The sequence below is a fragment of the Macaca fascicularis genome, chromosome 13, assembly GCF_037993035.2.
Source record: "Macaca fascicularis isolate 582-1 chromosome 13, T2T-MFA8v1.1".
Taxonomy (NCBI): domain Eukaryota; kingdom Metazoa; phylum Chordata; class Mammalia; order Primates; family Cercopithecidae; genus Macaca; species Macaca fascicularis.
Window position 1 is genome coordinate 53,368,376 of NC_088387.1, and position 144,179 is coordinate 53,512,554.

At 37.7% G+C, this 144,179-nt stretch overlaps 2 protein-coding genes and 1 pseudogene across 6 annotated transcripts; 2 read left to right on the plus strand and 1 right to left on the minus strand.

Annotated features, from left to right (window-relative positions):
* Positions 1 to 4,337: 4,337 nt before the first annotated feature.
* APLF (aprataxin and PNKP like factor) lies at positions 4,338 to 100,573 on the minus strand. 4 transcript variants are annotated; one of them, XM_005575701.4, is made up of 10 exons: positions 100,349 to 100,573; positions 78,067 to 78,138; positions 65,166 to 65,338; positions 56,435 to 56,582; positions 55,984 to 56,116; positions 48,697 to 48,878; positions 42,073 to 42,428; positions 33,361 to 33,486; positions 14,052 to 14,098; positions 4,338 to 4,856 (listed from the first exon to the last, which is right to left on the minus strand). In XM_005575701.4, the coding sequence occupies exons 1-10, from the start codon at positions 100,442 to 100,444 to the stop codon at positions 4,654 to 4,656; spliced, it is 1,536 nt and encodes a 511-aa protein (XP_005575758.2). In that variant the 5' UTR covers positions 100,445 to 100,573; the 3' UTR covers positions 4,338 to 4,653. The 4 variants fall into 4 exon arrangements, with proteins under 4 accessions (XP_005575758.2, XP_073867732.1, XP_005575759.2 ...); XM_074011631.1 differs by lacking the exon at positions 56,435 to 56,582; XM_005575702.5 differs by lacking the exon at positions 14,052 to 14,098.
* Positions 100,574 to 100,841: 268 nt separating this feature from the next.
* FBXO48 (F-box protein 48) lies at positions 100,842 to 105,807 on the plus strand. Of its 2 annotated transcripts, none has more exons than XM_005575703.5 (3): positions 100,842 to 100,956; positions 102,977 to 103,318; positions 103,809 to 105,807. In XM_005575703.5, the coding sequence occupies exons 2-3, from the start codon at positions 103,013 to 103,015 to the stop codon at positions 103,968 to 103,970; spliced, it is 468 nt and encodes a 155-aa protein (XP_005575760.1). In that variant the 5' UTR covers positions 100,842 to 100,956; positions 102,977 to 103,012; the 3' UTR covers positions 103,971 to 105,807. The 2 variants fall into 2 exon arrangements, with proteins under 2 accessions (XP_005575760.1, XP_065383083.1); XM_065527011.2 differs by lacking the exon at positions 100,842 to 100,956 and adding an exon at positions 101,054 to 101,143.
* Positions 105,808 to 115,178: 9,371 nt separating this feature from the next.
* On the plus strand, positions 115,179 to 116,952 carry LOC102115524 (tRNA (guanine-N(7)-)-methyltransferase non-catalytic subunit WDR4 pseudogene; annotated as a pseudogene).
* Positions 116,953 to 144,179: the final 27,227 nt, after the last annotated feature.

The window sequence follows — 144,179 nt, forward strand, 5'->3', positions numbered from 1 at the left end:
AGCACCAATGTGAGCTGCTAAACTCACAGCTAATGAAGGCTAAAATCTCAAGAATAATGTGTGTCACTGATGGAATTACTGTGTGTATAATTTTATGGTTTCGAAGAGTATTGGCTAATTCTATTCTTGACTTTCCATCGTTTATGCTTTATGAAAAATGAAAATCTCACAGATTAATCCCAAACTTCAGAATGATTAATTTTCTTTTGAGGTGTCACAAACTCTGCTTGCTTTTCATTGTTGGGGCTGGACTGAACTGCTCACTAGAGATATATAAAGTGGGCTTATACTGCCTGCTTTCCAAAGCTGTCCTTCAACAGCATCTAATCCATGAAACAGAGTGTGTGTGTGTGTGCACGTGTGTGTGTATGTGTGCATATTTTAGTACTAATACTAGTGCCCCATCTGAGAGATTGACTCAGTCGGTCTCTCAGGAAACCCAGTACCTATTTTTTTTTTAAAAAAGAACTTCACAGGGGATTCTGATGCACAGCTAGTTTAAGGATCACTGTATTAATAAATTTAACTAATACAAAAATGCTAACAGAAGTACAAGTACCCATTCCTTAACTTTCACAACATTGTAATCTCTCTCTGCAGATTCCTTCTTTCTGCCTGTAAAACATGCTCTGTGCTCCCACCGTAAAAACAATGCCACACAAAACAAACCTCTACTGATTTTATCATCTCTAAACTTCCCTGGAGTGATTGCAATCAATATATTTATTTCTTCTCCACCATTTCTTCCTGAACACCCTGACATCTTGCTTGTTTCAAATGTTGAGGAAAGGTTGAGAAGGATGAGGGCTAAGAAATGACCATAGGATTCAGGAGAGTGGAAATCACTGATGCACCTGACAAAAGCAGTTTCAATGGAAAGGTGGTAGGAAAGGCTTGATTTTGTAACCAAGTTCAAACTCATCCTGCGCACCGCACAACAGCCAGTAAGTAGGGAGACAAGGAGTTGGAGCAAGGAAAGCAACTTAATTTTGGAAAGGCAGTAAACTGAGAATATGGCAGACTAACGTCCTAAAATACCATCTTAAATCAGAACAAATTTCAGGCTGTTTTTATGTTAAGGGCAAAAGGAAGAGGAGAGGGTTGGGACCAAAAGGTGACCAATGAGTACAAATATCTGGGCACCAGTAAGGGTCCAAGGGGGTTGGGAACTTCTTTGTGCTTGGTCAGGTCACCATACACCTATAAATCTTTAATAAAATATAGTTGTTTACATATATAATCCCAGAATTAGTTTCAAAAACTACATCATTCCGGTTTTTACATTTAATGTCAGTGCTCTGAAATCCCAGCCTATGTGTAGCAATTGGTAAAGGCCCCTTAAATGAAAATGGAATTAGTTATGTTAGTTCTTTTGATGTTTTTCTGTTACAATTTAAAGGACTTAAAGGATAGGCACTGGTGACAGCGAGTATAGACAACACTTTTGAGGAATTTTGCTGTTAAGGGGAGAAGATAAATAGGGTAGTAAAGCTGTTGGGGGAGTGAATTAAGGAAGTTTTTTGTTTTTTTTTTAAGATGTAAGAAATACCATTAAGTTTACATGGTGATGGGAATGAATCAGTACATAGGAAAAAACTGATGAGATGGGAGAGGGGGAGGAATTACCAGTATAAAGTCCTTAAGCACGTAAGAGATGCCTGGATCTACGGAAATGGTTTTAAATAAAATAATAAACAATTTATCTATAATACCAGGGGAGAAGATAAAGAATTTGAGAATAGCTGGTAGGTGGGTAGATGCAGGTGAGAGTTTGTAAAAGTTCTCATCGAAGAGCTTCAATTATCTCGGTGAAGTAGGAAGCTAAATCTAATCTCAGTTCTTAGGCGTGTAACCATTCTATAGCAACTGACAATATTGACTACTTCTTCCTTCTTAATATTCATTCTACTTTCAGCTCCTGTGACACAGAAAGTTCCTAACATTCCTCTTCTTCTAATTCCTCTGAAGAATCTTTTTATTTATCTTCCTATTCCTTAAATTATGACACACTCAAGATCTTGTCCTCAACTCTCTTTTACCACTTACTCCTTTGGCGACGGTGGTAGACATTACTAGTGTTCACTCTGTTTCTCATCTTTGCTGGACACCCATAAGACTGTACTTCCCATGCCCCTTCTAGTGGATAAAGCCATGTAACTACTTCTGGCCAATGGGCCGCAAACAGAAGTGATGTCCCTTCAGCCTGAAGCCTTTAATTACACTATAACCCTCTACTTTCTGTATTCCCCTTGCAGTCATGATTAAGAAGCTCTCATGATCCAGATGACACAACTATAAGAAGGCAGAGACTCTAAAATGCTGGAATCCTGAGTTGCTACATGGAAGACAGTGCCCTAGAGGGTCACCCAACACAGAAAATCTTGGTATAAGAAAACGTTCCTTGTGTTAAGGCACTGAGATTTTGGGGTTATCCTAGCATAACTAGTCCAACTGAATGCTACAGTGACCTACTGGAGTGGTTCTCAAAATTTTCAGCCTCAGGACTCTTTTCACTCTTAAAAATTACTGAGAAACCCAAAAAGCTTTTGTTTATGAGGGTCGTACTTGTAGATAGTTACCATACTGGAGATTATAATTGAGAAATTTTAAAAATATTTAGTAATTCACTTAAAAAGAAGAGTAAACCCATTACACACTAACACAAACATATATTTTATTAAAAAATTATGTATTTTAAAGAATTTAGTGAGATGAATGGCATTGTGTTAAATTTTTGCAAATCTCTTTAACGTCTGTCTTCTCTAGAAGACATGTAGATTCCTATGTCTGCTCTCATATGTTGTTTTGCTTGAAGTACATGGAGAAAACCAGGCCTTACACAGATATGTAGTTGAAAAGGAATGAATATTTTAATAGGTTTTTCAGAATAATGTTCCTATCGACATTGTGTGCAGTTTTTATATGGAAATGTTTTCAATTCCTGTGGGTATATACCTAGGAGTAGATTAAGTAACTCTTCAAGGATTAAGTTAGTGACAGAGATGAAAATAAGTTAAATATTACATTCATAGACTTGTTATACTACCAAGGTTTAAGGGACATTATAAGGGGAAAAATAGTTCCCAAATAACAATAAGAGATAAAATCAGAATAATAGGTAATAGTCTAGAGAAATGTTTATCTTATTCTTGTTCCAGTTTAAGTAAATATTAAGTATTATACAATTACTGGGAGATATATTTAAAAGCACTGAGAAATAATATTATAAATATGTTTTGCTCTTTTAAAATATAAATTTTTAATTCCTTTAGAGTAGAAAATATTCGTATTTAACAAAGACTCTTTTGGCTTAGTGATTTATGATTTCAATAAATATCTCCTGCTCTGTGTACGCAACCCAACTGTTATTAAAGATTCTAAACTACATTTTAACAATTCAAAGTCACTTAAAATGAAGAGCATTATAGGGCTTAAAGTAGTTTTAGAACAGAAATACAGAAAGATACGTCATGAAACTGAAGAATAAGTGGTTTCTTCTTGATATGGGAGGCCAGAATCTTGAACTTTCAACTGGTAAACAACTTGCTACTTTCATCAGAGGTCAAAAAAACTAAGGCAAAATTCACGCCATTTGAGAAAGCTATGTCATTTCTCTATTCTTAATATAAAGACAGCACATTGAGAGTTAAAATAATCAGGTAGGACTTTAGTTTGAAAAAAAAGGTCAAATTCTTTGAGTTTTTTGACTTTTAAATTCAAACATACAGTAAATTGCAGATGTGGAACACAAAATAACATTCCCTGCATGGTGAACATTTCTCTTCTGCAGCCTAGTTGAACCTATTTTCAGTATCCATTTGGAACCAATCTTCCCAAGTTTCGAAGGACAAAAGTAGTAAGGGAAATTGCAAAGCTCACATCTAAGGTACTAGAAAAAAAAAGCCATTAAGTAATGGCTGCATTTTAAAAATCCTGTTCTCTTTGGGAGGCCGAGACGGGCGGATCACGAGGTCAGGAGATCGAGACCATCCTGGCTAACACAATGAAACCCCGTCTCTACTAAAAATACAAAAAAATTAGCCGGGCGAGGTGGCGGGCGCCTGTAGTCCCAGCTACTCGGGAGGCTGAGGCAGGAGAATGGCGTGAACCCGGGAGGCGGAGCTTGCAGTGAGCCGAGATAGCACCACTGCACTCCAGCCTGGGCGACAGAGCGAGACTCCGTCTCAAAAAAAAAAAAAAAAAAAAAAATCCTGTTCTGCTTACAGAATTACTTCAGTAACAATGAAAAGAGGCATGTTTTCATGTAATTTGCCTGGTTATACTTGCAGAGTACTCCATAAAGATAATCTTTGGAAAAAAACTTACAAAGACCAAAGTTTTGCGCAACCTATGGCTTTTACTTTTTATTACCAATATACAAAGTACATCAAAAATATCCATTTTTACTCTACCTTCTCCGTCTTCCTATTTCCAGAGGCTTTATGTAGGAAAGAAAAGGCAAGGCAACAAAAAATTCCATCTATTATACTGAAGGCTGACGTTTCAATGTCTCACTTGTAAAGAGTCAGTAGTAGAAGTCATTAACTATCAAAAGAAGGAAATAACTGTCACTTAAGTACCTCCTTAGTTCATAAATGTTTTCCCACAAAGAAAAAGTAAATGTAAGGCACACATGACTACAGAAGTTAGTTACTATTTTCTTTTCATAAACTGTTTTGCTTCTTTCAAAAGCTCTTCCACGTCTTCCTTCTCTTCATCTTCCTTTCCTGGTTCCCAGTCAGAATCTTCATCTGTTGGCTCATAGTCTTCTTCCTCATCATCTAGAAAGCTGTCGTTCAGGTCATACTCACTGGGTTGCCCAACATTATCATTATCTTCATCTAAAACATTTCTCACTGAAAAACAGAAGATTGGTACAACACATCAATCGCCACTCAACCTGGGATGACAGACATCTACCTATAAAATGTCTTTCTGCATCCAGAGAATTAATTTTATTAATGCATAGCTTACCACTACAGATTTCTGGAAAGGGCACTAAAATGATGCTTTGTTATTTATTATTCTAACTTTTCCTACCATGAGGTTCCTGAAACTAAAATGGCCCATGAGATTGGTAATAATGGTTCCTTAATCTCATAATCATATTCACAACATCCCATCTTCCCATGTGGTAGAATGTATTTTTGTCCCAGTTATTCACTGCCCCTTCCTGTGATATGATTATACTTCCTCACTTCTCAGTGATTGCCCAAAGAAATGTGAGTGGAAATAGTGTGTGTCACTTCCAAAAGGATGCTTTAAGACTCTTTCTCTGGTTCTGCTATTGCCATTTCCCCTCTGCCACAAGAAGCATGTCCCAGATAGAGGCTGATCCCTCAGTCTGGATTCCAGGATGAGAATACACATGGCACACGGCCACAGCCAATTCACAGCTGCAATAAGGAGAAATACACTGAAATAAGTGTATTTATTGTTATAAGGCACTGAAATTTAGAAATGTTTGTTATTACAGCAAACCTAGCAAAAGCTTATTGACACATCAGGGCGTTAGCTTAGATACTTTGGAAAGTTTAGTTTTATAGGTCTAAGATATTCTTACAGTTCATGTTTCAATAAGACTAGGATTGCCATCATAACAGACATTATAATTTACAGATTTCTAAGTAATATTATAATACTAGAATTATTCTGTCTCCAAATTCATTTCTTCCCTCATCCTACTCCTTCCACAGTGAGCTACAGAGTTGCTTTAAAATAAAGCAGTGAAAGACTCTAGGACAGTGTGGAACATTCAAGAAACAATTAAGAAGACTGTATCTAGAAATCTGAATGGCAGAGGACAGTCCCTGATGAACAGCAAATGTATAGGTTAAAAACATTAATGTATGTACTTTAGTATATACTTTGGTTAATATCTTTCTAAAATGTTCACATGCAACATATAGTTATAATTTTAAAAATAAAGTCAATGAATTGGGAAAAATGAGAAAAATGACAAAGGAAGTAACATATCTGTCCTTTTAACCTTTATAGCCCAATACATTTATATTTTTCTTTTTTCTTTTTCTTTTTTTTTTTTGAGACGGAGTCTCGCTCTGTAGCCCAGGCTGGAGTGCAGTGGCCGGATCTCAGCTCACTGCAAGCTCTGCCTCCCGGGTTTACGCCATTCTCCTGCCTCAGCCTCCCGAGTAGCTGGGACTACAGGCGCCCGCCACCTCGCCCGGCTAGTTTTTATATTTTTAGTAGAGACGGGGTTTCACTGTGTTAGCCAGGATGGTCTCAATCTCCTGACCTCGTGATCCGCCCATCTCGGCCTCCCAAAGTGCTGGGATTACAGGCTTGGGCCACCACGCCTGGCCACATTTATATTTTTCTTAGTATCAGTACTCATTCCAGAAAGGATTTGAGACAGTTTACAATAATAAAATGCTAATAAAGGTAGAAATCAAAAACATAAAAAGCAGAATACACATATGATAATCTCAATTTTTAACACAATTGTTAAAAATAGAGCATCAAATTTATCCCCAAGATTCTTGGTAGCCACGGCTAAAAAGGCAATATAATAACTTGCACAATTCTCATTATAGTAGGAAGCTCACCAGTTCCTTAAGGAAAATCTTGCATTACATTTATCTGTATACACAGCTCCTGTAAACATCTTGAGGGCATGTTTTATGTCTAATCTCAGTTACCCATATTTTTAAAAATAATAACATGCATTTTTTAAAAATTGGAAGGCAATTTACAGTTGGGAAAGGGAATGAGAAGGAAAGAACATCAATATCTCTATTTTTGTCAATTTTCCTCTTGGAAGTACCTTATACACATAACTTTCTTTTCTAAGATGTGAATGCACATTATCACATAACATGTCCTAATGATATCTCAATAAACAGTTTCCTTTCAGATTCAGAAATCACTTAGCAGCTTTACAAGAAAAACAGATACAAAGCTGAAACAACTCCAGGTTCTCTGCTCACTTCATTGGCTGCTCCTCCTCAGTTTTCTTTGCTGGATTTTCCTCATCATCCTAATCTCTAACTTTTTAGAGCTGGAACTTCTTCTCTAACTCACTCCTTAGATGATTTCATCCAGTCTTATGTCCTAAATTCCCAAATTCACATCTTAAGCCCTGACCTACTGCCCTGAATTCCAGACTCATTTATCTGGATACCTAAGCATTATCTGTACTTGGATGACTTACAGGCACCTGGAATATAACATTTCCAGAACATAACTCTTTAGTTGCTTCAGCCAGATCTGGTCATTCTATTTATCAGTCTTGAATATATGACTTCTCTAATCATCCAACCATCTAGTTGTTTTAGCAAGAAATCTTGTAGTCATCCTTGAATATCCCTTACCGAGAACCCAACATCTAATACCTCAAGAGATCCTGTTAGCTTTACCTGCAAAGTAAATCCACCACTTCTCATCACATCCACTCTAATGCCCTGGCCCCAGTACTACCACTTTATTCCTGGATACAATATCCTCCTAACTGTCTCCCTTGCTTCCATTCTAGTCTATTCTTCACAAAAAAAGTCAGAAAACCTTCCAATAGCTGTCTCACTCTAAATAAAATCTAAAGTCTTTATTTACAGGTCTCAGCTTTGAAGACTGTACTCAACTAGCCCACTAGTAGTTTTCTGATCTCATCCTATGCCATTCTGTTTACTTGCACTGTTCCAATTGTATTTGCTCTTTGCTATTCCTACAGTACAAACATGGTCATCACCAGGGATTTTAAACTCATGATTCCCAATGCCTGGCATATTCTTCCTTAGATAATCACCTGGCTTGCTCCCTCCTCCAAGCTTTGGCTCTAATGTCAAATTATCAGAGTGCTTCTTTTACCATCCTATCTGACATGGCACTCCCCATACCATGTACAGATCCTTGCTATTCTGTCCTCCTACACAGTTTATTTTTCTTCTAATTATCAACACATGACATCAAATAATTGCTTATGTGTGCACTGTCCATCTGTGTACAATTCTGCAAGAGCAGGGCTTTGTTTCTATTGTGTCCTTAGCTCAGACAACAGTGCTTAACATGTGGGAGCACTTAATAAATATATTTGTTGAATATATCAATATGAATAAGTGAACCATTTGCAAATCAACTACTGAATATCTTTAGTTTTACAGAAACCCTTCTTATTTTAGCCTACACTTTTGATCACCAGCCTGCCAGTCAATATAATGAATTATGTAAAAGACCTTAATTCTGCTAAATGAAGCCTCAGTGAACCCTGGAAATATTTAGCAACTTATTAAGAAGCCTCATTTGTTGAGGCAGTAAGGCCACATTAATCGGAATAATTTTGTTGGTTTACTCAAAAAAAAGGTCATATCTATCATCACTTACATTTTATGTTTACATTCATGTTCTTCTAACAAGAAGTCCAGAATCTAACAAAACCATCTGTAACAGAATTCAACGTAGCTAATAGTCAAATTTAATCCACCTTAACTCATATGAACAGGTACTTTATACTTTAAGTGAAGACATCTGAAGAGCCAAGTCATGACATGAGCACAAAGTCAGTTCTAGAATTCAGCTCTGTGTCCTTTGTTAGTGGTGTCACACAGATCCTTCATAACAGGGTTGTAAATGCTGATATGTGATTATCCTTGTGGGACCAATTATTTAATAGATTATATTGTGGAAAATTCAATTAATAACTTTAAATATTATATAAAACAAATGCTATCTAGGTGACTTTCCTTTTTTAAAAATTGCTAGTAGAATCTGAAGGTGTTTTTTGAGAAATATCCAATTCTGCCTTTCAGTGTAACTGAGCCAAAAAAAAAAATTTACTTACCTGGAAAATACTCTGAATACTGATTTTTACAATGACACACGTATTCTCATTACAATATTCCAAGTAAATTTATCTTAGAAAGTTTCTTTTTTTTTTTTTTTTTTAAATTTGGGTTAACACTTCTAAGTCAAGGTAAACTTGAAAGAAATAAGTCTTTTCTCTATTTTTGCCTAGAATGCTTACAAATTTCTTCCTGCTAGTTACCTCTGATCTCATTTGATTGTCCATAAGAACCGGAAGTTGTTCCGGCTTTTTATCTGTTTTTCTTTTAAAGATGTTAAGTGATTTCTGAATCTGAAAGGAAAGTGTTTATTGAGAGATCATTAGCACATGTTATGTGATCATGTGCATTCACATCTTACCCAACAAAAAGACTCTTTAAAATAGCATAGTTTAAGAGAAAGAGGACTAGACCAGGGGTTTGAAGTCCAACTATCTGTGTTATAAACAAGCTCATGACAATGAACAAGTGACATAACCTAATGGAAATTACTTTTTTTTTTTTTTTTCTGGAGACAAGGTCTCTCTTTGTTGCCCAGGCTGGAGTGCAATGGCACAATCTCAGCTCACTGCAACCTCTGTCTCCCAGGTTCAAGCAATTCTCCTGCCTCAGCCTCCTGAGTAGCTGGGATTACAGGCCCCCACCACCATGCCCAGCTAAGTTTTGTATTTTTAGTAGAGACGGGGTTTCACCATTTTGATCAGGCTGGTCTTGAACTCCTGACCTCAGGTGATCTACCTGCCTCAGCCCCCCAAAGTGCTAGGATTACAGGTGTGAGCCACTGCGCCTGGCCGGAAATTACTTTTTAAACTACAAATCATTTGATTAAATGATCACAAAGATATTTCTAACTCCAGAGTTCTAATTTTAAGGCCCCAACAGGAACCTTCATTTTCTCTACAAATCAGTGAAGTAAAATGAAATGTGGACAGGGATTGACAGCTTGACTACTTAAAGCCAGAACTGGTGAAATACGCTGTCACTGGTTTGTAAACACTGATGGGTAACACTGAACTACCATTATGAAAAATAACTTTTAGAAAAAATAATAAAATCTTTAACATATTTAAAACAACTCATTATTTACTATAAGGGATTAGAATATGGTAATTTCTGATTTTTTATATGCAGAGGAATTTATAATATGAGAATGACAATTCCAAATTTTTGTCTAATATTTCTTTTACAATTTAAAATTTCACCATTAATTCTTATCTCAAGAACTAAGTCTTCAAACTATTGAAGAGCATACTGTGTGACATACATGCCGGAAGAAATGTTGATTCTGCATGGAGAAAAATCTTTTCAAATTGCAGTGTTTTGTTTTGTTTTGTTGAGACAGGGTGTTACTGTGTTGCCCAGGACACAGTGCAGTGCCACAATCATGGGTCATTGCATTTTTGACATCCTGGGCTCAAGCGATACTCCCACCTCAGTCTCCCAAGTAGCTGGGACCACAGGTGTGCCCATAACCACAACTGGTTAATTTTTTTTATTTTTTGTAGAGATGTGGTCTCACTCTGTTGCCCAGGCTGGTAGTGAACTCCTGGGTTCAAGTGATCCTCCTGCCTTGGCCTCACAAAGTGCTGGGATTACAGGCATGAGCCACCACACCCAGCCAAACTGCAGATTTTTACCAATAGTTTTTTGGTGTTAGATCTAAGATGACAGGCGCTCCACAGCAGATTAATAGTTTAATACTGATAATTCTTCATGTTTTATTTTCTTTAATTTTCTATTAAATCTTAGGACTAATTAGGATATTAATTTTTATTAAGTAAATAAATATTTCGGCTCAATATTCCTAAAGCTGAAAATTTACTATATTTACAAGAACAAACATTTCTAATAATGCTTCATTTTATTATTAAAGACTATTTTTTAAAAATGCACTAAGCAACTAGTTGGTATTTATATTTTAGCTTTTATATATTTCTGATCTACTTTATTATATATAAAGTTCATTTCTTTTTATAATTCCATTGCATCAGGCTTTCTCATATTCCATACATTAGCTTTCTACACATTAAGTAGCAGTTTATAGAATTTCATGTAAATCCCACTAAGCCTCCTTAATAGCTTTCTTTCTAGATCTTTTAGTTTTATCTTCTGAATAAAAAAGTATATATAAGCACGTACATGTATACAATTGTAGAAATAGAGAAACATTAAAGTAGCTATCAGTGGACCATTCTAAATTTTCAGTCATGAATGGTATCAATCACCTAGAATAATACATATCACATAATAATAGAGGCAAGAAAGGAGGACCCCAATAATTAGATAAAATATTGATGATAATTTCCTTTAAATGTTGTCAACAGGTGAGGCAGCTAAAAAAGAATAAAACAAAATCTTCCTGGCACTGGTTACTTTAGCATTCAATAACTTGTGCAAACATTGTAGCACTCTGAAAAAGTGTGGAAAGTTAAATACAATTTTAAACCAATTATATATACAAGAAACATAACAAATGACAGGAGTCAAACCTACAAGAAACAGAATGCACTATATAAACTGTTACATGTATAGAAGCACTCTATAGATAAAAGTGTTTTAGAGGTATTACAAATCAGAAATTAAACACTAACAGTTTAATGTAGTTATTTTAATGTTGCCACTATATTAATAATTGCATTATCTTGTTATATATGTTCTTATGATACACCCACCTCAAATTCAACATGTTTAAATGAAAGCAAAAACAATAAAACTCCCTAGTTCACCCTATTCTCTATTGTGTGCCTTGTCCAGTCTCCTGATAATGTGTACTATAATCCTGAGTCATCCTGACTTCATTTACCTCATCCCCATATCATAGTCAACTGATTAGTTGGTAAATCCTCTTCATTCATCCTTCAAAAATCCCTCTTATATCCAGTCCAACCTTTCCATGTTCATGACAGCTGCCCTAGTTCTAGCCCTTTATTCTACCTAACTAATCTCCAGGCTTCCCCCTCTCTAATTCAAACTGTTTATCACCAGCTTGATTTTGGTAAAATACTGGCTCATCATTATGTGCCAAAGTGCCCATGTCTTTGGTCTGGCCGTAGAGAGTTCCCATAATCTAGCTTCAATACACCCTTTTAGCAACATCCAAAGCAGCTATAGAGACTTCCCACATCAGTTAAAATGATCCACTTGCTAACTCCAACTACAACACTTCTACCTTGATGTCCTTGATTGATCTATTATTCACTTTGCCTGTGATGTCCTATACCAACCTCCTACACAGCAAAGAAACAAAAGTGATTGAAATCCTACCCTCTTAAAGCCCAACTTTTACTTAAAATTCTCATATCAAGTCTACCTGATAATCCCCAGCAGAAAGTACTCCCTCTCTTTCCCCGGAGACTTCAGAGCATCTCACTGCAAGTGAGGAGAGCCAGAGCTGGTTCCCATAACCACAATTATGAGCTGGTTCTCATCTCTCTGTAGCTTTTCTCACATGGAAGACATTCAACAAATGAATATGTGGATGTGTGAGTAAATGAATCAATACATAGCTGAGATTAAGATTTGAGGGTACTGTTAAATCTTAATGATTTGGGATACAAGAAAAACAAGTATGTTAGAATTCTTTATTAGGTATCTCTAAATCAGAAAAATACAATGATACCTCAACATTTACTATTTGAAATACTCAAAATCCCCAATTTTTAGATTTTGTAGGGTAAGAGATGTTCTGACTATATTGCCACATAGCAACTTCTGAAAGCACATTAAAAATATAAGACTAAACCTATAGCCTTAAACTTATTCCTTTAAAATATATATACTTCTATTAAAAATGATCTTTTCAATAAAATAAAGTTTTTCTTTAAAAAGTTAATTGTCTTAAAATATGTCCTTCATTCAAAAAATACTTCAATAATTTCAAGAAATTTTCAACAAAAATTCAGATATTTTTAACTACGTTACATGATGTGTATTCATAGTTTTTAGGTAAATATTTCCTATTTCTATGAAGTTATATAAAGGTGTCAAATGCTCTTGCATGGGACAATGCTACAATTTGTGAACAATATATACTTTTAATCAAATACAATTACATTATTGCTAGAAAGGAAGACACTTAAACTACCATAACTGCCACATCATGAGATACGAGCACAGTAAAGAAAGTATAATATATAACATGTAACCTCCATACTATGTTAGCTCAGATAAAGGGAATATTTTTATGTCTGGAGTACTAAAGCACTAAAGTGTGTTTCAATAAGAAATATCAAATGGAATTCCCGTATAGTGAAATCATTTACTTTCATCACTTGCTTGATTACAAGTCAGCTGTTTGTATGCACATATAAATCAAGTGAGCACAGCCTTGATAGTATGCATTTTATTTTCTCACTCTGTGAGCAGAAATATTATGTGTGAATCAGCCTCTGTATTATATGAATGATATGAAAAAGCCAGATTTTATTAAAGAAGAAAAATGTTACAGTTTAGAAGCATAAGAAACAGAAGGTAAAACAGATTGAGGTAAGTAGGAGAGATGGACATTTGATGGTTGCTTCTCTGGTGTCTCTCCCCCCTCCTCCTTTCCTCAAAGCTCTAGCTTTTATTGGAGATGGCTGTGGTTCTGATGAAAGTGACTCCACTCTGGTTTCAGGAGTGGCACAAACTAATCAGTGGCCATGGTGATTGGATCAAGGTTAAGAATGTGATCTAATCCAGTAATAAAAAGTCAATTTTCTGATTTTTCCCTGGAATCATGAGGGTCAAAGTTGTTTATGCTCTTTACAGGTGATTATCGTCCCAGCTGAATAAGGATACATAAAGTCCCTCACTGGAAGAGGAGCCAGCCTTAGGATGATAATGACCCCTCTAAAGACAGAATGAAGGAAAACATTTGGGTCCTGGGGGACACTATTGACATTATTAATGAGCCAAAGCAATATAGCTTATATAAATCCAGCCCTAGCTCTGGATGTTTTAGTTATAGAAGTCAATTATCATTTAGGCCAGTTTAAGATTTTGTTTTCAGGTACTTGCAAACAAAAGAATCCTAAGAGATACAAGGTAAATATATATTGTGGACAATGGGGAAAGCATTTGCTATATAAAAGGGTTGCAGTTGTTTTTTCTGTTCGTTTTTTTTTTTTTTAAGAAAAATCATTAAAATCAGCAATTCAACAAATTCACAGAAGCAGAGATTTTAAAATATTTTCATAATAACTGGAAACTATCTAGGTTTAATAGGAGAATCACTTAAAGGTTTCATTTTGAATTTCCTGAAGTAAAATTACTTACCTGGAAGTGTACTATGTCTATATTCTATCTTGTGCTGAGGATTCTTCCTGAAAGAAGAATGCAAAAATAAGAGCTAGTCTTCCAATTACTAAAAATTGATGACTATTTACACTAAACTAGAACACTGACTAACTTACAAACAAACTTAGGATCCAATAGACCTCTTATGAAAAAGCATTTGTTGTTTAATTACAATATTTCCTGTGTGCCTACTCCACGCCAGGCACATTTCTAGATGCAAAGATAGAGTGATGAAGAAGACAAAGTTCTTACCTCAAGAACTTATACTCTAGAAAGATGGAAAAGACAAAATATGTATTTCCAAAATATATCATATTTCTAAACTGTCATGTATCACATATATTAAAATATAAAATAGAATCCAAAACTCATGACACAAATATCAAACATGTATATAAGTATGTATGTGCACACAGCATACAGTATTAAAAATTTCTAAGGCTCTTCTGGAATCTAAAGAAAGCAGTATTCTTTCAAAAGAACACCAATCACTTGTTATGAAAAAAACACAAAAGTTAATTTTGTTGATAAATTCAGATAACATACTCTGAAGTCAAACAAAAATTAGTGTTTGAAGATCTATTTTTGATTACACATACTTATGGCCCCTTCTATTATTTTGTTAAACAAATGTTTGGGTACCCTACATGTACAAGACATTCTCCAAATGTCCCAGCAGTAAAATCCAAGGCAACTGGTTCATCATGACCAAACTGTCTGGTACCCCTTTCTTAGGGAACTGACGAAGCAGAGCTGGGGTACACTAACAACAGATATGTGCTGAGGTGACAACTTTCAAATATACCTGTGTCAGGAGTTATTATTTTTACATGACAAATGTTCATTTGTTCATTCAGCAAATATTGGCTGAATGTTTCACTATATTCTGGCTCTAAGCAGGCACTGAGGATAAAATATTTAACCAGATACACATTCTTGCCCCTAAGGAGACAGAGTCTGGGGGCAGGAGCAAGGCAGACATTAAACAAGCATTTTTTTCACTGAATAATAATAACACCTTCTGTGAAGATAGGAAATATTCCTTATAATATATCTTTTAGGGCACAGGAACTAAGTTAAGCCTTAAATCTTCCCTTTCTCAGGCGAAATAACATTTGTTCTTCATTTTTTAAATCTTTTCATAGGACAAGTAAGGCAATTTTTAAAAAAATTATATAACAGGTAAAATATGACTTTAAATTTTTCTATAAATCCTCCCATTCAACCCTGTAATTCCACATCTACTGCAATGGAGAAAAATGGCCAGTCTCAGGAAGTGGATCTCTAGCCCTGAACCTAGTCTGAGTCATAGGATGTAAATATGTCCTAGGAATGATCTCAGAGCAGATACTCTGCCTCCTCCAGGTGACCGATGAGCAATGTGAGCCTAAGGAGATGAAGTTCATGCCCAGGGTTTGTGCTTTCCAACTTGGGTGATGACCATATTAAGACAGACGTCCAGGCAAAATTGTGGATTACATTCTTAAAATATCTCTGAAATAATCAGGTGATTAAATGTCCCACTTATAAATTCCTTTATGAGTCTATTGTAAAAAAATTTATCCAACTGCTCTTTTTCACCATTTAAAAAAGTATAGTGTGTTTAAAATATTTCATAATAAAAATTATACTTTAAAAATATTGTATTTCCTCTGTGCCTTCGACACTATTGTGATATTAGTAAACAAAGTAAAATAATTTCTAACACCATAGAACCATCTGCTTGAAAAATATGTGTCTTGTTTCCAGCACTGCCTATTATATTTGCTCCAAATATTAACTTCCTTTGTCTGTCTGTCTGTCTATCTATCTATCCATCCATCCATCCATCCATCTATCTTAGAGACAGGTCTCACTCTGTTACCCAGGCTAGACTGCAGGGCACAATCATAGCTCACGGCAGCCTCAAACTCCGGAGCTCAGGTGATCCTCCCACCTCAGCCTCTTGCGCACAGCTGGGACTGCAGGTATGGGCCACTCAGCCCATCCTAATTTCCTGTCCCTCCATCATAAGTTGTTGGGTATTAGGAAGTAATTACAAATATACAAATTTAAATTAATTTATAAAACCCAAGAAATATACAGTGGTACTGCTTTTGAGAGCTGTAATAATCATGAAATCTATTTTCCAAGATAGGTTTTAAGTAGTATTACTTTGAAGAGTTTCAACTGATAACCCTGGAGCCTCTGTAATGCTATCCAACAGAGAACTTTTTGTGATGAGGGAAATTGCTCTGTGTTGTCCAATAAAGCCACTAACTGTATGTGACTGCTGAACACTTGAAATATGGGTAATAAAGCTGAGAAAATGAATTTTAAATTGTATTTAGTTAATTCATATTTAAATGTAAATAGCCACATGTGGCTAGTGGCTATCATATTGGACAACAGTTTCAATTCAAAAACCAAGAAAAGGGAGATCCTCTCTTCTCAGCCAAGATTAATTACAATTAATGCTCCCCAAACCAACAACTAAACACCCTCTTTCTTATGAAGTGACTCTCAAACGAAGTAAAACATTCTATAGGTAGAAATGCTATGATTGAAAGTGTGAGGTTAGTGACTATAGTCAGAAAGACCCCATTAGAATCCTAACTCAGCCACCTTCGTGCATGCTGTCTGAGCTTCAGTTTTCCCATTTGTAAAAGGGGGATAACAACAGAACCCATACTCACATGAAGCTGTTGTGAGGATTCATGAGATAATGCACAATGGTCTTTAATCTAAGGGCTTGGTAGGTGGTAAATAATGTCAGCCTTTGATGCCTTCATTATTAGTTCAAGAAACAGTTACAGAATACTTATTACATGCCAGGCCTTGTGTCAGTGTGACACTCATTCCTAATCTCTCTTCTTTCTGGTAACTTTTCCTACAATGCGAGCATTAAACACAGTGCAAAAGTGTAACTCCACAGTTAATTAAGGTCCTAATTCCACAGTTTTGAAAAGTGGAAAAAAGATTCTATACAAGATTGTGTGTTTAGCATAATTAACCCAAATTTGACCTTTTGATGAAAAAGAAATTTAAACTTGAAAAAATTAAGCTGGACAACTTAGTTGTGAAGACAGCTGCAAATGAACAAAGCTATGGTGATGATTTGTGGGAAGATCTTTCCTACACTGACCATGCTGGTGCAGGCCACTGACTTAATTAAATCCAGTCTTTATTAAAGTATAATTAATGCTGGGCATCAGGAATGGAGAAAGATAAAAATGGGAAACATTAATACCAAAGATATTTTTCATCTTTACTTTAGAAAAAATGGTTACTAGTCATTTGAGATTATTTCCAGTAACATGTTATTTTGAAAAAATGTCATACCTACTTTAAAAAGCAACCAAGACTAGTACACTGAAATTCATCAAAACTTCATCAAGATTTTTCAAGTGTTAACATTATATATGGCTGCCTTACTGTTATTATCTATCTACAATCATTTCAGAGTAAGGCTTTTCCTCCTTCTTTTAAATGTTTGCTTCAGGTACCAAGCAGTTGTCTTTTCCTGCTTTGCCCTTAACAGTTAAGTAGGATAACTGAAAAGTTAAATATAGTCTTAATTGTTTGCTACTTCAAAAGCTGCTTTAGAATTGCGCAAGTAACTAAATGTCAGGCTTTTTAAATAAAGTACAGTAATGAAACCTAAGGAGTTAGAGACTCAACTATGGTTTAAGCACCAAATACCAATTAAACAACTGCTGATATCAGTTGTCAGGCTAGAAAGATTAAAAAGGAGAGTAACTTTTTAAAAAGAGAGAGTGAAGACAGAGTATCACAAAGTGGGGGACTGGGGTTCAACTTAAAGTTTCAGAAGGTAGTTCCTCATTCTCTATTACCTTGGAAAACATTTACAGTTGCACTCGTATGCACCATCTACATCTGCCAACCTCACACACTACTTAGGAAAAGGCAAGCCATTTCAGAATAAGTGAACAAAAAACTATGAAAGAAGTGTTACATTTAGTCATTCCAAACAGGAAGAGCAGAAAATGTAATGTGAAATTTTATATTTTAAAAATAGGAAAAAATTTTCAGGTACATGTACAGGTTTTCATTTGCCTTAGAAGGGGAAAATTGCTTCTTTGAGAATCTTCCATCTTTTCCTAGAACTTGCTCTTTTCATAAAAAGACAGGTAAAAGACTATAATGCAGACCAAAGAAACTAGCTGAGTTGGTGTTTTTCAACTGGACAATGAACTTCCAACCTAAAGCAAAAGAAATAGTATCAATAAAACGTTGCCAGCTATTTCACCGAAACTGAAGGAAAAGAATATCTATGACAGGCTCAAAAATTTGCTGTTGGGGTATTTATTCTCTTTGATGATAAATACAACTCACAGAATAGATGGGCTTTAATAAGAAAATGAGCCCAAACAGAAAAGATAGTTTATCACACACAAAATCACACACTCAAAAACAAATTTTAGATATGTTTAGTTTACATAAAAATGGAAATGATAAATTGAGTCTTCTGAAAGTTAAATTTCTTAAATTATCTTTTCCTTCAAGGTCCTTCATAATCTCAGTGCCAACCTTTACTAGCAGCTCAATCTTTTGTTTCTACTCTAGGGGAGTACTTTGTGATTTTTTCCCCATCATTTTTAGGAACTTGTTCATAGCTCTTTTTGCCAAGTATATTCTGACTGTACTACTACCTAAGTTCAAATCGTGTCTCCTTCATGAAAGTAACTTTGGTAATCACTGGGAAATAGCTCCAGAATGTATTGTCTATGTTTACCACTTCGTACCTACCATGCCATTTCTTGTCCTGTCATCTAAATTTTCAGCACACACACAAACACACACTTGTACATGTATGCATTATCTCTATCATCTGTCAAATGAGCAGCTGGAGGGCATGAGATTTTTCTTAAACTTTTTAATGTCTTTTATAGCACCTACAAATGTACGTCTCTCCAGCTGGTTTTCAATTATAGTTTTCACAGATCAATCCATCTACTAGAATATAATCAACCTTTTTCCTTCAAAAAATGTTTTAAAATAATCTTACACATGAGTTTTCAAAATGAGTTTTATATCCTTTGACCAATACCTCTCCAACCCACCCCTCCTCCCAGCCTATAGTAACCACCATTCCTCTTCTATGCGTGGGAAGTTCTTAGATTCTACATATAAGTGATACCATGTGGTATTTGCCTTTCTGTGCCTGGCATATTTCACTTAACATAATGTTCTCTAGGTTCATCTACCTTATCACAAACGATATCATTTCCATCTTTTTAAAGGCTGAATTATATTCCATTGTATATATATACCACATTTTTTTTTACCCCTTCATCCACTGATGGACACTTACATGGATTCCATCATTTGCAACACAAACCAGAAGTTTAAAACGCTCATTGGTTGGAGTACAAAAAACAGTTTCTAATAATTTCTGGACTAAAACTTTCTCGAGTTAATGCTAACACTTATAATTTTTTATTTTTAGTAAACCCTAATCTATAGATTTTAATGATTTTCAGAAAGCTACCCTTTGAAAAACAGTTTTTCTGTGGGATATATTCCAGAGAATGGCTATTCTCATTAGGTTAAATATACTGTCAATGTGCTGAAATTTCTCTGCACTCACACCTATAAAGTTAACAATCAAAGTACTCATTGAATCGTGTTACACAAACCCAAGACTAAAATATGTCAGAACTTCCTGCCATTAACACTGCATATTACTTCCTCAGGAAACAATGAAAATATGACACTCATATTAATCTGACTCTATTGCAATCAGATTCCTGAGATACAGACTGCTCAGCATTGTAAGACACTTAGCTCTAGTCAATCAATCACTCAGGTCAACCAGAAACACCAGGAGTCCTTCACGAATGCTGAAGACATAGATGCCCCAGTGTCTTGGGCCTGTTCTCATCTGGCAATTTAAACTTTGGATCACCAGCATTTTGTTGTGGAAGGAGCTCAGATTTTAGGATCAGAAGAGCTGAGCCTAATTCAAATTCTACAATTTATTGTTGTACAAGTTAGGGCAACTCCTTTGAACCAACTCTCTTTCCTCATCTGAAAAGGAGGGATAACACTGTCTACCTCAAATAAGATTTTTCCAAGGGTTAAAGTAGTGTGTATAAAAATCTGTATGCTATTAAGCATTTTAGAGATATCAGTTATTCAGATAGACATAAAAATCAATTTTAGTTTAAGATATCCAACAACGGCTAGAAATCCTATGTGCTAGTAAAAATCACTGTCAATTAATATTGAATAGCTGAATTTTTCCTTCAATAATATATAAAATTCCTGTTGAATATTTTCCCTGTCATATCTCACACATTTATATAATATTTTCTAACATCCGTCTATGCATATTCCATTTTCAAAAGTCAGTTATTTCATAACAAGGCAAAATACCTTTTGCATGTAACCCTAAGTCAAAGCTAAATGGCAACTCTGTACAGCTCTTCAGGGAAATATGAGCATTTGAACTTTCAAAGGCAATGCCAAATTCCACAAGATCTTTTTCCTAACAATGAAGGGGATTACTTAATCAGAGCTCATTCATAAAAGATTTACATCAACCTTTTTCTCAAATGGCATTTTCTGTAATTCAGTCTGTCTCAAAGTCCTTTTTGTTTTTTTCATTGTTGTTAATTATTAACAGTTTGAGATCTAAACATAAAGCTATACAACCATAACCACATCAGATTTTTGTGAGCTGTTATATTTTAAAATATGTATTTTCAAAAACATTATTCTGATTTTAATGATGTAGGTGCCTAAGTAACAAAAATTTAGATAACAGCATATTTAAATACTGTAAGGACATAGTGGTTTATAAATTTTTACATTATGACAAAGTTATAAATCCTTGTAATTATAATGAACCAATGGAAAATTTGGCCCTTTCTAATATTGCCTGATGATGCTCCTACAAACAATGTTTAAACAGAAATAAATAAAACAGTCCTATTGCCATCCATTTCACTCTAACAATAAAAATTCACTGAATACCTACTATATGCCAAGCGCTGTTCTAGGTTCCAGAGACTCAGTTAGTAGTAAACAAGCAGAGAGTCTCTGCTTTCACGGGGTTTATATGCTGGTGGATAAGACAGGAAACAAATATGTATTTATAATTTCAGGAAGTGATTGCTATGAAGAAAAATAAAGAGAGGGACATAGAGAGTGACTGAACGTATAGGTAGAGAGGTCAGAGACGGCATTTCTGAGGAAGTATATCACATACATATCTGAAGGAAGAACACTTCAGGAAGAGGAAATAGCAAATGTCCTTACATTTGTTAAGGCCCTGATGTGAAAACAAGCTAGGATATTGAGTAAAACACAAAAACATAATGAAGACTGATACACTTCAAGGGGAATGAGTAAAAAGGAAAATAGTAGGAAATGAAGTCAGAGAACTTGTAAGCCATGATAAAGTTTGTTATAGGAAGCCACTGGAAAGTTATGAGTAAGAAGATAACATGAAACAACTTATCTTTAAAGAATTGCTCCGGTTGCTATGAGGAGAATGAACTACATGAGGACAAAAGAGAAAACAGGGATGTTGGGAAACTACTGCAGTATTCCAGGCAAGAGAGGATGGTGGTTATGACTGGGGTGGTAGAGGGTGAAGGTAGAGACCTAAGAAATGAGCAGGCTCCTATTATATTTCAAAGGTTAAAATGGCAAGGGCTGCTGATAGATTGAATGAGTGATGTGAAGGAAAGAGAAGAGTCAAAGGTGCTTCTTGCTGAAGCACCTGAGTACTATGTGAATGGTGGAGTCATTTACAGAGGTAAAGAACACTTGCAAAAGAGTTGTTTTCATGATAAAAATCAAGAGTTCTGACTTAGAGGTGGTAAGTTTGATCTACCTATTATAGAAAGTGGAGGCATTTAAACATATGAATCTGAACCATTAAATTGAATTAGCTCACCTAAGAAATAAGAACAGAAAGGAAGACATCTGAGAACTGAGCCCTGTGGCTCTGTAGTATTTACAAGTACGGAAGAAAAAGAGGAGACAGAAAAGAAGGCTAAGGAAGGGTAGCCACGCACATAACTGAGCTGACTTTATGAATATGAAGCTACTGCTCTCTGCTCTAGATTTCTCCATAGTGAATTGAAGACCCCCCAGAGCACAAGCAATCTACCTCTGTATTTTTCATGTTTTCACAAGAAACTGAAACCCAGGAAAATCAACTAGCTGATGCAAAGTCATGCTACAGAATTAGCATAACCATAACTAGAACCTAAGTCTGCTAATTTAAAAACACTTTATCACTTTGTCATAAAGGAGTACCTAAAGATTAACTAGACAGTGGTAGCAACAACAGAGTAATAGTTTTTAGTTGTATTTACTTCCAAAGATTTGCTAACTTAACACCATGATTGTAAATGAACCTAAAGAACTGTTTGAAAGCCAAACACCATATGTTCTCACTCACAAGTGGGAGCTGAACAATGAGAACGCATGGACACACTGGGTGGAACAACACACACTGGGTCCCGTCGGTGGTGGGTGGTGGGTGGTGGGTGGTGGGGGCATAGGCGGAGGGAGAGCATCAGGAAGAATAGCTAATGGATGCTGTGCTTAATACCTAGGTGACGGGTTGATCTGTGCAGCAACCCATCGTGGTAAATGTTTACCTATGTAACAAAGCTGTGCATCCTGCACATGTACCCCAGAACTCAAAATAAAAGCTGAAGAGAAAAAAAAAAAGAACTGTTTTACATCAGCTCCTAGATCAGTGACTAGAACACTTTAGATGCTCAATATTTACCCATTGAAGACATGAACATACTATATTTTTGTCCCATCAAAACAAACTAGTTTATATTGCATTTTTGAAATTCAGTATGTATTTTAAAACCCAAAGCAAAACCATAAATCCCATTATTATCACATATCTAGGTCTCAAAATTCAGAAGAAAAAGGAAAATGTTTAAATACGGTCTTTATTAAATAAAAATCAAGTAAACCAGCATAAAATAGTAAAAAGTACTCATTTGTTACCTGATAATCACTACAATTTACTATGTATGCCAAAAGAACTCTGAAAATTTTTATCTATGTGTAATTAACAGTAAATATAACAAAGAACAAATTTATTATTATGAAAATGAATGCACATTAAAATAAATGAAAAAGAAAAACAAAACCACAGAAGACATTCCAGTAAATTTTGTCAAGCCTACATGAATATAATTGATGTTGTTACTGTTATTTCTAAATGAAGTTTAAAAAAATTATAGCCAAGTCATATATAAAACTGTGTAGCAAGTGATTAATATTTAAGATACTTTTTTTCCAAGATCATATTCTTATACACAATTAAAGAACTGTAAGCATGGCAAATGATAAGTTACTTTCTATATATGCAGAACCTATAAAAATGGATTAAGGTGCTGTCAACTTTGACTATTCTTTTTTTTTTTTTTTTTTCAGATGGAGTCTCATTCTGTCACCCAAGTTGGAGTACAGTGGTGTGATCTCAGCTCCCTGTAACCTCCACCTCCTGGGTTCAAGTGATTCTCCTGCCTCAGCCTCCTGAGTAGCTGGGACTACAGGTGTGCATCACCACATCAATTAATTTTTAGTAGAGACGGGGTTTCACCATGTTGGACAGGCTGGTCTTGAACTCCTGACCTCAGGTGATTTGCCCGCCTCGGCCTCCCACAGTGCTGGGATTACAGGCATGAGTCACCATGCCCAGCCAACTTTGACTATTCTTAACTACAAATAGATTGATAGCATCCCACGACTGATTCTGAAAATCTTAACTACCTGACAACTAGAGGTCTCCTTATGAAGATCTATTTTTGCTTCATGAAATAGAATCTGGATTTATAATAAACAACACACATTCTTATTTTTTGTTAAGAGGTCTCTAAAAATCATTATCTTGCAGCTTGAAGTGTACATCTACAGATACAGTCAGCCCTCATAGCGGGATTCAGCATCTGCAGATTCAACCAACTGCAGATTGAAAATGTAGTTAGGCCTACAATGATTGCATCCTTACTCGACATGTATAGACTTTTGTTTCTTGTCATCATTCCCTAAACAGTATAGTACAATAACGATTTACATAGTATTTACATTTTATTAGGTATTTTAAGGAATCTAGAGATGATTTAAAGTGCATGGAAGGATGTGTGTAGGATATATGCAAATACTATACTATTGTACATAAGGGACTTGAGCATCCCCAGATTTTGGTATGCCCTGGGGTCCTGGAACCAATCCCCTGCAGACACCAAGGACAGATTGTACTTTCTGTCAATTAAGATAACCTTATGACGACTTGGAACACTTTTCAAAAACAGAAGAGGAACTAGTAAAAAATTTTAGATCATACCAGGATCAGCAAATAAAAAATTATTAATTTACTCACTATCACCTATATGTCTTGAGAAAATGATATTGTGCTTGTGGTAAAACATTGTGTTCTTTCACATACACAGGCCATGTTGCAGATTCAATATTACACTGAGAGCACTTACAGTAGATAACTGACACACCTCCTAAGGCCTTCCCTCTCAGAAAACATTATAATTTTAAAAATGACACTAGCTTCTGAAAGACATCAAGACACCGACATTTTCATCTGCATGACACATGGCAGCCTAAGGTTTTGTAATCCAAGGCAATGTACACGAGTGTGACTTTACATTCTTACACCAAGTTGGCTGAAAATAGACTCCATTCATATCTGTTTATATTCTAAGATAAGTGCTTTCTTCAACAAGTAAGAACAGGAATACGCACTGCATAAAATCCTATTATTCATCAGAGGAACTGAATGAGTCAGAGGTAGGAACAGCAATCACTGGACATTAAGTATCCAATGTTCTAATTCAGACAAGTGCCTTAAACTAATGACATCCATTAAATTGAGTCAGTCTTTGATAAACAGCAGTGGACAGCACAAAAAGAATAAATTAGTTGACAGGCAAGATCTTCTTTTTTATTAAATTTTTTTATTTCCATAGGTTATTGGGGAACAGGTGGTATTTGGCTACATGAGTAGGTTCTTTACCGGTGATTTGTGAGATTTTGGTGCACCCATCACCCGAGCAGTATACACTGCACCTAATTTGTGGTCTTTTATCCCTCACACCCTTCCCACTTTCTCCCCGAGTTCCCAAAGCCCATTGTGTCTTTCTTTCTTATGCCTTTGCATCCTCATAGCCTAGCTCCCACATACAAGTGAGACATAACATGTTTGGTTTTCAGTTCCTGAGATACTTCACTTAGAATAATAGTCTCCAATCTCATCCAGGTCACTGCAAGTGCCATTAATTCATTCCTTTTTATGGTGGAGTCGTATTCCATCATACACACACACACACACACACACACACACACACACACACACACACATATATATGCAGATATATCTCACAGTTTCTTTTTCCACTCATTTATTGATGGGCATTTGGGTTGGTTCCACATTTTTGCCATTGCAAATTGTGCTGCTATAAACATGCATGTGCAAGTATCTTTTTCATATGATGACTTCATTTCCTCTGGGTAGATACCCAGTAGTGGGATTGCTGGATCAAATGATAGTTCTAATTTTAGTTGTTTAAGGAATCTCCACACTGTTTTCCATAGTGGTTGTACTAGTTTACATTCCTACCAGCAGTGTAGAAGTGTTCTCTCTTCACCACATCCACACCAACATCTATTATTTTTTCATTTTTTCATTATGGCCATTCTTGCAGGAGTAAGGTGGTATTGCATTGTGGTTTTGATTAGCATTTCCCTGATCACTAGCATTTTGATTAGCATTTCCCTAATCATTAGTGATATTGAGCATTTTTTTCATATGTTTGTTGGCCATTTATATATCCTCTTTTGATAATTGTCTATTCATGTCCTTAGCCTACTTTTTGATAGGATTGTTTGTTTTTTCTTGCTAATCTGTTTGAGTTCATTGTAGATTCTGGATATTAGTCCTTTGTCACATGTACAAATTGTGAAGATTTTCTCCCACTCTGTGGGTTGTCTGTTTACTCTGCAGACTGTTGCTTTTGCTGTGTAAAAGCTCTTTAGTTTAATTAAGTCCCAGCTATTTATCTTTGTTTTTATTGTGCTTGCTTTTAGGTTCTTGGTCATGAAATCCTTGCCTAGGCCAATGTCTAGAAGGGGTTTTCCAATGTTATCTTCTATAATTTTTATAGTTTCAGGTCTTAGATTTAAGTCCTTGATCCACCTTGAGTTGATTTTTGTATAATGTGAGAGATGAGGATCCAGTTTCATTTTCCTACATGTGGCTTGCCAATTATTCCTGCACCATTTGTTGAATAGGGTATCCTTTCCACACTTCATGTTTTTGTTTGCTTTATCGAAGATCAGTTGGCTGTAAGTAATAGGGGTTTATTTCTGGGTTCTTTATTCTGTTCCATTGGTCTATGTGCCTATCTTTATGCCAGTACCATGCTGTTTTGGTGACTATGGCCTTAGAGTATAGTTTGAAATCAGGTAAAGTTTTATAGCTAGGGATACAGAGACTTGCTTGTCACATGAAAGTTGGGAAAGCCCTGCCAAACAAGCAGAAGTAAAACAAAAGTGTACTGAGTTTTAATAAAACTCCAAACTAGCTACTATCTGTCTAAATTTCCGACTGGACAGAGATGACTAGCCCCTACCTGCCAAGTAGAGGTGGTATCCTTACTAATGGAAGATAACATCTAGGGTACCTATAGTTCTTTTTATTAAAAAATGTTAGAATTGCAATAAAGGGTTGCTAGACACAAAGAGGCAGAAAAATATGACCCAACAATCAAGGGAAAAAAAAAAAAAAAAGCAGAACCAGAAATGTTGGTTCACAAATAAGAACTTTAAAACAACTAAGATTAATATGTTTTTTAAAAAAAGAGTAGAAAATTGGGGAAAATGAATTAAAAGATGGATAGTTTCACCAAAATTAGAACTGGCGAAGAAGAAGAAGAAGAAGGAGAAGAAGGAGAAGAAGGAGAAGAAGGAGAAGGAGAAGGAGAGGGAGAGGGAGAGGGAGAGGGAGAGGGAGAGGGAGAGGGAGAGGAAGAGGAAGAGGAAGAAGAATTAAATAAATATCCTAGAACTGGAACATACAGTATCTGAAACTAGGAACTCCATGAATGGGTTTAACAGCAGACTAGAAGAAATACGTGGGACATGGTCAAAGGGTTTAATATATGTTTAATTGGAGTACAAGAAAGAGAGAAAAGATAAAATAGACACAATATCTGATAAGATAATAGCCAAGCAGTCTCCTCAAACTAATAAAAGGCATTAACTTGCAAAAAAGCTCAGTGAACCCCCAAATAGGATGAATACAAAGAAAAATATACCTAGGCACATGTTAGTTAAACTGTTAAAATCTAAAGGCAAAGATAAAAATCTTAAGAGTGGTGAAAGAAGAGGCACATTGATTTAAAAATATAATGGCAATAATAAGATAGACAACTGAGTTTCAAGAGAAACTATGGATGCAAGAGTCCATGGCATGACACAAATGATAAAAGAAAAAGTATGCTAAGCTAGAATTACATACCTAGTGAAAAGAGCCTTTAAAAATTTAAAATAAGAACACTTTCAGACACACAAAAATGTAAAGAATTTCTTTTTAGTAGATCTTCGCTATAAGAAAAACCCACTTTGGGAGGCTGAGGTGGGTGGATCACGAGGTCAGGAGATCAAGACCATCCTGACTAACACAGTGAAACCCTGTCTCTATTAAAAATACAAAAAATTAGCCAGGCGTGGTGGCAGGCGCCTGTAGTCCCAGCTACTCAGGAGGCTGAGGTAGGAGAATGGCATGAACCTGGGAGGCGGAGCTTGCAGAGAGCAGAGATCACGCTACTGCACTCTAGCCTGGGCACAGAGCAAGACTCCATCTCAAAAATTAAAAAAAAAAAAAAAAAAAAAAAACCCCAAAGAAGTTTTTAAAATTAAAAGAAAAGGATCCCAGATGAAAGGATAAATGTTTAGGAAGAAATAAAGGGCACTCAAAATAATAAATATGTAAATAAGGGGAATGTTGATGCTTAAAACAATTTTAAAACAATAATTACAAAGTCTTGTGAGTTAATACACAAAGGTATAACTACATGATAACAATGATTTAAAAAGACAAAAGAGGAAGTAAATGAAATTAAAGTGATGTAAGGTTCCTGCACGGTTTGGGAAATGGTAAAAGCACCAACAGTAAGGTAGATTGTAATAAGTCACAGATGCCTATGGAAATAAAGTGTGGCTACTGAAAAGTTAACAGAGGAGAAAAAAATAGAATGAAAAACACTTAATCCAAAATAAGTCAAAAAGAGGAGAATAAAAAACAAAGAATATGTAGGATAAATAGAAAACAAATACAAAAAAGTAAAAATTAAAATATATCACTAATAGTATTAAATGTAAATGGGGTTGGTGTGGTGGCTCACGCATGTAATTCCAGCACTTTGGGAGGCTGAGGTGGGCAGATCACTTGAGATCAGAAGTTCGAGACCAGCCTGGCCAACACAGTGAACTCTCATGTCTACTAAATATACAAAAATTAGCCGGGCGTGGTGGTGAGTGCCTATAATCCCAGTTACTCGGGAGGCTAAGGCAGGAGAATTGCCTGAACCTGGAAGGCAGAGATTGCAGAGAGCCAAGACTGTGCCAATGCACTCCAGCCAAGACAACAGAGTAAAACTCCATCTCAAAAAAAAGAAAATGTAAATGGACTCTATACTCCACCTAAAAGGCAGAGACTATTAGACTCGATTAAAAATAAACACCAGTGAACCAACTATATGCTCTTTATAAAAGACATGTTTTAAATATAAGAACACAAGTTGAAACTAAAAGGATTAAAAAAGACATTACACAAACACTAACCACATAACTTTGGGTAGTTATATTATATTAGACAAAACAAGAATTCCACTTTCAATAATGACAGAGTAGATTGTATTGGACCAACACTCTGACAGGTAACAATTACACTCTGGAAAAAATATTAAAAACAATAATCGGAAGGCAGTGGATAGCTACCAAAAGCAAGCAGAAACTGGAGAGTCAACATGTGGAAGAAAGATACAGCTCTGAGTAAATTTCCCACTTTTATGGCTTTTTCACTGAGGACAAATTTACAGCTGGAGTACTAAGAAAAACAGACAGAATTAAGCAGAGAAATAGACAAACCTACAATCATAGTGAAGGTTTTAATATTCCTTTCTCAGTAACTAGCAGAACAACCACGGGAAAAAAAATCAACTAGCAAATATATTAAAAAATCTGAAAACACTATAACCATTTTACCAAATTGACATTTATAAAACCTTACTTCCATTCCAGCAACTAGAGAATACACATGTAAGTGCACACCATATGTTCAATAAAAGTCACCCATATGCTGGGCAAAAACAAATCTCAATAAATTTCCAAAGATTTAATTTCCAAAGTGTTTGCCATATAACCACATGGAATTAAATTATAAATCAATAATGATAATTATAATAGATATTACAGCAATTCTCAAACATTAATAAATATCAAAGTAGACTTTCAGGTAAAAACATTTTAGAGACTAAGAGGGAAATAATATTCAAAGGACCAGGCAACTTTCACAATTTTTAGAACTGATAGCTGATGAACCCTCTAGTTCAAACTATAAATTATTAGGAAATACAGGAGAATGTGATTAATGACATCCTGAAAATACAATCAACAAAATGCAAATGATGGAATCCTCTTCAGAACAAATGATTATCTTTTTTCAACAAATATATAGCAAGGAAAAACACGAAAACTATTGATTAAATAAATTAAGAGACATGGCCATCTTTTGCCATATAGAACTTAAGCAGATCCTGATTCAGATAAACTGTAAAAAAAAAAAAGAAAGAAAGAAAGAAAGAAAAAGACACTATAGGGAAATGTAGATACTTGACAGGATACTGAATAATATTAAAGATTTATTTAATAACAGTGTTGTGGTAGGTTTTTATAATGTATTTTTAGAGATACATCCTAAGATACTCATAGATAAAATGGGATGAAAAGATATGAGGTTAGGTATTTGCTTCAAAAATAATACAGGGATGGGGTAGCAAGTGGTTTGGTGGTTGATGAAACAATATTGGTCATGAGTCGATAACTGCACAAACTAGGTGGTGGATTTCACTAGAACTCATTCTACATTCTCTCCACTGGTGTTTATGGATAAAATTCTCCGTTACGAAAGTTTTTTTTAACAAATGAAAAGGCTTATCACCACAGTGCCATGAATTATTATATACGACATGAGTTATGAAAGGTGGCTTTGTTCCAAAAATATAAATAAATATATACAAGTATGTTTGTTCTACAAGTACATCTCAACACTGTTTCATCAACACTTGGCATTTGATGATTCTTTGGAAAAGAATTTGTTGAATGAATCAATAGGAGAAAACAGTTACTTCAAGGTTGTAGGTTTATGTGTGTGTGCACGTGTGTGTAATTTCCCTGATTACTAATGACACTGAGAACTTTTTCATATGTTTTTAATATTTGGATTTCCTTTTGGGCAAAAAGGCTATGTATGTAACTAAGCAAAAAGCAATTGCAACTTAAAATATTTTTTCACGTGTGCTAGATAGATGCTACTGTCAATTATGTGGGTTGTAAATGTATTTTTTCTTACTCTGCACTTTTCTATTCTCTTAATGTTGTGTACCGATGGATTAAAAACACCTTACTTTTAATGTAGTCAAATAATTAAATGTTTTCCATTTGAATTATTTTTTGTTTCTTGTTTTAGAAAATAATCCCTGCTCTGAGATCATGAAACTATGCCCTTATATTTATTTTTAAAGCTATATTACTTTGTTTTTTACATTTAGTACTATGAGTCATCTGAAATTCAGTTTTTGACTACGGTGTTACATAAGGGTCAAATTTTATTTTTTCTTTAGATGAATATCTACTTATCCCCTTATAATTAATTGAAAAAATTCATTTTTCTTAATACCTGCAATGTCCCCTTTCATAAATATGTCACCTTACATGTATAAGTCTATTTTGAAGTACCATTCTGTTCTGGTCATGTTACTTTATCTTTGTGCCCATACCACACTGCTTTAGTAACTATAAAGTATAACACATCCTGCCACCTATTCTTCATTATGTACGACTGTCATGACTATTGTTATCCTTTGTAATCCATATACATTTTAGAATCACATTATAAATTTCTTTATAAAAGCTAATATGATTTTGAATCAGTTTGTATATAAATCCATTTGAGGAAAACTGGTATTTTGACACTATCGAATAATTCAATCATGAACAATTTGATCTTCATAATTATTTAGGTCTTTCTGAAAAATATTTTCTCATTTTACATTTAAAGTTTTACAGTTTTCTTCATAGAGGTTTCTACACCTTTATATTTATTCCTAAGGACTCTTTATTTTTGATGTTATAATCTTTAAAAATTTTTATTTTCTTACTGGTTAATGTTGGAATATAGAAATACAGTTGGTTTTGTATATTGATTTTTGTATCCAATAACCATCCTAAGCACTTTTTAAATTTATAACTCATCAGTGGGCCACCTTGTATTTACTGCATATACAATAATACCATCTGTTAATACAAAGTTTTATTTCTTCCTTTGCAATCCTTATCCATTTTCCTTTTCTTATCTTAGTATACTGTCTTGAATCTCCACATAATGATGAACCAAAGTGGTAATAACAGGCATTCTTGTCTCATTTCTGATTTCAAAAAGGAAATTTTAAATATTTTACTTTAAGTATAATATTTGCTATACACTTTTTGTAGATATTCTTTTTGAAATTAAAGAAATTCCCTTCCATTCTTACTTTATAACCAGTTTTTTTCATAAATGAATGCTGATTTTGGTTTGTCAGGTTTTTTCTTTCTAGTCATCTATGGAGATGGCTTTTCTACTTATTCTGATGATATGGTAAATGAATTTATTTTTTAATATTAAAACATGCATTCCTTAGATAGACCCCATTTGGTCATATTATATTTTCCTTTTTATTTATCACTTGATTCTCATAACATTTCCCCTCCTCAGGATATTTAAAACTATGTTCAAAAGTAAGCTTATCCTATACTTTTTCATTCTTGTATTATTCTTGCTGGGTTTTGGTATCAAGCTTGTGCTGGTCTCACATCATGAATTGGGAAATACACCCTCTTTTACTTTCTCTGGAGTAGTTTGTGTAAAAATGAAGTGTTTCTTCTTTAAATGTTTGTTAGAACTTGCCACTAAAACCAAACAGATCTATCATTTCTTTGGTGGAAAGCTTTAAATTGTGTATTCAATTTCTCTTATATTAACTCAATTTTTGATTTTTTTCTTGTATATGTTTCTTAAAGTTGTATCTTTCTAGGAATTTGTTAATTTCTCCAAAAACTGTCAAGTTTATTGGTAAAGTTGATCATAATGAACACTTACCTTTCATAAAATGTATAAGCCATTTTGTCTTGTCCCAGAAACTTACTTTGCCTTCTCATTGAAAACCACAATCATAGAAATAGAAACAACTTCAAATAGCCCAGTAGGTTCAGCAATCTGTATTTAAAATTATCTAAGAAAGATGGCTGTCTGGAATTAAAGTGCTCTAAAGCTGAAATCACTACTTCTTTCTTTGGTAGTTTGTTTCATTTCAAGTTCATTCATTTATTAAGCAAAGTTGCAAGATACAAAGATGAGAGTCCTTGCTGTCAAGATACTTGCTGCCTGTAGGAAGAGATGTTCTAATAAAGAAACAAACATAATCTCATGAGATAAATACTACTCTGTGTATGATACAGACAAGGACAAGATGCCATGAAAACTGAGAGGAGAAGTATTCTTACTCTTCTTTTAGGATTGGACTTTCTGTGTTGGCAAGAATAGTTGAGCAGTAAAAGTTGAGGAAGCAGAGGGATGCAGAGATAACATCCCAAATGGATGTATATGTCATACCTAGGACATATAGAGTGAATTAAGTGTATGTTGGGGTACCATCAACAGCTTTTAAGTGATCTAATTTGCATTTTAGAAAGTTGGAAATAAGGAAAAATTTCAGGCAGTCATAGATGTATAACTTCAGTAATTTAGAATTAGCTAAAAGAAATATAATCCTACCTATTACCAACATGAAAACCTGTAATCTACAGAAGTTTAAAAATGAAAATTAAAAGGCTTGAGATAACAAGCTGCTTCTCCTAGATAAGTAACAGAGATAAGAGATAAAGTAACTTGAGATAACAAGTCAGTTTCTCCTAGATAAGTAACAGAGATAAGAGAGAAAAGGAGTACAGTCAAACATTTCAGTTTCTATACCTATAACAGGATGGTCCATAGGGACATTCAGGCCGGTCATCAGTCTCATCTTGGTCCACGATTTGTACACCTCCATAATCACTATCACCAGGATGGCTAAAATGTTGAAAATGAACAGGATTCTTCCTAGGAGGGCGACAAATATACTGTCAGAAAAAATAAATAGGATATTCTAGATTTTTAGTGGATATAGCAATCCACATCTGACTATTCCTGAACATAAACCAACATGCTACATTGATGACATAAGCACAGATTACATCAACATGCTAAACTGATGACATAAAGTTGATGACATCAACTCAGTACAGGACTCTCACAGTAACATAATACATTTCTGGTGTCATGTGATAAGCCATGAGTATCAATAGACAACTTGCAAACAGTACTATATATGAGACACATATGTATGTAAGCATATAACATAAATATCATAAACATATATAGCTTTTCAAAACTTTTAATAAAATGAACACATATATTGTTCCCTCTGCTAAGATAAAAAACAGAATATTGGCCGGGGGCGGTGGCTCAAGCCTGTAATCCCAGCACTTTGGGAGGCCGAGACGGGCGGATCATGAGGTCAGGAGATCGAGACCATCCTGGCTAACACGGTGAAACCCCGTCTCTACTAAAAAAAAAAATACAAAAAACTAGCCGGGCATGGTGGCGGGTGCCTGTAGTCCCAGCTACACAGGAGGCTGAGGCAGGAGAATGGTGTAAACCCGGGAGGTGGAGCTTGCAGTGAGCTGAGATCCGGCCACTGCACCCCAGCCTGGGTGACAGAACAAGACTCCATCTCAAAAAAAAAAAAAAAAAAAAAGAACATTTCCAACATCCTAGAAAGGTCCCATGTGCCCTCTTCCAATCACTAAATCCATTTTAGTACCCAAAGGTAACTATCCTAACTTCTAAAAGTGTGTTTCAAACTTTTCGGTCTCAAGACTCCTTTATAAAAAAAAAAAGATTAAAACTCCAGAGAGCTTTTGTTTATATAGGATATTTACCCTATTAGAAATTATAAATGAGAAATTGAAAAAGTGCATTTATTGACTTAAATAGAACAATAATAAACCCTTTACATACTATCATAACATGTCTTAACATAAATAATTATTAACTTCCAAGAAAAAATTCTTGTTTTATACTATGGAAATTTCTTTAATCTCTACTTTAGAGAAGGCATTTGGCTTCTCATGCCTGCTTCTGCATTCAATCATTAACAACAACACATAATGTGTGGCCTCTGGGAAACTCCACTGTACACATGTGAGAGAGTGAATGACAGTAAAAAAAGGCATTCACAAAAAGTCACAATATTATTATGAAAATACTTTTGGGTTGGGTGTGGTGGCTCACACCTGTAATTCTAGCACTTTGGGAGGCTGAGGCGGGCAGATCACTTGAAGTCAGTAGTTCAAGACCAACCTGCTCAGCATGGTGAAACCCCATCTCTACTAAAAATACAACTAGCCGTGCTTGGTGGCGCACGTCTGGAGTCCCAGCTACTCAGGAGGCTTAGGCAGGAGAACTGCTTGAACCCAGGAGGCAAAGGTTGCAGCGAGCCAGGATTGTGCCACTGCACTCCAGCCTGGGTGACAGAGTAAGACTCCATCTCAAAAATAAATAAATAAATAAATAAAATACAATTGACCTAACAGATTTCTTAAACGTGTTCTGGGGACATCCAGGGATCTCTGGATCATACTTTAAGAAGTGACATTATAAAACAACAGATCAGTATTGTCTGTCTTTGAACTTAAATGAAAATATATACTAGTATATACTTCTTTGAACCAGCCCTTTTATGTTTATATGATTAATTCATGTTGTTACATGTAGCAGTAAGTACGTTTTCAATACCATGCAGTAATAGCATCACCCATTTGATGATGGTATTATAATTTATCCATTTTACTACTGACAAACTTTTGGGTTCATTTCAGGTATTGACTTCTATAACTAATACTGCAAAGAGCATTCTAGTATAAGCCTTTTGATGCACATCTATATGCATTTTCCTGGGGATATAGTTAAGAATGGTCACAGGGTACATATATGCTCAGGTTTGATAAATACTGCCAAATTGCCAAAATGACTGTATTAATTTTCACTCCCAGTAGAAGGTTATTAGAGTTCCAGTTTTTCAACAACCTCACCAACATTTAGCACTGTTACGTTTTTTGTTTTTTGTTTTTTTTTTCTTGTGGCAGTATTTATAGCAGAGATTGGCAAACTATGAACAGCAGGCCAAATCTGGCCCACTGTTTTTTTTAAACTGTGCTAAGAATATATATGTAACATAAAATTTACCATCTTAACAATTTCCATGAGCACAGTTCAGTAATGTTAAGTATATTCACACTGTTGTGCAACCAATCCCTAGAATGTTTTCATCTTGCAAAACTGAAAACTCTATACCCATTAAACAACAACTTCCCAGCTCCTGCTCTCCTCCCCTGGAATCCACCATTCTGATTTCTGTTTCTCCCCACAGCCACTGGTAACTGCCATTCTAATTTCTGTTTTTATGAATCTAACTACTCTAGATACCTGCTACAAGTAGAATTATGAAGTATTTATCTTTTTGTGACTGGTTTACTTCACTTAGCATCATGTCCTCAAGGTTCATACACATAAGAGCATGTGTCAGAATTTCCCTTCCTTTTAAGGCTGAATAATATTCCATTGTATGTATATACCAAATTTTCTTTATTCCTTCAATAATTGATGGACCTGTGAGTTCCTTCTACCTCCTGGGTATTGTGAACATAGTGCTGCTATGAACTCTTTGAGATTCTGCTTTCAATTCTTATGGATATAGACCCAGAAGTGGAATTGCTACATCATATATTAATTCTATTTTTAATTTTTTGAGGAACTACCATACTGTTTCCCACAGGGGCTACACCAATTTACACCACCAACAATGCACAAAGATTCCAATTTTTCCACATCTACACCAACAATTGTTACTTGTGTTTCATTTTGTTTTTGAAAGTAGCCACCCTAATAGGTGTGAGGTGATATCTCAATGTGGTTATGGTCTGCATTTCCCTAATGTTTAGTGATGCTAAGCATTTTTTAATATGCTTGTTGGTCATTTGTATATTATCTTTAGAGAAATATCTATTTAAGTTCTTTCCCCCAATTTCAAATTGGGTAATTTTTTTTGGTTGTTTATAGTTCTTTATGTATTCTAGACATTAATCCTTATCAGATATATAATTTGCAACTATTTTATCCCATTCCATAGTTGTCATTTCACTCTGTGTTGATTTTGTCCTTTCATGTACAGAAGTTTTTAACTTTAAAAAGTCCAATTTGTCTATTTTTGCTTTTGTTGTCTGTGCTTTGGTGTCATATCCAAGAAATCTTTGTCAAATCCAATGTCATGAAGCTTCTCCCCTAATTTCTTCTAAAAGTCTTATAGTTTTAGATGTTTACAGTTTTATATTTTATATTGTTTGATCCATTTTAAGTTATATTTTGAAAACAGGTGTAAGGCAAGCAGACAACTTCATTCTTTTGCATGTGAATATGCAGTTTTCTGAGCACTCTTTGTTGAAAAAAAATCTGTCCCTTCCTCTTTGATTTGTCTTGAGACCATTGTTGAAAAATTATTTAACCATATATGTGAGGATTTATTTATAGGCTCTCTAGTCTATTCCATTTATCTATATGTCTATCTTTATGCCAGTACCACACTGTTTGCATTACTGTAGCTTTGTAATACATTTTAAAATCAGAAAGTGTGAGGCCTCCAACTTTGACCATCTTCAAGATTGTTTTGGCTACTTGAGATTCCTTAAGATTCTACATTATTTTAGAATAATTTTTTTCTGTTTCTGAAAAAAAAAACCATTAGGATTTTGATAGAGATTGCATTAAATACTACCTTGAGTAGTAGTATTAACATCTTCACTGCCTGTGCTGTCTATGGCTGCTTGCACACTATGACAGCATAATTAAGCAGTGGCAACAAAGACTATATGGCCCAAGAAGCCAAAAATATTTACTGTCTGGCACTTTTAAAAGTTTGACAACCACTGATCCGTAGTATTATTTTTTAAAATGTGTTTCCCTAAATGACTAACAAGCATTAAACCTTTCTTGTATGCTTTTTAGCCATTTCACTATCCTCTTTTGTGCAGTGCCTTTTGCTCATTTTTTTTTCTTAACTGAGTTGTCATTTTCTTATTGGTTGCTAGTTATTTACTTTGGATACAAATTATTTGACATATGTATAACAAATATCCTCATCTACTTTGTGCCTTGCCTTTTCACCCTTCCAATGTTATATTTAAATATAACATAAAGGGTAATTTTAATTTTAATTTTAATTTTGTCCAACTGATCAACTGGATAACATGATTATGATTACTTCATTTTATAACATGCTTAAGAAATCTTTGCCCAATGTCATGAATATATTCTATGTTATCCTCTGCTACCTTTACTTTATATGTTTTACAAAAATCTATCTGAGATTTATTTTGTGATAGGTATAAGGCAGGAGTTAAGATTCATTATCTTTTCATATGAATATCCAATTGCCAAACACCACTCACTGGAAGTTCATGCTTAACACACAGATCTTCAGTGGTAACTTTGTCATACACACAGACATATAGGTTTGGTTTTGAACTCTTTAATCTTTTGCACTGATTACTGTTTATCCTTGAACCAATATTAAACTCCATTATATATGGTACCTTTATAATAAGGCTTTCTATCTGGTCATGTCTTTCAAGATTGCACTTGAAGATTGTATTCAGAATTCTAGGTCCTTTGCAATTCCTCTATAAAGTCAGCTTGTCAGCTTATACACATACACACACATACACACGCATGCACATAAACACACCCTACCGGGATTTTGATAAAGACTGCTTTAAACTTACAAAGTGATTTTGAGGAAATGTATATCTTTACAATATTGATTATTGCAATTCATATACCCTTCCTCCCCATTAATTAAAGCCTCATTTAATTTCACCATAATGTTACCAAATATGTCTTTCAGATCTTTTGTTAGATTTAGTTCTAGGTGTTTAAGGTTTTGGTACTATTGTAAATGTTCCCATTTTAATTTTTCTAATATTTATTTTTAGGATATAGAAATATATTTATTTTTGAATGTTCATTTGAATTGAATGACTATGCTAACTTCATTTATTAATTCAGATTATCTTAAGATTATTCTGAATCTTCTCTTATTCCATGCTCATGGATAGGAAGAATCAATATCGTGAAAATGGCCATACTGTCCAAAGTAATTTATAGATTCAATTATTCCCATTAAGCTACTATTGACTTTCTTCACAGAATTAGAAAAAACTACTTTAAATTTCGTATGGAACCAAAAAACAGCCTGCATAGCCAAGAATCTAAGCAAAAGGAATGACACTGGAGGCATCATGCTACCTGACTTCAAACTATACTACAAGGCTACAGTAACCAAAACAGCATGGTACTGGTACCAAAACAGATACATAGACCAATGAAACATAACAGAGGCCTCAGTAATAACGCCACACAGCTACAATCATCTGATCTTTGACAAACCTGACAAAAACAAGAAATGGGGAAAGGATTCCCTACTTAATAAATGGTGTCAGGAAAACTGGTTAGCCATATGCAGAAAACTGAAACTGGATCCCTTCTTTATACTATATAGAAAAATTAACTCAAGATTGATTAAAGACTTAAATGTAAGACCTAAAACCATAAAAACCATAGAAGAAAATCTAGGCAATACCATTCAGGACACAGGCATGGGCAAAGACTTCATGACTAAATTCCAAAAGCAATGGCAACAAAAGCCAAAATTGACAAATGGGATCTAAATAAACTACAGAGCTTCTGCACAGCAAAAGAAACTATCATCAGAGTGAACAGGCAACCTACACAATGGGAGGAAATTTTTGCAATCTATGGATCTGACTTACAGAATGGGAGGAAATTTTTGCAATCTATGGATCTGACAAAGGGCTTATATCCAGAATCTACAAGGAACTTAAACAAATTTACCAGGAAAAAAAAAAAAAAAATACAACCCCATCAAAAGTGGGCAAAGGATGTGAACAGATACTTTTCAAAAGAAGACATTTATGCGGCCAAGAAACATATGAAAAAAAGCTCATCATCACTGGTCATTAGAGAAATGCAAATCAAAATCACAATGAGATACCATCTCACGCCAGTTAGAATGGCAAACATTAAAAAGTCAGGAAACAGCAGATGCTGCAGAAGATGTGGAGAAATAGGAATGCTTTCACACTGATGGTGGGAATGTAAATTAGTTCAACGATTGTGCAAGATAGCATGGCAATTCCACAAGGATCTAGAATCAGAAATATCATTTGACCCAGCAATTCCATTACTGGGTATATACCCAAAGGATTATATATCATTCTACTATAAAGACACATGCTAATGTATGTTTATGGCAGCACTATTCACAATAGCAAAGACTTGGAACCAACCCAAATGCCCATCAATGATACACTGGATAAAGAAAATGTGGCACATATATACCATGGACTACTATGCAGCCATAAAAAATAATGAGTTCATGTCCTTTGCAGGGACATGGATGAAGCTGGAAACCATCATTCTCAGCAAACTAACACAGAAACAGGAAACCAAACACTGCATGTTTTCACTTATAAGTGGGAGCTGAACAATGAGAACACATGGACACAGGGAGGGGAACATCACATACTGGTGCTTGTCAGAGGGTGGGGGCAAGGGGAGGGATAGCATTAGGAGAAATACCTAATGCATGTGGGGCTTAAAATCTAGATGGTGGGTTGATGGGTGCAGAAAACCACCATGGCACATGCGTGTATAGCTATATAACAAACCTGCATGTTCTGCATATGTATCCCAGAACTCAAGAGTATAATAAAAAAAAGATTCTGAATTTTCAAAATTATACAATCATGTCACCTGTAAATAATTACAGTTTTATTTTTTCCTTTCCACTTTACATTAGTTATTTCTTTTTCTTGCCTTAGTGTACTGGCTATGATCTCTACTACAATGTTGAATAAGAGTGGTGATAGCAGACATACTGGTTAGTTCTCAACATCATGAGAGAAACTCTAATCTTTCACCATTAAGTATGAAATTAGCTGTTGGTTTCTGTAGATATTCTTGATTAAACTGAAGAAGTCTTTTCTATTCTTATATAATTAAGAATTTTTTTCATAAACGGGATGTTGAATTTTATCGAATGACTTTTCTCTATTGAGATGACCATTACGAATTTTCTCTTTTAAATTGTGTTATGAACTGAATTGTTCCCCACCTCCCAAAATTCATATGTTGAAGCCCTAATTTCCAGTGTGACTAATTTGGAGATAGGGCCTTTAAAAAGATGATTAAGGTCAAAAAAGGTCACAAGGGTGGGGCCCTAACATAATATAACTGGTGTCCTTACAAGATGTGGAAATGAAACCAGGAAGGTATGTGTACAGAGAACGGGCTATGTGAGGACACAGTGAGAAAGTGGCAGTCTGCAAGCCAAGAAAAGAGGTCTCAGGAGAAAACAAACTTGCTGACACTACAATCTAGGACTTCCAGCCTCCAGAACTGTGGGAAAATACATTTCTGTTGTTTAAGCACCCAATCTGGTATTTTGTTATGGCAGCCCTGGCAAATTAATACAATCCAAGGTAACAGAAGGTTTATATACTTCTATTCTGCAAGTTTTTACATTATGGTCCAGATGTGAAACTAAAGCCATTGCATATGTACGAAATTGTTTCAAAAAGCATAAATCAGAACTATTCAAATTTAAAAATATGAGTTATTCAAGTGCTAAAATGGCAAAACATTTTAAAGAGAATATGAATGTGAAATTAACAGAATATGTTAAAATATACTATTGCAATAAAGATATCTATCTTCTAGAAAATCCTGCCATAGGCTTTTAAGATACATGGGGGAACTGAATGTTTCATATGTACACACACTGACTAGTGTCTTATTGACACAAAAGACAAACTACTGGAAAGGATTGCTAGGATATTTGGTTTGGCAAGTTGGAATGGCAAACAAATCTTTCTGAAATAGGGCTGTGTAATTATAAACATGTTACTATAAACACTATGGATGAAAGTATAGTCTAAAACTAAGAGATTATAATTCGAATTCTCAAAATAAGACATTAGAGTATATAGGGCAGTGTAAATAAATGAAGCAAGTATAGGAGCAACCCATCAATCCAGGATTATTATATTCAGTTGTTTTAGAGGGTACCATGATGATTCAACACACCATTAAAAAAATATAAAGAAAAACGCACAAGTATAAATAAGACAGCTAAACACAACCTAAAATTATAGTTATACTGTATACAACAACTGTTTAGGAAGCGATCTCTCTAATATTTAAGAAAACACTAAATAACAGGTATTTCAATCTGAGGGATTCAGTTTTCATGTCTGGATTCCCAGTATTCAGATCCTCACATTAGTCAGCATGTCTATACATAAAACATTTAATTCTCCCACTGTATCTTAAAAGCCTTAAAAGGATTTTCTAGAAGATATACTGATGAAGTACAAACAGCAGAAACACAATAAAGTCCCTAACCTTTAGGCCAGCGGGTTTTATTAGGTTTTTAACACACTGTAGCATGTATCTACATAGCTACATGCTATCAAAATAATGGAACTGAATGCTACTATAATTTCATTTTACCTATAGCAGTTTGCCCCATACATGCAGGATGTCCTCTTGACCTTGTTTCCTTCAGAACCTTGTAGAACTGAATCAGTCGCCTTTGCATGCAAAGTTTCAGGACTGGAGGGATTAGAGCTGGACTCAGAATGAGACCCTTGAGACTCATCCTGGAATGACTCGCCCTGGGCACTCGAGCAATTTTCAGAACAGCTCATTGCCTCATCTTCTTTATGTGGTGTTCTTTTAGTGGCAATTTTATGTTTAGAAACTTTACCAAGTTCCTCTATTGGAAGTTTGTTTCTCTGTGCACTAGTCTTAATATTATTTATCTCTGTGTTACTTAATGTGGTTGCAGAAAATGATTGTGGCATTTCCTGTAAAACAAATATGAAAAACATCAGAAATAAATGAAAACTTTTTTTTAAAAAGATATGAGCATAATAGAACAAAACTACAAGACCCATGCAAAATGTAAACTTAAAACTTCAAGATTCACATTTTAAAGTTATCAAATGCCACTATTTTCTATGTGCTTAGTTTAATAACTTAAAACATTTTTAGTTATTAGAAAAGGAATTTGGCCAGGCGTGGGGCTCATGCCTGTAATCCCAACACTTTGGGAGGCTGAGGCGGGTGGATCACCTGAGATCAGGAGTTTGAGACCAGCCTGGCCAACATGGTTAAACCCCGTCTTCACTAAAAAATATAAAAAATTAGTTGAGCATGGTGGTGGGTGTGTAATTCCAGCTATTTGGGAGGCTGAGGCAGAAGAATCGGTTGAACCTGAGAGGTGGAGGTTGCAGTGAGCCGAGATTGCGCCATTGCACTCCAGCCTGGGCAACAAGAACAAGACTCCATCTCAAAAAAAAAAAGAAAGAAAGAAAGAAAATAAATTTACAGTTGTATCAAACCTTTACAATCATGTCAAACATTCAGTGAAAAATAACCAGAAAAGACAAATAAAATATAAGATACTCGCTTTCATTTGAACGTAATCTTTAAAATCTCTTAAAAGTCACTGTTCAACAATGTATCATGTTCTTAACAGGCTGACCCTCACTGGCAACATTCATGTCATGTCTATCTAAAACATATGCTCTTTGCTCCCAGGCTGCACAGGTACACCCCAATCTCAACCCCCCAACTACAGGACCAACTGGCCTGTGCCAGCAACTGGAACTCTCGAGTGAGAATTGGGCAATCCTAACCCACCTCCCTACTTGGCAGTCCCCGCTGGGTCAGTTTTCCCCAGTTTTCTTTTTCCTTGTTCAGGTAGCAGTGGGGTAGGTCAGCAAATCCACTGGCTAACTGGTGTTCAATAAAACATATCTCTTGTTTCTGCTGGCATTTCCAAGCTCCACAAGTAATTATCTTAGAATGCCCCTCTTCTCTTGATTTCAGAAAAGGAAGAAATAATTTCCACCATAAACACTGCACTTCCCTTAACCTTAAAACCTTTCAGCCTCTCAATTCCCTTTGTATCAAGCCTAGGGGGTTGGGATGGCAATCGCTTTCATACCTTTCAATAAACCATAAAGGGAAAGGGCTAGTTCTTACTGCTGAGGGCTCCTTAACATGGGATACTTTATTAGTACTTCTATTCCCAGCTTTGAGCCTTAGCAGCAGTTCTGGGACAAGGAAACAATCCCACTCAATATCTTATCACATAAAAAAAAAAAAGAGCACAACTAGGGAAGTGGTTAAATAAATTATATTATATTCTTACTATGAAACACTATGCAGACATTAAAATAATAATGACACATCTAAAGATGTTTTTTAACTAAACAAGAACAATATCTATACTGTGGTGCCATTTAGCTTTTAAAAAGTTCCTTATATATCTATGTGTGCATTCACTTGTGTAAATCCAAATGAAAAGAGTTAGAAGGAGACAAACCAAAAAATTAGTAAGGCAATGAGATTGAAGGACGAGGCAAATGGAGGTTTTTCATTCTTTACTTCAAATGCTCCTGATACTTCCATTTTTGACAATAAGCATCTATTATGTTGCCATTTAAAAATAAAAAATAAACCAATGAAAATGAAATATAAGAAATAAAATCCATAGTATCATATTTCAACTCTGTCTACTTCTGTGAATTAGAGAAGAGTTTGCTTTATTTTTAAATCCTCACAAGGAGTAGGTTTAACATGTTAATTTATTCTAAAAGAGAAAGAAATGTTAAAGTCCCAAATACTATGGATCAGGGTAATCAAATATATTTTAAGAGGCACAAAAGCTGGAAATCCTAATGCTCTTTATGGAACTCCATGAAATATTGATTTATAGTACACCCTTGGCATTCAAGAATTTAACATTCATGGTTTAAATTATTTATAAATGACCCCAAAATCCATTACATGCAGTAATTTGTAAGTTTGCTGAGACATAAATTTGCACTGTGCCAATTACAAAGCTCAGGAGCTAGAGTAAGCCACTGAACTGGCAAGTGAGCAAGCAGGAAAGATGGAAGGTGCTCTGTACTTGGAAGAAGTAGGAGAAAGTCAGAGAGCTCTATATTTCCTAAGCATCCCACATTGCTTATTTCTTAGATTAGATGAAAATGGGCAGCATTAAATGTGGAAAGCTGGCGACTCATGATAGAGTGGCCAAATCCCCTACAATGTAAATATACACGTTAGAAACCTGAGGGACGGAAGAGCATGAGCTGGTAGAGGGTGACCTGGGTGTTTGGAGATGGAAGGAATGTATTATTAAGGCTATTGAAATAGCCGGTTAACTTCTCAAATAAGCCCTTCCCCTGTCCCTCAACCATCTGAGTGTTAATGTACTAGAAGGGACAAGATAAAGAACTTCCACCTAGAACAATTTCAATCAAGTAATGTATTGCTGTTTCCAAACTGCTCCTGGCAAGAATGTCTGTGGTGATAAATTACCTTAAAAGTCCTGCCTCAATCGCATTAACACTGACATACTAAAGACTAAAAACTCCTAACCTGTAGCCCCAACTTCACTCCTGAGCTTCACACTCATATTTTCAACCACTAGCTAGACATTTCTTTCTCAATGTTCTATGCTCCTCGAACTCTAAATGTCAAGACTGACATTCTGCCTCTGTGTTCTCTGCCATAAGTTTCTGCCAACATATTTCATCTATTCATGCTAGCCAGAAATTTAGAAGTCTTTTACTCTCTTCTTGCCCTCTCTCCCCAGATCCAAGCAAGAAGTCCTACAATTTTATTCCTGAATGCTTTTATAATCCAATACTTCTTACCATCCTTAAAGTCACTGCCCTAGCTTAGATTCTCTATTTCTTCACTGTGTTAATGCCACAATTTCTTTCCTTACCTCCAAGTCTTTTATCTTGTTCTTTTGCAATCTGTCCTCTAGTGAGCTGTAGGGATTACCTCTGTGACTGAAAACATTTCAAGGACCCTTCTCTATTAACTGGTCACAATGCTGTCTTCACCCTCATCTCACAGTGCCATCTATCTGAGACCTGGTAACTTGCTCTGACCAAAAGAATTCAGCTAAATAACAATTCTAGTTCTAGGCCTTAAAAGATCTAACAGCTTTGACATCACTTTCTTGGGGCCCAGCTGTCAGGTGAAGATGCTCAGTCTAGGCTACTTCACGGTACGGTGACGGAGGTGGGCCCAGCCATTCCACCAACCTTTGCTGAGGCACCATTCACATGAGTAAAGCTATCACAGATGCTTCATCTTCAGCTGAGTTCTCAGCTGAATGAAGCCCAGCTAACACCAAAAACATGTCATAAAAGAATTGCCCAGCTGAGCCCAGCTAACCCACACAATTATAAGACAGAATATAATCATAATCACTGACATAATCATGTTGTGTTAAGTCACTAAGTGTTGGGGTAGCTTGTTTCACAGCAATAGATAGCTAAAACACTTTACCATACTATTTTCACTTATGTCGTTTCGGTTAGGCTTCCTTCTGTCATTTATAAGAGTTCTCATTAGATTATAATATAATATAGATTATAAAGGAAATACATTGTCTTAGTCTGTTTTATAGCTGTGATAACAGAATATCACAAACTGGGAATTTTATAAAGAACAGAAATTTCTTATCTCACAGTTGTAGGGTCTGGGAAGTTCAAGATCAAGGCACCAGCATCTGGTGTGAGCCTCCTTACTGCATTCTTACATGAGGGAAGGTGGAAGGGCATGAGAGGATGAATGCTGTGCCCTTATACGGCAGAAGAGTGAAAGAGTGTAAACCCATTTCTACAAGCCAAGTCTTCCACCATTTTTTTAGAGATGAGGTCTCCATATGTCACACAGGCTGGCCTTAAACTCCCGGGCTTAAGCAATCCTCCTGCTTCAGCCTCCCAAGTAGCTGGGACTACAGGTGCATGTCACCGCATCCAGCTTCACAAGCCCTTTTTACAGCAGCATTATCCATTCATGAGCACGGAGCCCTCATAACCTAAATAATCTCCCATTAGGCCCACCTCCCAATACTGTTGCACTGAGGATTAAGTTTCAACATAAATCTTTAGAGGAGATAAAAACACTCAAACCATGGCAACCATCCTTTTCGCTAAAGTCAATCGATTCAAGTACCCTCATTTTCACATCTCAATTAGAAAGTTACATAACTGGGAAGGAGTTGTAGAAAGACATACAAGAACTGATGAAAAATATAGACTATTTCTGACAACTGTCTTATGAAGAGAAGTTACTAGAGTCACAAAACTCTTTACATAGTCTAATATGTATGGTAGAAAACTTCATTATACCCAAAATGAAAATACACCTACATTTGAAGCCAAGGTTACTAACAAATGTGATCTTGGGCCTCAGTTTCCTCTGAGATGTTCAATGATGGTACAACAGTAGCTCTCAATTTTGAAGGGACACTAAAATTGGGAGAGTTTATTTAAGATACCACTGATGCACAGGCTCCACACACCAAATGAATCAGAATCTCAGAAACAGGGTCTAGTGGGGCAAAAGTGATTTTTGTCCCTTCTCTCCATTGCTTCTCCTACTTTTCCCAAAGAGAATGTAATTTTTTCCAAGTACATTGATCCAAATGTAGGCCTGGCCAAACTGTTATTGGTTTTTTGTAGCTGGCAACCTCCTGCCATTAGACTAGATAGGTGAGCCTCGCCTCTTGTTTTCTCTCTCACCTGCTCTGCACTATAGCCATCCCTTTAGGAGTAGCTGTTCTAAAGGTTCATTGTTCAGACTCAAACTGGGCAGGGATGGAGGGTGGGGTTTGGAAAGGCTCTGCTGGGATTTTCAGTCTAAGTCACATTCTCTGGCTCAGCTTTACCAGAGAGCCCTGCATAAAGGATCATGAAAATTTAAGCCTTATTTTTCCCGGGCTAGAAGAGGTAAATCTTCCTCACAAGGAAGGGAAGGAAAAGCAATTGGCCAAACAGAACTTGGGCATTCCTCAGACCTGGTTGTAATACTCCCTTGATGTCATCAAAACCTCACAAATAGCTTGAATATCTTGGATCTGCTCCTCTCTATAATCCATCAATTAAGATGTTTCTCAAAGTTTTTCTTGTGATTATCAAACCTTATGGGTTGGGATAAACAGAGGAAAACATGTATACTACAGATTTTCTTCTGAACACAATAATTTCTCTTGAAAAAAGGCAACGTCAAGTGACATGTTCAGAGTTCAGAGAATACAGTATATGAGGGCCCAAAGTTTATACAAAACAAATTTTGTTTTAATAAGTTTTATGGCAAATATATCTGAGCCAGAACACATTTTGTTTTCATTTATTAAGCTTGCCTCCATAAGTAAAGCAAAGGAATTGAGTGTATAGTGACCAGGCCCCACTTCTCTAGCTGGAACACAGGCTCCAGTGAGAAGCGGTTCCTCTCTCTGGGAGAGAGGATAGGAGTGAGGAGAATATATTTGAAGACTGACCTCTAAGGTAGATGTTGGCATTTCAGTCATTTTGGTGCACAGTCTTCCATGAACAATCCTGTTCCTCTGGTTTTCCCTGAGACTGAGACAGGGATCCACAGAGCTCAGCCATGGGACTAAAAGGATCATGAAAACTGTCATCATAAGCTACCTCTCCCTAGAAAGGAAGCATGCCTGAACTTTCTGTCCTGGGGCCATCTCTATCTTTCTCTCTCTTTTTAAGTACTTCCAATAAATAGTCCTCATTTTCTTTAAGAACCCAGTGTTACAGAATGCGTATTTCAGCCAAACCATTCTAGTGAGTTAGCAAAAACTGAAAGAGGAAAGAAGGTCTACAAATATTGTCAGTTAGCCCAGAAGTGATCCTGAAACAGGCTCTTAAGAACTATCCCATCAATTTGTTTTTCTCATCACACTTAGCAAGAAAATGGTGGTTAAATGCAATCTGAGAACCACCACCAATGGAATAAGAGAAGCCAGGTTTTCAGAACAGAGGTGCCAAATTATGACCAGAGTGAAGTGGTCTCCCCCTTTTTTTTTTTCCAGTCTGAAAATTTCTAAATTTTCAACAAATACTGTATTAAACAATACTATATTAAAGATTAGTTTCAGTAAGTCTGAAAAAATTGGGCTAGTTTTTGTCTTCATAAACTCAGCAATAAAAGGCAGCTTTGATTTCTCCTTATATAGCATATGATTAATTTCTATCTAAAATACCTAACGAAGAAACAATCAAATAATGAATTTTTAAAAATCACCTTGGATGAAATGGTAGACTCTTCCTGATCAGTATTTTTGCACTTTTCTCCTGTATCTTGTTCTGCTGATGTATATTCTGAACTTCCTGATGAAATTAATTGCCTCCTTCCTTGCTGTGTTGTGTTTAGTTGGGTTTTATCTTTGCAGATTTCTTCTTTTCCACTTCCCTGGATTACATTACCTTAAACACACATAAAGAAAAAGAAGAAAATTATCTTCAGTATCTTCAAATGTCAATAATCTATACCAAAAAAAGAAAAAAGAAAAAGGATTCGAGACCAGCCTGGCCAACATGGTGAAACCCGGTCTCTACTGAAAATACAAAAGATATCCAGGTACGGTGGTGTGCACCTGTAGTCCCAGCTACTTAGGAAGCAGAAGCATGAGAATCAGTTGAACTCAGGAGGTGGAGGTTGCAGTGAGCCAAGATCACACCACTGCACTCCAATCTGGGTGACAGAGTGAGCCTCCGTCTTAAAAGAAAAAAAAAATGCTAACTTGGAAACACTTATGTGCAAATCTCAGAAAGTATTAAGCAGCAAAATGGCTAAGAGCTCCAGGCCTGCATTCTACCAGGCTGAGATGCAAATGGGGACTCCATCCCTTAACTATTTCATCTCACCTTTCTGAACTTTGGTTTCATCATCTGGGTAATGGGAATTATAATTCATGGAATTATTAGGAGAAGTAAATGAAGTAAGATATGTAAACTATCTAGCAGAGTACCTGATACATGTTATTTTTTTTAATTGTAGAATTGAATTTCTCTAACAGAAAATGTGACTTATAGCTATCCAATGAACTTTACATATACTACTTATTTTTTTTTATTATACTTAAAAGTTCTAGAGTACATGTGTACAACATGCAGGTTTGTTACATATGTATACATGTGCCATGTTGGTGTGCTGCACCCATTAACTCGTCATTTACGTTAGGTATATCTCCTAATGCTATCCCTCCCCACCCCCACCAAAATAGGACCCGGTGTGTGATGATCCCCTTCCTGTGTCCAAGTGATCTCATTGTTCAATTCCCACCTATGAGTGAGAACATGCAGAATTTGGTTTTCTGTTCTTGTGACAGTTTGCTGAGAATGATGGTTTCCAGCTACATCCATGTCCCTACAAAGGACACGAACTCACCCTTTTTTATGGCTGCATAGTATTCCATGGTATATATGTGCCACATTTTCTTAATCCAGTCTGTCACTGATGGACATCTGGGCTGAGTCCAAGTCTTTGCTATTGTACATATACTACTTATTAAACCCTAACATCTACAGTGAGGAATTAAACTTAAGCTCTTTTTTTTTTTTTTTTTTTTTTTTTTAATGAAATAGAGTCTTGCTCTATCACCCAGGCTGGAGTGCAGTGGCACGATCTCAGCTCACTGAAACTTTTGCCTCCCTGGTTCAAGCAATTCTCCTGCCTCAGCCTCCCGAGTAGCTGGGATTACAGGTGCGCACTACCCTACACCTGGCTAAATTTTGTATTTTTAGTAGAGATGGGGTTTCATCATATTGGCAAGGCTGGTCTTGAACTCCTCACCTCAGGTGATCCGCCTGTCTCAGCCTCCCAAAGTGCTGGGATTACAGGCAAACCCAAAATAACCCAAACAGGGAAGTGACTTCAACAGACTTTGCCGATGAAGTAAATAAATCTCAATAACAATGGATATTGTATCCCATAAAATACTTACCCAAAGTTTAATGCAGTTGGCAAACCTAAGTCACTATCACATTTTGTTAACAAATTCATATTGTCCAAGGCAAATTGTCCTTCTCCTCTACTTGCGAACGATGTCTTCATGAAGGCAGAAACTTTACATGCCTTGTTCACCGTACCTCCCTTGTCTCCAGTACCTTCAACTGTGCCTAGCACAAAACTGATGCTCAATAAATATTTCTGAGTAAATGAATTTTGAACATGAACAATTTGTCCAAAGATTCCCTTAAGAGCCAGGATATAGGTATGTAAAGCAATCTGTAGTCATTATTCTAATGTTCTAAAGCAGGGATTAGCAAACTTTTTCTGTAAAAAGCCAGAAAGTAAACAGATTAAGCTCTGTAGGCCATACAGTGTCTGTCAGTACTACCCAACTCTGTCTTTGTAACATGAAAGCAGTCACAGACAATGCACATACGGTTGACCATGGTCATGTTTCAATAAACTTTATTTACAAAAACACGCAGTGGGCCAAATTTGGCCCATGGGCTGTAGTTTGCTTAGTCCAGTTCTAAAGGACATTCGAGTAGCGTAAAATAACATTCCCTCATTCAGTTCAGGAAAGAAATGCCAATAGAATACTGTCCATATTATAAACAGGAATATCAATTGAACCAATATAAAAATAATACATTTATCAAATGAAACTGAGGAATAAACTATTATAATAACTAAATTTTAACTAAATTATTTAAACATTCATCAAGAATCTAAATTAGAAAATAGTTCATATCATTTTTGGAAACTGTCATAAACAGGACTTAATAGGACAGTGTAGCTTGGTACAACAAATGACCAAATGCTGTAACAGTTACGAATTAAACCAAGTGACATACTGAACTAGTGGTATTGCTGATTATGCTAAGAACTAAAGTAAATTAAACAAGACACAGCTTCTACACAAATGGTAGTTTATATATTCCAAGTGTCACAAATGTACCCAAAATTCTAAATTAAAAAATATATATATTTAAAATAGTTCTTCAAAACTCCAAATTCTTTACTACAAACCGCCTCTAGGGACTAGAGCTAATTTTTTTTTTTCCTGCACGAGAAGCCATTTTGGTATTATTAAAATGCTCTTCACGAAGAGTGCATAAAAAACGAATAGCTTAAAATGGCTAACAACAGTCTTTATATCTGGTATGGCAAATATTCTTCTGAAATCCAAAATAGGTACAGTCAAATGATAGAAATATAAAAGAAATTAACTATTAATACAAAACAGCTTGATTTTAACTATTACCAAAGGCACTTATATGAGCTGTTACACTAATACTACATGAACGATAGCTCAATTTTATATATATATATATATATATGTATCATTAAAAATACATCCATCCAATCTTACCCTTTAGAGGAACTACTCCCAAACAGCTATATTAACTATTGCATGTGTATACTTCTCAATTTTTTCCTGTGTTTAAGCAAATATATCTACAAATACATATGCATAAACATATACAGGACTAAAAGTACAAATGTTATTATTTCTGCGGTTTAAATACCTAGGATTGCAATTTCTGGATCAAAGTGTATTGTATATTTAAAAATTTAAGAGATACAAGTGATTTTGAAAGGCTGTACTAATTTATACCTCCACAAGTAATGTTCCATAATACTCCTTTCTGCCAACAGTGGATATTATCAATTGCTTAAATGTTGATAAGTTAATGAACAAAAAATGGTAACTAGTTGTTTTCAATTTACATTTTCCTACCTGATAGTAAAGTCATAACATTTACTATGTGTATTTATTATTCTGTAGTATGTCACACATAATGCCCAAAATTTCTACTGAGTTTTATCTTTTTTGTTACTAAGTAGACAATTTTCTAAAAACTTTCTTTTATAAGTGTGGTAGATAATGTATCTCAGTATACTGCTTGGCAGGCTATTATTTGCCTCTGACTTTATTTATAGTGTCTTTTGCATAGAAGTATTTTTCCTTTTTATTTAGGTAAATCTATCAATTTTTCCCTTAGGATTCCAGGTTCCCTATCATCTTAAGAAAGTGTACAGGAGTAATCAAAATATTTTTCCCATACTTTCTTCAAATGCCTTGTTTTAATATTTATATTAAGACTATTAATTCAATAGAAATTTGTTTCTGAATATAGTATAAAGTAGTACTTTAACATTATTTTCTTCAAAATGGAGAGCCAATTTTCTCCACGTCATTTATTGAATAATATACCCTTTCTCCATCAGTTTGAACTGGTATGTGTTTATAAATTAAATGTATTTTTTTATCTGTTTCTGCATGTTTCATTCTTTTTTTTTCTTTTTTTCTGGTCTAAATTACCTATTCCTCTGCCAGAATTATCAACTACTAAAAGCAGGCATCAAGCCCAGATCAGGAGAGTTCCATGAAGAAACATAATTTTTCAATTATTCAAATTGTCCCTGACCATATATGCAAATAATTCAGTGCTCTAACATTAAAATCTCACATAGAAGGCACACATAAAGAAAAATACGGACTAACCATAATATAGATAAGAGATGTCCTAAACCAAATATTAGCAAATTTAATCTAACAGAGTATAAAAATAGAAAGTTATCAAAAGACTGAACTTATTCCAGGAACACAAGCATAGTATATTACATTAGGATATCTACCAATATCATTACTTACATTAACACACGAAAATGCAGAACTATTTCTATACCAATACATTTTTAAATAATTCAACAGTTATTCCTGAAAATAAAATGTAAAAATAAAGTGAACCATACTAAACATGATATAACTATTTATCAGAATCTAATACCAACAATATAAAATGCTAAAATATTAAGAGAATTTCTATTAAAATCATGAACAAGAACAGACCAATTTTAACCATTTTTATTTAAAGTTTATAGGGTTCAGCTAATAAGACAAGAAAAGAAAGCAGTAGATAGATCAGAAGAGCCAAAATTACCCTAATTCTATAGATAATATGATTCTACAGCTAGAAAATATAAGGTTCAAAAACTACTAAAATTAAATAACTTGGCCAAGTTGCTGGAAACAAAGTAAACAGAATAACTAGCACTTTACATAAATGTAAGTACAGTTTGAACTATAGTCCAATTAAAATAATGTATAAATGCTCAATATTTATAATATGCATCAAATTGCCATGGTGAAAATATTCACAGTACAAAATTAAATGCAAACCAAACAGTTGGGGGACTAGTTCAATCTTCATCAGCATGTACCACTTTTTACAACTTCATGTTGGTAGCTTAGAAGATGCAGGAAGAGGAGCTCTATAGAATAGCATGATACCAGTGAAAATATAAAAGTTCCTTTTTCAATCTACCAGGAGTATCCTAACCTAAGAGTTAAGATTAGTCTTGTGGCCTGGAAGGCTGAAGGAACAGAGATAACTGGAGATCAAGAAAGAGGAGACTCTGAAAACCTTTGCCTAAATATATTTACTTCTCCATCACTAATGGACATTTAAAAAAATTCAGCCCAGGCCTAAGAAACTCATGACAACATCCAAGAGCTAGTACCTGAGACATAAAAAATAAAATAAATTAGAACTATATTGGCTGTCCACTTTCAACACTTCTATTCAACATAGCACTGGAAGTCCTAGCCAGAGCAATCAGACAAGAGAAAAAGTAAAGGGCATCCAAATCAGTAAAGAGTCAATAAGTCAAACTGTCACTGAGTCAAACTGTCACTGTTTGCCGACGATATGATCATATACGTAGAAAACCCTAGAGATGCATCCAAACAGCTCCTAGAACTGACAAATGAATTCAGCAAAGTTTCAGGATATAAAACCAGTGTACACAAATCTGTAGTACTGCTATACACCAACAGTGACCAAGCTGAGAATCAAATCAAGAACTCAACCCCTTTTATAATAGCTGCAAAAAACAAACAAACAAACAAAACAAAAACAAAAACAAAACTTAGGAATATACCTAACCAAGGATGTAAAGGACCTCTACAAGGAAAACTACAAAACACTGCTGAAAGAAATCACAGATGACACAAACAAATGGAAATATATCACATGCTTATGGATCGGTAGAATCAATATTGTGAAAATAACCATACTGCCAAAAGCAATCTACAAATTCAATGAAATTCTCACCAAAATACAACCATCATTCTTCACAGGACTAGAAAAAACAATCCCAAAATTCATGTGAAACCAAAAGACAGCCCAAAGCAAGTCTAGCCAGAGCAATACTAAGCAAAAAGAACAAATCTGGAGGCATCACATTACCCGATTTCAAACTATACTACAAGGCTACAGCCAGCAAAATAGTATGGTACTGGTGTAAAAACAGGCACATAGACCAATGGAACAGAATAGAGAACCCAGAAATAAAGCCAAATAATTACAGTCAACTGATCTTTGACACAGCAAACAGAAATACAAAGTAGGGAAAGGACACCCTATTCAAATGGTGCTGGGATAATTTGCAAGTCACACGTAAAAGAATGAAACTGGATCCTCATCTCTCACCTTATACAAAAATCAACTCAATATGGATTAAAGACTTAAATTTAAGACTTGAAACTATAAAAATTCTAGAAGATAACATCAGAAAAACCCTTCTAGACATTGGCTTAGGAAAAGACTTCATAACCAAGAACCCAAAAGTGAATGCAATAAAAACAAAGATAAATAGATAGGACTTAATTAAACTAAAAAGCTTCTGCACAGCAAAAGATAATCAGCAGAGTAAACAGACAACTCACAGAGTGGGAAAAAATCTTTGCAAACTATGCATCTGACAAAGGACTAATACCCAGAATCTACAAGAAAAAACAAATTAGCAAGAAAAAAACAAATAATCCCATCAAAAAGTGGGCTAAGGATATGAATAAACAATTCTTAAAAGAAGATATACAAATGGACAACAAACACATGAAAAAATGCTCAACATCACTAATTATCAGGAAAATGTAAAGCAAAACCACAGTGCGATATCACCTTACTCCTGCAAGAATGGCCATAATTTAAAAATCAAAAACATAATAGATGTCGGTGTGGATGTGGTAAAAAGGGAACACTTTTACACTGCTGGTGGGAATGTAAACTAGTGCAATCACTATGGAAAACAGTGTGGAGATTCCTTAAACAACTGAAAGTAGATCTACCATTTGATCTAGCAATCCACTACCGGGTGTCTACCCAGAAGAAAAGAAGTCATTATATGAAAAAGACACCTGCACATACACTTTTATAGCAGCACAATTTGCCATTGCAAAAACATGGAACCAGCCCAAATGCCCATCAATCAATGAGTGGATAAAGAAATTTATATATATCTATATCTATCTATCTATCTATATATATAATCACATAATAGCACTTGTTAAATGAAAAAAAATTAGGGTGGTATTTGATAAATGGCACAAAGTAATAGCCTATGTTTTAAATTAGACTTCATGTTCACAACTAAAAACAACTAGGCTAAGCTATACATTTACACAACCTCTATCTCCATAGAAATAGTTTATAGTTTTTCTTCAGAAAAACTTTCAAATTCTGTTTACTGTTTTCTTGAAAGTCAGCATTAGTAGAAACAAAAACCTACCTCCACTGATTGCTGGTACTGAAAGGTTTTGATCACTTAAATGTTCTGCTAACATCCAAGCTGGAAGGATTCTTTTCCTCTCGGCAAGGATTCGCTGCTGCTTACTGAAGTCTCTATTTTCACCTAGGAAAGACTAAAAAGGCACCTATAAATTACTAAAAATAATCACGTCTTTAATGAATTTGCAAAATATTTGCTTTGCAGAATACTACCATTAAAATACCCATATGCAACTGTAGACTGAGTTCATCAAATTTCTTGAACAAAGAAATTATTTCTATTAGTTTAAATGTTGGATTACTGCCATATTCTCTAGAGCTTAACTTAAAATCAGCAAAAGTAGATAAATGCTAGCAATATTATCATAATAGGCCTAATTTCAGTTGTCTTTTCTGCCTTCATCATAATTTGAAGAACATATTATAAATGGATGAGATCTCAAATTTCTCACCACACTATTTGTGGGAGTCATCTGGGTCTTGGCTATTTCTGTGCTTCCTTCCAGTTGTGAGGCACCAGTAGTCTCATGAGGTAAATTAATCACGGGGGATTTTGGTGTTTCATTCAATATATTATCTTCATCAAGCATTTGACTGTTTCTATAAGATAAAATAGAAACTTGTCTTTAATTTTAACACTCTTCTGCTGCCTTAGAACTACATCTAAGTTATGTCCCTTTTCTCAGACTTAGCAAAAACAAAAAAGCAAATTATAGTATATTAGAATAAAATATATAGACTAGAATATGTTCTTTATTTCCTACCTGCTGTATTGCCATAAAATACATCAATCTTTCCAAATCATGGGCCTAGAAACCACAATTATTTTTGAGATGTGTGTCAGCCATCTTTCTTAAGGCATAAGAGCTCTTTATTTAATATTTGTCCAGATGGTCCACAAAAATTAAGATCACCACCCAGCCTCTAGAGAGAAAATGTAAACTGCAAGGGCATCAGCTAAGCTAGTTAGATGCTTGGAGAAAAAAATAAATAAAATTCTGAGTTTAAGTTGACACACTGCTACCGAAGTTCAGGGAAGTATTAAAGAGCTACTTATGAAATATCCCCAAACTTGTAGTATAGCTGCAAGCTAAATGTTCTGGAACAGGAACATCCATGGTCACATGTGGGACATGCCAGCAGAACCAATTACCTCATACTCCTGCAATATGCAGTAAGATCATCCAAAGTTGTTGGGTTATTATTACTTACGTATGCATAGACATGATCCAACAAATTTGTCTTTTTGAAAATTTGAAACTACAGATGAAATACTACTCAGAAATAACAAGGAGTGAACTTCTGATGTGTACAAGAATATAGATGAATCCCAAAGGCATTTTGCTAAGTGAAAGAAGTCAGACACAAAAGGTATATTGTATTACTCCATTTATATGACATCATGAAAGGTAAAGCTAGAGTGACAGAAATCATATTAATGGTTGCCAGGGATTAGGGGTGGAGTGAAGGGACAGACTACCAAGAGCCATGAGAGAACATCTGGGGAAATGGAAATGTTCTATATCTCACTCTAGTAGTATTTTAAATGACTATATTGTCATTTTTAGTGCACTGAATTGCACATTTAAAAGGGATGAATTCTACTGTGTGTAAATTGTCCTCATTAAATGTGAATTTTTAAAAACTAAAGACATAAGATTTTAGAAGTGTGTCTAGCTGACAAGAGTCTAATTAACCATTTGTTTTGTTTGTTCATTTTAGTATTTCTTATACGGGAATAATCTCCTTCAAAGGCAGTCTTCAATTTCAATGGCAAGAATTAGCCAAAAGAGCAAATTTACTTAGAGTAAATTACTATGCAGCATCACATTTTTTGTTCATTCAGTCAATATTTTTAAAACTTCTACTGTGTGTCAGACACTGCGCCAGGCGCTGGAAACATATCTTGGAAATGTCTGATTGTCCTATCTATGAAAGTTCACTCCACTACAATACCCAGACCCATTTTACTCGTAGGTTACAGATGTACTTCCAAATTATAATTTTTTTCAAGTTTTCTTAATATTTAACATGAAAAACATTAATAAACATTCAAGAGTAGTGATGATTTTTCACAATTTATAGTATTAGGAATTAAGTAACATCGTCAATTCCATTTCTAGTTTATTTTCTATTCTGGCATAAGTCTGAGATGAATTCATACACACTCTATAGTCCATATGTAATTTGTATTAATAGTTACCCACAATAAATGTAATAACAAAAAAATCTCAGAACAAAATTCTCTTTAACATTTCATTCAAAAAAGTACAAGCACAAATTATTCTATTACACATTTATTTAAATATCGAACACTGTCACTGTGATATATATTTTTATTTTATCTTCAAATACTTGTATGAGTAATCAACTATCACAGGATTTATAAAGTATCATTACAGAATATTTTAAATAAAAAATTAAAACTTGGAAAGTTAAATGCAGTCTAATAAAGGTAATAGAGTTATCCTTTTTTATAATCACTTTATTGAAAAATAATCCATATAGCCATAAGATTCATCCTGTTAAAGTGTACTATCCACTGGTTATTAGTATGTTAACAGAGTTGTGCAACCATCACCAATATTTAATTTTAGAACATATTCATCACCTCAAAAAGAAATTCCATATGCATTAGCAGTCTCTTCCCATTGCCTCTTCCTCCTGCTCCTGGCAACCATTAATCTACCTTCTGTCTCTATAGATTCGCATTTTCTAGATATTTCATATAAATGAAATACAGTATGTGGTCTTTCATGTCTAGCTTTTTCACTTAGCATAATGTTTCAAGATTCATCTGTGTTGTAGCATATGTAAATATTTCATTCCTCTTTATGGTCAAATAATATTCTACTGTATGACTACACAATACTTGTTTATCTCAACAGTTGTTGGACAGCTGAGTTATTTCCACTTTTTGGCTATTATGAATAATGCTGCTGTGAACATAGATGTACAAGTTTTTATGTGGGTACAGGTTTTCAGTTCTTTTGGGTATATACACAGGAGTGGAAATACTTAGCCACATAGTAATTCCATGTTTAAACTTTTGAGGAACTGCCAGAATATGTTCCAAAAAGGCTATACCATTTTATAATCCCACCACAATGTATAATAGTTCAGTTTCTTCACAACCTCACCAACACTTGTTATTATATTTTTGATTATAGCTTTCCTAGTAGAGGCGAAGTGGTATCTCATTGAGGTTTTAATTTGCATTTCCCTGTGACTAATGATGTTGAACATTTTTTCATGTTCTATTGACCATTTGTATACCTTCTTTGGAAAAATGTCTATTCAAATCAGTTATGCATTTTAAAATTGGGTTGTTTGCCTTTGCATTGTTGAGAATTCTTTAGATATTCTGAATGTTAAGTCTGTTATATGTGATTTACAAACATTTTCTCCCATTCTGTGGTTGTTTTTTCACTTTCTTAACTGTGTCCTTAGAAGCACAGAACTTTTAAGTGTAATGAAGTCCAATTTACCTACTTTTTCTTTGTTTGCTTGTGTTTCTGGTGTTATAACCATTGCCTAATGCAAGGTCACAAAGATTTATACCTGTTTTTTTCTAAGAGTTTTACAGTTTTAGTACTTATATTTAGGCCTCTGATCCATTTTAAATTAATTTTTATATAGTGAGCAGCAAGAGTCCAACTTCATTCTTTTGCATGTGGATATCCAATTGTCCCAGCATCATTTGTTGAAAAGACTATTATTTCCCCCATTTAATTGTCTTGACACCTTTGTCAAAAACCAACTGGCCCTAAATGTGGGGGTTTAATTCTGGACCCTCAATTCTATTTCCTTGATCTATACGTCTTTCTTTACACCAGGACTGTCCTGATTACTGTAGATTCATAGTAGGTTTTGAAATCAAGAAGTGTGAACCCTCCGACTCTTTTCTTCTTTTCTGAGATTGTTTTGGCAATTAAGTTATTCTTAAGTCTTTCAAATATATTCCAAATTTTGTTTAAATATGTTATGCATTTTCATATCTTTAATATAAAATATGCTACTATTATGAATGAGCTGGATCTAAAAATACATTTTAAATAATCATAAATGAATTCAGAACTTGCATGTTATCATACTATCATGACATTTTCATTAATGTTTTATTGTTTCTTCAATATCAGTGATTAAAATTAGTATTTACAAGGAATCTACGTACTTAGATTTTCAACAATTTGAAAAAAAAGTAATGACATATAGCAAAGGATTTACTTTACTTTCCTCATAAGTGTCTTAAAATAAATAATCTCCCTAGAGTGAAAATGTCATACTTCCTCATCAGCAATGAAACTCAGCTATGAAAACAAAATGTTATACTTATCACATTATCACTCAATTTAATATCTTCAGATATTTCATTAATGCATTCAAAAAACCAACACTTACTAAACACCCACTATTGGGGAGGAAGAATTAATATTAGTGCTTCTAAGTGAAATGTGCTATAATTGAATTTACTAAAATATAAAACCAACTATTCTCTTTCTTATTTGGTTTTCTCTTTGACTTCTCAAAAAAGCATGGGTTTTGGTACTCCTGGCAGAATAATTTCACAGATACATATGTAGAGAAAAGAGTGAAAAATGAACAAACTAGAACTGACATGTATAGACTTAAACGTTCCTTCAAAATAGGTAATGAGTAGGACTAGTTATACAGAATCTAAATACTATATAAAAAACATTTTAATGTGAGTAAAAGGAAAAACTAAAGAAATGACAAGCTTTTCTATGGTTGGTTTGTGGTTCAGATCCCTCTCTTAAATTCACACTGGTTGGAAGAAAAGAATTATGGCAAGGGAGTCCTAACAACTTCTACAAAGCATATAAACTTTTTTCCTATTCTTTTTTAATGTCTTAAATATTTAAACATGCAAAAATACAGAGAATATATGTAGTCTATCTACATATCTATGAATATAAATACTTGTGTATCCACCACCCCAATAGAAACATTTTCTCATATTTGCTCCAGATTAATTACAAATACAATTCAAGCCCTCTCCATACCAGCCTCAATCTTGTTCCTTTCCCTCCCATTCCTTCTCCAAAAGTAAACATTAACCTGAATTTGATGCTTATTATTCCCATGCATGTCTTTATACTTTCATTATTTGTACGTATGCATCCATTATTTTATAGAAATTATGTATGTTTTATATGTTCATAACCTTTTTGATTTTTTTACTTCAACATTATGGTAGGGAGATTTATCCATGTTTTAACCTGAACTCTCTCTTAGTTCATTCTCGTTCATATAATTATAGGACTACACCAAATTTATTTAGCCTTTCTGCAGGTGTTTTCACAATTCAAATGAGTGCTATAGTAAACATTCTCATACAGCAGGGGGTAGTTGGTAAGAGCATCAACTCTGGAAACAGCTGGCTTGAGTTTGGATCCCACCTCTGCCATGTATTAAGCTGTGACCTTGGGCAAGTCTTAATCCTCTGTGTCCCAATTTCTTCATCTGTCATATAGGGATATTAACAATATCTAGTCCTCATAGACATTATTATGAAGAACAAAAAGTTCATACATGTAAAGCTTGTACAACAGTAAGCAGTGTTTTTATGCGGTTGACCCTGCAAAACAGAGCTAGTTCAAAAAATGGGAAAATCCCAACGATATCAAGAAACGTCTAAAAGTGTATTTCAATGCTTCCTATCTAATACATATCTAATACCACTTCCCCTTGCTAGCAGACAGTGGACTCTCCCTCTCTGGAAATCAGGCAGCTGCCTCCCCTGGGGTAGACATCTCTCATGATGATACTCAAATTCAAGATCTGCCCCCACCTTCCCTCATGGCTTCTAGTCTAATAACCAGGGTTACCTCATCATTACCTGACTACAGAAGTACTGTCCTTGCTTCAATAGGAAACTAAATACTCATTAAGAAGCTACAGGACCTAGCTACTGGCAGAAACCACAAGAATGTGCCTGTAATGGTGTGACATAGTAAGAAACGCATATTTTGGTCTTCATTTCTGGTTCCTGGCTAGAGCTCCGAAACAAATGAAAGGAGCATCTTTTGTTATTCACAATATACCCCTTTAAACCACACCTGAATGTATGTTAATGAGGTGACTTTTGGAAAGCCTCTAAGGATGAAGGGCTAGTTGTTAGGAAAACCAATCATGATTAGAGGGTAGGAACTCCCAGCCTCACCACCAGGGAGGGAAGAGTGGCTGGAGATTGACTTAATCACATTGGCCAATGATTTACTCAATCATGCCTTTGTAATGAAGCCTCCATAAAAACCCAAAAAGACAAAGTTCAGAGGACTTCCAGGTTGGTGAACAAGAACGTGTCCATGTGCTGGGACAGTGGTGTACCCCAACACTCCACTGGAACAGAAGCTCTTGTGCTGGGGACCCTTCCAGACCTCACCCTATGTATCTCTTCATCTGGCTGTTAATTTGGATTCTGTAATATAGCACTTGTAATAAATCAGTAATCTAGTAAGTAAACTGTTCCTGAGTTCTGTGAGCCCTTCTAGCAAATGACAGAACCCAAGGTTTAAATAGCCTGAGAAAAGTACAGTGCTGTGAAAGTGGGTTTATTTTCAGTTTCATCAATACGAAAAAATACAAAATTCACTAATCCCATAACCTGATATATTTAAAGTGTGACACTGGCCTTAAAGACACTGGTCTTTCATACTAAGGGAATAAGCTAATTTGAATCAATATAAATGAAATTTAAATAGACATATAATAGTTTAAATACGTTATCAGGCAATGATCATACTGTGTTTCATAAGGATGCACATTTTCCTAATTTTTGAAAAAATTATGTAATTCTATTATGAAAGTTTACTGTAACAAAAAAAATCAGTTCTTTACATGTCTCATTTCAACAGCTAGTTTAAAATAGCATGCTTCATACATGTATGATAAAAGAAAAAGACATGTATTTTAATGTAGTAAGCAATGGTTAATGAATTTCATTTAACTAAAAAGCAACTTCTTGACATTTTTTTCCACTTACATTTAAGCATTTTTAGATATAACTTATATATGAAATGCACATATCTGAAGTGTGAAATTTGATTAGTTTTGACAAATGCATACACCCACATAATCTGCTCCCTTAACAAGACACAGAATATGTCCATATTTGTTTAAAAGCTGAAACAAAGTCAAACAAAAAGTTCCTTTGTCGCTTCTTACTAGTCAATCCCCTTGGAAACAACCATTGATTAAATTTCTCTTTAACAGATTAGTTTACTTATTACAGAATTTAATATAAATGTAATCATATAATAGACACTGTTTTGTGACTTGCTTTTCTTTTTGGTAGATTCCTCAGGATTTTCTAAATACACAATCATGTCATCTGCAAATAAACACAGTTTTACTTCTTCCTTTCAAATCTGATATATTTTATTTTTGTTGTATTCCCAATCTTAGGGGGAGAACTTTCAACATTTCACTAATAGGTTTTTTGTAGGAAAAAAGTTTCCTTCTTTTCCTTGTTTTCTCAAAAATTTTAAAAATCATGAACAGGTGTTGAATTTTGTCAAAATTATTTTTGAGCATCTATTAAAATGACAGTTCTTTAGTCTGTTATGGTGAATTGCTTTGATTTTTATATGATAAACTAACCTTGTATCCCTTGGACAAGCCCCACCTGGTAATAGAGTATTATCCTTTTCACATATTGCTGGATTTGATTTGTAAACACTTTATTATGAGGAATATTGAACCGTAGTTTTGAGGGTTTTTTGTAAAATCTTATCTGATTTTAGTATCTAAATTATAGAAGCTTCCTAAAATGAGCTGGGAAGTATATCCTCTTCTATTTTTTGAGAAAAAAGAATAATATTGGCAATATTTCTTCCTTGTAAGTTTAACAGAATTCATTAGTGAAGATCCTTATGGGAAATACTTAAATTATGAATTCAATTTTTTAAATAAATATAGAATTCATCAGATTTCTATTTTTCCTGAATCCGTTTTGTTTTTTAAGAAATGTACCCATTCATTTCAACTGCCAAATTCATTGGCATAAAGTTTTACATAATATTTCCTCATTACTCTTCTAAGGTCTGTAGTATCAGTAATGATATCCCCTCTTCTACTGTTGATATTGATAATTTGTGTTTTCTCACTTTTTTCTCGGTAAGCCTTACTACAGTTTCATCAATTTTATTAATCTTTTCACCAAACCAGCCCATAGCTTTACTGATTTTCTTTTTGTTCATTTTCTATTTCACTGACTTCTAGTTCTTACTTTTTTTCTATTTTCTTTGGGATTAATTTGCTTTTTGTCTATCCTCCCAAAGTAGAAGCACAGATCACTGGTTTTATAGATTTCTTCTCTTCTAATACAGGCATTCGACTATAAACTTCCCCCTAAGGGCCAATTTAGCTGCATCTCACAAATTTTTATGCTGTTTTCAATATCACTCTGTTCAAAATGTTTTCCAATTTCCCTATGACTTCTCTTTGACCCAAGGGTAATTTAGAAATGTGTTATTTAATTTCAAAATATTTGTATATTTGTGTAGCTATTTTTAATGATTTCTGAATTAATACCATTGCTATCAGAGAACATACTCCGCATAATTCTGTCCATCTACTTCTATAAGTCTAGTTTATGCATTCTATAATTTAAAAGCTGAAATGAAGCCAAGTGATCTTCTAATGAAACTAAAAAACCTAGTGTATGAATTTTAACTGTAAGTCAGACATCAGTATATTTATTCTAATACCTCATTTCCTCAGTTTCCCTGTTCTATAGTTTCTGCTATTTTTATAAGACAGAGGAGTTAGACAAGTGTAAGTTGGAAGTTAATACCTTAATAAAATTCAAAAAGGTAAAAAAATGAGGAAAAGGTAGTCAATTTCAAATTAACTATATTGAATACTGTTAGATGGAAAATACATTCTGAATATGATGGTAAAAGACACCACCTATGGGAGCAACTGCTATCAAGGCATAGTAAGTTTCCAAAGTCAAATGTTTTCTAGAAATAGATACACATGTGCGTGTGCACAAAACACACATACATGCACATGCCCGCACACACACACGTACACACACATTACACACCTACTCTATCTCCAGTTTAATGGTTTCTACTGGTTCCTACCAAAGGATTTGTGATGGCTGAGGAATTAGATTAAAAATAACATTCTTACTCTCATTTCATCAAGACTTACCTTAAGGCACATTCCATTTCCACTTCAGAGGGTATAGAGAGAACGCGGAAAATGTATTTGTCAACTAACAAAGAAAAACTATCTCCAGGATTCAAATAGCACCATAGATTTGTCTTCAATGGTAAGAGCTGACTCTTCTCTGAAGACTGATAAAAACACGGATTTGTGTGTATCTAACAAATTAAAAAAGAATATAATTAAATGTTAAGATATAATACAATAATGTTGTAACTCAAAATTACGACAAAAATACAATTAAATATGAATTCACAACTTTGGTATCAAAACAATTTAAGCATAAACTTAGACTTAAAAGTTTAATAAATCTAACTCTTATGAGTACCATAATTATTATTTATATATAAAAGAGAAAAGAAGCTATGGTATACCTCCCATTTCTCCAGGAATCAAAGAAAAAAAGCAAAGTTATCAACTAACTGGTTAAAAGAGTCTTCTATTTTGCTTAATAGAGACAACTGGACATCACAAGAAGAAACATGAAAAATAATTCTTAGTATGGAAAAACTGAGTCCCCCAACTTCCATATCCAAAACGCACTAATTTCCTGACAATGGCTAGTTTCCTTACCATTTATTTTCTCCTACTAATTTCTTACTACAATTAAAAAAGAAGAAACTACAATGCTATGGTTTGAATGTGTCCCCCAAAGTCCATTTGTTGGAAACTCCAACCCTAAGGCAACAGTGCTGACAAGTAGGACCTTTAACATGTAGGTCATAAGGGAAATGTCCTCATGAATGGATGGATTAATGACATTATCACAAGAGTGGATTCATTATCTCGGGAGCAAGTTTGCTATCTCAAGAGCGAGTCTGTCATAAATGCAAGTTTGGCCCTCTCTTGCTTACTCTCTCATGCATGCTCTCTCTCCATGTAACGCCTTCCACCACGTTATGATGCAGCAAAAAGGCTCTCACCAGATGCGGCCCTGGCATTTTAGACTTCGCAGGTTCCAGAACGGTGAGCCAAATAAATGTCTGTTCATTATAAATTACCCAGCCTCGGGTATTCTGTTATTGCAGCACAAAATGAACTAAGACATATGGGAAGGAAGATTCTAATCAAATCTCTCAGACAAACAACATGGCTTTCTTTCTACCTCCTGAAAGAGGAATCGCCTTATTTGTTTAAATGAAACTCCCACTATGAAGATCATCCACATTCAAATCAAAGTAGTAAACAGATCTCAAAATTAGAACTATTGCAATATCCACTATTTTAAATTATGTTTGCCACTATTTCCATGTTAGCAAAGATAACAAGAGTTGCTTCAAAAAACAAAAAAGACCTATTATAAGGTGCCTTAAAAATTCTAACCAGATTCAAGCTAAAATTGGCCATTTCCATAAGTCAAATAGTCTTTTTGTCATCAATATCACTGGGTTTTTAAAATAAATAAGCTTTAGGATATGACAAGGTAATCTACATAGTGCAGATCTTTGTGTGTGTGTGTGTGTGTTTTTTTTTTTTTTAAAGCACAATCTTATATAGAGCACCTATCTCTATTACCCTTCCTTCTATCTATTTCATCAGTTTAAATGAGACTTTTTCTGGAGATATCACAGCAAAGTAATTACCACCCTGGGAATGGACATATGCTGAGCAATAACAACAACAAAAAAGACACATTTGAAGCTAGAATGAATATAATCCACCTGGTTCTGACCATTCAATTTCATGAGAATCTGGCCATACATCATATTTCTATCCTTTAAATCTGTGTTACAAGAAAGCAGTAAAATAAAACTCGGAGATAAAGAGCAGAGGTAGAAATTTAAAACAGAGATGACACAAATTTGGTCGGCCATTATTTTATTAGTCAAACTATACATAAGATTGCATAAGAATGGAGATGCAGTGTGATTTATGCAATATTATATTCCTAAAAAGTGTAGTGAATGTTTGATTTTTAAATTCAAGTTATAATTTTAACAATGTTTACAAATCTTTCACCATGCTAACAGCCACTCCTAATTTCTCTCTCTCAAAGCTGTCCTCTGGCTCTTGGCAGGTTAAGCTTTTGAGTGCAACAAGCACATGACAAATCCACAGGATCTGAGCTTGTGTCCACTGCTGAACTTGGGAATCGTGCCCTGTATTCCTCAACCTTTTGGGCAAAGGCTCCCTTTCCTTGAGTATGTCATGGTCTTCAGAGTCAGGAATGTTGAACTAACAAGAGAAGCAAGAGTCAGAACAGGAATCCACATAGCTTTGGTCTGAACTCTGAATATTCTTTAAGTGAGGCTTGCTTCTGATTATAGGCTAAGGCCATGTTTTTATTCATGAGCATTAAAAAAATTCAGATGAGTCTCTAAACAACGTTAAATACTGACATAGTCCCAAACTTACAAAGGCTAGGATGTTAAATACAATGGCATAAAATTGTAAGAGTGGAAAAGGTAAAATGCTTAAGGAAACTACATTTCTTTACAAAGGTATCACAAACCCAAAGATAATGCAATATTCTGTTTGAGTATATTTTCCTCAGTGGAAAGCACTTAATATTTAAATTATAGTTGGTTAAACATTGGTAGTCAGCAAATCCAGCCACAAAGAAAGTGAACCCATGACTACGGTCCATGATCATCTTTTCCTTTTCCTAAAACTGTTCATACAGGAGATTCCAAAATGAAGAATAAAAATGACATTAAAGTCTAATGTTTGATCCTCTAACGTAAACCTAAATTCACATTACTCACTGAATAAGTTAAAAAATCAATGTCAAACTACGATATGCTCCAACTAAAATGCTACACATACATGAAGTCCAAAAGGTAGTTTTTAAAAAGTTACAAAGTATACAAAAATCTAACAATATTAATAAACAAAAAGGAAGATTACACACCAAAAAATTAGGAATGAAAACAATGACATAATTACATAAAAAATAAAAGTTTTGAAAAATAACAGAATACTGTAAATACTTTATAGCAATACATTTGTAAATATGGCCAAAATAGACAATTACCTAATAACACCAAGTAGATTTTTTTAAAGTATGTTTACGTGTATGTATGTGCAGCCTGTTTGAAAGTATTTAATTTTTTTTTCTTTTTTTGAGACAGAGTCTTACTCTGTTACCCAGGCTGGAGCGCAGTGGCGTGATCTCTACTCACTGCAACCTCTGATTCCAGGTTCATGCAATTCTCGTGCCACAGCCCCCTGAGCAGCTGGGACTACAGGCGCCCGCCACCACAACTGGCTAATTTTTGTATTTTTAGTAGAGATGGGGTTTCACCACTTTGGCCAGGCTGGTCTCAAACTCCTGGCCTCAAGTGATCTACCTGCCTTGGCCTCCCAAAGTGCTGGGAATACAAGCATGAGCCACTGCACCTGGCTTAAGAGTATTTAATTATTATAGAAAGGAGATTGAATTGGACTTGTAATATTTCAAAAGTACAATCAATAATTAAAAATCTTTTCAATCCCTGCCAAAACCCCTTTTTCTGAATATTCAAACTTTTCTTGATACCACAAAAGTGTTAAGGATCCCCAACTGCTTCATGAGACAAGTTTAACTTTGATTCTAAAAGCAAACAAGGGCAGAAAAATATTGGCAAACCCAACCTCACTGTGATTAAAAGATATAACTACCTACATGAGAGACGTAATGTTGGTGTGTGCCTTTTAACAAATTCATGAGATTATAAATTCAAACTTCAATAGGTTATGCTATAACTTTAGAAGTGGTGCAAAGGATGCATTATCCCTGCAAAAAATGGAACTAAAATACAAATCAATTTCCTACAGCTTTCTCTTAGAGTTATCATTAAATATTAAAGAATGATAGATGTATACCCCCCAAAAGCACCTTAATTTCAGTGTTTTTCTTTTAATTTGGATAGCTTTTTTTTACAACAAAATAAGTTGAGGAAGGCTATTATTATAGGATTTTCTAGATATTTCACAAGTACACTTTTAATTTCAAGAGAAGAAAAACAATCTCAATTCAAGAACTTTGTGCAATAAAAAAAACCACAAGCACCCAAAGATGTATATATTGAGGGTCAATAACAAAAGGCAAAAAAGAAAAACTACAACTTATATGTAGTTATAGAGCTACTGCCTCAATCATCCAAGACCCCAAGTGAGTAAGATTTTATTAAAATGAAATAAAAGCACCGACAGCTATGAATTTACCCTGAGGGCATAACCAATCACTGGTGATACAGTCATTTACAAAGAACATCATCATCAGTTTGCTTTTGTAATGTCTTTTCTCTCTGCTGATACTAGGCTGTAGATTAAATTTAAATGACATATAAAAAAGCTAACATCCTCTCCTCATGAGCTAGCATCATCTCCTCATGCACCATTTCCAAGAACTGCTGGAGAGCTACAGCATTTTTTGTAGGAGACATATTAGAGGGAAAAAGGCAGAAAGTCATTCAATGTAAAAGTACAAATTAGTAATTGCCCTAATTGCATTGAACTCTCCTTGTCAAAGCTATTTTTTTATTTGGTGGTAAGTTTAGATTTCCAAGTTAAAGAAAAGCAGAAAAACATTTAATCACTTAAATATAATTTGGGGTATGCAGTATACAGATGGGATCATCATAACAAAACATTTGCTATATTCATTTATGTAATTTTACAAATATTTTTAACTAAAATTTCCCTCTTGACATTTCATTACACTTGTATAGATACCTTGCTTTAGTAGATCAAAGAATTTGTGACTGATGAGGGAACAGAGAATAAGTGATATTTAACAAACATTAAGATAAAATGAATGAACTAGAAGTCACTTGTCCATCTCATTCTGATTTTCAAGATCTTTAAACTTCCACTAACAATTAAAATCAGTGTTAGAAATTCTCTAAATGTCTTTAAATTGCACCTTGTAGACAGTGCAGCTACAATAAGCTGCTAAATAAACACATCAATCTATTTCAAGATAATGGGCATTTTATTGAAACTATATTAATATAAACAAGGTTATTAGCTCGTCAGGTTTCTAAGGTGCAACTCAAGTCTTTAGCCCATTTTTCTACTAGATTCTTTATTTTTTTCTCATTGATCAAAGGCATCTGTCATATGTTTTGGATAGCACTCCTGATATAGCTCGGATATGTGTCACTGGCCAAATCTCATGGTGAACTGCAATCCACAATGCTGGAAGTGGAGCCTGGCAGGAGGTGCTTGGATTATAGGGGCAGATGCCTCATGGCTTGGTGCTGTCTTAAAGATAATGAGTTCTCATGAGATGTGGTCATTTAACTAATACAGAGCGGCAACTCCCACTCTATATTAGTCTGTTTTCACCTAAGACTGGGTAATTTACTAAAAACAACAATAACAAGAGGTTTAATTGACCCACAGTTCTGTAGCCTGTACAGACAGCATGGCTGGGGAGGCCTCAGGAAACTTTCAATCAAGGTGGAAGGCAAAGGGGAAGCAGGCAAATACTATATCGCTGGAGCAGGAGAAAGAGAGAGAAGGGAGAGGTGCTACAAACTTTTAAACAACCAGATCTTGTGAGAACTCACTCACTATCATGAGAACAGCAAGGGGGAAATCCAATGCCACCATGATCTAATCACCTCCTACCAGGCCACTCCTCCAACACTGGAGATTACAATTCAATGCAAGATTTGGGCAGGAACACAAATCCAAACCATATCACCCTCCCACTCTCTCTTGCTTGCTCCTGCTTTCAACATGTGATGTGCTGGTTCTCCCTTTGCCTTTTTCCATGATTGTAACCTTCCTGAGGCCTCCCTAGAATCCAAGCAGATGCTGGCACCATGCTTCATTTCATGTAAAGCCTGCAAAACTGTGAGCCAGTTAAACCTCTTTTTATAAATTACCCAGTCTCAGTTTATAGCAACACAAGAATGGCCTAATACAGAAAATTGGGACTGGAATTGGGGCATTGCTACAAAGATACCTAAAAGTGTGGAAGTGACTTCAGAACTGCCTAACAGGCAGCAGTTAGAAGAGTTTGGAAGGCTGAGAAGAAGACAGGAAGATGAGAGAAAGTTTGGAATTTCTTAGAGATTGGTTAAATGACCAAATGATCAGCAAATTTGTGACCAAAATGCTGATAGTGATATGGACAATGAAGTCCAGGCTAAGGAGGTCTCAGATGGAAATGAGGAACTTATTGGGAACTAGAACAAAGGTCAAGTACGTTATGCCTTAACAGAGACCTTGGCTGCATTTGGTTCATGTCCTAGGGATCTGTGGAAGTCTTACCTACAGAAAGATGATTTAGGGAATCTAGTAGAGGAAACCTCTAAGCAGCAAAGTGTTCAAGAAGTGGCCTGGTTGCTTCTAACAACCTGCACTCAAATGCATAAGCAAAGAAATGACTTAAAGTTGCAACACATATTTAAATAGGAAGCAGAGTGCAAAAGCTTGATAAATTTGTAGCCTAGCCATGTGGCAGAGAAATAAAAAGCTTTTTCAGGAGAAGGATTCAAGGAGGCTGTGAAGCAACCACTTGCTAGAGATATGTGCACAACTAAAAAAAAAGTCAGGCTAGGCACGGTGGCTCACGCCTGTAATCCCAGTACTTTGGGAGGCCAAGGCGGGTGGATTACCTGAGGTCAGGAGTTCAAGACCAGGCTGGTTAACATGGCGAAACCCCATCTCCACAAAAACTACAAAAAAATTAGCTGGGCATGGTGGCATGTGACTGTAATCCCAGCTACTTGGGAGGCTGAGGCAGGAGAACTGCTTGAACCCAGGAGGCGGAGGTTGCAGTGAGCTGAGATCATGCAACTACACTCCAGCTTGGGCGACAGAGCAAGCCTCCATCTCAAAAAACAAACAAACAAGTTATAATATGCAAGAAAATGGAGAAAAGGCCTCAAATGCATTTCAGAGACCTTCATGGCAACCCCTCTTATGACAGGCCCAGAGGCCTATGAGAGAAGAATGATCTCATGGGACAGTACCAGGGCCCAGCTGCCCTGCATGTTCTTGGGACAGTTCTATCCACATTCCCACTGCTTTGGCTCCGGCCATGGCTCAAAGGACCCACATGCAGCTTGAGCTGCCACTTTGGAGGACGCAAGGCATAAGCCTTGACAGCTCTCACATGGTGTTAAGCCTGTGGGTGCACAGAGTACAAGAGTGGTGGATTCTTGGCAGCCTCCACCTAGATTTCAGAGGATGTATGGAAAAGCCTGGGTATCCAGGCAGAAGCCTGCTGCAGGGGCAAATCCCTTACAAGAGAACTTCTACTAGGGCAGTGCAGAGAATAAATGTGGGGTGGCAGGTCCCACACAGAGTCCTCACTTGGGACGCTGCCTAGTAGAGCTGTGAGAAGAGGGCCACCGTCCTCCAGACCCAAACATAGTATATCTACCAACTCCAGCCTGTGAGAGCAGCCTCAGGGGATGTACCCTGTAAAGTCAGAGGGGTGGAGCTGCCAAAGGTCTTGGGAGCCCACCCTTTGCATCAGTGTGCCCAGGATATGGACATAGAGTCAAAGATTACTTTGGAGCTTTGAGATTTACTGACTGCCCCGAAGGGTTCTGAACTTGTGTTGGGCCTACAGACCCTTTGTTTTGAAACAGGGATGTTTACTCAATGCCTATACTCCCATTGTTTCTTAGAAGTAAATAACTTTTGATTTTACAGGCTCATAAATAGAAGAGATTTGCCTTGTCTCAGGTGAGACTTTGGACCTCGGAGGTAATGCTGGAATGAGTTAAGACTCTGGAGAATTATTGGGAAGGTATGATTGTATCTTGCAATGTGAGAAGGATATGAGATTTGGGAGAGGTCAGGGGAAGAATGATATAGTTTGGGTATTTGTCCCCACCTGAAACTCATGCTGAATTGTAATCCATAAATGCTGGAGGTAGGGCCTGGTGGGAAGTATTTCAATCACGGGGGTGGGAATACCTCATGGCTTGGTGCTATCTTCTGAACAGTGCATGAGTTCTCGTGAGATCTTGTAATTTAAAAGTGTGTGGCTTGTTCACAATAGCAAAGACATGGAGTTAACCTAAATGCCCATCAATGATGGACTGGAAAAAGAAAATGTGATATGCATGTGTGTGTATATATATACACACACACACACACACACCATGGAATACTATGCGGCCATAAAAAGGAGTAAGATCATGTCCTTTGAAGGAACATGGATGGAGTTGGAAGCCATTATCCTCAGCAAACCAATGCAGGAACAGAAAACCAAATATTGCATGTTCTCACTTACAAGTGAGAGCTGAATGATGAGAACATATGGACACAGGGTGAGAAATAATACACAGTGGGGTCTACTGAAGAGTGGAGGGTGGGAGGAGGGAGAACATCAGGAAGAATAGCTAATGGATGCTGGGCTTAATAGCTGGATAATGGAATGATCTGTGCAGTAAACCACCATGGCACACGTTTACTTATGTAATAAACCTGCACACCCTGCACATGTATCCCTGAACGTAAAAGTCGAAGAAAAAAAAAAGTGAGTAGCACCTTTCCTTCCCTCTCTCTCCCTTGCTCCTGCTTTCGACATGTGATGTGCCTATTTCCCCTTCGCCTTCTGCCATGATTGAAAGCTCCCTGAGGCTTCACCAAAAACCTAGCAGATGATGGCACCATGCTTCCTGTAAAGCCTACCCATGAGCCAATTAAACCTTTTTTCTTTTCTTTTCTTTTTTTTTTTTGGAGACAGGGTCTCACTCCGTCTCCTAGGCTGGAGTACAGTGGTGCAATCTCAGCTCACTGCAATCTCTGTCCTCCTGGGGTTCAAGCAATTCTCCTGCCTTGGCCTCCCCAGTAACTGAGATTACAGGCACCCATCACCACGCCAGGCTAAATTTTTTTTTTTTTTTTTTTTTTTTTGAGACACAGTCTCACTCTGTCTCCCAGGCTGGGGTGCAGTGGCATGGTCTCGGCTCACTGCAAGCTCTGCCTCCCGGGTTCACGCCATTCTCCTGTCTCAGCATCCCGAGTAGCTAGGACTATAGGCGCCTGCCACCATGCCCGGCTAATTTTTTATATTTTTAGTAGAGACGGGGTTTCACCGTGTTAGCCAGGGAGGTCTCGATTTCCTGACCTCGTGATCCGCCCGTCTTAGCCTCCCAAAGTGCTGGGATTACAGGCATGACCCACTGTGCCTGGCCAAGCCTGGCTAATTTTTGTATTTTAAGTAGAGACAGGGTTTCACCATGTTGGCCAGGCTAGTCTTGAACTTCTGACCTTAAGTGATCTGCCTACCTTCACCTCCCAAATTGTTGGGATTACAGGTGTGAGCCACTGCACCCAGCCTAAATCTCTCTTCTTTATAAATTACCCAGTCTCAGGTATTTCTTTATGTCAATGCATGAATGGCCTAATTACATGTGCCAATTACATGTATTTTAAACATCTTCTCCCTGTTGTAGTTATCATTTTCATTATAGTGTCTTTTGATAAATGAAGTTTCTTATTTTAATTTCATTGGCTTTTTCCAACTGTTTTCATGGTTCATGCTTTTTATATCTTGTTTAAAAACCCTTCCCTACTCTAAAGTCATAAGGGTTTTTCCCTATATTATATTCTAAGAGTTTTATAGTTGGACTCTCACATTTAATCTACCTGGAGTAGATTGTTGGGTCTGCAGTAGGGGTCTATTTTTTTTTTTTCCAAACAGATAACTGTCCCAATACCATTTACTGATAAAAATTCCTCTTCCCCACTGACACACAATGCTAGCCCTGGCCCAATCAAATTTCCACACACATAAGTCCAAATCTAAGGTTGCTTTCAGTTCTAAAATTTTATTCAACTGAAGGCACTAAAACTTCTTGTTAAGACAGAACATCAATCAGTTGTAACTTAAAGAAATATTTTTGAAGAAGAGACACCCAATACCAAGAGAATCCTGACTTCAAAAATATAACAACAAGAAAATACTACACAGAGTTCAAAGAACCTGGGCTCTCATTCCCATTCTAGAATTTGCTGAGTATTTAAGATCAGACATTCTCCAGAAGGCTGTGACATTCTAAGTTGTCAAAAAAAAGGTACTCAAAAAAGGATAAAAAAGATCTACCTTCTCCCATGTCCAAACATCACACTTACGGGAAAGTTTAGAAAATTACACTAAATAATATTTAAATGATCATACACAGAGGTAAAACGTAAATAAATCATTCCAAATTTTAGTTTTATATCTAATCTCATGAGGAATTTTTGCTCTAGCTTCTAGCATTATTTCTACTACAGTTTTGTACTCAAAAGACACCTGTTAATGTAATACATAGTGGTTTTATGATCTGAGTACCATCTAATTAAAGACTCAGTAGAAGTGAAGAGTATTTTCAAAAAGGAGCCTTTTTATAACTGAACACTGCTAAAATCCCACATGGAAATTTGGCTCACTACATACTGGATAAAATTTAACTCAAGATAAGATTTTCGACTAATAAAATCATCTTTAATGTGGGCATACTTATTTTACATTATTAGTATTCTTTTGAATAGCCACAGAAGTACAAAATATAACTGAATAATTTTCAGCCAAGTGTAGACACAACTCCAACTAAGCAACTTTATTAAAGCTAATTTATAAAACATTTTAAAATATAAATGTCCTTGATTAACACTGAGAAAAAATGTAAATGTTTAAAATATTCATGCATTAGTAAATATGACAGTTTTCTAATGACCTATTTTTGATATAAAAAAATTTAATGCCATGTCAATTTTGTTATAAGAAGGGTTTCTTCTTATCACTGAGTAAATAAAGAGTGTAAAGAGAAAACCTGATATCTACTGAGTTGTCCACAATTCCACTGGTTAATTTGCTCACAAAATAAATGGACACAGTGGCACAGCAGACACTGGAGACTCAGAAGGGTGGTAGTGTGAGAGGTGGGACAGGGTTGAGAAATTACCTAATGGGTACAATGTACACTATTCAGGTAATGGTTATGCTAAAAGCCCAGACTTCACCATTTCACAATATAACCATGTAACAAAACTGCATTGTACTCCCTAAATCTATATAAATAAAAAATAATCATTTCTATATATGTTAAGTTCCTAAAATGAATCACTCACCATTTACAAATATTGTGCTACTATAAATTTTTCAGATATCACTGGAGCAAAAGCAGAGGTGAAAAAAAAAAAGCTATAACAGGAGTTAACAGGTATTAACCAAGAGCTTGCCTTCATAACAGAGTGAAAAGTACTACTAGTTTATTGATTTGTTTTTCTATAACATCTGCATAGTTATCAGCAGGATTTGAATATTAACAACACAAACCAGAAAAGTCTATTCATCTACTGCAGGAGCTGATACTTTCTAGTTTGGTATAAAAAATAACTAGAAATCCACTCATTAAGGACTATTTAAATGATCTACTTACAAAAAATTAAGTACTCGCTATAAAGTTCCTCTTTTTGTTAACATGAATTATAGAGCAGTAAATCTAAATCATGTAGAAAATCAGTGGTAACTAATGGTTCCTTCACTTGAGGAGGCAAGGGTAATATTAAGCCAGAATTGCTATTTTGAAAAAAGTAAATCTAATAAACATGTTCTATTAGAAAAGGTAGGATAAGAATTTCAAGATCTCTCTATTCTTTCCTTTAATATGCTTTAGTAACAACAACAAAAAAACTTATTTTAAGCCATGGTAGTCCATTGGCAAGGTGTTAGAAATTGGGCACTAGAGAATAACATACTTTTGTAAAAATCTATCATGTTCCCACTCCTAGATGTGCCATAGATAGTTCTCACTACAGCGTTTACTCATGCATTCAGCAAATATTAATTAAATACCTACTATGTTTTAGGCACTATGATAAACACTAGGGATACAAAGATTAGTCAGAGTTCCTATATTCAAGGACCTTGTGATCCAGTATGTCATCTCAGAAGAATAAGTTATCTGGAGAGGATACAGAGATGAATAACTAACGGTAAATACAGTGGCTCCTACAGGAGTATTGACTCCAGATATTAACACTTTTTCAAGACACTAAGATAATGCAGAATGACGATGAGACATAAACCCTTTTAAAAATTATTTATTCAAGGTTGAGATAAGGTGAATACATTGAATAATTTTTTATTCAAAAAATTTCCAAGTACTAAAATTTAAAAGATGCTTTCCAAATTTGGAAACAGTTAAACATAGGATAAAAAAGCAAGTACTATCTGTGTAAAAGAAGGAACTAACGCTATAACAGGCGGTTGTATATAAAATATGAAAATACAAATTGGTTTAAAAAGGTTATAAATTAATGAATTTAATTCCATGAAATTTTACCACCATACGATCTAGTCTAAAATAAATGGACCCTCATGCACATATTTCATTCTCTTACACAATAGACTCTGCAAAAGAAAAGGAATAATCACATTGTATATTCTTAGAAACTGGCTGTCCCCGCATATCATCAGTGATTTTGCAGCAGGAAACTATAAAGCAAACAATTAAAATTCTAGCCCTCAACAAAAACTTTCAAATTAAAATCATTTTTCAAACCTCAAAGTTGAACAAGGTCTAAATTTTAGAACTATTCAACTCTACACACAGTGATACAGAATGTGTTAAAATATCCCTATAACATTTAAGTTACTTTGGTCACTACCCCAGCTCAAAAAAACAACCATTACATAGTTATGGGCTTTCTTATTGGGTATTATTTGGCGTATTCAATTTTAAACCAAATCGTAATGTACACATGAACTGGCAGTCACCTTCCATTAAAATTCTAATTATGTAAATGTGGCATTGTCCTATGAGAAAACATACAGTTTTACTCATAGTTTAGATCTTTATCTCCTAATTATTTTCTGGCAATGAGAAGGATATGTTCTGACATTAATTCCCTATTCCCATAACCTTAGAAAATAGGCACCTCTGCTTGGGAACTGAAAGGGTAAGAGATAAAAGTTAAAATGAATCATTAATAACATATTTACCGGTTTGATTCGCAGCTGACCACCTGCCACCTCAAGAATGGCATGTCTTCTGGATACTCTCTTGTCTGTTATCTATACAGTAAAAAAATTAAAAGATTAAGAATGGCCACCTTCTTAAAAAGCAACAAAACAAAAAGGCAAACAAAACCCCTGGCAATGTTTCTGAAATCAGTAGACTAGCTATGAAATACATCATTCATTCAACAACTATATGTTGAAATGATTGTCCTCATTTAACAAATAATGAAACTCAGAGATTAAAAAAACCTGCCCAAAGTCATGGAAGAGTCAACAACAGAGCCTCAAGCCTAGAATCTAACGGATCCCAAAACCTTGCATGATAGTTTCCATTCATGACAGACATCTACTGGAGATTATTACCAAGAAAATTCAAAAATAGGAAAAGTATCTATATAATATGTACTTACCAGAAAACATTTCAAATACAAGAAACATATAGTATGTAACGATGATAAAGGTTTCCAAAGGAAGAGATCCCATGCTCAAGGATCTGGTAAGTGTAAAAGGGTCTGACTGTAGGCTTTGGGGTCAAAAAGACCCAGATCAGGCAGAACTGCATGCAAACTCGGGGGCCACCAGCAGCACTTACGAGTTCAGGAAGGCAAGAAGCGGAATGGTGAAAACCAAACATTGGCAGTAAGAAAGAAATTAGCATTTTTAAAAAATATCTATTTGCTTCCTGTTTTGAGCCAACAGTGTTCTGCTTATGCTCACAATAATTCCTGCATACCAAAGTTCAAAAATTGTTTGCATTTTAAATGCTGACAGTGCCAATCAAAGCTTTCCCTTTTCACTGTAAACGCAATAGTTAAGATTGCCTTTTTTATTTGTGGTTGATTGATAATGAAAACATGTTAAGCACCAATTTCACTAACGCCATAACTACCGACCCCATCTCTTGGTAACCTTGGTATGTAGCACTTGAATGGGGCATTATCCGAATGGGGACCAAAATTATCAGTAAAAAATAGACCATGCCAACACATAAACTCAATTAAACCTATTAGTTCCACAAAAAATGTGAAACTGCCAGGAGTCAGTACTCATTTTTTTAACCAGAGAGCAGTTCCACACTTAAGGCTGTGACATACAGACAGTAATATCAAGCATCACAATGAGTATCACATGAATGAATTTTTTATAATCTATTGTTAGACACAATGGCCATCCAAGAAGTACAAACTAATATCTATTCTTTCAGAAAAAAAGAGGCTAAAAATGTAAAGATTCCTTTCTTCTTCCCAGAATGTACCTTAGCCGGCTAAAAACAACAGCAGTTATCTGATGACTCATTGCATCATTTGCACAGAACTTTCGCTTAAATGTTGTGATTCAACATAACATTGCCATAGCTATTATTCACACTTTACATAGAAATTCAAAGTCCAGAGAATTTAGGTAACTTGGGTAGGTCACTCTCCAAGTAGGCAGTACTCCAAAGCCACACTCTTTTTAATAAAAATAGGTAATAGGGAGGGTGCGGTGGCTGCAATCCCAGCACTTTGGTAGGCTGAAGTGGAAGGACCGCTTGAGCTCAGGAATTTAAGACTAGCCTGGGCAACACAGTGAGATCCCCATCTCCACATAAAGTAAAAAATTAGTTGGACAGGGTGGCATGTACCTACAGTCCCAAATATTAATACTTGGGAGGCTGAGGTAGGAAGACTGCTTGAACCCAGGAGGTCAAGGTTGTAAAGCCATGATGGGCACCACTGCACTCCAGCCTAGATGAAAGGATGAGACCCTGTCTCAAAAAAAAAAAAAAAAAAAAGGTAATAAATGTGAGAACACATTTATACATGACTATACCTACATGCAATCATTCAAAAGTAATTTCAAAATATACACATTATTCTGTGACTGAGAGTAAGCAATTCCTATTTCTGACTTGGATACCAAAATCTCATTACTTCAATACAAACCAATTTTCTAACCAACAGAGTAATAAGCTACCAAATATAAAACTATGGCATATAAAGATGGTTCCTTTAACAGTCCACCATCTTTCTTTCCTCTTTCTTCTTTCCTCTTTTAAACTGTATTTTTTCAGGAAGCAATAAATGAACTTTTCCTATCTCTGTCTTTCTTTGAAGTAGGCTTCACTGACACTACGAAGATAAAAGACATTTTAAGTAATATAAAAGTATAATGTGACCTCTAGTGGACATATAACTCCACAACAGTGTAATTTCATTACAAGCTATGTGTCTTTATAGAATACAAAAAGAATTCTATAAACGGTCTTTGAAATTAACATCACTCAGACATTTATAGTGTTCCTTTTAAAGTAAACCCCTAAATAGTGAATACGTGATAAAATAACCATTTGCATTTTCTCAATGGGAAGTGTAAAGGTTTAATAAATTATCATTAAAACATTTTAATTTCAGGATTGATATACGGAGAGGGGTAGGGAGCAAGTGACAAACAGATTATCCTAAAGATCTGATTATCTGCTTTAACAGCCTATCACTGCTCCTTATACAGAGTGAATATCCAAGACATTTTTATTATTTATTAATTAATATATCAACTGTAATAACAATCAATTATCAACAGCAAAGCACCATTCTAGACTTGTCATGTATCATCTTTTTCAGTCTTCACAAAACCTGTGAAGAAGATACTATTATTATACTTCACTTCATAGGTGAGAAAATGGAAGTACAGAGAGTTTAAGTAACTACTCAGTTACACAACCAGTAAGTAGTAGGGCCAGGATCTGAACCTAAGGAATCAGATTCCAGAACCATTCATGCTCTAAATGTTGTATCTCATCCTTCAATATCATTACATGAAACCTAAAGCAAAACCTCAGTTTTTAAGATGATTTACCCAGTTTAACTGTCAAACTAGAACATAGTAAAGAACTGAAAATAAGGCAGAAATGGCTATTTAATAACCAAATAGACATTCAGAAGAGATTCAGATCCTAAATAAAGCTCCAAGAGGCCCTCAAACTTTCATTTGGTCCTGCTTATCTAATGGCATACCTAAGTCTAACAAGATATGTCATCCAAATTCTTAATTCTCTATTCGTAAAGTGGATAGGATTTAGTAGACAGCAAACTGACAATAGGACAAAATGACTGATGTTAGTCTACAGGTGGAAAGAGAAAGGCTACTAAAAAGCAAAGAAACCCAAGGACTCAAAAAGAATACACTGGTTAGAGGCCATTTAGGGTAGGACAAATAGCATAAATTACTTCAAAATATACTGAAGGCTTGCCCAAGTTTACTTACTTATTACTAGAGTCACCAAGTTTAAATTAAAACTTCAACTGAAAGTCAGACATTTCACATCTTAGAAAGCCATAAAAATAGTTAAATTGAGGAATTCCAATTTTTATAGAATAGTTATAGTCACCTAAATTCTAATCACAACACACATTCTTCAAAGAAATAAACAAATAGAGCAAACAAAACCACCCATATCTCATCCCATATCTAATGCAAAACTAGGAGATGGAGATTACAAAAAACTTTAAACTTACATGTAAGAGAGATGAGAAATGCCAATTTCAGAAGATCAAGCCCCAGAACTTATGCTGGAGCAGAGAAAATCAGGTGGCAAACGACAGAAAAAGAGGAGAGAGGGAGTGGGAATCTAGGGGTGCTGAAGCACAAGTATCACTCCCAGAAAAATTAAGTCACACTTTTAGTGGGAAATACTAAAAACATATTTCAGATCCAACATTACAGAGGCCAAGCTAATAGAGAATCCAAAAGAGAGGCATAAAAATATGTGGAACCAGGTATAGCAAGCGCAGTAAAGGCACCACTTCTCAGAAAGGAGAAGGATACTTGGAAGAAAAAAATAAATCCAGTAGTATAGATTTTGGCTTCAAAATACCATTCCCCACTAAAAGAAACCAGAGCTCTTTTGAGAAATGTCATATTCCAGGTCTGAGGCACAAAAAGTATAATGTGGACCTAGGATATCTTCTTGTGCCAGAGGACAAAGAAATGCTCAAAAATTGATGGGTGCATGTCAGAAGGACAGAGAAACCAGTGCGAAAAAACTCTCACTGACCAAATTTAGAATGATTTGAGCACCAAAATAGTGATAATACTGGAATACAGGAAATTGAATCGCAAAATAATCCATGATTCCGTACCAATGCACGTAAAGTAAAAAATTAGTTGGACAGGGTGGCATGTGTTTATAGCTCCAAATATTAATACTTGGGAGGCTGAGGTAGGAAGACTGCTTGAGCCCAGGAGGTCAAGGTTGCTATGAGCCATGTTCACGCCACTGCACTCCAGCCTGGGGGACAGGGTGAGACCCTGTCTCAAAAAAAGAAAAAAAAAGATAATAAAAAAGATTCCATATGAATCATGGATTATTTTTTGATTCAATGTGCTGTATTCGAGTATTATCAGAGGGTAAGGCTGGGAGAGATGCTTTTCTTTATAAAAGAATGCCAGCTAAAGTAGAAAAAATGGTAGAACCAAAAAAATCACTATTTTTTAACTATCAATGTAAAAATTAAGTTAGGAAAGGATAAAAGGATGTTGATTTCCTAATAATAAAAAGGTTTGTTGGGAAAAAATACTCATGAAGTCTCAGTATCACTCCACAGATTACTGACAAAGGAAATGGCAGATGAACTGTGAAATCCGGCAGATACCACCTTATCAAGGTGATTACACTTACCACATCACCACAACAGGACAAACTGATAGATGTGCTTCCTAATGCAGTACTCTGAATAAACATCACCTACTTAATATTTTCACCAAAAATGTTTAATGTGAATCAAATTATGTGCAAACAATCAAACAAAAATTGTGGGACACTCCAGGAATAATTGGCCTGGACCCACAGATGCACCGATGTCATTAAAGACAAAAGGCAAGAAAACCATTCTAGATTAAATGAAAAAAAATTTAACTGGATCATGATTTTTTTAAAAAAATGCAAAAAGCACATTACTGAAAACGATGTACAAAACTGAGTATGGAACATTAAAATTTATGGTACAGTTACACATTTCTAGAATATAATAACAGAATATAGCTATATAGAAATGTCCTCATTCTCAGGTGACACATGTTGACATATTTAGTGATGAACTGCCATAATGCATGTATGTACTTTCAACTGTGTTCAGGAGAAAGAAAAAAATGTGCACGTGCGTATACACACACACACACACACACACACACACACACACAGGCATATTACAGAAGAAGAAAAATCAATGCCTTATTTGATTAAATTGCTGTTTGTCAAATTTCTGTTACTTGTAGTCAAAAGCAACTGTGATTAATACACATTCCTCTAACCATTGTTATATTTATTTTTTTTTTAGAGATGGGATTTTCCCATTTTGGCCAGGCTGGTCTCAAACTCCTGGCTCCAAGTGATCTGCCCACCTGGGCCTCTCAAGGTGCTGGGATTACAGGCATGAGTCACTGTGCCTGGTCTTAAACTGCCTTTTTTTTTTTTTTTTCAGACTAAGCTTCGCTCTGTTGCCCAGGTTGGAATGCAATGGCACAATCTAAGCTCACTGTAAACTCTGCCTCCCGGGTTCAAGCGATTCTCCTGCCTCAGTCTCCCAGGTAGCTGGGATTACATGCATGCGCCATCACGCCTGGTAAATTTTTTTTTTTACATTTAGTAGAAACAGGGTTTCAACATGTTGGTCAGGCTGGTCTCGAACTCCTGACCTTGAATGATCCACCCACCTCGGCCTCCCAAAGTGCTGGGATTACACGTGTGAGCCACCGTGCCCAGCCCTAAACTGAATTCTTAATATTGTTTCTTGAATGTGAACAGGTCTATTCTTATATCACTTTTGTAGTGATACCATGAGGATCCTTTATATTTGACTTTCTGGTTTTAAATATTAATAGAATACTTCATCCACTATGATATACATACAGGTCCCTTCTCTAGTTTTAAGATACGAAGATTATACCAGAAGAAAAGATAAACACATGAAAACATAAAAGAACTGTTTATGATCTGTTTGTTACCAAATACGTATTTTTGGTATTTATTGAAGTCAAACAAAACGGAAATTATCTTATGATGTGACGAGCAGAAAAATTTAGCTATTTTGAATCAAAGTCTGTGATCTCTTTGTTTAACTGCAATTCTCAAAATTCTAAGAACTAAAGAAACAACCCTGAATAAAGTAAAAGCAGAAAAGCTACTGGATCTTGAAATAGAATAGGGTGGTACCTTTCATTTCATTTTTTGTCTATATACAATATAGACAACACAAGTTAATTTTTTGTAAAATGCTTTTCTAGAGAAGTTTCTGAACATCATAGACCGTTATATCACATTAATTCAATGTTCTCATGTAACTTGGTTCCTGTAAATATAAGAACAGAAAATAGTTCGTTTTTCAGTATAAACTATATTACAAATTGTTTTTTAGTATAAACTATATTACACAGGATATTATTATAGTACAAATATAGTACACAGGATGTATATTATAGTACAAATTGGTTTTCAGTATAAACTATATTACACAGGAAAGGTTAAGACAATTATATGATACTTTGTACTTTAATTTTATAAAAATTATCTTGTATGAATAAAATCAGAAAGATGGCTGACTAGAGGTGCCCGATGCGTGCCCTTGCCCCCTAAAAAGGGACCCAAACACAGAATTAACAACTACAATTCAACTGGAGTGTCTGAGGGAGAGCACTGAAGTGCTGCAAGGGAGTGGCAAGATCCCTGTGGAGCACAAAAGCAGGATGAAAAGAGGTGCAAGGCACCCTGCCTCTGCTGTCCCATCTCCCCAGTGAGACTGGCTGGGAGCCAGGAGGGACTTCTTACAGGGTAATGGTAAGCACAGGGCCCCATCCACAGAAACTTGCAGTCCTCACTGCAGGAGAATCCCACAGTCCTTACAAGCCTTGAGCTGTTTGGAGAGCTACCTGGAATTTACAAAGCTACATTACTCCACAGTAGGAGCTCGTGTTATGTACTCCCCACCCTTGCATAACCTAAGCTGCTACAGCATAGCACCTTCTTGAAACCAGAGACACTGCTGGAGGGTGTCCTGCTCTGGGGGCCAGTAGCCACTGTGTCTCTCTAGCTTTGAGGTTCTACCATCATTCCATAAAGACCACATGAAGGACTGCAATGCAATGACTCCAGTTACTGAGAGCCTGGGCCCAGGGACAGTCATGACTCTGGTACTGCATAATGGGGAAGCCAAGCCCAGGCTGGCCAAACCACCACATGCCTGTGCCCCCAGCTGCAGAAACAGCATAGCAGCCCACCCCCGGTACGCCCTTCCCCAAGCTAGCCAAACCATTGTGAGCTCACATCCCAGCCAGAGAAACAGCAGACCACCCCCAGGGGGCATGCCACCAAACTGGCCTAATCATTATGTGTCCATACCCCCAACTGAGGACACAGTCTGGTGGAACCACCCTAGGCGGACATACTCCACAAACCAGCCAAACTGCCCCACCCCTGCAGCCCTAGCTGGATAAACAGCCTGGTGGCTCTTTCCTCAGTGAGCCAGACCCTGAGCAGCCAAACCACAACATGTCTGCACCCTAAGTCTGATAAACAGCCCAGAGAGCCAGTCCCTGAGCTGACCAACCAGCTGCACACCAGCACCCACAGCCTGAGAAGCAGCCTAGCAGACCTGCCCTCAGTGACCCAATCTCCAAGCCAGCTGACTATGTGTACATGCATACCACTGGCCCAACAACCAGCCTGGTGAGCCCATCTCTGGCAAAGTCATACCACCACCACCACCGCACACTTCCACAGCCTAGGCCATTGAGGAAGTTGCAAACATTACTAATATGGGTTACAGCTGAGGAAACTGTACAGAGACCACACTACTGTGCTCACTCAGAACCAAAGCCAATGCACTCCACCCATCAGACACCATAAGACCCATCTAAAGGAATAGGTCTTTCCCTGTGAAAGCTACTTCATCAAATTAGAAGAGGCAACTATTCCACCAGATGAGCAGATATCAATATAGGGACACAAGAAACATGAAAAAAAAAAACACGACACCCTCAAAGGAACACATTAATTCTCCAACAGCAGACTCCACAAAAAGAAAGAAATTTATAAAATGCCAGAAAAAGAATTCAAAATAACCTTAAGAAAGTCAACAAGATAGAAGACAATGCAGATAACCCAATAATTCATTAGCTAAATGAGAAAGTCAACAGAGAGAAACATCATAAAAAAGAACCAAACAGAAATCTTACAGCTGAGGAATTCAGAGAATAAGAAAAAATAAAATCAAGCCTTCCCCAGACTATATCAAGCAGAAGAACTTCTGAACTTAAAGACTAAGTCTTCTGAAATAACCCAAAGCAAAGAAAAAAGTATTTAAAAGAATGAAGAAAACCGATTGAATTTATGGGACACCATTAAGCGAACAAATATTCACATTATGAGAATTCCAGGAAAAGAAAATATGGAAAAGGCATAGAAAACCTACTTAATGAAATAATAGCTGAAAACCCCCCAAGTCTTGAGAGACAGAAGGACATCCAGATGCAGGAAGCACAGAAGTTCTCAAATAAATTCAGCCCAAAAAGGTCCTCTCCAAGGCACTTATAGTCAAATTTTCAAAAGTCAAAGACAACAAGAAAATTCTACAAACAAGAAAAAATCATCAAGTCACATAAAAGGGAATGGCCATTAGACTAACAGCAGATTTCTCAGCAGAAACTTTAACAGGCTGAGAAAATGGGATGATATATTTAGTGCTGAAAGGAAAAAAACAAACAAACAAACAAATAAAAACCTGCCAGCCAGGATGTAGGATACGCAGTAAAGCTATCCTTTAGAAATGAAGTTTTCCCAAACAAGCAAAAATTAAGGGAATTCCATCACCACTCAACAAGCCCTACAAGAAATACTTAAAGGAGTTACTACATGGCTTCACGCTGAATTCTACCAAATTTTTAAAAAAGACTAACACCAATTCTTCTCAACCTATTCCAAAAAATTAAAGGGAAAGGAACTATTACAAGTTCATTACATAACGCCAGTATGACCCTGAAACAAAAACCAGACAAGGACACACAAACACACAAAAAAAGAAAATTACAAGCCAACATCCCTGATGAACATATAGATTCAAAAATCCTCAAAAAAAATACTAGCAAACTGAATCCAAGAACACATTAAAAAGATTATACAGCATGATCAAGTGAAATTTATCCCAGGGATACAATGATGGTTCAAACATACACAAATCAATAAATGTGATACATCACATCAACAGAATTAAGGACAAAAACCATATGATCTCAAGAGATTCAGAAAAAGTATTCGATATAATTCAACATCCCTTCATGATAAACACTCAACAAATCAGGTATAGAAGAAACATACCTCAACACAATAAAGGGTATATACGACAAACCCACAGCTAACATCATATGGAAAAGGGAAAAGATGAAACCTTTTCTTCTAAGAATTGGAACAAGCTAAGGATGCCCCACTACTACCACTCTTATTAAATATAGTACTATTAGTCCTAGCCAGAGCAATTAGGTAAGAAAAAAAAAATCAGCCAGGCATGGTGGCTCACACCTGTAATCCCAGCACTTTGGGAGGCCAAGGCAGGTGAATCACAAGGTCAGGAGTTCAAGACCAGCCTGGCCAAGATGGTGAAACCCCATCTCTACTAAAAATACAAAAATTAGCTGGGCATGGTGGTGGGTGCCTGTAATCCCAGCTACTGGGGAGACTGAGGCAGAGAATTGCTTGAACCCGGGAGATGGAGGTTGCAGTGAGCCGAGATCATGCCACTGCACTCCAGCACTCTGTCTCAAAAAAAAAAAAAAAAAAAAAAAATAAAGAGCATCTAAATGGAAAGGAGGAAGCAGAATCGTCCCTGCTTGTAGATAACATGATCTCACATCTAGAAAAACCTAAAGACTCCACCAAAAGAACTCTTAAAACTGATAAACAAATTCAATAAACTTACAGGATACTTTAACTTAAAACAATATGGGGCTTAGGAAAACCAACCTTGACTCCCCCAAAACTTAACTACCAATAGCCTACTGTTGACTGGAAGCCTTAATCAATTATAAATAATTGCTTAACACATATTTTGCATGTTATATGTATTTTACAGTGTATTCTTATAATAAAGTAAGCTAGAGAAAAGAGAATGTTTTAAGAAAATCATAAGGGAGAGAAAATATATGTACTATTCATTAAGTGGAAGTGGATCATCATTCAGATCTTCATCTTCATTGTCTTCACCTTGAGTAGGCTGAGGAGGAGGAGGAGGAGGAATAGGAGGAGCTGCTCATGCTGTCTCAGGGTGGCAAAGGTGTAAAAGGTAAAGGAGGTAGAAGGAAAGGCAAGAAAGGCAGACATACTTGGTGTTTTATGAAAATACATGATAACTTGCCTAACTTTTTTGCTTTCCATTTCTTTAAAAAAAAAAAAGTTTTTATACATTTCCAATCCTATTCTACCATTTGTTTAGTTTCAGGGTCTGTATCATAGAAAGGTCCATGTTGTAAAAGAAAAGCAGTGTTGAATAAACATAACCCTTCTGCCAGAGTGTTTAGTGTCGGTTTGTTTACTGGCACTGCTGCTTCTACATCATCTTCCTCATTTCTGGCACTGGTTCAGAAGCATTTGTCTCCATCAAGTTGTCTTCTGTTAATTAGTGTTTATTAGCTCTTGAATTTCTCCAATATCTATACCTTGAAATCCTTTACCCCCGACTTTTTGGCCATATCCACAATCTCTTTCATAATTTATTTGATTGGCTTTGTCGTAAACTCTGTGAAGTCATGCACATCATCTGGACAGTTTTCTTCAGCAAGAATTCACTGCTTCAGGCTTGATGGCTTTCATGACTTTTTCTGTAACAACAATGGTATCTTCAATGGTGTAATCCTTCCGGACTCATGATGTTCTCTCTAGGGAGGTTCTCTTCCATAACCCTGACAATCTTTTCCATAGAGTACTGTGTATAATGAGCCTTAAAAGTCCTTATGACTCCCTCATCTAGTGGCTGAATTAGAGATGTTGTGTTTGGGGGAAAGTAGACCACCTCAGCACCTTCATTACTGAACTCATGGGGCTCTGGGTGGCCAGAGGCATTGTTCAAAAGAATTCTAAAAGGCGGTCTCTTACTGGCAAGGTACTTCCTGACTTCAAGGACAAAGCATTGATAGAACCAATTCAGAAAAAGGATTTTCATGCCTAGACTTTCTCTTTGTACAACCAAAAGAATGGCAGCTGGTGGTTATCTTTTCCCTCTAAGGCTCAGGGGTTAGCATCTTTGTAGATAAGGGCAGTACTAATCATAAACCCAACTGCATTTGCACAAAACAGTAGAACTGCCTATCCTTTCCTGCCTTAAATCCCAGTGCTCACTTCTCTTCCTTACTAATAACTGTCCTTTGTGGCTTTTTTTTTTTTTCCCCAGAGTAAGGCACTTTGATCCACATTTAAAAACCTGTTCAGACAGACATCCTTTCTCCTCAATGATTATCTTAATGACATCTGGGAATACATCTGCTGCTGCCTGGGCAGCAGAAACTGCATTTTCTGTTACCTTGACATTTTAAAAGCCAAACATCTTTTTAAAATTATTAAACCATTCTTTGCTGGCATTAAATTCTCCAGCTTTAGATCTTTTACCCTCTTTTTGCTTTAGGTTGCCATATGATGACTTTGCTTTTTCTTGAATCATATTAGAGTCTATAGGTATGTTTTTCTTATAGCAAGCCTGTATCCACATAAAAATTGCATTTTCAGTACAAGATAAAAAGGTGTTTTACAAAAAGTGCAAGGTTTTCCCACCTGCTGGCATAGCTGCAGTGAAAGCTTCATGAATTTCCTTTTCTTTTTTTTACAGTCATCCATACGCTGTATTCATTTATTTTGAAATGGCAGGCAACACAGCTGCAGACCTTAATCTATTATATGTATCAAGGAATTCAACTTCTTGTAATTTTTCTCTGCTTTTTTTTTTTTTCTGCCATTATTTTTCTCCGCTTTTTGGGAGAACTTCCAGCATCACTAGTGGTATTATTTCATATAGGTCCCATGGTCCCATGGTGTGTTAATCAAGGTTTACGATATTGCACTAAACACAATAGAAAAATAGAAGACTCACGAGAGATCCCCCCCCTTTTTTTTCTAAAGACATTGATATAGTATAGTTTGGCTGTGTCCCGACCCAAATCACACCTTGTACTGTAATAATCCCACATGTCAAGGGTAGGACCAGGTGGAGATAACTGAATCAGGGGGTGGTTTCTCCCATACTGTTCTCAGAGTAGTAAATAAGTCTCACCCCTGCACAAGCTCTCTTGCCTGATGCCATGTAAGATGTCTGACTTTGCTCCCCATTCACCGTCCGCCAAGATTATGAGGCCTCCTCAGCCATATGGAACTGTGAGTCAATTAAGCTTCTTTCCTTTACAAATTACCCAGTTTTGGGTATGTCTTTATTAGCAGTGTGAGAAAAGACTAATACAGACAGGGTCTCAAACTGTCACTCAGGCTGGAGTATAATGGTGCAATCATGGCTCACTGCTGCCTCAATCTCACAGGCTCAAGTGAGGTTCCCATCTCAGCCTCCAAGTAGCTGGGATTACAGGCATGCACCACCATGCTCAGCTAATTTTTTGTTTTTTTTAATTTACTTTTTGTAGAGATGGAGTCCCATTATGTTGTCCAGGCTGATCTTGAACTCCAGGCTCAAGCAGTCCTTTGGGAGTCCTTCAGCCTCCCAAAGTGCTAGGATTACAGGCATGAACCAACACACCCAGCTGAGATCCATTTTTATTATGATACACAATTTACTGGAGAGTTGAACTGCTTATGCTGAGATGATTCACATCACATGTTGTTGTAAGCAGATACCTGCAACAGTAGAGCTCACCAAAACAGCAACAAGAAGTGGCCAGAAATTATTACAGAAGTACAGTATGTACTACAGTGAATTTTATGCTTTACATTTGTCTACATTTCTCTCAACTGCAAATGGCACTATGTACACTCTGTGTTTGTGTGTATATGTTTTGATAAATTTTACCTTTTTACAATAGATTTGAATATATTTTATGGTAGTAAATGATAAGCTAGACAACAACCTACATATATTTCATTTATTCATTACGTATCTTCTTAATTTTTCAATGTTTTTTAAATATAGAGTTTGTGAGTTTTTTCAAATTGTCACAAATCTCCAAAAACTTTTCCAATATATTTGTTGAATCTGCATAGAAGTGGACCTATGCAGTTCAAAACCCACGTTGTTCAGGGTTAACTGTATTCACAAAATTGTGCAACCATCACTTCTATTTCCAGGATGTATTCATCACTCCAAAAGGAAACCTCATACCCATTAGGACTTTGGGTTTTAAGTGTGACAGTAAGCCACTGGAAGGTTGCACTGAAAATACTATTTAGAATATTAATAACAAAATTTATAATATTAATGAAAAATCAGTGGTAACTATTGCACAATACATATACTGAGTAAAATATATATACCTATGTACACAGATTCAATACATGAAAGAACTACATTGAATGTTTACAGTGCTTATGTCTTGGTAATTGACTTCGAAGTGCTTATTTTGTCTTCCTGCTTACTTGATTTTGGTGAAATTCCTACTTTTTTTTTTTTTTTTTTTTTGAGTCTCACTCTGTTGCCCAGGCTGGAGTGCAATGGCACAATCTCAGCTCACTGCAACCTCTGCCTCCCGGGTTCAAACGATTTTCCTGCCTCCGCCTCCCAAGTAGCTGGGATTACAGGTGTGCACCACTACACCCAGCTAATTTCCGTATTTTTAGTAGAAATGGGCTTTCATCATGTTGATCGGGCTGGTCTCGAACTCCTGACCTCAGGTGATCCGCCCGCCTCGGCCTCCCAAAGTGCTGGGATTACAGGTGAAAGTCCTACATTTTCTACACTGAGTATATAATCTTGCAAAATTGGGAAAGAGCATAATACATATAAAAAAAATTACTTTACACAATACTTCACAATTTACAGTACTTTCCCAAAAGACTATCTAGTTTGCTGTATCAACAACAGACAAAAAAAGACAAATTCAAATTTTCATGGTAGAGAAAAACAGAAAGTCATCTAGTATAGGGTTTGAGCCAGTATTATGGTGAAATGCACAAACCTAAAAAACAAAAAACAAAAAAACAAAAAAAGCATGGGATCTATTTTATACATAATTTTATTAGATTATTTCCTCCCACTTTTGTGGAGCAGAGGGTAAGTTAAAAAAAATTATATATATATATATCTATAGAAAGACTCAAACTGAATCCAGACTGGTTACTATAAAGAAGTCTACAAATCATAAAATTTTCTTATCTAGAGATCTTCCCAGTGCCAAGTCCAGCATGCATTCCAGAGCTCAGTTATCTATGCTGAGACTCTGCCATAATATTTGATGAGAGGTCAGTCTTATTCCTCAATAGAGCAAAAGTAGTTGATATAAGATGTTTAACATTATTGTATCTGGAATGTACCAAAGTCCAACTTCTGATGTTAAGAAGGGGCAAGTATGAAGAAATAGACTTGATTTTGCCCAGAGACTCTCCATATACACTTCAATTCAGAAATCAAGTTCTCTTTAAAAGGTTAATATATTTGAGGTGAAATGTTCTTTGGAACTTGTGAATATGCTTTCCCATAAGAATAATGGTATAAATGGTAGGTTATCAGGCAACCTCACAGACACCTGTCTAATTCACAATACTGATTAATATGGATCATTTAGATTTTAAAAAGTAAATCCAGTGGTTTTTGAGCTCGAATTCAAGGCTGCTGAATTGTTAGCCAATATGATGAAATTGTGCTGACTATCAAGATGTCACTGAAATTTCAACTCATCCTACCTGTTTGGCTTGCAATGCTGCTTACACAGTGAATGCTGCACAAGTGTGAGAACATCATCATTAATAGATGATGACAGAGGCAACGCAGTAAGTAAAGACATAAAGAGAGCTTAAGAAGACAAAAGTGGGTTTAAAGCACCACTTGGGACTGGAAAATTAACGTGTCTAAGTAGTTATTTTGCTTATTCAGTTCAGTTCAGCAGACATTTCTTAAAGACCCATTGTGTGCCAAGTACTCTACTTAGTGTGTCTAGAAGTGGTTTTTAACTCTGGCTTTGCAGTAGAATCATCTTCAGAGCTTTTAAAAATACAGATACCCACCCGGGAGCGGAGGCTCACGTGTGTAATCTCAGCACTTTGGGAGGCTGAGGTGGGGAGATCACCTAAGGTCAGGAGTTCGAGACCAGCCTGATCAACATGGAGAAACCCTGTCTCTACTAAAAATACAAAATCAGCCGGACATGGTGGCACATGCCTGTAATCCCAGCTACTTGGGAGGCTGAGGTAGGAGAATCTCTTGAACCCAGAAGGCGGAGGTTGTGGTGAGCCAAGATCACACCATTGAACTCCAGCCTGGGCAACGAGAAAAAAAGTCCATCTCAAAAAAACACATATACCCAGACACTACCTACAGAATCAAATTACCAAAGAAAGGAACTCATACAAAAGTATGAAGACATGTGAGAAGATAGCTTATTCATGATAAGTAGTAAATGGGGGATGACAATTTGAAGGCATTAATTCAGGGGAAGATATATATAATTGTAAAATATAGTCTTTGTCCCTGTTGCCTGGCATAACCACTAAAATCCTCAGAATCTCCCCAGTGATGTCTTTTTGTATACTAATGAGTTAAGTGACAGCCAGCAGCCCCTAGATAGCTTCAGAGTGGGAGCCAGTCACTGGAAAGACCAAGGTGTGATTAGAGAATTGGGACTTTCAGCCCCAAGCCCCAGCCTCCTCTAGGGAGATGAGAGGTGCTGAAGGGTTAGCTGATCACTAATGGCCAACGGTTTAATCAATCAAGACTAAATAATGATGACTCCATAAAAACCCAAAGGGGACAGGGTTAGGAAAGCTTCCAAACAGGTGAACATGTAGAGGTTTCTGGAGGGTGACACACTTGTTGAGGGCATGGAAGCTCAGTACCCCTTTCCATAGCTTGCCCTATGCATCTCCTCATCTGTATCCTTTGTCATATCCTTTATAACAAACCAGTTCTAGGAGCTGCTCTAGCAAATTAATAGAGTCCAAGGAAAGGGCCATGGGATCCCCAGTTTACAGCCAGTGGTTCAGAAGCACAGGTAAAACAACTTGGGGCTTGTAATTGGCATCAGAAGTGGGGGGAAATCTTGGGAACTGAGCCCTCAACCTGTAGGAGCTGATGCTATCTCCAGATAGATGGTGTCAGAATTAAATTGAATTAGAGGACACCCAGTTGATGTCTGCTGCAAAAGTGACTGCTTGCTCATTGGTAGGGGGAAATCACCACATATTCAATGACACAGGAGTCATCTGTGTTGACTGTTGTATTTTTGTCCACTCAGAATATATATATGAAAAGTTATTTATCTCACATCTATTAGAATGATCAAAATTTAAAACACTGATAACACCAAATGTTGATAAGGATGTCCAGCGACAAGAACTGTCATTCATTGCTAGTGGGAATGCAAATAGTATAGCTGCTCTGGAAGACAGTTTGGCAGTTTCTTACAACACTAAACATACTATTACTATACAACTTTACTATCCAATCCAGCAACTGTGCTCCTTAGTATTTACCTAAATGAGCTGAAAACCTATGTCCACACAAAAATCTGCACCCAAATGTTTGTAATTGTATTATTCATGACCACTAAAACTTGAAAGCAACCAAGATGACCTTTAGTAGGTGAATGGATAAACCGAAAATGGAATATTATTCATCATTAAAAAGAAATGAGCTATGAAGCCATGAAAAGACGTGGAGGAACCTTAAATACATATTACTAAGTGAAATCTGAAAAGGTTATGTACTATATGACTAGAACTCTATGACATTCTGAAAAAGGCAAAACTATGGAGAAAGTAAGAGTCCAGTAGTTGCCAGGAGTCCCAGGGAGCCTCTGGGGGATGAATAGGCAGAGCACAGAAAATTTTAGGGCAGTGGAACAATTCTGTGTTACACTGCAATGGTAGATACATGGCATTATACATTTGTCAAAACCCACAGGATGTGCAATACCAAGATTAACTCCAGTGTAAACTATGAACTTTGGGTGATAATGACATGTCAATGTGGATTCATCAATTGCAACAAACATACCACACTATGCAGAATGTTGATGGTGGGGGAAGCTGTACATGTAAGAGGACAGAGAGTATATGGGAACTCTCTGTACTTTCCACTCAGTTTTGCTGTGAACCTAAAACTGCTCCATAAAATAAAGTCTACTTTAAAAACTAATATATTAAAAAACAATGTTTGTAAAAGTTAAACGAGATCATTGACGTAATGTGATCATCCCACAAGCCTGGTCAACACTTACCCAATTATCCAACACGCCACATCTTAGAGCCTTAAACCACACAAGCCCTTCCTTACCCCACCCACTCTTCACCTACCAAAATTCTAACTGTCCCAACACACCACAGTCAAACTCAACATGCAACCAAGTTCATGAAGCTTTCTTTCCCTGATCCCACCTCTTAACTTCAGGTTCCTTCTTATACTTCTCTGTACCCTGTGACATCATTCTGTCTAGCTTGAGGACTAAGCTCTGATTTTTTTTTTTTTTAATCTTGCCTAAATTCCTTTCTAAGGGGTCTGGGAGGTCATGCCCTACAAACTATAGATTATCATCAGATGAGTTTTATTTAACCCTGTATAACGTGACTTACTTTCCAGTCTGACTCAGGCATAACAAGGAAGAAAATCAAAATGTTTTACCCTAAAATATATTTCTTTGCCATACCTTGGAATTGCCCTGCAAAGTCTCTTGTGGGAAAAATCCACATTCTACATGGAATCCCTTTTCCCCCTTGTTTCCCTTCCTTCCTTTCCAGATCCAGGAGATAATCAATTAAGAGCCAGGAACCCTTTCCTGTCTGATAAGAAACATTTTGCAACCTGCTATCTCTAAAGTCTGCGATCTGAGAGCTCTGCACAATAAAACTTGGTCTCCATAAGCCTTTATCTTAACCTGCACATTTCCTTTGATCTCAGGTCTTCAGATAAACTCAACCAATTGTTAACCAGAAAATGTTTAAATTTACCTATAGCCTGGAAGCCCCTGCTTTGGGTTGGCCCGCCTTTCTGAACCAAACCAATGTATTTCTTAAATGTATTTGATTGATGTCTCATGCCTCCCTAAAATATATAAAAACCAAGCTGTACCCTGACCACCTTGGGAACATGTTCTCAGGACCTCCTGAGGGCTGTGTCATGGGCCATGGTCACTCATATTTGGCTCAGAATAAATCTCTGGAAATATTTTATAGAATTTAACTCTTCATCAACAGACTCATAGTATTTAAACAAAACTTTTAATAAAATGTGACCTTTTAAAAATCGAGGATTATATCTAAAAATTCAAATTTCTTACTATTCTTAAAAAAACAGTATGACAGTTATCAAGTGGGAATAAGGGAAAGTAGCAGGGATTGCACAGAGACCCTCTCCTTGTGGCCTTCCCAACACTGAGGCAGAACTGTTGTCATTTATCAATGTCCCTATGTTGTTTCTTCTTCCCTCCCACTTCGCTCACTCCAAGTGTCAGCCTGGCTCCAGTCCCCGTGTGAGGCTGTAACCTTGTTTAGTTATTAATACTTGTTTATTTGTCTCTCAAACCTACAAAACTGTAAGTTTCTTGAGAGCAAGGACTTGTTTCTCATTCATCTTTATTTCTCCTATACTCCCTCCCATCCAACCATAGTACTTATTTATCAACTATTTCCTGAATTTAGCGAATTATCCATCAACAAAATAGGAAAAATGTTAAAACTTAATTCATTGTGAATGTTACTCCTTAAGATCTAGCAGTTGGTAGGACTGCATCTTTACTATATTTAAATTCACTTCAAAACTCAATGATAACCCTTTTTCATATCTAAGTCACAAATAGGCTCTTTTTGAGGGTAGAGTGAATGAGAGGCTGAGATGCAGAAATGGAAGGAAGAAGAAATCATGTGTTGAAGGCCTACTATGTGCTAGGTACTGGTTGTAGGCTAAATAATAAAATGAGGGAAGGGCAAATCTAGAAATAAAGGAAGTGTCAGGGAAGAAACCTACGTTGGAGGGGGTAGGAACAGCATTCCAAGACAGCCAGGAGGATTCTGCAACAAGCAGTTCCCCAGTACAGAGCTGCCAGGTCAGGGGATAGTTACTTTGTGTAAACTTTGTAGAACATTTACAACATTCTTAGAAGTGGTGAACTGATGCCACCTGAAGAGTCTATACTGAAGCCTATGACCTTCCCTGTTCCCCCAACTGGGGACTCTTCTCTTTTTAATCAAAGCAGTCAATTTAATTACATCTACATTGAGAAAGTCTCACTAGATATCCCTAGAAGGGAAATCGATCATAAGGAAATGTGTCATATAATCCCTGCTGTCAAAACAAAAGAAGAAAAATCTGAAATCAAAAATAGTAGATTTCATTTAAGAGTGTAACAGCTTGAATTAAAAATCATAAAGCAAATACTTTGGCCTAACAGTGCTTGACATGTTGTTCTATAAAACCCTTTAAAATAAAATTTTCTTAAGATAATGGTAGATTCACATGTAGTTGAAAGATATAATATAGAAATATCTCTTGTACCATTTATCCAGTTTCCCCCAATGGTAACATCTTACAAAACTACAGTACAATACATCAACCTAAGATATTGATACTGACACAGTCCAGACAAAGCACATTTCTGTCACCACAAATATCCCTCACGTTGCTATTTTATAGCCATATCCATTCCCATCTGCCCTCCTGCCTAATTTTTTAACCTTTGGCAACCACTAATCTGTTCTCCATTTTTGAAATTTTGCAATCTGCAATTTCAATAATGTTATATAAATAGAATTACACAATATGTAATCTTTTGGATTGGCTGTTTTAACTTAAGTTCTCTGAAGATAAATCCTGCTGTAAAACCATCTAACTGATGCCAATCATGAAGCAGAATCAAAATCTAGTAAACAAAGAGCTGGGGTTCTCTGATGACTCACGTGAAAGCAAAGGGCACAAGAAAGATTAAATTTCATTGTCCTTTGTTTGTGACAGGTTTCTCTGTGTTTTCCTACCACGGTAAAAATATAAAAATATTCTCATTGTCAAACTGTTTTACTACCAAGACTATTTTACACAGTGGGATTATAAACTTTTATGTTTGTGTGGCCATCAAGGTTTGTGAAGCTTGTCTCAGAAAAACGTGCCCAATTAAGAAAGTTCAAAATCATCCTTATTTATATTAATCATTTCCAATGTATACCAATTTACAATGAACTTACTGAGTTTTCCACTTAGAACTCAGTCTTCGCTCTCTCACAAAACAAAAATAAGTCTCACTGGAATTCCTGTTGTTGGAAACAGGGGCCCTTATGTTGTGTTTTAACCACTGCGGAGAAGAATCGAGTGCATCTGTCAGCTCCAAAATCGAAAAAACTACAAGGTGATTTGTTTGTTCTCCAAATTTTTCCTTTAACACACTTAGGATGTCATTCATAAGCACTTCTGATACCTGCCAACCTTGGCAACAGAATCTCATCCCTGAATGTTATTTTAAAAGGAAAAGCAAGATCTTGACCAGATAATTGCCCAGCTTTCACTCCCTATCATTTTAAAAAACAGATACCAAATAGGCTCATCTCACATTAGCAAGTCGACAACACAAAGAACAAGCTACAAATAATGAAAGGGTATGCAATCTGTTGCCAAGTTTCTACAACACGGCCCTAAAATTCATCCATCTTTTAACCAGACCCAGGTACTCTACTGGTGACAATGTCTTAAGCAAGTCAAAACTCATTAGTCACCAGACACATGATTACTAGATGAAACACATACTCTAAGTTTCTAACCTACGAATTTAAAAGAAAAACAGAAAAATAAAGCCTCCAGTTCCTTCCAGTGTTTGTAAGGCTAATAAACGACGAAAAAAAAATTGAAATGATGTTAAACATATAAATAATCACTTGTCAGTTAAAAAAAAGAACAGCAATTGAATATCTACTGTCTCAATAACCGTACTACATGCACATGTGTATGTACACAACACACAACACACACACACACGCCTTTAGGACCAATTTCCATAACACAATCTTAAACTACCACTCCTTTCCCTGCTCCCAGAAGGGACCTAAGGCAAGTACCAATGGTTCCATTTAGACTCTGGAAGTCAATCAGGATAACAGTAAACACTCCTCACTCTTTGGTGTTAGCTCACTGACACAGGTGTCTCCCAGTCCCAAGAGAAAACTCCTAGCGGGCAGGGACCCATGTTCCATTCATCTTTGTATGCCCCACAGTGCTAGAATCTGCAAAATGTTCTACACAGTGAGCACTAAAAAGAAATGCTGAATGTTAAAGAAAAAAATTAAAAACTAGATGTACTTAAGAAGAGCTCTATAGAATTCTGGAATGCAATATGCAAATGTTCTCATTCCTAAACCTCCCAAAGAAGGTAGAGAATATTTAGTTTTGTGGCATTGTGTCCAAAAGCTTATGCATGGACCTTAAATAACGTATGTATGGCTCAATTTTCTCATCTGAACAATGAGGATAATAAAAATACCTGACAGTTAAAGATGTTGGTATAGATAATGTCTCCTTAGACCAATGACTCGAACGCTATACACATTCCTTATTAAGGATTAGCTACTCATTTTACTGGAAATAATAAATAATACAAATAAATAAATAAGGTCCACACAGCTCTGCAAAGGAGACCAAAGCTTAAATTAGCCTAGAAGACATAATATCACGGTTTGGCAAACTTTTCTGTAAAGGGCCAGAGACTACCGTAAATATTTTAGGCTTTACAGGACAAGCCACAATACCCTGAACCCTTGCAGCAATATTCTCCCGGAAAATTTGGTAGGTTTTTTGTTTATATTTTACATTTTAGAATTTAAGAATCATTCTTAGTTCACGGGGCCATACAAACATAGGCTGGATTTGGCCCCCAGACTCTAGTTTGCCAAACCCCGGAAAAGATAATAATGGTAATACAGTCAGTGTTTTTAAAGCAACATAAAGAAATGTTTGTGAATTGCTTAAAGGTAACTGAAAAACTTGCGGCCCCAAACTTATAAAATCCAGACCGGCGGACCAGCGCGGTGGGGAATAGGGCTAGGACTAGGGCCGGTCTTCAGGAGCCGGAGCGGACCTCCACGGCTTTCGGGGTCCGCCGAGCCCCCGCCCACACTTACTCCCAGCAGCGGCCCGCGGCCGATCACAGTCTCCCCGGGCGCCAGGGCCACCCGGGGACCGCCGTCCCGCGGCTGCAGCTCGAAGCCCCCGGGCATGGCGGGCAAGGATTAGGCCCCTTCGCCAGGAGACTGGCCCCTCCGCTGTTTCCGCGGGGAAAGCCCAGCACTTGGGAAAAACAGCGGGGGAGGGCAGCAAAGGCTACCCGCGCCTGCGCCGGTCCTGTCAGAGCCCAGCCCCAGCGCAGTTTCCCGAGTCCCGTCCCTCCACGCCTACTGATGACGCAATCGGGGATTCCCCAGTCACGCCGCCTCAAAATTATTGTTTAAAAACCCCGGCTTATTCCCCACCACCCTTTTCACCTCCCTCCCTTCTTGGAGGACGCCGGGCCTTGTAGTCCTGGCGCCTTTCTTCCCTTCCTTTCCCGAGCTAAGACGCCCTGGAAAAAACTACCAATCCCCAAAGGCACTACGCGCCCCCTCTCGGCGCCTGCGCGAGTTCCGAGTCAGCAGGGTGGGGCTTAGGTGGGCGGGAAGAGAAGAGCTATGGGGAAAGATTCGAATTCCGGAGGATTTAAATCGCGGGAGGAGAAGCCATCGCGGCCCAGTAGGTAGGAGGATCTTCCATTCCCGTTGGCTTAGATGTCTACGCTCCCGGGGACGCGGCCCTGACGCAAGCTCAGCCTTCCCTCCGCGGCCTGGAGCCGCAGTGACAGCGCTGACGGTTGTTGTTGTCACTTGTCAGTGCTCCGTGTTCTTGGCTTCCAGCAGCTGCAACCCGCGCAGGACACAAGGAAGGTGGCTCAGATGGGACGTGGGGTGATTAGCCCTGACCCGCGGGATGTGGGCTGAGTGGGGCTCCCCGCCCCACCTTATGCGCTGCCTCCAATCTATCCCTCCGAGTGATAGTTGAAAGGGAGACGAGCTTTTACCTCACTTGAGAGAGAATTCAGCAAAGCTCGATTCATAAAGGAGAAAGGGCAGAAGAGGGGTCGTTTCCAGGCATCCAGGCGAACCTGGACGTAGAAGAAAGATTCCTAGTGGGATTTTAGAACCTCGCCAAGGCATCCCCTGCTGTGAAATTCAAAAACCTTCATTCCCGTTGCAGGAATTCCACAAGGGGAGGCATTTTATTCTCCCAGTAAGATCCTGGGAGAAGTGGATAAACACACCGTAACGTTTAAATACACTGTAACGTTTTCCTAATGTGAGATTCTTTTCAAGAACCTTGTGGTTTGGCTTTGGTTTGTATTGGTGGTGGGAGGGGCCAAGGTGCATGGCAAAAACTTGCTCTTGACTCACTCGTTTTTACCAGTTTGCTTTCTTACTTCCCCAAACCCTCAAGAGGAAGACCTCTGTTGAACACAGACTACAGTTCCAGCCACCACAGCTAATCTGGATCATGAATAGGAACCACCGTGGTCTTGTGAAGTCCAGAAACATAGCTGAGTAGCTCGTCTAGAAAAGAGATTTGTGTTCAGCTGAGTTAAAAGAAGTATTTAGCTGTATCTCAAACCCCTCCTCTTGCACATCCAACCCCCGTTATAAAAGGAAGTGCAAAATGGAATAAACTGATTTTAAGTGAATACCAGCTGTCTTTATATACAAAAGTAACTCAAGGGTGGTGATGTACCCAGTCATGCTTTCAACTGATTTGGGAAGCCTACACCATTCACCTTAGGTAAATTAGCTGAAGCTGAGCTTTATATCTGGGCTTCAAATAGTCACATACTATACCTAGCTGAGTTCTCAACATTGTTTATAGTTGTCACTCACTGTTGCTTGATGTCTTCAGTGACTGTTACCCTTAGCTCGTAATTAACTATGCATATAGGATAGCTTCAAGGGGCCATTTCTTAAAACACCACTCTTATGACTGAGTTGAATATTTAAGACTTTGTTTCATAATCCAGATCTCATCTTCTTGTCCATTTCAGATAGTATTTGTGTCAAATGTAAGCACCTACCTACCCATTAGATACAAGTAATAAAATTCTTATACAACTAGAAGTCCATCTAGTTTGTGATTAAGCCACAAATTGCAAATTAATGATGAGGCATCAGTTCCTATATACAACAAGTATTCAGGAGTTTAATAGGATTGACTCATACATATTTTCAAAGGCACGAAAGTACCGGGTGTGGTGGCTCCTACCTGTCATCCTAGCACTCTGGGAGGCTGAGGCAGAAGGATTGGTTGAGGACAAGAGTTCGAGACCAGCCTGGGCAACATAGCAAAAACCATTTCTCCAAAAAACAGTTTTTGGTTTTGTGTTTGTTTGTTTAAAAAAAAATGAGGGGATGCTGAGTCAAGAGAATCGCTTGAGGCTGGAGGTTGAGGCTGCAGTGAGCTATGATGACACAGCTGCACTCCAACCTGGGTAAGAGTGAAGCTAATATGTTGAGGTGCCTCCCAGGTGCATTTCAGATGTAGGAAGACTAGGTGTTTTACACACTATCACTGTTAATCCTTGCAAGAACTTTCAGGAAAGGGGCAGCATTGGTCCATTTTACAGACTGAGAAGCAAAAGTCAAGAAAGAGTTCTGAAATTATACCCAAAAAGCATCTGACTCAAAGTAGGATTTCTACTCCTATTTGGAGACTGAGCATGTTTAAATCTTGCCTTTTAGGTTACATATGAGGATAATTTACTAAAACATTAAGCTATGCATAAAAACTCCAAGAGAAACAGTAATTCAAGAGTTTCTCACACAGAAGTGAACTCTGTGGATGCTGAGAAGGAAAAAAATGAGAGTGAAAACAACTTTGTTGAACTGCTGCCTCAAGAACTCACTTTTAAAATTTTCAGTCAGCTGGACATTCGGAGTTTATGCAGGGCTTCATTGACATGCAGGAGCTGGAATTACACCATAAGAAACAGTGACTCTTTATGGAAACCTCACTGCATGACTGTAAGAGCTGTGTGCCGAAGAGAAATAGATGATGATCTAGAAAGTGGTTATTCCTGGAGGGTAAGTTTAATCTTTGCGATCTGCAGTGTTGTTGACGGTGTTATGATAGCAGGTTTGAGTCAGTTCTAACTTATGCTTGGAGGAGACAGAATTGCATATGCAGAATAACACAGACAGTGTGTTGACTTTTGGAAATGAGTTGAGCCTTTTCCTGCTAACCACACTCTTTCCATACTATCTTTCATTTATCCTTTTGCATTTTTTAAATTCTAAATTAGGGAATTTTCCCCTATTAACCAGAAGGGAATTAGCTCCTTCTTTTCACTTCACCTTATCCCAAACCCCCAGTAAACTGTATGGCGCACTCTGTATAAATACACATATACATACACACACATACACAGACACATAAATTTATTAAAATATGTGTATATCAATGTAAATACTTACTCTTTTTTTCAGCCCTGTCAATCTGTTTCTCTTGCTTTAAACACATTCACTAACCAACCGCCTACTACAGTCTTTTTTAATGGTGATTTACCTCTTTCAGGTAATACTGCTGAGGAATTACCAGAAGAGTAAAGTGAAACACGAATGGCTAAGTGGCAGATACAGCAACATTTGTTCTCCCATTAGCCTACCAGAAAAAACCATGTACCCAATGGATGCAGATACATGGGGGGAAATTCTAGAAGCAGAACTGGAAAGATAAGGAGGAAAAAAAATCACAAATAAATCTCAGGTCTTTGAAAATTTAAAACTCAAATGAGTCTTAGGTTGCAAAAGCTATATCTTTATCCATTCATTTTGTTGTTGTTGACCTTTTTAAAAGAAAGTGAAATGGAAATATTATAAAAGTAAAGCTTTATTTTTGTTTTGCACTTTAGTAAAATTTTTCTGCTTTTATTGTAATGTGGAAAAATCATGAAATGTTATTTTTATAAGAAATAATATACTGATACAGTGATTTCCAAATATAATGTTTCATGTATTTGTGTTAATATATTCGTAATACTAAATGAAAGAGTGATTTGTATGTTCAGCTTAATGATAATTCAAAATTTCAGGAAGCCACTTGAAACTGACTTAAAGATTCATTAAGTGGTGGATATAACTAGGCTCATGGGAAGACTAGCTAAGTGAAATTAATAGCAATACATTTAAATTAATACATTGGCATTTTAATGACTTTAACATTTCTATTTCAGTGGAATCAGATTGAAATATCAAATAGTGAAACTATGTTAAATGTGTTAAGCCTGTGGTTTAGTTTTAAGTTAATGTCATCTTAGGGCTAAAGCTTGTCCAATTGAGATTCCCATTACTTTTATATAAACCTGGAATGGCTCTCAGGAGCTGAAAGTATGTGGAAAGTTTCCAGAACACTTAACTACCATCAGAATGCCACACTAGCCTGGTAAAACTCTCTTTCTGACAGCCTTATAGCACCATCTAGTGTGCTATTCTTAGATACCAAGACAAAGTTTTCTCCATATTAAAAACTATTATTCTAAAGAATCCTTAACACTTGTCTTTGTTAAAGTTTATAACTTTTTAGGAACCTTTATTTTAATTTTTTAAAACTTTTGTTTCTGTTTTTTCATAAAACAGATGATATACTACTCACTATAACAAATTGTTTATTCTGAATCTGTGGTTACCACCATAGTAAAAAGTGTCTACAAAACGCTTTAGTTAGTGTGGGGTTTTCTTCTTAAAAACTGTTCTCTATAGCATTAAATATAAGAATCCAGGAAACCAATATTTAACAAATAGGCAAATATTAGAAAGATGCCCCATTATATGCAAATTCCCTATGTTGAATAGAGCAGTAGATAATTAATTGTCTCCTACTATCTTCTTAGAGTTGGAAGATTCCTTGAAAATCAGGCAGTCAAGTCTCCAGGACTATTCAGTAATTTTCTCAACAGGAACACTGTCAGTCAGCCAGCCCAAGTTCAAATCCTGTACTTCTACTAATAGCGTATATGTTATGTCACAGAACAGTCCAGTTGTAGTCTAGCCTTGAACTGAAGACCACCTCTCTGTAATGTTTGCCTTCTAGTCCCACTTCCACCCTCTAGAACCGGGCTGATTCAGTCCTTCCTCTCTATGATTGCCTGATATTTGAAGACTGCTAGCCTGTCTCTTCCTAGGTCTTCTCTCCAATTCCACTGATGATTATAGAGTATAATTTCTAGACCCAACAACATTCTGTTCTGCCCATTTACTCTTAACAAAAGAAAGGGGCTGTGTGCCATGGCTCATGCCTGATATCCAATCACTTTGGGAGGCCAAGGTGGGTGGATCACCCGAGGTCAGAAGTTCAAGACCAGCCTGGTCAACACGGTGAAACCCGTCTCTACTAAATATACAAAAATTAGCCCGGCGTGGTGGTGGGCGCCTGTAATCCCAGCTACTTGGGAGGCTGAGGCAGGAGAATCGCTTGAACCTGGGAGGCAGAGGTTGCAGTGAGCCAAGATCACGCCATTGCGCTCCAGCCTGAGCAACAAGAGTGAAACTTCATCTCAAAAAAAAAAAGAAAGAAAGGTATACTATTAATTTTATTTCATAAAAGATAAGAAAGCACTTGGAAATTTTCAAAGTACGGGAAAGCTATAAGGCCTGATTATATTCCAGACTCTGGTCCCAGCCATTCCTCATCTGCTTCCCTAAGTTAATTCAAATTCAGTTTCACCATCATACTGGGACCCCCACCTGATGTGGTTTCTTTGCCCATTTTTCAAATATGTATTATTTGTGGCTTACATTAGCATCTTAGATTTCACTCTGACTTCCTCACCAGTCGGTCTTAATCTGCTATAATATGGCCATCACTCTATATGGTTGAAACTGTTGGTATCCAAATTACAAGTGACTTAATGTCTAAATCCACTGGATGCATTCTACTTGTTAATATATTTCACACACATAAACACTCACACTGACACACATAAACACTTCTTAAAACTCTCTCCTCCATGGGTTGGAGCTATAGCCTCTTGGACTTTTCTTTCCCTACTCTAACCCATCTTCTCAGTTTCCTCCAAAGACTCACTTTCCTTCATCTACTCATTACATGTTAGTGTTCCCTAAGGTTCCGCCTGTTGTCCTGTCCTCTTTATACTCTAACATCCTTGGTGATCCCATCTACTACTCCTGTGTTCACTACCATGTTTGGTGCTGATGGCATCCATGTCTGTGTCCCAACACCAGATCTCCCTGAGATGCTCCAGAAATACATATGCTACTATCTTTTGGATATATATGTGTGTGTATATATATATATAATTATTTATATATATAAAAATAATTTTTTTGGATTTTATATAATGTATCCAAAGATAGTTTATATATAAACACCTGAATCAAAACTTACCATCTCATGAAATTTCTTCTTCCAGTTCCTATCTCAGTGAATGACATGTCCTGTTAGAAAATCACCATATTTTACTTGTCTCCATCATTCTCCATGTCCAGTCGAGTCAATTCTTACTGATTTTATCATCCAAATATCTAAGTAATTCACCTCTTCTCCATCTTTATCTCTGCCTCATTGCTTAATTCTTGTCCTTATTTGAAGTTAGGCTTTCTAAAATATCCTCTTACTGATGTTCCTGCCTCCAGTTCCTTCCTTTTACTGTTAGCAGTATAATCTTTTTTAAACCCCAAATTTAGCACATCACCCCTAACTTAAATTTCTGACTGCATTCAGGTAGAAATCAAAATTCCCCACTAGAGCCCATAGGGCCTTTAATGATGTGGTCTGGCCTACCTCTCCAGCCTCTTCTCTCACCACTGTCCCACCCTGTATCTTCTAGTTCAGTCTTACAAAACTATTTCATAAAAATTTTCTCACTTCTCTGCCTTTGCACAGGCTGTTTGATATGCCTGGACTAACCCCCACCATTGATTCTTTTCTTGGCAATATCTATTGTAAAACTTATCATCTTGGCCTGGAAACAATCCATGACTACTACTGTTCTGGATTAAGTGACTTTTTAAATGTTCCTGTAGTTCTTTGTATAGACCTCTCTCAAAGCTGTCATGTAACATTAAGTTGTCTATTTTATTTGTGTGTTTGCCCCTTTACACTGTGAGCTTAATGGCAGGGACCATTTTTTATTTATTTTTGTGTCTTCAAAACCTGGCACACACTAGGTGCTCTATAAAGACTTGTTAAATTATTTCTATGGTTATTTATTTTAATCCCACCCAGAATGTATAAAAATAATTTACTATATTGTTAGTGAAGAAGATTGTATCGAAATGCAGTGTACAATCCTTAAGGTATGTGGGATGCTTGATAGTCATACAAATATATGAATAATTGTTCCAGTCTTCTTGAAACCTGTAAGAGGGAAATAGGAAAATAAAAATGTTTTGTTTTATTTTTTTGAATTCTTGAAAATAAACTTAACCTCAGAAATATCACTTATTGTTTTGAATTATTGAATCACTCCCATCAGTTTTAAGTATTAGCTTTGCAAATTATGTGAATGAACATTAGCTTCTATTTTTTTAGTACTACTGCACTAAAATAACTCTAACAAATTATGTGCTATGATCACGGTCTACACTGAAAGGAAACCTTTGGAACTTAGTGATAAATTTATGGTATGGGCTTAGAATGAACCATGCATTTATCAGGCCAAGCCATTGGCATCTGAAAACATGAGTAGGTGGAGCAGCATGGAAGGAAGGAATGTTCTCACTCATAGATAAAATAACATGTTAAGTGTGCACCCTGTGTACAAGAAGCGAGATTCTTGGGGAAGAGTATTAAGGAACTTTGAGTGTTTTTAATCATTTTAAGATCTAGTATTTAGAAAAATAAATTTAGAAACCTTTTTTTAGTTTCTTCTGGTTTATAACCCAATCTTAGACCAGAACATAATCATCATTAAAATCTCTATGAATATAAACTTTCAACCTGAGGACACTTGCATATGTACAAACCTAATTTTAAAACTATGGCTGGGTGTGATGGCTCACACTTGTAATCTTAACACTTTGGGAAGCTGAGGCAGATGGATTGCTTTAGCTCAGGAGTTCAAGACCAGCCTGGGCAACATAGTGAGAACTTGTCTGTACTAAAAATTTTAAAAATCAGCCAGGTGTGGTGGCGCATGCCTGTAATCCAAGCTACTCCGGAGGCTAAGGTGTGAGGATTGCTTGAACTCGGGAGACAGACTGCAGTGAGTCATGATCGCACCACTGCACTCCAGCCTGGGTGACAGAGTGAGACCCTATGTCAAAAGAAAAGAAAAATGTAACATACCCCTGACCACTTTAACTTCATCTTTGCTTTGACTTAATATCATGTCTTCTCTCCAAGACTTCAAATGCCCTAATAATATTAACAAAAAGTAAGATGAGTAGTAACTTCAGGAAATGGATTGGGAAGAATACATAAGATGGAAGATCACACATTTTTTATTTGTAGTTTAAGACCGAAAACATCAAATTGATGAAATCAAATCAACAATGGATGAAGCTGATTGATTATAACAGCCGACAGTCATTAAATGCATTCTTGTACCAAGCATTGTGCTTATACGGTGTATGCTTACTCTATATCCATTTTATGGATGAGGAAACCAAAAGAGAATGATCTTTTCCATCTATTTCATCACCACTTCCCAGCACTTACAAGAATATGTCATACATAGTAGGTACTCAATAAATGTCAAATGAATTCAGAAACTTAGAATGAATAACTTAGATGAAAGAGCCAAGAATGTTCCTCCAAGTTTTTCATTTGAAAAATTTCAAACCAACAGTAAAGTAAAAATATATGGCAAACCACTATTTTGTACACTATCCACCTAGAAATACAAGTGATTAACATGTTTCTATGTTTGTTTTATTTATTTATTATTCATCTTTGCTGAAACATTGAAAAGAAGTGGCAGACATGATGATACTTCACCCCTAAATACTTCAGCATGTATCTCCTAAGAATACACTCCTACATGCAATATCATTATCACATCTAAAAAATCTTATATTAATTCAATAATATGTAATTTACAATCCATATTTAAATTCCCCAGTGGCCCCCAAAATATCTTTTATAGATTCTTCAGTTCAGGCTGCAAAAAAATATTTATACATACATCTGAGTTTTTTGTCTCTTTAATCTCTTTTAACCAGAAGTGTCCCGTGGCTTTGGTTTTATTTTGCAGGATATTGACTTTTTTTTTTTTTTTCTTTTGAGGCAGAGTCTCATTCTGTCACCCAGGCTGGAGTGCAGTAGCACAATCTCGACTTACTGCAACCTCCGCCTCCTGGGTTCAAGCAATTTTCCTGTCTTAGCCTTCCGAGTAGCTGGGACTACAGGCATGCACCACCATGCCCGACTAATTTTTGTATTTTTGGTAGAGACAGGGTTTCACCATGTTGGCCAGGCTGGTCTCAAACTCCTGACCTCGCGATCCACCCACTTCGGCCTCCCAAAGTTCTGGGATTACAGGCTTGAGACTGGTTATCTTATAGAATATTCTGTAGTTGATTTACCTGATTCTCTCTTCATAATTTGATTCAGAGGGCAGGAGTGGTGACTCACACCTGTAATCCCAATACTGTGGGAGGCCAAGGTGGAAGGATCACTTGAGCCCAGGAGTTTAAGACCAGCCCAGGCAATGTAGTAAGATGCCATTTCTACAAAAAATTTTAAAAATAAATTGACTGGGCATGGTGGTGGGAGCCTGTAGTACCAGCTACCTGGGAGGCTGAGGTGGGAGGATTGCTTGAGCCCAGGAGGCCAAGGCTGCAGTGAGCTGTGATTGCAACGCTGCACTCTAGCCTGCAAGACAGAGTGAGGCCCTATCAAAAAAAAAAAAAAAAGATTCAGTAAAGCATATTTAGCAATTATACTACATAGCAATTATACTGTAAGTGATGAAATATACTTCTCATTGCATCACATAAGAAGCACGTAATGTCTGATTGTTCTACCATACAAGATGGTTAAGACTGATCATTTGGTTGAAGTGGTAATCACGAAGTCTCTTCACTGAAAAACACATTTTTCCATATAGCCAATGTTTGTTTTCTTCAACAACCCGTTTCTAGAGTACTCCCCTAAGGCCAACTCTATGCTAAGTGTTGTATGGATATCTGACATATGGCTAGTTTTCTCATCAAGACATTTACCAAATTCTGAAGCTCTGAGGGATTGAAGGCTATGAAGCTAAGCAGAGAGCCTCTTAGAAGCAAAGGAGTTTTTTCCCAGTCTCACACTACTGAGGACACAATGATTACAGTTGAGGACCCAGTAGAGGGAAGGTAAACAACTCAGGTTCTCAGTTGAAATCTTCGGTGGGCTCTGTACAAAGGACTCCAGCCTCAATTCAGATAAATCTCCGATTTGATTAAGGTGAGCAAACCCCACTGCCTAACAGAGGATAAGGTGAATTCACTCTAGAGGAAGATGACATCATCTGGAGCCTCTACAGTTTTTCATATACAGTGTCTGCACTCAAAACATTATCAAGCATCCTAAAAGACAGAACTAAATGATTGGAAGTCACGGGTTGGGTGGGGTGGAAGAACATAGAAGCAAAGTCACAGGGATTTAGTTACTGGAGTTTGCAGGCAAGAATTTTTAAATAGCTATGATTTCAAAATCCAGGCAGATGGATGAAAAGATGAAGAAAATAGATTAATATGAAGACGTTTACCAGAAAAGTAGAGAACTAAATGGAAATTCTAGAACTGAAAAATACAATAACAGAAATTTATGCATAGGCTTAATAGCAGATTATAACACGGAAAAAGAATATTTATGTACTGGGAAATATGACAATAGAACAATGCCAACATTGAAGCACATAAAGAAAAAAACAAAAAAGGATTTAGAGATTGAAACAGAATACAAAGGTTCAACATGTTCATATTGGATGTCCAAAAGGGATGGAAAGAGAAAGGTAGCTCTCAAATTTCCCTCAGCTTAGGGATATCAGAGTGAGTTCCCCCACCCCATGAGATAACTGTAGAAGTAGCTGAGAACACAGCAAAGGAGCCACAAAGCAGAAGCCGTGGGATTGACAACCTAAATGAGGAGCCAAATAGACATTTGCTGCAGAGTCTTTAGAGTAACAGTAGTCACAGTGCAAATTGAGGTGGGCCAGAGGCAGCTGAAGGAAGACTCCTATACCTCAATCCCTGATTGTACTAAGAAAACTGACTGCAAATTACAGTAACCAAGAGTGCAGTGAGAGGAGAGGATTAGTGGAAAGTGGAAGGTTGTTAGGAATGGAAGGAAGCATGCAGGCTTGGGGCCTTGCCCTGATGCCCTGCTGTTACTTCAGCCGCCTCTCTGCATGGATGTCAGGAAAAAGGAAGAAGGGAAAAAAGAGGGAGGAACTCCAAGTAGAGGTGCCAGATTTAGCAAATAAAATACATGAGTTTCAGATAAATAGCAAATCATTTTTTGGTATATGTCCCCAATGTTGCAAAGAACACACTTATACTAAAACAATATTCATTTTTATCTGGAATTTAAATTTAACTGAGCATCTTGTATTTTCTCTGGCAGCTCTAACCCTGAAAGACTGAGTAATGTGCTGAGCCTGAGTTAATGTGGAAATGACTGGAGTACCGTTACCCCTCTGAACCCATGTGTTCTGCATCCACAGATGCAACCACAGTCAAAAGTATTAGGAAAAATAAAAACAAATGGAAATACACCAATAAAAAATAATATAAAAAGTAATACAGTATAATAACTATTTTCATAGCATTTACATTGCATTAGTACTATAAGTAATTTAGAAATGATTTAAAGTATATGGAAAGATGTGCACATGTTGTGTGCAAATATTGCACAATTTTATATAAGGGACTTGAGCATCTGCAAATTTCGGCAGATACCAAGGGATGACTGTACTTTTAATGGGCAAGATTAAATTTTACAGGATGTCTCATTCCCCTCCCAACTCCACACTGCTCATGGAACAGAAAATAGGAGTTGACCAAATGGTGATATTGTAGGGTAACTCAATCTCCTCTCAGGCCCACTCTGCCTAAACACCCTACAGCACACCCCATTTCCACTCTACTGTGATTGACACATACCTAAAACAAGTAGCATGTGCTATTTGTCCCACTGTTTCCAGGTGGAAAATACAGCAGAAGTCCGTTCTGTCATGAAATCATCAAACATATTTGTGGCTTTCAACACTGGGGGAAGGTGGAGGTAAGATCTCTTGGAGATGCCTCATGTAACCCTCCTTTACTCTTCTTGGATTGTCTTCTTCCTGCCAACCGGCAAACTTCTCAATCCCTTTTGGGGTGGGAATGCTGTACTGCACTTCATTCATATCCTATCTTTTTCTTCCTTCCTGTGTCTGGTAGTTCATTTAATAAACACCGTTCTAGATTCTCTAAAGGGAATAATTTGGAATTAAAAAAACCTTTTTCTTCTCAAGTACCTCTATCATTGCCTTGTGCCAACTGAAGAATCACCAGGTTCATAAATGTGGAAAGGAGAGCTTTATTTCTTATAAATGGTTGCAGCCTGCAGGCTGGCCATCCCACAGCCTGGGAAGGGTAGCTTCTGGCAGAAACCAGAAGCAGGTACTTCTAGGGAGGGAAGGGTAAGACAGGAATTTAGGCTGAAGGGGTCAACTAAGTATATACATTTAACAGGCTATAGGAGAAGCTATGAATATTCACAAAAGGGGGGTGCACTCACGCATAGTAAGCTAACATGTATGTTACCTATGTCCCATGTTCACTTTAGGGTGCAATCTTAACATTTAAATGTATTAAAATCAGGCTCTATATGTCAAAAGGTGAAACAGAGGACACAGAAGCATCCTGTGTGCAGCCTCTGTAAACCAGCCAGAACCAGTCCATGGTTAGTGGCCTCTTATCAGGAAGGAATGATGGTCAGTTGTTGTGTCAAACTGCAAAAAGGAAGAGGAGTCCAGCAAATCTTCAGAATGGGCCTGTTTCTGTTTAACGCTTAGGAATGGAAATCTAATGGCAAGTAGCAAGGGAGGGAGTGTAACAGGGTATGTCTGACCTCCCAGTCCGTCATGGCCAGGAACTCAGTTTTTAAGGTTTCTCTGGGGTCTCCTTAGCCAAGAGGGGGGTCCTTTTAGTCAGTTTCAGGGGGGACCTTTGGATTTTATTTTCATTTCTCAGTTGAAAGCCTAGCTGTGAAGACTTCTGAGTCTTCTATGCTTGAAAACAGTCTTTTGAAATTCAAAGCTGAGCTCTGACTTCTTTATTCTCAGCTGTACCTAGCAGACCCACAAAGCCCTGGATGCCTGTCTTTCCAGATAGAGAGCTGCAGAGAAATAAGAATTACTGGGGATGGAAAATACGGTGGAAAGTATTACAAAAAAACAACCCATTTTAGTATTACTGTACACAGTAAAATAATGCTGGAAAACGAAGAAAGAGTAAAAACTATAATGAACAGCAGAGACAGAAGAAGGTAATAAAACAAACAAGGCATGCGGATTGGGTTTCTAACAAAAGCTTGACATCCTTATATTCAGTTCTACCACAAGTAAAAGTGACTTTTTTCATGAACCCCTTTTGCATTTTCCAATACCTCCTTGTCCTTACCCAGTCAGGGCCGGATGGAAATAAAACAAGATGAAACTGCAGTTTTACAAACCACACCAATTATACTGTATTATCCTAAACATTAACGGGTCAAGAAAAAAAATTAATTAATTAATTAATTTAGTTATTTATTTTTAGAGACTGGGTCTCACTATGTTGCCCAGGCTGGCCTTGAACTCCTGAGCTCAGGCAATCCTCTCACCTCAACCTCCCAAAGTGCTGGGATTACAAGCATGAACCACTGTTCTGGCACAAAACAAATTTTTAATAATCATTTTCTGAGATCTACTTTCCTGCTATGGGTCTTCTGTGCCTTGTAGGGGAAAAAACCCCAGCTGCTGGTTTCCCAGTTTGCTCATTTTGATTTACTTTTAATATGACAAAATTATACAGTCCAGTTGTCACACAAAGAAAGCCTGATAGAAAATACGTAAAACCATAAAAGAAGCTTTCTCAAAATCACTTGTGAAAATCTCTCCACTTATTACTGTGGTTGTGTTTTTTGTTGTCTAACAAGTAGATTGAGCACAATTTTCTGTCTTTATTCTCATTGGTTAGTGAAGAAAATAAAAAGGACTGCTTTTACCATTGTTACCCATGTTTGGCCTACGGTTTCACCAGTTCAACTTTTTTTTTCCTCTCTCAGACTCTTTTATATATTTTTAAATGTGCTTTCTCCCTAAATGTTTTATTTTGAAAGTTTTCACCCTTACAGAAAATTTCAAAGAATAGAATATGGCACCATCACCCAGATTAACCAATCGTTAACTTTAACCACGTTTGCTTTATCTCTGTCTATACCAGGTCCCTAAACCTTATCACTATTAACTTTCTGGGCTGGATAATTCTTTGTTTGGGGGAGGGGCAGGGGTGCTGTCCTATACATTGTAGAATGTTTAGCAGCATCCCTGGCCTCTATTCATTAGATGCCAGTAGCACCACTTTCCAAGTGCTAGCAACCAAAAATGTCTCCAGACATTGCCAAATGTCTCCTGGGGGAAAATCCCTCTTGTTAGAAACTACTGGTTTATACTACATTTTAAAAAAACAGCCTAAATATCCATCAACCAAGGAGAAGTGGATATATATCATATATATAGAATAAAGAATATTTATATATATAACTGGGGTATATATATTACATGGTATATATATTACATTATATATACACACACACACGCACACACACCATGGAATACTACTCAGCCATACAAAGGAATAAAATAATGGCATTCAGAGCAACCTGGATCCTGGATGGAGTTGGAGACCATTATTCTAGGTGAAATAACTCAAGAATGGAAAGTCAAACATTGTATGTTCTCACTTATGAGTGGCAGCTAAGCTATGAGGACACAAAGAATAATATAATGGACTCTGGGGACTCGAGGAGAATGGGAAAGTGGGGGCAAGGGATAAAAGGCTACACATTGGGTTCACCATACACTGCTCAGATGATTGAGTGCTCCAAAATCTCAGTAATTACCACTAAAGAACTTATCCATGTAACCAAAACCCACCTGTTCCCCCAAAACTATTGAAATAAATTAAAAACGGGCTGGGTGGGGAAATGTGCATGGTGGCGAGGCGGCAGGCCCATGGCAGGCTCTGCGGGGCGTGCGGGCAGAAGCTGGTGGTGCAGGGCAGCCGGTTCCTGACCACCTCCACTGCAAGCAGTGACGATGACAGCCTACTCATCTATGACTGCAGTGCTGCAGAAAACAAGTTACAAGAAAATAAAGGGGAGGACGAGCCGCCCTTGGTCCAGCGGAGTGGTGCAATTCTCGGTCCACCTTCTCCAAGTCTGGCAGCTGTTTTGCTATAACCGATGACAGTAAGTGTCTGATTCTTTTCTGTACAAAACCGTGGCAGTGTCTGAGTGTCAGGACCATGACAAGGAGTTGTACAGACCTGACCTTCACAGCCTCTGAGGAGAAGGTCTTGGTGGCTGACAAGTCTGGAGACGTCTATTCCTTTTCGGTGCTGAGCCACACGGATGCGGCCAGACAGCATGGACAGACTGGGGCGCCTGTCTGTCCATGCTGTTAGAAGTGGTTGTGCATCCTGATGACCACTGTGTCCTCACTGCGGGCCGGGACGAGAAGATCCAGGTCAGCTGGGCCGCCACTCCCCGCAGCATTGAGTCCTTCTGCCACGGGCACACAGGGTTTATGAGCTATATCTCTGTGGTGCCCACTCAGTCTGAACCGCTTCCATCCTCTTCCGGGGACTGCACCCTGAGGCTCCGGGAGTACAGAAGCAGCCGCCAACTGCATTGCTGTCACCTGCACAGTCTCCAAGAGCCCGCGGACCTCCAGGTCCCCTAGAGGTTTGCCGCGTCCAGGATCGCTTTCTGGTGTCAGGGGAACCAGGTGGCGCTTCTGTGCAACTGCATCGCTGTGGTCTACATCTTCCAGCTTCACGCCTGTAGACAGCAGTTGGTGTACCGACAGCAGCTGTCATTCCAGCACCGAGTGTGGGATGTGGGTTTGAGGAAACCCAGGGGCTGTGGGTGCTCCAGGACTGCCGGGAAGCTCCCCTCCCCCGGGGCTCTGCAGGCCTGTGGGTGGCCAGTGGCAGTCTGTTCCTGAAAGTGCCACGTTAAAGAAAGTTTCCGTTGTTCTTCGTGGGAACGGGGCCATGCTGGAAGGTTCTGCCTGCGCGAACGCCAGCTTCAGCAGTCTCTACAAGGCCACCTTTGACAACATAACCTCCTACCTGAAGAAGAAAGAGGAAAGACTGCAGCAGCAGCTAAAGAAGGAGCAGTGGCGGTGGAGTCCCCCACCTGGGCCAATGGGCAGGCCAAGAAGATAGGCCAGGGAAGTCAGCCTGGGGTTGCGGATCTTGGCTGTCGGGGGCACCCTCGAAACAGGAAAAGCGGTTTTCACTTGTTCCCCCTGCATCCTGGCATCTCCCTTCAAAAAGGAAAAGGTGACATCAGGTGCGACCAGTTCAGCTCAGAGAACGGGACTGTCTCCTGGGCTCTAGAACATTCTGTGTCGCTGGGCACAAGGCTCTTGCCTGGTGCCTGTGCACCCTTTCTGGTTGAAGGGAAGCCAGACAGACGGGTGGAGTGGAAGCGCTTGAAGCTTCACATTGGAGGCAGCGTGTGAACCTGCAGCGGTGGCAGCTGTGGGTTTTCTGCTATTCTGGAGCCTGGCGTGCTTCCTCTAGGAGGATCTATGAACGATGCTGTGGATGCTTTCCTGTTGTTCCCACTGTCTCAGGGTCGAGGTGATGCGCTGCCCCGCAATAGCTGCTGGCCATAAGAGGCTGTTGAAACTTAGAACATAGAATCCTTTTGTGTATCAAAAGTTGGAATGCTTCACATTTTTCATAAGTGCCTTGTTTTCCTTTTAACAGTGATCTGGAAACAGTGCTGACTGCAAAGCTGAGGCCCACTCCCCTGTGCTGGGGACCAGGGGTTTCAGAACAGAGGGTTAGTGCCAGACCATTGTCCTCCTGTACCAGCAGCCTGACCTCCTTCACAATTCTGGGGCATCTGGCGCAGGGCATGCTCTTGTTAATAGTCTGCTTTGAAAATCTTGGTTTTAGGAGAAGTTAAGGTTGGTCTTGTCGGTATCTTCACTTAAGATAGGGCTGGCAAACTGGCCTGTGGGCCGAATCCTGCCCACTGCCTGACATATGGCCTGTGAATGGTTTTTACATTTTAAAAATTGTTGAAAACAAATTAAAAATATATTTCATGACATGAAAATAATGAAATTCAGATTTCAATGTCTGTGAATGAACTTTTATTGACACAATAAAAAAAGAAATAAACGAAATAAATAAAAAAACACACACATACTTTTGTTGAGCTGATGTATTTGAAAGTAAGTTTGCGTACTTCATGACATTTTGCCCCAAAATATCATAGCATGTATTTCTTTTTCTTTCTTTTTCTTTTTTTTCTTTTTTTCTTTTTCTTTTTTTTTTTTTTTTTTTTTTTTTTTTTTTGAGATGGAGTCTCGCTCTGTCACCAGGCTGGAGTGCAGTGGTGCAATCCTCCTACTCCATAGTTCAAGTGATTCTCCAGCCTCAGCTTCCCAAGTAGCTGGGATTAAGGCACGCGCCACCACACCCAGCTAACTTTTGTATTTTTAGTAGAGACAGGATTTCACCATATTGGTCAGGATGGTCTCAATATCCTGGCTTCGTGATCCGCCTGCCTCAGCCTCCCAGAATGCTGTGATTAGAGGCGTGAGCCACCGCACCCGGCCATAGCATGTATTTCTTAAGGACGTGCACACATGCCTGCATAACCATAATCACACCCAAGAAATTTAATTTTCATCCAATAATGATATCATGTAATACCCAGCTCAGATTGAAATTTCCCTCAGTTGATTACACAAAAATGTGTTTTCAAGCTTCTGAATGTGTGCCAACCTGAAAATGAGAAATATATTAATTTTTTCTCAGCAATTTATTATAAACTTTTCCAAACATACAGTAAAGGTGAAAGAACTTCCTCATTGTAGATTTAATTCGAATTTCTCTGTCATAAACATGAAGTTTATATGTTTAAGGGCACTTGTGGGTTTTGGTGTGTATGAATCTTTGTGTTTCTCAATTTCTGAGTGTTTTGTAAATTGGAGAGTTTAGTTCTTTATCTATGACATGTGTTGCAATTATATGTCTCCCAGTTTGTCACTTGTCCTTTGACTTTGCTTATGGTGCTTGCTTTTTTTTTTTTTTTTTTTTTACAAAGGTTCTTCACATTTTATTTTATTTGTATCTTGCTCTGTTGCCCAGACTGAAGTGCAGTGATACACTCATGACTCCCTGCAGCTTTGACCTCCTAGGCTCAAGTGATCCTCCCACCTCAGTTTCCAGGTTGCTGGGACTACAGACATGCACCACCATACCCAAATAATTGTGTGTGTGTGTGTGTGTGTGTGTGTGTGTGTGTGTGTGGAGACAGGCCTCCCCATGTTGCCCAGACTGGTCTCAAACTTCTGGGCTCAAGAGATCCTCCTGTCTCTGCATTCCAACGTGCTGGAGCCATGCCCGACCAGTCCTTTTTATTGATGTCAAAATTATTGCTTTTTTTCTGCTGTTATATCTGGATGATGAACATGGTTTAAAATTTTTCCCACCACAAGATTATAAACAAATTCACTTATGTTTTCTTCAAGTACTTATATGGCTCATTCTTTCCATATGAGTTTTTCCTGGAGTATAATGTCTGTTAAGGATTCAAAGCTATCTGTTTTCAAATGACTGTTCAGTTTTCCTAACACCATTTATTAATAAGTCTGTCTGTAATTTGAGATGCCACCTTATTCATATGAAAATTTTCTTTTTAGTTGGTTCTATTTCTGAACTTTCCATTATGTTCCTGATCTGTCTATCCATTCATACCACACTGTTTTAATTATACAAAAGATTTATCGTGCATTGATATTTAATAGGGTTCTCTCTCTTCATTGATCTTTTTTTCTGGTTTTCCTATTTACGCATATATGTTTATTTATCCACGTGAACTTTGGAATCAATTTCTGTAGTCCCAGGAAAACTACATATTGCAATTTTATTAGGGTGGTGTGAAATTAGGGATAATTTATATCATTATGATGTCAAGTTACCTTATCCAAGACCAAGAAATATTTCCATTTGTCTTTTAGGCATGTTTTAAATTTTTCCTCATATGGATTTTACACATTACCTCTTAAGTTTATTTCCAAGTATTTTATATTTTTGTTGTTATTGCAAATGGAATTTTTTCTTTTATCTTCTGACTAGTTGTCATTTCCGTACACACAAGTTCACACTCAGACACACACGTGATTTTTGTACACTCATTTTGTAGCCTGCTAACTTACTGAGTTCTTTTGTTCATTTAGTGTCATCATTTTTTCTATTGGGTTTTCCAGATATACTATCATATCAACTGCAAATGTAGAGAGTTTTACTTCTTTTCCAAGTCTTATGCTGCAATTTTTAAATTAGTATACTGACTACTGTCTCCAATATGACGTTAAACAGTAATGCAGATGGTGGACATTTTTACCTTGTTTCTTACCTTAGTGGGAATGTTTCTAGTATTCTAGTATTACTCCATTATAATATTCTCTCTCTCTCTCCCCCTCCCCTGCCCCGTCTCTCTGTCTCTCATACATATATAAAATCATGTTAAAAGAAAATCCATTAACGTCTATTTTATCTAATACTTCTACTGGAAATGTATATTAAATTTTATAAAGGGACTTTTTGGCATGTGTGATTTGTTATACATTTCTCACCTGAAAATTTATAAGAACTTTACTAATATCAGTACTCTACATTCTTCGACAATAGTTTCTTAAATTGATACAATGTATAGATGTTTTCTCAGCTCCAGAGAACCAATAACATTGAATATCGTATTTTATAACCATGAAAAAACTTGATAAACAGGCTGGCTTTCTTCACCAAAACTGTCTTATGATAGTGTCTTTCAATGATTAAGTACCTTTCACATGGCCATTTACGTACTCATCAAAGAGTCTTGAAAGGTAGTTTCTAACATTAATATTTTTAAGATACAAAAATGCAGACTTATAGAAGTAACATTACTCGAGCAAAGCAAAACAGCTTGCATATGGAGGAGAAAGACCTTGACTCCAGGACTGGCTCTAAAATGCTTTCTCTCACATCGTCCTTGAGATCTGGTCAACGCTAATTCTCTGCCAGCAGAGGGCGCAATATTTCTATTAAAGCCCAGTCAAAGCGCTTGAGTGGGAGCAGCTGGTTCCCCCTTGCAGCCCTGTTTGCTGATTGCAGAACCTCAAAAGTCAGAATTTGTCTGTACCCTTTTAGTTGCAAATGACAGAACTGAAACTAGTCCTGCCCAAACCAGGTGGGAGGGTTGGACCGAAAGTGGAATAGTGTGTTTCCCCAAGGAGAACATAGAGTATAGCCCCAAAATGACAAAAAGCCTCTTCTGCTGGAAATGTAAAATATCAGGGAACATAATACTCCGATGAAGAGACTTCTCTTCCCACTCCACCCTTCAGACCTGGCCTAGCTAACAGATCATCCCCTAGGTTTCTGTCTCAACCTCCAAAGACCCAATTAAGAACATTTAAATTCAGCTTTTGCATATTTTATCCACAAAGGTCCAAGTCATGATTCTGTGTCGATGTTTTGCCACAGGGATATTCTTTCATACGGATTTATTCTCCAAAGCTTCAGTCTGGCCTTTCCACTGACTCTGTAGCTCTGTGAAACCAAGCTGTAGGTGTGAGTACATTCTGTTGACATAGCAGATATGAGCTCTGAGGCTGGGTTAGGTGTAAAGAAATTTCTCACCCTTTTACTAACATTGTGAATAAATTCTAGTCTCTTGTGTGAAAAGACTATAAAAGGAGTTCACCTGGGGATGAGAACATTTCTAAGATTATGTTTTTATTCTTTCCCTCTGAAAACTCGCATAGGCAGCAAGAATGAGCCAGAGGCCTTGGGGAGTTGAGCAAAGTCACCAAAATTCACATGCAAAATTCCATTTCATTTAAAAATAAACCTATCACATGGAAATTTTGAAATTCATCTCCTGGATTATGTGTTTAGTACACAAACACACACAGTATCCACACCTCAAAATGGAAAGTAAAATGTGCCCAAGTATGGTGTATTATTTTATCTCAATATGACTTACTTTTGGATTCTACTTTCCTGACCCTGCCCAAAGTACAATGTATTTTTTATTCAAAAGTCAACACTCAAGATTAATGTTCATAGATAACAATAATAGTTGAGTGCTTACTATACAGAAACTATCCTGCCAACAACCTTTGGAGGAATTCCCTCCCTTGGAATTGCTGTTGACAGAGCAGATGTGAGTTCTGCTTGCTGTTGACCAGCAGGCTTGCTGTTGGCTTTAAAGGGATACTTGAGAGGTCACATGCTGATCTGGTTTGGCTCTGTATCCCCATCCAAATCTCATCTTGTAGCTCCCATAATTCCCACATGTTGTCAGAGGGATCCAGTGACAGATGACTGATTTATGGGGGCAGGTCTTTCCCATGCTGTTCTCATGATAGTGAATGGGTCTTAGGACAGCTGATGGTTTTAAAAACGGGAGCTGCCCTGCACAAGCTCTCTTTTGACCTGCCACCATCCACGTAAGATGTGACTTGCTCTTCCTTGCCTTCCGCCACGTTTGTGAGGCCTCCCCAACCATGTGGAACTATAAGTCCATTACATGCTTTTTCCTGTATAAATTACCCAGTCTCGGATATGTCTTTTGTCAGCAGCATGAGAACAGACTAATACACACAACCCTGGCAATTCAGGCCCCCTGCACTGCCCTCAAGAAGCCTGACTGGAGCCCCCAACCCTTAAGGGTTGCATCAGCTCAGAGGCTGCTCTTAGTAACTCATGTGGCTTGTCAGCTTGGTTTCTTCTTAAGTAATGGAAGCTTGTTTTTCCAAACCTTTATTCCATAAATACTTGGGGATTTAGAGTTAAATTTTAGCAAGTTTTAACATTTTGATTGTATGCAATTCCTCCTTTAGTCTTTTGTCACCTCTATTTTTGTTCTCTCTGTTTATCCTTCAGCTTATTTTAGCTTTGTCGTGATTTTACCTTTCTACATCTTAGGGGTCTAGCATTTTTACTTTTCATCCTATCTATTCTTGACTTTACAATGTATATTTTATCTCTTAATCTTTTTTTAATTTTACCATAATTTTCTACCTTAATCTGTACTTTAACTTTTTAGTTTTAGCTCTTTTGATCTTTTTTTATTTTTAACCAACTCTATTACTTTAATTTCTGAATAATTCTTGCCTCAATCCTTTTACTTATAGTTCCTTTTTTATTATTTTAACTTAAATTTTTGTTCACATGTTTTTCTTTTTAAATGTGTTCTCTTTTGCCCATAGTACTTTAAAAAATATTTTATTCTTTTATTTTTTAACTTTCAAGCTATAGTGCTGGCCAGTTTATGATCTGGAAGAAACACAGCTGAGGTGAATGTACACACATGGAACATGGGATACTTTTTTCCTTCTAGCCATCTCTGCTTTTATCTTTCTGACTGCTTAGCAAATCATTCATCATTTTCAGTATTTTCCTCCAAAAATAAGTAACTGGGCTATGTCAGAGACCAAGGAATGACAACCCTTTCCCAGGACCCTAAGCTTCCTACTTGTGCAGGCAGCATATTTGAAATACTAGAATGAATGTCTCTTTATAAAGAGTTACATCTAAAAACCTATGGTCTCTGATGTATAACTCATCTATAGATGGGGTGGAGATTGGGCAGAAAGTGCCTCTTCTTCCTCCAGTTTTCTCCATTGCTTTAAACCATGAATTCCACTGCTTGAACCAGAAACCCATGATATCCACACAAGTTCTGTGTATTCTACCTCCAAACTATGGCCCATATTTTTCCCTTCCTCATCAATTTCACTTCTCACCTGGGCTACTACCATATCATCCCAACATTGCTTCTAATCTTGATTCCTTCTATCTATTCTCCATATAGCATCCAATGTGATCATGTCACTCCCTACACGAAATCTGTCAATGGTTTCTCAATGCAACTCAAATAAAATTAGAGATATTCACTAGAGCCTCCACCATGTGGCATGGTCCCCACCTGTCTCTTCCACCTTAGCGTGTTCCTTTAGCCTCCTCCCTTACACCAATCCGTTGGTTCCTTGGCCATGCCAAGCTGTCTCTCACCCCCAAACCTTCGTACATATGAGTCCCTCTTTCTGGGGTACTTGCTCCCCTACTCTGTACAATGTTGGTTCTTTCTCATCTTTCGAGTAGGGTGGCCAAACATCATGGTTTGCCTGGGACTAAAGGGACTCTGGGGATGCAGGACGTTTAGTTTTAAAATCAAGAAAGTCCTGATCAAACTGGGATTACAGGCATGCACCACCATGCCCTACTAATTTTTTTTTTTTTTAGTAGAGACAGGATTTCACCATATTGGTCAGGCTGGTATCGAACTTCTGACCTCAGGTGATCTGCCCGCCTCAGCCTCCCGAAGTGCTGGGATTACAGGTGTGAGCCACCGCACCCAGTCAAGAGGCTATTTTTTTACACAACCTATATACATACAGAAAAGCGTTGTTTCTTTTCTGATATAAGAGAGCATGTGTTCCTCCCAAGACCCCAACCTTTGGGTTTCAGCAGGGGAAAAAGATTTAATATTCAATCCATTTCAAACCTTAGGCCAATCCAATAACAATGATTAAATATCGGATTTTTTAGGAAAATGCTCATTACCTTGTTTATCTGCCACCTTCTACGCTATTCCCACTCATAGTAGCACTGGAGACAAAAGGATTCATGTGATTTTGTGCCAGGAGAAGTCATGTAACATCTATTCTTCCATCATTGCTATCCCAAGCAGCACAGTATCTGGTGTTACACCTGCTGGAGTGTAATTGGCTGATGGTGTCCCTGGGCTTTCTTCTGGCATCTACTCCAGCCTTACAGGTGATGCATGCATGGCCTCTTCTCTACAAAACAATAAGTGTGGGGGGAGGGGGCAGGGTGGGGGAGGGACTGGCATGTCATGCTAATCAGGCCTACCTTTAGCTATTGCCTGACTATAGACCCAAGTCTCTTCCAAGTCCATGTAGTCCCACAGAGCCAGTCGGTCTCCCTCCAATATCTGCTGTGGGACAACCTGCTCCTCCCAATGGCAGGGGCGATGACAAACTCTCTGCTTTCAATCTGAAACAAAGAGGCTTGGAGTTTAAATCAGAGCTACTCTCTTCCTGGTCACACCCAGCAGCTGTCTTGGCTGGGCTGGTTCACCCTACATTGGCATGGAGCCTCATCTCCTCCAGAATCTCAAACTGTAAGCAGGGAAAGCCACTCTGTCTCCAATTTATCTAGCCTCCCACTCTCCACACCATGGCTCAGAGGCTCTAGCATGACACATTGTTATTGGATTGGTCTAAGGTTTTCTCTGTCCCTCCTGATTCTCTCTCCCTGATTTTCCTACAGCATCAGAACAGGGAGGGGCAGGTTTCCGTCACCACCACTCCCTTCAGGCCTCAACACCTGGCATCCCAGCTGGAGCATCTTCTTTACATGAGCTCCACCATCTGAATTTGCAGGTCTGGAAACAGGAAACCCTTTCCCTCTCACCAATGGCTGGATTGTAAGCCTTGCTGTCAAGCTTAAAGAAGGTCAGAGTTGGAATATTACCTTCCTCTCACTCTCACGTGACTTCTGTAACAGATCTGAATCTCTCCCAAAGCTAAGGGGTGACTGTCGTGTACCTGGAAAGGCACAGAAATGCTTCCTGTTAAATGACATTTTCTTTTTAAAATGTGTTATTTCTTCTATTTGAAGCTAAAACCTCACACATTTTATTTCTCACCAAGCTATCACTGTCAGGTCTTGTGTTTCTTATTCAGTTTACAACACAGAATTTAGCCTTCAATCCTTTACGTAGGAGACAGATTTATTTTTATACATAGTGAAAACAGCTGATAACAAGTATAGGTACTTCCAAATATGGATACAATCTTTGCACAATGATTTTCATATCTAGGCTAACCACTCTTAAGATATTTATAAAATTGTGCTCTTCTAAAATAACTTTGTTTCTTTTTTATGATCTCCTTTAACAACTGTTTAGTAACTTCTACTTGTAGCAATTTTTCCACACTCTCAATATTAAGTTAGATGGTAAAAAGAATAGTCTTAACTCATTTCCATAAAGTTTGAAATCAGACAATTTTTTTGAAATTTAATACTCAGCTTCACAAATGTAATTCATACCATGATTTCTATTTTTGGAATCTGACTTCAGTGTAGCAAAATAGGTCAAATTATTTGCCAGTTGATTTCCCTCAAGAAACAATTTCACTAGGAATGAGTGGATTACACACTGTGTTTATATAACCACTTATGAATACCCATGAAAGGGTATCGTCAAAATGTGATGAGTTAAAATGTAAATCAAAAAACCAAGTCTTTGATCCAATCTTCCTGGTTATCCAAGGGAGGTTTAAAAAAAATGGATTTTTAAAAATTAACATTTCAAAAAATCTCTTCGACATTTGGCAGAACTAAGTCAATTGCTGCTACCACTTGTTTAGTCAATTGATTAAGGAGTGCATAGAACTGTGTAGGGATTAAGCAATGGGACCATATTTCCTTTATAGTGATACATTCATAGTGTTCTTCATGTTTTAAGGAGAGATCATTCCTGGTAACTGTAACACTCAGATGCATTATATTCTTGCAAAATATTTCATTTTTGAATTTAAGTTTTATAACATGTCCAGCAATAACACCAATCATTGCAGAGAATCATCATTTTCATTGGTTTGTATTAAAAAGTTTGAGACTTCTTGAAACACAGGATTAAGTAGATACAACGAGGCCCAAGGACTGAGCCCTGAGTCACTCTGTCTCCAGAGACGAAGCCAGCAAAGGGGGACGGAGCTTTTAAAAAGCTTCTGGCTTTTTGAGAGAAAGTACGCAGGTGAGACGGAGGGAAACTAGGAAGAAAAGTGAAAGGCTGTAAGGAGGAAGGGCGGGACTAGTGACGTCAAGTGCTGCTCATAGGTCAAAGGACAGAACCATTAGGCCAATCGGCTCTGATGGCTCGGTACTCCACGGCTGCCTTCATCTCACCCTCAAGCCCTTCTTCTCCCATCTCCCACGCCCACTGTGCTTTTGCCATACTGACCTGGATGCTCCTCAAGCAGACTCATGCCTCAGGGCCGTGCACTTGCAGTTTCCTCTGTCTAGGATGCTTTTTCCCCAGATGGCATCGAGGCTCGCTCTCTTCTTTTAGGTTTCTGCTCCACTGCCATTTCATTAGCAAGGACTTCCCTGTCTAGCCTTGCTGAAAGAACACCGCTAGCCACTGACCCTTGACTCTATTCCTATTATCTCACATATTAATGTCATAATATCATTACAATGTGATAAACATTATAAATAGATAAAGCTATTTGGTAAGAGTATCAACTCAAGGAGGTCAGCAACTAAAATATTGCCTGGCGTGTAGTGATTAATCAATAAGTATTTTGAATGTATATCAATTAATTGAATGCAATGAAAAAAACAGCTGATCAAGAATATGTTTATGGTAACTAGATACAGCGTAATTATTAATTTTCCAAGAAGGGTGAATACCCCAACCTTGACTAAAGAACATATTTTTAGAATCTGCAAAACAAACGTGTTGCAAACACTCTCCCCAACCCTTTTATCTAACAGGAAGTAAATGGTTACCTAAGAGCATTCTTTTCAAAGTTCTAGGTTAGGCCAGGCATGGTGGCTCACGTAATCCCAGCACTTTGGGAGGCTGAGGTGGGAGAATGGCTTGAGCCCAGGAGTTCGAGACCAGCCTGAGCAACATGGTGAAACCTGTCTCTACTCTTGAAAAAGAAAGTAAAAAAACAAAGTTCTAGGGTAGATACTTTATCCTTTTTGAATACCCTGTAGTAACAACTGTTTCTAAAGTGTTTAACTTTATTTTGAATGAATTAAAAAGTATATGCTGTACAAGCTTTTGTTTGCACACAGATTAATACAAGAATCACACAATACTAATGCCTACATATTACTTTAAATTTTATTCCATTGTAAATCTTAATTTACCTATATTAACTCTTTAATAAACTATGTGTATACATAATTTTGAGACTTCACTGTTCAACTAACACTTTTATTGATTTTAGAAATTTCAGCTTTTAAAAATCTTCTGGCTTCGTGAGAGAAAGTACGCAAGGCAGTCAACCAGTTGATGGTGGTGGTGGAACTTCTGGAGGGGCTGCTGCCATCATGCTGCCTGCAGTGGGGAGGTGCCAGTGGTGGCACAAGGAGTGGCTGCAGGAGCAGCAGTGGCAGCAGTGGGCCCCTGTGCCCTGTGTTCCCAAGATGGCCAGCTGCACCACCCCCACTCTGCACGCTGGGCAGGGCCCACTCCCAGGCCTGTAGCCTTCACCAGAGCCTCCCTTGCTCCCTGTTGCATCCCAGGAACCCATGAGCATCCAGCCATAGGCACAGCTGGGACTCACAGGGCCGCCCCTGGAGCTTCGGGTTCATTTGTGCAGGGGTTGGCTGAGGTCGCTGCTCCACCTGCACCTCATCCACTGCTGCTACAGGGAAAATGTAGAAAGGAGGCGTGGCCAGTGCTGTGCACTCCATGGAGCACACGAGAGCTAGGAACAAGCAAGAGCCCCGCGCTTTGCAAGTTGGCAAGGCAGAGCTTCCCAGAGGCAACTGCAGCCACCCATGCTGCAGCTACAACCAGGGCACCCCTGTGCTCTCAGGAGCCAGAAGCAGGCAGGAGCCCCACCATCCCAGGCACAGCGGCAGCTGCCCAAGCTGCAGCTGCAGGTCCAGGCATCTCTGCACTCTCAGAGGCCTGAGAAGGCACGCCCCCTTCCCCTGCAGGGTAGGAAGTGCCTGCTTCCACTGCCTGGCTTCTCCCTGCTGTCAGCAACTGCTCCAATCTTGGAGCAAAGGTGGGGCCAAGCTCTGGTGCCCAACCAGGTGTGCACATACTTGTGGAAGCACTGACACACCAGCCCCCTGCTGCCTCGGCCCCCTCTGGACTTAGGGCATTGACAAACACAGGAGGGAGGCTGAGTGGGGGTTGAGGAAAGCCCAGTGCTGGCCTGCATGTGCCCCTTGGCATGAAAATCCTGAGCACCATGAACAGTGGCAGGAGGCAGACAGGCTCCTGGGTAGAAGGGAGTGGGTCCCTGGTGAAGCCCCACTTTCAAGCCAGGGAAGGCCTGAAGCCTGAGGGCTGGGCTGCCAGTCCCGAGGACCCAAAGGGGAACTTGTGCCACTTTTCCTTGGGCTTGCCAATGGCTACCCATGGACCAATCAGCACGCACTTCCTCCTCTCTGAGCCCCATAAAAACACCAGACTCAGCCAGAGTCAAAGAGAGGATGGAGAGATGATGGGGAGATGACAGAGAGATGAAGGGATGACCTGCATGCAGAGAGGATCCACACACTCCAGGGCATCCTCTCTGCTGAGAGCTGCAGAGACGACAGGACACCTGCCTGCAGAGGGAAACTACCTCTGTGCTGAGAGCTGAAGAGATGACAGGATGAGCTGCCCTCTCTGTGAAAGCTGAACACTCATTGGAACACCCTGGCTACAGACAGGAGCTACCCACTGTGGGTCTCCTCTGAGCTGTTCTATACTTAATAAAACTCTTCATCTTGCTCACCCTCTGCTTGCCTGCATACCTCATTCTTCCTGGACATAGGTCAAGAACTCGGTACCCACTGAATGGCAGGGCTAAAAGAGCTGTAACACAAACAAGGCTGAAATATGCCCCTGCTCACCACATTGCAGGCAAAAAGAGGGAGAGAAGAGCTGTGGCCCTCTGGGGAGCCCAGACCTGGGTGTTCCCTGAGCCAGGGCTGTGATTCCCTCTTTGGAGCCCTGCAGCTTCTGAAGTCTCCAAACTTCCAGGCCCCACAGCATTCGCGAGTACCAGCTTTGGAAGCTGCTTGTGGTGCACCTAGTCCAGATGCAGCCTTGCAGGGAGCCAGCACCAACGCCAGCACCTGGAGCTGCCCGCCCACAGCAGCAGCTGACATGCCTGGCTATGCGCAGTGGCCGGACCTTACGCTCACTCACAGACCCTTCCTTACTCCACGCCTGGCTTGCCCTTGGCAGGCATGGGGTCCAGGTCAGTAGCATGAGCTGAGTGCAGCCTGCTGGGCCAACTGGGTGAAACAAGCCCAGAGGGCCAGAGCAAAACTCGGGCAAAGGCACCACTGGCTACAGAGGTTTCCGGCTGGCGAAGCGACACCCCAGGGATCCCATAACACAATGAGCATTTGCAGTCATCATCCCAGTGTGTGGATTGAGTAGAAAAGAGAAATAATATGCCCTCACTAGTGCTTCCATATGCACAGAAACCACAGACTTTGGAACAGCATCCCTGGCATCTTTGTTTCGAAATGACATTGAAACACTGAACCAAGTCAAGTAAGGGGACATTTGCAACTTTGCTGACTAATTGGTCAAGAATAAAAAAATACACAGGCAAATTTGAATGAAGGCCGGGAACAGTGGCTCACACCTGTAATCTCAACACTTTGGGAGGACGAAATGAGAAAATCATTTGAGCCCAGGAGTTCAAGACCAGCCTGGGCAATATATCAAGATGCCTGTAATCCCAGATATTTGGGAGGCTGAGGTGGGAGAATTGCTTGAGCCCAGGAGGTTGAGGCTGCAGTGAGACTTGATCACTCCACTGAATTCCAGACTGGGTAACATTGTAAGACCCTGTCTCAAAAAATATATTTAAAAAGCAAATGGAGAGACTGTGAGGAGAATCATCTGTGAAGGAAACTGGAAGGTCTTTTCCAATTTCTAACAAGACAGTGGGCCCTGAGAAAATATCTCATAGAGAGAGAATTATTTGAACATTCTCTCTAACAATGATGATAGTCACATGAATGTGTGTAAATGTATAGGCAACAAGATAGTATCAATAAGTTGAATATGCCTTAACAAGCTGAATGTGCCTTATGCTTTAGCCATCTTGAAAATAAAAGCCTAACCTAGTCATCTACCTGCATGGGGAGAATAGGGTGGAATTAGAAGTGCAGATACGTTGTAATTAGAGGATCTTAGTGGCCGACAATCACTAAGCATCTGTTGAAAGATTAAGTGAATAGTAAAATTAGAAAATTACAGCCTCCATCAAGGAATGCAGCCCTCCCAACATCTCGAGACCCATTTCAGACTTATAACCTCCAGAACTGTGAGACAATAAATTTGTGTTGTTTTAAGCTTCTAAATTTGTGGTTACCTGTTACAATAGGAAACTCATACAATCATTTTTATAGAAAGAATATACAATTAAATGCAAAAAGTACACGCATCTGAAGTGTACAGCTTGAAGAGTTGTCTTCCACATATTGAGTGTAGTTAACTTGTGGATCAAGTCATAGCACATCCCAGCAGCAGCCCCTGACTCCCTCCTGCAGCTGCCCGGTTTGTACACCGCACCCATAAAAGGAAAGAAAAATTCATACACTCAAAATACTTCTGACACCAAATGTGTGGAGTTTTACCTTACATTAAGCAATTCTCCAATCTCCAGATACCATCTGGGTGTCCTACAATTCACTCATGACACTAACTACCCAGAGTTAGTGCAGACCCCACAGTTTGAGGGCTCAGCCTCGCAAGGCTGAACAAACTTAGACACCAATCAGTAGTCCCAAATTGTGACCTGTCCATCTGGCTAACTAGCTATCCATTGGGGGTTGCCATGACCTCCTCCTTAGGTTTGATAATTAGCTAGAATGTCTCACAGGACTCAAGAAAGTGTTTTATTTGTAATTAGCAGTTTATTTTAAAGGATACCACTTAAGATCAGCTGGATGAAGAGATACACAGGACAAAATATGAGGGTGGAGCTGAGAGGTTCCATCCTGCTCCAGGTGGTCCTCCCTCCCAGAACATCCATGTGTTCACCACCCTGAAGTCCGCCAAGTCCTGTCAGTTAGGGGTTTTATGGAGGTTCTATTAGGTAGACATGATTGACTAATTCGTGGTCCCCAACCTTTTTGGCACCAGGGACCAGTTTCGTGGAAGACAATTTTTCCACAGATGGGGGGTGTGGTTTCAGGATGATTCAAGTGCATTACGTTTATCATTCGACTCTCACAAGGACGATGCAACCTAGATCCCTTGCATACTCGGTTCGCGATAGGGTTCACACTCCTACGAGAATCTAATGCTGCTGCTGATCTGAGAGGAGGCGGAGCTCAGGCGGGAATCCTTGCTCACCTGCTGCTTTGCAGTCCCATTCCTAACAGGCCATAGACTGGTACTGGTCCACAGCCCGGCGGTTGGGGAACCCTGAACTAAATCATGGGCCATTGGTGACTGAGCTCAATCTCCTGCCCATCTCCCCTCTCCAGAGGTTGAGGGAGGGAGGGAGTGCTGAAAGTTCCAAGCCTGTCATCAACCATCTGATTCCTCTGGTAACCACCAGCCTCCGAGAGTCACCTCATGAAAACAAACTCAGTTATGATGAAATAATATACAATAATTAATATAAATAACAAAAGACATTCCTCTTGCCTTTATCACCCAGGATTTTACGAGTGTTTAGAAGCTATGTGCCAGGAACTGGAGATGAAGACCTAATACATGTTTCTTATATTCTTAATGTGTCACAATATCACAGCCTCCAAAAGTAATCTGTATTCTGACTTTTATAAATGTTGATTAATTTTGCCTGAATTTAAACTTCACATAATTAAAATCATATGATTAATTTTTGCAAGACGGTAATTTGAAATAAGTCAGAAGTACTTTTTATTCCTGGCAATCTTTCTTACTCCCTTGGCCCCTTCAGAGAAGAGTGAAGAACTCAGCTGCAAAAAAATTGATGTCACCTTTAGAGATAATAGCTGTGAAAGCCAATGTTTTTCTTATCAAGTGCCAGGTTTTATTGTGAGAAGAAAGGAATTTTGAGTTTAGCTGAGCCAAAGCTAGAGGAGTATACCAAGCAGGTCTGACCCACAGCCTCTGGGCTATATACGGCCCAGGATGGCTCTGAATGTGACCCAACACAAATTCATAAACTTTCTTAGAACATTGAGAGTGTTTTGTAATTTTTTTTAGCTCACCAGCTATTGTTAGTGTTCTTGTATTTTACGTGTGGTCCAAGACAATTCTTGATCTTCCATTATGGCCCAGGGAAGCCAAAAGATTGGATACCACTGGAATTTAGCATAGAGTTCATTTTAAAAGTTAACTGGACTTCCTGTCTCTGAACTTACAGTCCTTTCCTTACAGGCCCTTGAACAACTGCACAGACCATCCGTCACTGTGTATGAGTCCATACGCATATTATCACCAGGTGTTCCACTCAAACTCTGTCTGCGGGAAAGACTGCCCTTTGCCACTGTCTTTCAAGGCCAACCATGGTGGCAGATTTGCATTGCAGTCCAAAGGATTTTCCTGCCCAAATTCTGCTTCCTTCCTTTTTTATCTGTCATGGGGTTACTTCTTCCCCTTCTCATCAAACCTCCTCCACTTACTTCTTGTCTCAGCACCTGCTTTCCAAAGAAACCAGCCGACCTCTTCATACCTTTGGAGGAGTGATGTTTAGAGGAATGGAAAAAGAGCTATGTGCATATGCAGGGTGAGGCTGTATGCAGAGAATTAGAGTAACCGCTTTATGTCATGGGGTAGGTGATGAGAACTAATACAAGAGGAAGAAATTAGAATGAGGACAGATAAAAGAATATAAGTCTTCTCCTCTACTCTCGAGAATTTGGGGGAAAATTGGTGAGGTCACCAGCTTCCCCACAGAAAGTTGCACAAGACTGGAGTTACTTTACTTGAATGCCAAAGCAAAGGGCAACCCAGAAGGCTAGAGAATTCCTGGTACCGTGCATACTAAATGCAGCAATAGGTTAGAATGGTACACCTGGGAAGAGTATGAGTAGGAAGGAGAGAAAACAGCACTAATTGAAAGTGCAAACTCTGGGTTTGAATCCCATCTCTGCTCTCCTACCTAGTTGTGTCACCCTGGCCAATTTACTTCACCTTTTTGAGCCTCAGTGTCATCATCTATAAAATGGTGATAACAAAACAAAAGGAACTATCTCAAAGGATTAAGGTGAGGGTGAAATAAAACAATTCTTGAAAAGTACATAACCAAGTTCCTGACCTAGATTACATATTCTGTAAATGGTTGTTATCTTACTAATTCTAGGAAACATCTGCCAGGGAAGGCAGATGGTATTAAAGAAGCAAGACCAGACCAGGGATTTTTATTATTCTCCCACTCATAGATACAGTATTGCTGTAGTTCAAGTAGAGCCTGCAGTTACAAGAACTTTGAAAAAGGACTTAGTTACTAAATGCATTAGAAATAATGTACAATTTCTACCCTACAGGTGCCACGTGACATTAAACATTTTATATCACCTTGCTCATGGTTGTGCTGAACTCTTAACATAGTGTTTCATCAGTGTTTATTTAAACTTTCGGATATGCTACAATCAGAAATGGGGATTTCCAAATTGCTTAACTGCTATTCAAGGACAGTTAGGGGAAGCTCAGATGTTCTTTCTGGGTTTTTATGGTTTTTATTTGCAGCTGTGTTATTGCAACAGCAACCATATTGGTGCTGTGAACTTATGTAACAAAGAGAAAAGGTATAACATGAAGTAAAATGTATGAGAGGTCCCCCAGAACAGCCTGCATTCCATTCCAATACCCTGGCGTTTACTCTGTTGCTTCTCATCTCAAATCAAATTCTCCACATCTTGTCCCCCTTTGCCTAGGCCTCAGCTTCCATTCCCTGATGAGCATCTTCAGATGAGGGGTGCATCTTGTTTCCTCAGTCCTCCAGGGTTCTCCTCCCAAACTGTCGTGAAAGGTGAGTACCTTGACGGCAATAGTCTATATCTGAAGCGGCCCAAAGACCTCCAAGCAGGAGCAATCCTTACACTATGTTAAAAGTTTGCTTAACTTAGTGATTTCTCACCCTGGTACAGTCCTAATATACAATTGTAATATTTTTTGAGCTTTCATTATGAACCAGGAACTGCCCTAAGGTATTTACATAATTGAAATATGTAAATTTTCACAGAGGGTTTTGAATATGTAAATTTTCATAAGGATTGAATGTAATGTAATCCTTATATTAACCCTATGTACTATTATTCACATGTCCATTTTACTGATTAAAAAAATGGAGGCTGTGTTAAGTAACTGGCTGAAGGTCACCTAACCAGGAAGGAGCTGCTCTGCTGTTAAACTGCCTCTCAGTGACCACTCCCTGGAAGAGACGAAACTTCTGGGAGACACCCACAGCCATTATTCTGCTCCTTCTAGTATCATAACAAACCTTAAGAATGTGGCTGAACGTTAGTCTCTTTTTCATGCGTGTCCTTAGTTTCTACTTCTAAAACAAGTGTGCAATGTTTTTTAAAATCAGAAAAAGATGAAGATATATTAAAAAGTAAAATACATCAAATTAATCTACAAGAAAGGTCTTCTGGTCAGTTTTTTATTTCAAAAAGTATTTAAGACCGCGTGCAGTGGCTCATGCCTATAATCCCAGCACTTTGGGAGGCTGAGGCAGGAGGATAGCTTGAACTCAGGAGTTTGAGACCAGTCTGGCCAACATGGCAAAACCCCCGTCTCTGCAAAACACACAAAAATTAGCTGGGCGTAATGGCGCGCACTTGTAGGCTCAGCTACTCAGGAAGCTGAGGTGGGACGATTGGTTGACCCTGGGAGATGGAGGCTGCCGTGAGCCAAGATCACACCACTGCACTCCAGCTTGGGTGACAAAGTGAGACACTGTCTCAAAACAGATAAAATAAAAAGGATTTAACCTTTTAAAGCCTCATTCCTTAGAGCAGCATATCCTAAACTCTATGCATATGACATCATCCAGGAATCTGGCTAACATGCCCTCTTTGATTCAGCTCCTGTGTTACTAATAGACTCCCAGGGGATGCTGCTGCTGGTGGTCTGTGGGTGATGCTTTTAGCAGCACTTTCACACTCCTATGTTGTGGCAAAGATACCCAGCATTTTGTCTATGCCACAAGCCCAACCCCTCACCCCCACTCAGTATGCTAAAGCCCCCTGGCTCCTCCAGACTCCCTGGAGGGTATCCCACACATATCCTTAACCTAATCTACCGACACACTCTTAACCTGCTGCTAAAGACTCCACACTGGCCCCTGGCACCGAGACCATTCCCACTGACTTCCTCATCCTTGTCTTCAGATCACTAAGGACTTCCGAAGGTCAAGGGCTTTTCTACCTCTGCACTGCGTAGAGATAAATGCTCTCAATTCTCAGCTGAGGGGCCCCACAGGTCTGTTCTAAACCTCCTCTCTTCTCAAGCTCCCAACAATTCTTCTCACCCAAATCTCACTCAACAGATGACCTCATTTTTTATTTTAATTTAGAGCCATGTCTGGGGCCATTTGACACAGCGGTGTCCTCTTTCTTCCTCTCAACCTCTGTGGAACTCTATTTCTACATCCATCTCTACTTCTTTGTTCACATGAGTGTATCCTCCCTGCTTTCCATAGTCAATCCACTCTCTGGGCCATTGGTTCAATACTTCTTCACCTCTGCCTCCTCCACCTACTCCCAAATGCTCCTTCCTCATTTCCCTCTTCTCTTCCCATCTCTAGCATATTCCTATCCTCTATCTGCAACCTACAAATATTCAGTTCTCCACTAAGAGAAACACCTTTCACTTGGTTCTTACCACTTCTCTGAGCCCCACCACTACTTAGATGACCCAGGTGCATCATATACAAGCAAAATGAAACCCCTGATTCTTCTCACCCTGCCAGGCCATAGCCTTGCACCTCACCCCATCTTCCCAACTCAGGAAATGGTCCTAGCTTTCACTCAGACCAAAAACCTATGAGTCATCCTTCGTTTGGCTTTCTTCTTAGACCCTCTCCCTTCAACATCATTTTGCACATCCTATTAATGTTTCTACCACCATAATATAGTCCAAAGCTGACCCCTTGTCGCCATTTGTGGTGTACCAACTGGATCTAAACCACTTTTATTCCTTGAATGAATTATTCAGCATCTTCCCATCATGTTTCCAACTTCAAGCCTTGCCCTATACAGTCCATTCTTCACAAAGCAGCCTAAGAGAGTTTAGAAGTTATAAATCTAATCACGTTACTTCTCTACTTAAAATCTATTGATAGCATCCCCTTGCATGTAGAGTAAAACACAAACTCCTTCTCTGCCTCTCTGATGTCTTCTACCACTTTCCCCATAGTTTATCAAGCACCAGACGTACTGTGCTCAATCTATGCACTTTCTCTTTGTATAGATTGGAATGTGCTTATTGTGTGCCATGTTTCATTTTCATCAGAGCACTTTTAATATCTGCAATTGTCTTCATCATTTACAGACTATCTCTCTCACACTAGAATGCAAGCTCCATAATAGTGGGGATCCTGCCTGCCTTACTCACCTAGCAGTGAACAAGCACCTAGTGGGGTCTAATACATACAGGCCTCTTGAACAAGTAAATGAATGAGTTAACCTCTTACTCCTGGAAGCTACAGGCCAGTTCTCTACTATGTAATTCACTGTAGCAAACTTCTGAAATGAATAATCTCTGACCATTGCTTTCCTTTTTTCACCATTGTTCCCCATTTTCTCTGTAGTGTAACTTCTCCCTTCACCATTCTTTGGAAACTTCTGCCCTGAAGCTCACCACAGTGCTTTAATGACCAAACCAAACTGTCTTTTTTAAGATCTTGGCCACCTTAACCTTTGTGCATTTGACATTGTGACCACTTCCCTTTTTTTGAAGAATCTCTCCTCTCCTTAGGCTTCTGAGTCACTTCTTCTGCAGAACAAATCTTTACCAACCCTTTTGCTGGCTCATCTTTCTACTACTGATCTCCACTCCTGAGTCTTCTCAGGTGTCCTGACACAGAGCTGTATCAGTTTCTCAATTCTACATATTCGTTTCTGGTGAACACATCTCCTAGAACTTCAGCTGTTACTTCTTTGCTCATGAGTCTAAGTTAATCTCTGCATCCTCACTCTCTCCCCTTACCTTCAAACTCATGTTCCAAACCCATCCTCACGCTATGACTTTCCTTTTTCTGTTAAGGAACTGCTCTTCCCAAAGAATGGAGAACACCTCTTAACTCTCACCATCTTACTCATTGCAATCTGTAGATTCTTCCTTTGAAATGGTTCTGTTCATCCTTCTTTCTAGTACCGACATTCTTCTCACCTCCCATAGAGATATACTACGGTAGTCCACTAATTAATTTCCCCATCTCTTGAGTCACCTTCTGATATGGTTTGGCTGTAGTCTCATCTTGAACTATAGTTCCCATAATCCTCACATGTCATAGGAGGGACCTGGTGAGAGGTAATAGAATCAAGGGGGCAGTTTTCCCCATGCTACTCTCATGATAGTAAGTTCTCGTGAGATCTAATGGTTTTATGAGGGGCTTCCCCCTTTGCATGGCTCTCACTCTTCTCCTTCCTGCTACCAGGTGAAGAAGGATGTATTTGCCTCCCCTTCTGCCATGATTGTAAGTTTCCTTAGGCCTATCTACCCCTGCAGAACTTTTAAACCTCTTTTCTTTATAAATTACCCAGTCTTGGGAAGTTCTTTATAGCAGCACGAGAACGAACTAATACACTTTCCTCCAAGCTGGCTATATCCAGGCCCCCTTTAATAAATGGTTCCCCATTTCCTACAAGGAAAAAAGGCAAAGCTCAAGTTCTTTAGTTATTCATTCAACACAAATAGCACCTAAAGTCAGTTTTCTGGACTTTCCTGAACATTTCCATTTGCTTACTTCTTAGGGTATTTTCTAGAAGTGAAGGTATAATTTCATTACAGTGATCATCTATGTGGTTCTGTGGCATTAATCTTTATAAACAGCTGCTAAGCCCCAGAGGGCAGGATTGGGTCTTCACTTTTCCGCACCTGTGTAACACATCCAGCTCAGGAGATGTTCAATTAACATTTGTTCTATCAATTTCTTTTGACACATAAATCTTCTACATCCATTATTTGCAGAAAAGAAGAATCAGATAATAGATAGAAGTGAATAATTACATTAATAAGTATGATGGGCTGGGCACAGTGGCTCATGCCTGTAATCCCAGTACTTTGGGAGGCCAAGGCGGGTGGATCATGTGGTCAAGAGATCAAGACCATCCTGGCCAACACGGTAAAACCCCGTCCCTACTAAAAATACAAAAATTAGCTGGGCATGTTGGCAGGTGCCTGTAGTCCCAGCTGCTCGGGAGGCTGAGGCAGGAGAATCACTTGAACCTGGGAGGCGGAGTTTGCAGTGAGCTGAGATCACACCACTGCACTCCAGCCTGGTGACAAAGCAAGACTTCGTCTTAAAAAATAAATATATAAATACATAAATACGATGAAATCACTGCAAATTTTAACAATATTAACAGTTATGTGTATGATCAACTGAAAATGTTTTTTCTTTCATTGACAGAAAAGTTTCTTTCAAGTGTAGATTAAAAATTCAACTAAATTTTCAATTCCAGCATGCTTCTTTTATCCTTAAGTACTCCCTTGGTTTCCTTTTCCACCTAACTATCACTTTATTTGTTTCTTTCCCCGCACAATCAGGTTTCTTGAAAAAAGAGTCTACACTCCTGCTTGTCTTTAAGGAATGCACTCTACGGGTTGCTCTCACATTTCTTCAGTCACCACACAGTGGACTCTCAATGTATACTGAACGCATGAGGGAATGAATGCAGGGGCTCTTGTTTTCCCCGGGCATTTTCCCCCATTCTTACCACTTCATACCCACAGAAATGACTCCTTAGTGTAAAACTCCATCATGACCTTTCTCCTTTGCTCCAGTCCTGTAGATCTCTAACTGCTACTGGGCATTCTCTCCTGGATTCCTAAATGGAACTTTCAATTCAGTATTTCCCTATCTAAACGCATCATGCTTTCCCCTAACAAAGTTGTTCTTTTGAATTTGTTATACTCATCAGTGAAATGACCATCATCCTGGTCACTAAGTCCTAAACTGGCAATCATCTTAGAATCTTTCCTCTATTGCTGGTTCTTCCTCTTAGGTGGTTTTTTAATCTCTCTTACCTTTTTCATCCTATTCACCCTTTAAAGCTGTGCTCTGTTACCATCATTTCTAGGAAGCCCTCTCTGAACAGTGCATTTGTCCTCACTCATCTGCCCATTATAGCACTTAGCAACCAGGGGATGCTGAAATCATTAACTTAGGAGCTCTTCTCTCCCCAAGAAGGAGGGGTTCTTGAGGGCAGACAGCAAGGCTCGGTTACCTCCCATCTTAGCACAGTTCTGACGTAGGGTGGAACCTCTAAATATTTGTGGAGCTGTCAATCAAACTTAACTCCCACCTGCCCTACCTTCCCTGCTCTGATTCAAACCTAGTCACCTCTCACCTGGATTATGACAACAGGTATGACTGCCGTTATTCTCCCAGGGATGCCTAGCTCCAAACAGTCTCCACAATGTTGTCAGAATGAGCTTAGAAAACTCTAATGTTAATATGCCATGGAGAGGCCCAAAGAGCCAGAGACTTGCCCAAGAGCACACAACTGGTTAATAACAGTAGGAAACTCTACTGATTGTCTATCACCAGGCCTTAAATGCAACCGAGAACTCCAACCCAGCCAATACTATCCATAACCATCCACCAAGGATTTTTCAGAGTCAGAAGATTGCAAAAGTGACTGTTTATACTGAATTCCTTAAGCAGCAAGATAAAGGCTAGATGCTGCCATCCCTAATGTCTTCAAATGTGCATTGTTTCCCTATTGAAACACAGTTTGCTTAAGAATCAAAGGAAAATTCCCTATGAATGTTCTCAAGAAAATATGAACAAGCTCAAATTCCTCAAATGAAGTTACATCTGCTGTGGTAATCCCAGCACCTTACAACTTTGCAGGAAATGGGAAAAGAGGCACAACAGAAAGAGTGTGTCTGCTTTATCCAACAGCACCACTCACTGTAACAGGAAACACATGGCCAAACTAAGGCAGTGAGTCTTCTGGCCTTACGATGGCCTCACTGGTACCCAAAACCAAGACAAGCAGAAAGTTATCTCCCTTGTGTGTCCAGACATTGATGATAAAGGAAAACGCACACAGTGATATTAGATTTGCCATTCTCCTGAATTACTACTCAACCAGAGTCCAATACAGAGGATGAAGAAAAGTCTAAAATGATTCTGACATTTCCAGTTGTTGGGCATGGAGATGAGGGATCTAAATAAGAAAAGTAAACATTTGTGGAGATTTCAGAGGATAGGATGGTGAGTGAGTTCACTTCTGCTGCATTTCTCCTCCCCGCTAAATCAACTGAGATAGCCAGGGTATACATGATGCAATAACAAGCAACCTCAAGCCCCAGTGCTTTAAAACAGCAAACACTTATCATTGCTCCATTATGCACCCATTGTCGGTTGTCTGTGGTATCTACCCATGTTTTTGACAGCCTCACTTTAGGAACCATGCAGACTGAAAAAGGAATAACTGTCAGGAACCACATTGTCCAATTAAAACATAACACAAGGCACGAATGTGAGTCACCTGTGTGATTCTAACTTTTGTAATAGCCATATTTTAAACTGTAAAAAGAAGCACGCAAAATTAATTTCAGTAATATTTTTAATTTACCCACTATATTCAAAATAACATCTTTTCAACAAGTTGTAAAATACAAAAATTATTGATGAGATATTTTACATGCATTTTTGTACTAAGTCTTTGAAATCTGGTATGTCCTCGTCACTTATAGCACATCTCAATGTGGACTAGCCAGTTTCAAGTGCTCAGTGGCTACATGTGGCTACACAGTGGCTGTAGGGTGGGTCTGTACATTGATAGAGAAAAGAGAGCTCCAGAGGATCTTACACCACAATGAAATGCTCAACAGCGAACTGATTGTACTTCCCAAACCCAAGGGCTGGGAAGTACAGCCCTATCATGTCCCTGGAAGACAGAGAGCTGGGAATATGCGGTGAGCAAACCTTCAAGACTGCCACATTCGTCTTTGTGAATAAGATCTCCCTATAACAATAGCTACTATAACAATTATGTTGAATAAGCCAGGTTCCTAGGAGGCCATCAGAATAAGCCTTTAATTTTTTTCCTCCCATAACCCACTCAAATCAGTTCTTTCCCCACCCCAGCATGGACTCTCAGGCAGGTTCTATCATATTCCCCATCTCTCTTAGAGAATAAAAAGACTTTCAGCTACTTTGAGTCCCAAAACCATCTTGACTCAGTAATTAAAATATAACATTCCATCCAATACCCTGAATCGCATATAAGGTTAAGAAATCTGCCTTTTTCAAGTCGGGACTGCGAGACTGGAGAAGCCTGTAGTGGGCAGGGTGGCCAATGTGGCAAGGTCCTCTCTATTTCCCTGTCCTGTGCCTGTCCCTGCTTTCTTCAGCTCTTCCAGAAATGAGGCAGGCTGGGGGCAAATGGGAGCCAGGGGCAGGAAAGGTCGTACTTTCTTGGTGCCAACCTAACCTAGTATTGGTCTCCTGTCAGCTTGTAGGTATTCAAAGCTGCCTTTTGGAGGAGGGCTTAGAAACATTTATTCTACCCCTCACCCCCACCCTCACCCCAGCAGCATTCAGATGCACTTCCCGTGAGGCAAGCCACCTGTGTTCCTGTTGCTGGCTGCCTACATTTTCTCTTTCAGCCTCTGAGAATCGGGTGGTCACCCCCTTTGTTGAGATCATACCCCTGCTGTTCAGGCAGTCCTCTTTGGCAGGATTTTCACCAGCTCCCTAGGGCCTTATTCTGCTTGTCTGCAATGGGAAGCACTCACTCAGGCATCCTTTACCCTGGCAATACAGGAGCACAGGCTGATTCCAGTGAAACCATTTCCTCCACCACCAGGGCACCAGTCAGCCACAGCCTCTGGCCTTTAGGCTGTTTCCAGGCATGATCTGCCACCAGCCTCTGGGCTACACAGATTCTGGTTGACACAGGTCAAAGTCAGAGGCTTCTTGAAGCACCTCACAGTCTGCTTGGGGTAAAGGGTAGCACCCTCCCACCACCCCATGGAGGGGAAAGAAAAATTCCATTGCGCTGCAACTGTTTGCCCCAAAGAAACTATTTCTCCAATTTTCACCTAGCCTCTTGAGGTTCTTCAGTCTTTTTAGATCTTCCAGATGGGAGAAGAGCTAAGAGTTGCAGAACTGGCTTTTGGCCATCCCCTTGCAAGTCCCACATTGCTTTGATGTGGGAGTACTTGCCACCTACTATTGGTTCTGGTTCTTTTGAGAGCTTCAACTGAATAGAGACAAAAAGAATCTCATGTTAACATCTTGTTAAACTACCATATATTGAACATCCACGTTAGTGTTGCTTTATTTACATTATCTTATTTAATCCTCACATCAACAGTGCAAGCTAAGTATCAATATCCTCATATCACAGATGCATATACAAGGCTCAGAGAGGTTAGTTAGGAACCAATGAAGCAGGTCTGGTATTTAACCTGTCTACAGATTATGAGATATTAAACCCTTCTGTAGAAGTGGTAGAAAAATTCAGAATCATTTAAAATCATTCAACTCCAGCAGATGATCCTCTGTTAGTGTCTTCTACAGGCTCCCTGTCTGAACACAAAGCAAACAGTGCTTCTGTCTCAGTGTGAGCTCTCCACTGCTAGGTTCGCCACCTCTGTGTCACTCTGGTCTTGTTTGGGAAGCTGTTTGGCTTTACGGGTTTGCACACTTCAGAAACTCTATTTCCTCTGAGCTGTCATTCAGAGGGAACTTCTCCAGTTACAAGAAACTTTTAACTAAGCAAAACTCCACTGATCAGAGCTCCAAAATAACAGGAATTTTCAGCTACATTTCATTTTTAAAAGAAAAGAGGCAAGTTACAGCAAAGCAGGTCAATGTGAGAGATTTGGGGTTGGGGGTGTTTAGGAAAACAACTTCCTGGTGATGTCTTGACTCTGCTCAGACACGCCTCACTCCCTTCCACATTCCCCCATTTCCTCCTCCATCCCTGCACAAGCGAAATTTGGATATACCACAATGCTTTGGGGATGCAAAGTTCAGGCTAACTAAGAGTTCTCACTCTTTGAGTATTAATCAGTCGCCCTCCTAATATTAAGTCTTTAGCTTGACAATCTTTCTAAAGCTGCAAGGCCAGGCTCCTGCCATCATAAGAACTGGAGTGAAGCTGCCTGAGATTCCCTCTGCTGACAGACAATCTTGCTGCCATTGGATGCTGCTCCCCTCACCAGACATGAGGGATGGTGCTTTAAATCCTGCTGACTTCTGGGCCAGCCCCTGAAAAGTGCTGAGAGCAGGGCAACTCAGCAAAGAAAGTCCTGGGCAGCTACTCACACTACAGGGCGCTGTGTCTGCCAGTCCCCAGATTCACAGCCTTGTATGTGCAAAGCATGGCTTCATTGGGATATAACTGACATACAGTAAACGACATCTATTTAAAGTATACAGTTTGTCAAGTTTTGATATATGTGTCTACCTGTAAAAATCATTACTGCAATCAAGCTGTATGGGCAAATCCATTCCTCTCAAAAATTTTATTTTCCCTTTTTAATTCCTTCCACCAATTATTCCTCACTGCCCTCCCCTCATCCTCATGATAGCAACAGGAGACAGACAAATTCCTAGGCAAACAGGGACAGGTCCCCAGTGAAACCCAACCATCAAGCCAAAGATGGCCTGAAGTCTGATAAACTGAGCCGCCTGTTCCAGATAGGGTCCATGACCAGAGTGAGACCTCCTATCCCCATCTTACCCTGTCTTTCTTGATTGGTTCCTTCTGGATGATGCTTTTTAACCAATCGAATGGTGCTTTTTCCAAAGACCACCCA

Coding starts and splice junctions, on each gene's coding strand:
- APLF (XM_005575701.4), bottom strand. CDS start 100,444: ATGCCCGGGGGCTTCGAGCTGCAGCCGCGGGACGGCGGTCCCCGGGTG. Junction 65,339..78,066: donor GTCAGCTGCGAATCAAACCG/GTAAATATGTTA, acceptor TTAATTTGTTAG/ATACACACAAATCCGTGTTT. Junction 56,583..65,165: donor GAAATGGAATGTGCCTTAAG/GTAAGTCTTGAT, acceptor TTTATCTTATAG/AAACAGTCAAATGCTTGATG.
- FBXO48 (XM_005575703.5), top strand. CDS start 103,013: ATGCATAAAAACTCCAAGAGAAACAGTAATTCAAGAGTTTCTCACACA. Junction 103,319..103,808: donor AAAGTGGTTATTCCTGGAGG/GTAAGTTTAATC, acceptor TACCTCTTTCAG/GTAATACTGCTGAGGAATTA.